The following is a 144,179-nucleotide window of genomic DNA, read 5'->3' as shown; positions in this document are numbered from 1 at the left end:
TTAACCCCTAATTGAGGTTACTTTTGGACATAAATGTGTAATCATAGAGGCTGACAAACTGATTACATATCAGCCATGATTGCAACTTGGTTACATAAAATTTATCAGCCAAGCTGTTTTCCTATCTTGTAGATCAGGGCTTTTCAGACATGACCCAGGCATCTGGGTAAAAATGTAGATTCTAGTGTGGTAGGTTTGGGGAGGGGCTTGAGATTCTGCTTCTCTAACTAGGTCCCTGGTATTGCTGATTCTTCAGGTCCAGGGACCCCATTTTAAGTATCAAGAGTGTTTGGGCCCTGGCCGGTTGGCTCAGTGGTAGAGCGTCGGCCTGGCGTGCAGGAGTCCCGGGTTCGATTCCCGGCCAGGGCACACAGGAGAAGCACCCATCTGCTTCTCCACCCCTCCCCCTCTCCTTCCTCTCTGTCTCTCTCTTCCCCTCCCGCAGCCAAGGCTCCATTGGAGCAAAGTTGGCCCGGGCACAGAGGATGGCTCTGTGGCCTCTGCCTCAGGCGCTAGAATGGCTCTGATTGTGGCAGAGCATCGCTCCGTGGTGGGCGTGCCGGGTGGATCCCGGTCAGGCACATGCTGGAGTCTGTCTGACTGCCTCCCCGTTTCCAGCTTCGGAAAAATACAAAAAAAAAAAAAAAAAAAAAGAGTGTTTGGATTTGCCTGACCAGGCGGTGGCGCAGTGGATAGAGCGTCAGGCTGGGATGCGGAGGATCCAGGTTCGAAATCCTGAGGTCGCCAGCTTGAGCATGGGCTCAACTGGTTTGACCAAAAGCTCATCAGCTTGAGCCCAAGGTCACTGGCTCAAGCAAGGGGTTACTCCATCTGCTGAAGGCCCACGGTCAAGGCACATATGAGAAAGCAATCAATGAACAACTAAGGTGTCGCAACGAAAAATTGATGATTGATGCTTCTCACCTCTCTCCGTTCTTTTCTGTCTCTCTCTCTCTCTCTCTCTCTCTGTCTCTGTAAAAAAAAAAAAAAAGTGTTAGGATTTCAGTTAGGACTGGAAGTAATAGCTCCCCCTCATTAAAACGGAGCACAGGGCCTGACCAGGCAGTAGCGCAGTGGATAGAGCATTGGACTGAGATGCGGAGGACCCAAGTTCAAGACCCCGAGGTCGCCAGCTTGAGCACGGGCTCATCTGGTTTGAGCAAAGTTCCCTAGCTTGGACCCAGGGTCACTGGCTTGAGCAAGGGGTTACTAGGTCTGCTGAAGGCCTGTGGTCAAGGCACATATGAGAAAGCAATCAATGAACTAAGGTGTTGCAACGGAAGACTGATGATTGATGCTTCTCATCTCTCTGTGTTCCTGTCTGTCCCTCTCTCTGACTCTGTCTCTGTAAAAAAAAACAAAACCAAAAAACAAACAAACCCCAAAACCAAAAAAACAACAACTGAGCACAAGCATCTTCAGGCTTCAATGGAAGGAGAGTCTCTGGGTGATAATAATTATTTTGGAATTCTCTCACTTTGATTCTTACTGCCATCAAAAGTCAGGTCTCAAGGATCTACGACTCTTCTTCTTCAGCCCAAGCAAAACAAACTATAAATAAATCCCTTGCCCTTTATGTGTGGGGCAGATAAAGTGAATTTTCCAAAATCATGCTTCTAAGAAGGAAGAAAAGAGGGAAGAATCTGGGTGGAAGACATGCAGTAACACACACATACATGTGTGCGCATGCGCATGCACACAATGGGAAAAAGAAAAAAAAGCAGCACGCAGTCTAGCTGAGTTTGCCTGCTTGGGCCTTGTGCCAAGTGTATAGCTTTGCTTAATAAACTGCTCACTCTGCTTAAACACTTGAAGGAAGGAAGGAAGAAGAGAGAGAGAGGAAGAGAGAGAGAGAGAGAGAGAGAGAAAGAAAGAAAGAAAGAAAGAAAGAAAGAAAGAAAGAAAGAAAGAAAGAAAGAAAGAAAGAAAGAAAGGAGAAAGAAAGAAAGAGAAAAAACAAGTCTTCCTTTGAAGTCTTCTAAGAATCCTCTGTGGCTCTCCATTGCCTCCAGGCTAGAAAGGCTCATAGGATGAGATCCCAGTCCATCTCCTGCCTTTCCCCTCCATATTCAGCCATAATGAACCCTGTTCTTCCTTACCTTTACAGTTGCTCTCCCTTTGATCTGGAACTCATCCCCTCCTGTATCACCTGCCTCAGGCATCATCTCTTCTGGAAAGATTTCTCTAACCACGTTGTTACCTTCCCTTCCTCCCCTCTGTGTAGGGTTGTCCTTCTGTCTTCAGGGGCTTGCAGTGCTTACCTCTAACATAGCACTTGACAGTATATATATTATTTTTTTAAATCTTATTTTTATTAATTTTAATGCAGTGACATTGATAAATCAGGGCACATATGTTCAGAGAAAACATATCCAGATTATTTTGACATTTGATTATGCTGCATACCCCTCACCCAAAGTAAAATTGTCTTCTGTCACCTTCTATCTGGTTTTCTTTGTGCCCCTCCCCTCCCCTTACCCCCTCTCTCTCCTTCCTCTCCCTCTCCCCACCCCTCCACCCCACCCTCTGTTACCATCACATTCTTGTCCATGTCTCTGAGTCTCATTTTTATGTCCCATTTATGTATGGGTTCATATAGTTCTTAGTTTTTTCTCTGATTTACTTATTTCACGCCGTATAATGTTATCAAGGTCCATCCATGTTATTGTAAATGATCCAATGTCATCATTTCTTATGGCTGAGTAGTATTCCATAGTATATATGTACCATAGCTTTTTAATCCACTCGTCCTCTGACGGACACTTGGGCTGTTTCCAGATCTTTGCTATTGTAAACAATGCTGCTATAAACATGGGGGTGCATTTCTCCTTCTGGAACTGTTCTATGGTGTCCTTGGGGTATATTCCTAAAAGTGGGATGGCTGGGTCAAAAGGCAGTTCGATTTTTAATTTTTTGAGGAATCTCCATACTGTTTTCCACAGAGGCTGCACCAGTCTGCATTCTCACCAGCAGTGCAGGAGGGTTCCCTTTTCTCCACATCCTCGCCAGCATTTATTGTGTTGTTTTGTTGATCAGCGCCATTCTGACCGGTGTGAGGTGATATCTCATTGTGGTTTTAATTTGCATTTCTCTAATGATTAGTGATGTTGAGCATTTTTTCATATGCCTACTGGCCATCTGTATATCCTCTTTGGAGAAGTGTCTATTCATTTCTTTTGCCCATTTTTTGATTGGACTGTTTGTCTTTCTGATGTTGAGATTTACAAGTTCTTTATAAATTTTGGTTATTAACCCCTTATCAGAGGTACTGTCAAATATATTCTCCCATTGTGTAGTTTGTCTTTTTATTCTGTTCTTATTGTCTTTGGCTGTGCAAAACTTTTTAGTTTGATATAGTCCCATTTGTTTATCCTGTTTTTTATTTCCCTTGCCCGTGGAGATAAATCAGCGAATATATCACTGTGAGAGATGTCGGAGAGCTTACTGCCTATGTTTTCTTCTAAGATGCTTATGGTTTCATGCCTTACATTTAAGTCTTTTATCCATTTTGAGTTTATTTTTGTGAATGGTGTGAGTTGGTAGTCTAGTTTCATTTTTTTGCAGGTTGCTGTCCAATTTTCCCAACACCATTTGTTGAAGAGGCTGTCTTTACTCCATTGTATTTCCTTACCTCCTTTGTCAAATATCAGTTGTTCATAGAGCTGTGGGTTTATTTCTGGGTTCTCTGTTCTGTTCCATTGATCTATGTGCCTGTTCTTATGGCAGTACCACGCTGTTTTGAGTACAATGGTCTTGTAGTATAGCTTGATATCAGGAAGTGTGATACCTCCCCCTTTATTCTTCTTTTTTAAGATTGCTGAGGCTATTTGTGTTCTCTTTTGGTTCCATATAAATTTTTGGAATATGTGATCTATATCTTTAAAGTATATCATTAGTATTTTAACTGGTATTGCATTGAATTTATAAATTGCTTTGGGTAATATAGACATTTTAATGATGTTTATTCTTCCTAACCATGAGCATGGTATATGCTTCCACTTGTTTGTATCTTCCTTGATTTCTTTTATCAATGTTTTATAATTTTCCGAGTACAAGTCTTTAGTCTCCTTGGTTAAATGTACTCCTAGGTACTTTATTTTTTTTGGTTGTAATAGTGAAAGGGATTGTTTCCTTAATCTCTCTTTCTGACTGTTCATTGGTGGTGTATAAAAATGCCTCTGATTTTTGAGTATTAATTTTATATCCTGCCACTTTGCTGAATTCATTTATCAGGTCCAGTAGTTTTTTGATTGAGACTTTAGGGTTTTCTATATACAATATCATATCATCTGCAAATAATGACAGCTTTACTTCTTCTTTTCCAACTTGAATTCCTTTTATTTCTTCTTCTTGTCTGATTGCTGTGGCTAGGACTTCCAGGACTATGTTGAATAAGAGTGGTGAAAGGGCGCACCCCTGCCTTGTTCCTGATCTTAAGGAGATTTCTTTTAATTTTTGCCCATTGAGTATGATGTTCACTGTGGGTTTGTCATAGATGGCTTTTATCATGTTGAGGTATGTTCCCTGTATTCCCACTTTGTTGAGAGTTTTGATCATGAATGGGTGCTGGATTTTATCAAATGCTTTTTCTGCATCTATTGAAATTATCATGTGGTTTTTCTCCTTCCTTTTGTTTATGTGATGAATCACATTGATTGATTTGCGAATATTGTACCAGCCTTGCCTCCCAAGAATAAATCCCACTTGATCATGGTGTATGATTTTTTCCATATATTGCTGGATCCAGTTTGCTAATATTTTGTTGAGGATTTTAGCATCTATATTCATCAGGGATATTGGCCTATAATTTTCTTTCTTTGTGTTGTCTTTGCCTGTTTTTGGAATTAGAATTATACTTGCCTCATAAAAGGAGCTTGGAAGTCTTCCTTCCTCTTGAATTTTTTGAAATAGCTTGAGGAGGATAGGAGTTAGTTCTTCTTTGAATATTTGGTAAAATTCACTTGTGAAGCCATCAGGCCCAGGACTTTTCTTTGTTGGGAGTTTTTTGATAACTGTTTCTATCTCATTCGGTGTAATCGGTCTGTTTAGGTTTTCTGATTCTTCCAGATTGATTTTTGGAAGATTGTGTGTTTCAAGGAATTTGTCCATTTCATCTAGGTTGTCTAGCTTTATGGCATACAGTTCTTCATAGTATTTTCTTACAATATTTTGTATTTCTGTTGTGTCAGTTGTTATTTCTCCCCTCTCATTTCTAATTTTATTTAGTTGAGTCCTCTCTCTCTTTTTCTTGGTGAGTCTAGTTAAAGGTTCATCAATCTTGTTTACCTTTTCAAAGAACCAGCTCCTAGTTTCATTGATCCTCTGTATTGTTTCTTTAGTCTCTATGTCATTTATTTCTGCTCTGATCTTTATTATTTCCTTCCTTCTACTATACTTGAGCTTTACTTGTTCTTTTTCTAGTTCTTTTAGATGCAGGGTTAAGTTGTTTATTTGAGCTTTTTCTAGCTTCTTAAAGTGTGCCTGTAGTGCTATGAACTTCCCTCTCAGTATTGCTTTCGCTGTGTCCCATAAATTTTGAGTTGTTGTATGCTCATTATCATTCGTTTCTAGGAATTTTTTTATTTCTTCTTTGATCTCATTCTTAATCCATTCATTATTTAACAACCTGTTATTTAGTTTCCATGTGTTTGAGAATTTTTGAGCTTTTCTGTTGTGGTTGATTTCTAGTTTCATGCCATTGTGATCAGAGAAAGTGTTTGATATGATTTTAATCTTCTTAAATTTGTTGAGACTACTTTTGTGCCCTAACATGGTCTATCCTAGAGAATGTACCATGAGCACTTGAAAATAATGTATATTCTGCTGCTTTAGGGTGAAAGGTTCTGAAGATATCTATTAAATCAAGTTGATCTAATGTGTTTTTTAAGTCTTCTGTTTCTTTGTTAATTTTCTTTCTTGAGGATCTATCTAGTGATGTTAGTGGGGTATTAAAATCCCCTACTATTATAGTATTGCTGTTGATCTCACTCTTTATATCCATCAAAGTCTACTTTATATATTTAGGTGCTCCTGTATTAGGTGCGTAGATATTTATAATAGTTATATCTTCCTGTTGGATTGCTCCCTTTATCATTATGTAGTGGCCTTCTTTATCTCTTACTATATTCTTTGTTTTAAAGTCCATTTTGTCTGATATAAGTATTGCTATCCCAGCTTTTTTTTCCATTTCCATTTGCATGAAATATTTTTTTCTATCCTTTTACCTTCAGCCTATGTGCATCTTTTGTTTTAAGGTGTGTCTCTTGTAGACAGCATATGTACGGGTCCTGTTTTCTTATCCATGCAGCTACCCTATGTCTTTTGATTGGATCATTTAGTCCATTTACATTGAAGGTTTTTATTGATATGTAGTTGTTTATTGCCATTTTATTCTTTAAAGCTGTATTCTTCTTTTGCTATATTCTTTTCCCACTTTGATCTGTTTACACCATGCCCCTTAACATTTCCGGCAGCATTGGTTTGGTTGTAATGAATTCCTTGAGTTTTTTTTTGTCTGGGAAACTTTTTATTTCTCCTTCAATTTTAAATGATAGCCTTGCTGGATATAGTAGTCTTGGTTGTAGGTTCTTGTTCTGCATTACTTTGAATATTTCTTGCCATTCCCTTCTGGACTCAAGTGTTTCTGTTGAGAAGTCTGATGTCATCCTTATGGGGGCTCCTTTGTAGGTGATAGCCTTTTTTTCTCTAGCAGCTTTTAATATTTTCTCTTTATCACTTAGCTTTGGCATTTTAATTATGATGTGTCTTGGTGTAGGTTTCTTTGGGTTTCTCTTTAATGGAGTTCTCTGTGCTTCTTGAACATGTGAGAGTTTCTCTTCCATTAATTTAGGCAAGTTTTCAGCTATGATATGATTGAACAAAGTCTCTATCCCTTGTTCCTTCTCTTCTTCTTCAGGAACCCCTATAATGTGGATGTTATTTCTCTTCATGTTGTCACAGAGCTCTCTAAGAGTTTCCTCAGACTTTTTGAGTCTCTTTTCTTTTTTCTTCTCTGCTTTCATGCCTTCATTCCAGTTGTCCTCCAACTCACTGATTTGATCCTCAGCTCTATCCAGCCTGTTTTGTTTTTTTTGTTTGTTTGTTTTTGTTTTTGTTTTTTTACAGAGGCAGAGATAGACAGGGACAGACAGACAGGAACGGAGAGAGATGAGAAGCATCAATCATCAGTTTCTTGTTGCGCGTTGCGACTTTTTAGTTGTTCATTGATTGCTTTCTCACATGTGCCTTGACCACGGGCCTTCAGCAGACCGAGTAACCCCCTGCTGGAGCCAGCAACCGTGGGTCCAAGCTGGTAAGCTCTTTGCTCAAGCCAGATGAGCCCGCGCTCAAGCTGGCGACCTCGGGGTCTCGAACCTGGGTCCTTCCGCATCCCAGTCCGACGCTCTATCCACTGCGCCACCACCCGGTCAGGCTATCCAGCCTGTTTTTAATTCCTTCCATTGTGGTCTTCATTTCTAATATTGTATTTGTCATCTCCGACTAATTCTTTTTTAATATTTCAATATCCTTTTTTATACTTGCTATTTATTTAGGTGTTCATAATGACCATCCATTGTTGTTCTAAGATCCCTAAGCATCCTTGCAATCATTATTTTGAACTCCGCATCTGGAAGTTTGGTTATTTCCATATCACTCAGTTCATTTCCTGGATGTTTCTCTTGTGGTTTCATTTGGATTGCACTTCTCTGTCTTATCATTGTATCTATTTGGGTGTTTTGTTTGTAGAGCTGGTTGAGTCTAGACTTGGTGTTGTCTGCCTCCAGTTTTCAGTTGTGTTATTTCTAGGTCTTCTTGGGTTGGCATCAGCTATTATTTGTAATCCACTTTCGGATTTGGGCCGCTTTGAAGTCTTGGTTTGTTTGTTTTCTTAACAGGTGATTGTCTTATTTGCTGATCTCAGCAGGGGGCTTATTTGAAACTGTATCCAGGAATGCAGTGGGTGTGACCTGAGGCTCTGAAGTCCTCTTCTGCCAGTTAATCTCTCTGGAGGTGGGTTGCTTTCTCAGCTTCAGTAGGGGGAGGTGTATCTCAGATCTCTATGGAGACCTGAGTTACTATCCCTCTTCTCCACTTCTTGTTTTCAGCTGTGTCTTGTTGTGCTGATTGGAGCTGGAGAGATGTCTGTATCTCTGTGACCTGGAAGTACTTTTGTATTTTGCTTTGTGGAAGGATCAGCCCTTTCCCCAGTTATGGCTGCCTCCAGCACTGAATGAGTCAGCTTTTCAGATTGTCACCTGCATTCCTCTCCCCCTCACCTTCTGTCTCTCTCTCTCTCTCCTTTCTTTTTGGAAGACAAGCGGGCCCTTTCAATACACCTCATTTCCTGGTCGCCAGGCAAGTGGCTATGAGCAGTATTTACTGCTCTTTTCCTTGGAGTGAGAGCCCAGCCTCACCCCCCCCCCCCCGTTCCTGTAAGCAGGGGAGATTCGGGCGCTCTCTACCAGGTTTGTTGTGGCTTCTTCTTTGGTCCTTGGTTTTTGAGAGCTGTTCTTGTAGTCCAGATTTGGTTTTTCATGCTGATTGTTCATAAATTAGTTTATAATCCAGTTCGGTGGTGTGAGCTGGGAGTCTGTGCGTCTGCCTACTCCACTGCCATCTTTAGGTCTCCTTCACAGTATATTTTAATTGTATTCTCTTGTCTATGTTCCCTGCTGAACTGTGAGCTCTTTGAAGGATGGGATGATACCTTTTGTCCATAACACAATGTCTAAAACATAAGAAGTACTCAAATAATGTTTGCTGAAAGAATGAGTAAATGTGAACTACAAGTGTGTGACATTTGAAGAAGACATGGCTTAGTTCCTCAAACACCATGAAGCTGCCCTTGGAATGACTTTTCTAAAGGTCAAACACACTGACACCAATTTCTGTGTTCCGGCAACTGTGAGTGAACTCCCCTATTCTAACCAACTGTATTTCCCAGCTTCCTCATTTTATAGTATCTTCTCTGGAAGACCAAATACAAACACAAAACAAAACAAAACAAAGCACAAGGTGATAACAGTAGTTTTTAAATAAAATTTAGCATAAGGCTAGAATCTCATTGAATATTAGTATGCTAATTGTACTCTTTTTATTGTCAATTTGATCCTAAAATAAGTCTTTAATGTTGCAGTGGCTCCAAATTTGAGGTCTTGGGATACTTAGCTTTTACTAACAACCTTCAAATTAGTATATCTATATGTATATCTGTAAATTTTTTTTTAAGTGAGAGAAGGGGAGATAGTGAGACAGACTCCTGCATGTGCCCCTACCCACCACCTGCCTGGGGCTGATACTCAAATCAACTGAGCTATTTTTAGTGTCTGAGGCTGACACACTCAGCTATCCTCCGTGCCCAGGGCCATGTTTGAACCAATCATGCCACTGGCTGTGAGAGGGGTAGAGAGAGAGAAGGAGTAGAGAGAGGGGAAAGAAGCAGATGGTAGCTTCTCTTGTGTGCCCTGACCAGGAATTGAACCCAGAATATCCATATGCTGGGCTGATGCTCTATCCACTGAGCCAGCAGGCCAGGGCTTGTATCTGTAAATTTTTACATGGATACTGCCTACCTTATGCAAAGACTGTGCCATGGCCTGTGGGGATTACTAACCTTATACTGTCAAAAGCTTTGTCTGTCTGTGCCATTTAAATCCATGGCTTCAGCACCTACCTAACTCCCTGTCAATCTCTAGCTTCCATCTCTCTCATCAACACATATTTCTAACAGCCAGTGGGGCCTGCCCACCTGAATGCCAGGCAGACTCTTAAATGTACTACATCATTACCTTTCCTCCCAAACCTGCTCTTCTGTTACCTACTGTGGTTAATGGAACCTTCATTTTCTCAGCTTTGCAGGCTAGTGATTTCTAAGTCTTTTTTATTTTTTATTATTTATTTATTTATTATTACTATTTTTTGTATTTTTCTGAAGTTGGAAACAGGGAAGCAGTCAGACAGACTCCTACATGTGCCCGACCGGGATCCACCCGGCATGCCCACCAGGGGGCGATGCTCTGCCCATCTGGGGCGTTGCTCTGTTACAACCAGAGCCATTCTAGCACCTGAGGCAGAGGCCACAGAGCCATCCTCAGTGTCCGGGCCATCTTTGCTCCAATGGAGCCTTGGCTGCGGGAGGGGAAGAGAGAGACAGAGAGGAAGGAGAAGGGGAGGGGTGGAGAAGCAGATGGGCGCTTCTCCTGTGTGCCCTGGCTGGGAATCCAACCTGGCACTCCTGCACGCCAGGCCGACGCTCTACCACTGAGCAAACCGGCCAGGGTTTGTTTGTTTTTTTTAAATGAGAGAGAGACAGACAGGGACAGACAGACAGGAAGGGAGAGAGATGAGAAGCATCAATTCTTTGTTGCGGCACCTTAGTTGTTTATTGATTGCTTTCTCATATGTGCCTTGACTGGAGGGTTCCAGCCAAGCCAGTGAACTTGGGCTTCAAGCCAGCAACCTTTAGGGCTCCAGTGAGCAACCATGGGGTCATATCTATGATTCCATACTCAAGCCAGTGACCCCCTGCTCAAGCTTGTGAGCCTGTGCTCAAGTTGACAACCTTGGGGTTTCAAACCTGGGTCCTCAGTGTCCTAGGCCAATTCTCTATCCACTGCACCACCACGGAAAGGCTTTAAGTCATTTTTAACTTCTTCCTTTCTTACTTCATCTCCCATCAATCACTTATCAAATCTTGTTGATTCATTCTCTCAATTCTTCCTTCTGCCCATTCTATTCCCTCTTGTTCAACTATCAAGACTTTACCACTTCTTCTCACCTAGATTATTGAAGTAAGTTTCCCGTTGATTCCTTTACCTCCAATCCCTCCCCAGGATAACCCTTCCTTCAGACTGCTGCCAGACTGCCTTTCTTAAGCCCAAACCTAATTTGTCTGTCCCCCCTTTACTTAAAATCCTTCAACAAATCCCTTCTATCTGTAAAATAAAGTCCAAAAACCATAGCAAGATCTACAAGGCTCTGTGTGACTTACCTTTTCAACCTTCTCTCTGACATTCTCCCTTCAGACCATAACTCCTCAGCTCACCATCTGGCTCCTTCTTCAGGGGCTTTCCAGATGCTGGGAATTTCAGCCTAGAAAAGTCCTATCTCCAAGCTGCACTCAGACATCATTGCCTTTGTGAAGACTTAACCTCCAGGCTCTCAGTGCATGCCTCTATTATAGCACCTCTCATGTTGTAATTATTTTTGGTATGCTCCCTTCCCTACTGGACTGAGCTCCTAAAATGCAGGGACCATGTCTCACTCTGTTTTGTGTCTTGGCCATCAACACAGTACTTGGTGCATCTCCAGTTTGCCATAAATGGTCAATGAGTGACTGATGGAATAAATGAATGAATAAATGATTGACCGTGATCCAAGTCAGAATAAGACCAGTAAGAAAGGTGAAGGCCCTGGCCGGTTGGCTCAGTGGTAGAGCATCAGCCTGGTGCGCAGGAGTCCTAGGTTCAATTCCCAGCCAGGGCACACAGGAGAAGCGCCCATCTGCTTCTCCACCCCTCCCCCTCTCCTTCCTCTCTGTCTCTCTCTTCCCCTCCTGCAGCCGAAGCTCCATTGCAGTAAAGTTGGCCCAGGCACTGAGGATGTCTCTGTGGCCTCTGCCTCAGGCGCTAGAGTGGCTCTGGTTGCAACAGAGTAACGCCCCAGATGGGCAGAGCAGATCGCCCCCTGGTGGGTGTGCTGGATGGATCCCGGTTGGGCGCATGCGAGAGTCTGTCTGACTGCCTCTCTGTTTCCAACTTCAGAAAAATACAAAAAAAAAAAAAAAAAAAAAAAAAGAAAGGTGAAAATAAACTTCTGTTGTTGGGTGTTTGGACAACTGAGTCATATTTATTTGGGAGACCAAAAAAGTGTGTGTGCAGAGGGGAGGGGATTGGGGGACCAGGTGAAAAAGATGAAGGGACTAAGAAGTAAAAATTGGTGGTTACAGAATAGTCACGGGGATATAAAGCACAGCATAGGGACTGTAGTCAGTAATATCATAATAACTATTTATAGGGCCTTGTGGGTACTTGAAACATCGGGGAACCACTCTGTAAAGTACATGATATTCTAATAACTCTACTGTACTGTACATCTGAAACCAATAGAGAATAATATTGAATGTAAACTAATTGAAAAATAAAAATAAAAAGGAAAGCCCTGGCCAGTGGCTCAGTGGGTAGAGCATCAGCCCAGCATGTGGATGTCCCGAGTTCAATCCCTGGTCAGGGCACACATGAGAAGTGATCATCTGCTTCTCTTCCCCTCCCTCTCCCCTTCTCTCCCTCTTCCCTTCCGCAGCCAGTGGCTCGACTGGTTCCAGCGTCATCCCTGGGTGCTCAGCATAGCTCAGTTGCTTCAAGCATCAGCCCCAGACAGGGTTTGCTGGATGGATACCAGTCAGGGTGCATGCAGGAGTTTGTCTCACTATCTCGCCTCCTCTCATTTAAAAAGAAGAAAGAAAAAAAAAGAATAAGAAATACATGCAAAAAGAGAGAGAGAGAGAGAGAGAGAGAGAGACTGTAATTGATTGCAATCTTTCAATTGAACCCTATATATTTGTTCATGCCTTAATGCAAGATTCCCTCAGACCCAGGCATGGCCCACTCCTTTTCCAACCTCTACCCAAAATGAAATTAGTTTTACTTTTTATCTCTGGTATAATATTAGATCTTTAGTTTGTCTTAGCTTTGCACATAGTACTCTGGTTTCTTAAAATAATGTACCTACTTGTAAATGAAGATCCCTTCTTTTTTCTAAAAAGGATTTAAGTGGCAGCCTCATAACTGATTGCGATCCTCCTAGAGCTCCTTATATAGCAGGCACCCGATAATGTTTGTTGAATGGAGAAGTAAAGGACTGCTCATGCCCCAGTGGTGCCTTTGAGTTGCCTGGCAAGCACTCATCCCTGGAGAACTGCTGTGGTATTTAGCTGAAGCACTCTCCCTGCCCCGTGTGTTTGACCACATTTCTGTCCATTTTCAATTCATTTGGGTCATATCTTGTTTCACACAGATCTTTTGAACTTAGAACACTGAAGGCCTGTGTATCTTCACAGCTCATAGTGCCTGTGGTGCTGAGATGCCCCAATGTGGTTAATGTTTACCACCTAAACCACTGGCTGAATGTCCTGAAGTCTGAAAGAATAACAAACACATCAATAGACAGCTTGGGTTTATTTAGTGACAGGCCCTTTGTTTATATAACTGGTGTCCCTCACAGGCAAGTTATCCTCCTTTCCTTTTTTTTTTTTAGCTTTTAACTGTTTTTTTTTTTTTCTTTTTTTTAACTTATTGATCTTAGAGAGGAGAGAGAGAAGGGGGGGAGGAGCAGGAAGCATCAACTCCCATATGTGCCTTGACCAGGCAAGGCCAGGGTTTCGAACTGGTAACCTTAGCGTTCCAGGTTGATGCCTTATCTGCTGTACCACCACAGGTCAGGCTAACCTCCTTTCCCAAAATAGAAGAGTTTCACAAAACAGGAAAATCCAACCCAAAGGCAGTTCCTGAGAGCCCAAATCAAGGAGTGAAGTCTAATCACCTCCAGAATTTTCTGAAGGGCCTGTTGTATACAGTGGCCCTGCATAGAATGTGGAATCCATTTCTTTGGATTCCAGGTCTGGGCTTGACTTATCAGGTAATAATAGAATGTCTGTGTTATCTGCAGGTTAAATGGTTCCCTCACAGCAGAACTATTGTATCTGTCTTTCTCCTCTACCATAGACAGTTACTGCTTGCTGCCCTTCTCTCTTGTTAATAGGGTCCCACACTTCTGAGCCATGTGGAAAGGGCCCACAGGGTCTCAGCCCATCAGTACACCCAGTCACACTGAGTCCAGCTGTTGCTTTAGGGATGGCCTGTGACCTAACGTGGTTTAATCAGAGTACACCTCAGGAACCTGCAGGGAATGTGGGGACTCGGGCTCCTCTCACCTGGTCAGTGGGACGTCTCAGTTCTTCTGCAGCCACAGGGCAAAGCTTGAAGCTGTCAGGAGCGAGGAGGGGTTGCATCATGTGGGGACAAGAAAATGAATCCAGCCTTGGCCAATTAGCTCAGTTGGTAAGAGCATCAACCCAATAAGCCAAGGTTGCAGGTTTGATCCCCAGTCAGGGCACACGCAAGAAGCAACCAATGAGTTCATAGGTAAGTGGAACAACAAATCAATGTTTGTCTCTCTACCACCCCCAAATCAATTAAGAAAGCAAGAAAGCAAGAAAGCAAGAAAGCAAGAAAGCAAGAAAGCAAGAAAGCAAGAAAGCAAGAAAGCAAGAAAGAAAGAAAGAAAGAAAGAAAGAAAGAAAGAAAGAAAGAAGAAAAGAAAAAAAGAATGAATTCATCCAGAGGAAGCAGAACCAAGACAGGATCCTGTTATTTGAGTCTTGGGTCACACTGTGCCTGGATCCCTATGAGCCAATACATTCTCTTTATTGCTTAAGCCTATTTGAGTTTGTTTTATTTCACTTGGAACATTAAACTTCCTAATCGATACACCTTAATTAGATTATAAACAATGTGACAGAAGAGACTGTGCCTATCTTGATCACCATTATATATCCCCAACACATAGTAGGCATAAAATAAATGATTTGAATGAATACATTTCAGCTGGAAGGCACACCTATAAACTCCCCTTCATTGCCTGACCTGTGGTGGTGCAGTGGATAAAGCGTCGACCTGGACATGCTGAGGTTGCCGGTTTGAAACCCTGGGCTTGCCTGGTCAAGGCACATATGGGAGTTGAAGCTTCCAGCTCCTCCCCCCTTCTCTCTCTCTCCCTCTCTCTCTCCTCTCTAAAAATGAATAAATAAAATAAAAATATAAAAAAATCAAGGGTACTCTGATAAGCCCTCATTTAAAAAAACAAAAAAACAAAAACAAAAAAAAACTCCCCTTCATTCATGTGACTACTTACAAACCCGGTGTTCTGCAGGAAAATAGTGATGTGGCTCTAGAAATCAGGGATCTCACCCCAAAACAAAGCTTTTTCTATAACTGCTGGGTAGTCTCCTGGGAAATATGTTGAGGGTCTTGGAGAAGTCCCCAAAATAGCAGCCCCCCACTTTTCTGTGAGTTTTGAATCAAATTAGAAGATAGCAGTAGGTTTAAAAGGACCAAAAAGAATCTTTCTTACTAATAAAGCTGATATTAGAGGATGTGGCTTAGATTAGCAAACTAGTAAGCTTCCCAATACCCAGCCTCGGAATTAGACAGAAGGAGCCTCTCCTTCCCATCCTGATAGAGCAGTGCTGACTCCTAAAGAGAAAGAAAGAGAAGATGGTTATGAGACACAGTTTCTCCTTCCAAACTCATCAGTCACATTAAACCACTTCTTCCAGAGAAGAACGACGGGGTGGAGAGAAGCCAGGAGTGGTATGCTTACTGGGCTTTCTCAAGGAAGGAAACAGCCAGAGTGGGAAGATGAGGTCTCCCTCGCACACATCAGGTATGATTTGGTAAGGCCAATTGATTCTGCTTTGTTTTCAATTACAATGGGTTATTTTTCCCAGGGGTGGGATTTGTTTGCTGTCTAAAATATTCTCCAGGGAATAACTACACAGCACAGTAACATCAAGCTCCCAAACAAGTTAGAGAGGTCATTTAAAATCATGCAAAATTCCAAGTAAGAAACAAGGATTCTGAATAAAATTACACAACCAGGGCGAGAGGTGGCAATAACCCTTGTGCTCACTCACCACTCACCGTGCCCATCAAAGGCAATTTCAAGAGCACGGAAATCTCACACCTGTCAGTTTCTTTCTGGATGATCTCAGAGCCACACTGTGCCTATTAGTCACCAGTAGAGCACAGCCAAAGTTTAACTCTTTGGTGGCACAGGAGAAACAGCACTGCACTTCACAGTGGATTCCAGGAAATCTAGAGAAATACTAGACAGGAAGTCTGTTACCATGTTCCCGATTTCCCCAATGTCAAGGCTGGGGCTGAGAACACTTTTCAAAACAAATGGTTACTCGAGCAATGTGACTTTTGCCACATGCTTTTGGTTTTATTGACCCAAAATCATTTTCTTGCTTCAGTTTTTATTTTATTTTATTTTATTTTTAAGGTCAACTTTTACCATCCAGGTTTTAAGAGGTTTCCTCAAAAAAACAAACAAAAAAACAAAACGCAAGTGTTTGTAAATTTGAAGTTTGGTGGACAAATCAACTCAATATTGCCAGATCAACTGGGCAATAATAACCCGTCCAAATTAGCCAACTGAAAACTGTGGTGTTGGCTGTTTAATGTGCCTCTAAGCACAGTGAGAACCAGGATGCCCTGAACCCAGCATGGATCTCCTCCCGTCTGGCTGCTAAGACAGGTCCTTGATCTCATCCTGCGCAGCTCCCTGGCAGGCTTTTGACTGGAGGTCACTAAGTAGGCTTCGGTGGCCAGTCCTGGGAGAGAACCCAAGACACAGCAGATTGAGACAATGTGTTCCCAACCTCTCATCTCAAAGGCAATGCTATTTTCTCATCTATTTACCTGCCTCTATTTTTACCATCTGGAGATCTCTCATGCCACTTGAGCTATCAATAATTGGCGGCGGCAGGGGAGTTGCAATTAACAACTGCCCAGAATCAATTCCAAGGAACTGCTCAGAAACCACTTTCAAAAAAGCAGATTTGGGGATTATTCTGCAGCTTTCCTACTCTCCACCCTTTTCTTACCACACACATCATCAGCTAGAAGAACCTGAAACTAGAACCACGGGCTTCAATGCCAGTTCTGAGTACAGAGTCGATATTTGAGAAGTTCTCTGATTGATGATTGACTGATATGTACCTAGAAGAAGGGAATGAGCATTTCCATGAGAAGTTGTTGTGTAATTCATAATGAGGGGTGATTTTCCTGCTGACTCATACCCCTCCTTTTTAATTTCAGACCAAAGACCCCAGGGAAAGAGTTGGGTAGGAAAGCTGGCCTCAGGGAAAAGGTACTGAAGTCTGTTCTTCCCCAGAAGAGAAGCAACAGGGAATTGGCAACTGGGATGGGCACATCTCAGTGTTGGCTGGTCTATCTTGATCATCAGTGGAACCAGTGAGGGGCCCTCTGTGAAGCTGAACTTCCGCCTCATCCAAGCCAACAGGTAACATAACCCAAGGCTTCTGCTCACACGTGGCATGGAAGGAGTCAATCCTCTCACCACGACCTCTGAGTGACACTTTCCAAATCTGAAGACCGTGGGGCTTCCAATCACTTGAGAACTAGGAGGCATTTATTTTTAGAGACATTCTGTCATCCTGGCAGCCTTGAGTGGGTTTGGGGCAAAAAAACCCTCCAAGGGGAGCAACGTTGGAGGAAGTGCTTGTTAATGTGAGAGGGAGGAGGAGGGGCCCGCCAGCTGCAGCGTGGAGCCGCTCAGGGCCTGCGCAGGCAGATTCACGGGTCTGCCTTTCCCTCTGGATTCCGCGTAGTCGCGCTTCCTAAATCAGCCTCAGCCAAGCAGCGATCATGGGGCCAGTGTTTACAGGAGAGCCAGAGATAACAGAACCATGGAGATGCCACCTCTGTTTGTATACTGACCCAATGGTCAAGGAATCATCCCCCGGGGCCAGAGGGCAACTTGTGTTCTGTTATCCCTCTGTGCAAAATGCCAAAACACCAGAATGCCTTTGCCTGGCAGAGGTCGACTCTGTTGTCAGCTGTGGGAAAAAAGTTTGAGTTGCTATTTACACTCTGAACTGCAAGCCGGGTAAAAACAGTGCTAGCAGCTTGGTCCAGCTTCAAACCCCACTGCAGAAAGAGATTATTTTTGGAGAAGAGAAGATTTCCCTCTCACCCATAGATCTGAAGATGGTCACCTCCCCAGAGCAAAAGAGGGAAGACACTCCCACACAAAGGTGAAATATATCCCCCTTCTCCACACTCCTGCCCAAGGCAACACACTGAGGATCAGATTAGAAATGCCTTCGCCTGACAGCCAGGTCAGGCCCAGCAGACACCTACAGGTGACCTAGTTCAAGGTACAGCAGGAATTAAATAACTTTGACCACAGAGAGAGGAGCCAGGTGACGGAACCTGGATGCTGCCACCATCCTGTTTATTATTGTTGTTAAACTATCTGTTTGCCTTTTAAAACAGGAAGAAAAAAAAAGAAGGAATTGCCAACAGAGTGCATTAGACCCCAAAACAATAGCTTAGATTATCTACTGCTTGAGAGCTTGGAAATTACTCTCCAGCCCTCCCAGGATGGGACATTACATGGCTATAAAATGAACAAACTCCCATAAGCCTGGTCCGGTTCCAATTCTGTATTTGGGGCCTCCTGACAGCTGGGGGCTGAAACTCGGACCTCATGTACTTGTCAGAGCTTAGGAGCTGGTGTCTGGGGATCTCTTTCAGGTTCAGGAAGTGACCCATATAACAATCAGTCATAGGAGCGCCACTTCTTTCTCTTCAGTGAAAAGGTATTTTTAGATACATAGAAGTATGTAGATTATAGATTATGATACCTGTGCAACTCTTGAGAGATATACTCATGTAAATAGGTCCTAGGATGTGTGAAAAACAGTAGAGAAAAATAGCCAATGAATAGTGTTGTTAAGGCAGTGCCCTCGGTGGTCCCAGATCCATCTCCTGCTTCAACAGTGTTTGAACGGAACAAACCCAGGGCCGCCCCTGCGCCCAGCCTCCAAACACCCTCCAACCTCTCTTCCACTCACCACCTTCGGAATCACCTCAGCCACCCTTGGCCTCCGAGGTCAGCCAATACTGTGTTTATCTTAACTCCTTGTTGCCCAACAACCGTGAGCTCCCAAATTCGTCACAATTATTCCACCGAGGTGGAAGCTGCCCTCAACTGCCTGGTCAGCCTGCCTCTGCGGGCCTCCCACACCTACCTCCGTCTGGGTGACTGTGACCGGAGGGCTCTGCAGGGCGCGGGCCACTTAGCGAGTTGGCCGAGGAGGAGCGTGAGGGCACCCAGTGTCTCTTAAAGAAGGAAACCCAGCGTGGTGGCTGCATTCTCTTCCAGGATGTGCTGGAGCCTTCCCAAGAAGAGTGGGGGGACACTCAGGACACCATGGGGCCACCATGGTCATGCAGCAGAACCTGAACCAGGCCCTTTGGACCTGCCTGCCCTGGGTCCTACCCATACAGACCCTCATCTCTGACTTCCGGGAGAACCTCTTCCTGGGTGAGCATGTGAAACTCATCAAGAAGATGGGCAATCACCTCACCAACTTCCGCAGGCTGGCTGCCCCCAGGCTGGGCTGTGTGAGTATCTCTTCGAAAGACTCCCCCTCCAGCACAAGAAGGAGCCTTTGGAGCCCAGAGCCCTTCGGCTCCTCGGCTTCCCACTGGGGTCTGGCTTTTGCCTGAGCCTCCCCTTGAAACCACTAGGCATCCTTTTAACCTCCCTGAAGCCCTCTACCATGCCTCGGACAAAATGGAAACAATAAAGCTTTTTACAGCAAAAAAACAAATAAATAAAAATAAAAAATAGTGTTATTGAATTGTTCTATAGTCTGAAAATACCCAGCTCACCCAGAGCTGAGCACAGTAGGTGCTTAATAAATATTTTTAGAAAGGAAGGGAAAATATCCCAGATTCTATCTCCAGCTGAACCTCTTTCTTCAAAGTTCCAGGAACCAAAACGAATCTTCTACTTTGAGGAAACATACGTAGGCATATCTAACCAACTAAAAAATAGAGGTGAGTGGTGTGGGGTGGTGAACACACAAGACAGTATACAGATAATATATTATAGAATTGTACACCTGAAACCTATATACTTTTATTAACCAATGTCACCTCAATAAATTCAATAAATTTTTTTAAATTAACTACTAAATTAAAAAAAAAAGTAAGATGACAACATATCACCCCTCTCACACACACTTCTCAGCACCTCCCAGCGACAAATACACACTTTCATCCCCCTGAGTTCAGTGTGAAGACGGGAGTAGCCGCAGAGGGAGGGAGAGCTGGGTCCAGGTAGAAGACATGGAAAAGATGGACATGTATCTCGGGCACACAGGCAGCTCACTGCAGCCTCGCTTTTTCTCTCACCTCTCAGACAGAACTAGATTTTACTCTTCTCTTTGTCACCTCCTCGCTGTGTGGCTGTCACTTTATTTCTTTAAATCTCACTTTAACCTCTGAGAAGAGAGGTGATAATACCCACTTATGGGGGTTGCAAGGACTAGATGTAGCAGTATCTCCAGAGCGTGCGGTCAGTGCCCGGTACAGAGAAAGGGGTGCTATGGACCCAAACTTCAGGAGCCTCTGGGATACCATGGGCCAGATTTTAGCACCTCTCTTGCTTCTAGCTGCCAGAGGATGGCAAGTCTACGAAAGGACTAAAGTCTTAGCTCCGTGAGAAATGCAATGCATTTACAGAATCTACTGAAAACTTCCCCCGGCATTATTGGGCCTTTCTGTACCATGCCCTCATTTGCTGGGGACCTTCACCTCTCTGCTTCCCCCACTTGCCCAAGCCTTATCAAGAAGCCATAAATAGACTCTCCCTACTCCAGAGGTCTCTGCCAATGAGGAGCTGTGGCCAACAGAGGGCTGGTGCAGCACTGGCTTCTCAGTGGAGGGAGGCCGCAGAAATGTAACCCTAGCGCCCCTTTCCAAGTTTCAGCAACTGATGACATCAGAGAAGAGCTGCCGCCCTGCTGTGTCTCAGCTATTTAAACTATTTGTTCTCAGGGCTCTGAGATTCCCCAAGGACCCAGGAAAGACATCTCTCTATCCCTGTGATCAGGACTACTTCAGGTTTCTATTTCCAAGTGGAGAAATCCAGATAGTGCTGACTCTAGCCCAGGAGTGAAATGAGCTCAGGTCTCCCTCTCGCTTGCTGACCTCTTGCAGAGGATTGATTATAGGCCAAGGTGGCCTGGCGCTCTCCTTTCCAGCCTAAGTCAGCCTCCTCCTGAGTCAGCTTTCTTCACCTTCCTATTAATAGCCACTGCTTTGGCTGGCTCCACTCACAGTATGATTACAGTTTAATAATACATCTCAAATAAGGAAACAGCAAACTTCCTGGAGCTGGGGTGCTGAGGGCTTGTAGCGCGCTTGCGCCATGCAGAAGGCAGAGGCCGGGGCTTATTTTCTGCAGAAGGAGCAGCTGGATAGAGGCTGGGGTGACTAAGTCATTGGTCTTCAAGATTAGCCACTACTTTGGGGTTTCTGTCTTGCTGAGCTGCCCCTGCTTTAGGGCAGTAGGTAAGCATACTAACTTTAATTTTATTTGAACTTTTATTGCAATAGATATTCCTGGGCAAGGCTGAAAAGGTGTGTTTCTTATCCAATAATGCAGGTTCTTCAGCTACCCTGGATGGAAGTTGTGGGCCAAGCTGGGATTAGTCCCTACCAACGTCACCTTTTCTCTGACACGACAGCAACAAGGTGGCCTACTTAGAGAGGCTTGAGTTGTCTGGATGGGACAGGGTGACAAGAGCTGATAAAACCCCAGTACACACGAAGAAAATTATGCCACTTCCCCCTCCTTTGTCTCTCCCCAGTAGAAGCAGACACACTAAACAATCTTTAGTGTTAGATTTGTACCGATAAGCAATGTAGTCAGGTCACCGTGAGTTGTTTCAGCATTCTTGTTCTTTGTGGGCCCTGGATGAAAAGAACACTCAAGTTCAGGAGCCAGGCAACCCGGGTTCAAATTCTGATTTAGTCTCTTTGCTGGGGTGGGGAGTGTGTAGTAAATTTCCCACCTTTCTGAACCTCCATCTTCTCATGTATATAATAGAAATAATAATCTCTCCTGAAATGGTTTTAGTTCAAATTAAATGAGACAACTTTGGCAAATATGCCTAGTATAGTGCCTGGAATACAGTACATGATCAATAAACTTTCCAGAAAATAAAAGACAGGTAAATGGGAGGGTAAGCCAAGGCCATCCAGGCCGCTCAAACTGGTGGGAAAAAATGACAGCATCTCTAAATGTGCAGACCTATGATATAAATGCCCCGGATAGAAAGGCTCGTGGGAACAAGCAGAACTTTGTTTCCAGCCCTGGCCTGGAAGCTCAGTTAGAGCATCCACCTGATACACCAAGATTGTGGGTTCAGTCCCTGGTCAGGGCACATACGAGAAACAACCAATGAATGCATAGGTAAGTGGAACAACAAATTGATGTTTCTCTCTCCCCCCCCCCCATCTTTTTCTCTTGCTCTCTCTCCCTTCCTTTTTCCCTCAAAAATCAATCAATAGCCCTGGCCGGTTGGCTCAGCGGTAGAGCGTCGGCCTAGCGTGCGGAGGACCCGGGTTCGATTCCCGGCCAGGGCACACAGGAGAAGCGCCCATTTGCTTCTCCACCCCTCCGCCGTGCTTTCCTCTCTGTCTCTCTCTTCCCCTCCCGCAGCCAAGGCTCCATTGGAGCAAAGATGGCCCGGGCGCTGGGGATGGCTCTGTGGCCTCTGCCCCAGGCGCTAGAGTGGCTCTGGTCGCAACATGGCGACGCCCAGGATGGGCAGAGCATCGCCCCCTGGTGGGCAGAGCGTCGCCCCTGGTGGGCGTGCCGGGTGGATCCCGGTCGGGCGCATGCGGGAGTCTGTCTGACTGTCTCTTCCTGTTTCCAGCTTCAGAAAAGTGAAAAAAAAAATTAAAAAAAAAAAAAAAAATCAATCAATAAAATTAAAATTAAAATTAAAAAAAGAACTTTGTTTCCCTTCTCTAGATTCCTTCTCTAGATTAATTTCATTTAAAAGTCCCCAAATAAGCCTGACCAGGCGGTGGCGCAGTGGATAGAGCATCAGACTGGGACATGGAAGATCCAGGTTCAAAACCCCGAGGTTGCCAACTTTAGCATGGGCTCACCAGATTGAGCAAGGGGTCGCTGGTTTGAGTGTGGGATCATAGACATGACTCCATGGTCACTAGCTTGAAGCCCAAGGTCACTGGCTTGAGCAAGGGGTCAATTTGCTCTGCTGTAGCCCCCAGCTCAAGGCACATATGAGAAAGCAATCAGTGAACAACTAAAATGCCACAACAAAGAATTGATGCTTCTCATCTCTCTTTCTTCCTGTCTATCTGTCCCTATCTGTCATTCTCTCTGTTTCTGTCAAAAAAATGGGGAAAAAAAGTCACCAGAGAGGCCCAATCTGGACCGTGATGCACCCTGCCAAAGACACAGTGAGGGGATCCTGGTTCTATTTATCATCCACTATGACATTTATTAGAGGTCTCACTGTTCATAGAGAAGTAATGGCATCAAGGAGAATGGGTAAGCAAAGGGTAGGGAAGGGTATCCATCTGTTCTACCCCTTGTGTTTAATTACATTTCAAGGTCCTCTTAAAAGAAGCAAGTCGGCCTGACCTTGGGGTAAACCCTGCTATCAGCAAGGCCAAAGGAAAAGCAAAATGTCACACATACCCTGTTTTTTGACCCGCTGAGAAATAATCTGGCCCGCTTGCTTATTAGATGGCAAATAGCTGGGGCTCTTTAACCCGCAGCACCAGCTGGCTTCCCTCAGCTGACTACTTCAAGTCTGGCTGGGGTGTGGAGGAGGGTGGGGTGGCGAACTTTGTTCTTGCTACAGCTTTCTGCCGTCTTGGTTGCCAACAGCAGGCATATATCTGATGGGAGCCAGCCAGAGCTCCTGGCAGCACAAAGTGGGGCAAGACCCAGCATGACCTGCCCCAACTGGGCACTGACTCACTGACTGAGGCTGGTGTAGGGGACAGAGCTGTGGTAGAGGAGGAGGGAGCTGGGTTCAGGGAGGAGAGTTGGGGTGGAGGAGGGAGCTGGGGGAGGGGAGGGAGCTAGGGTAGGGGAGGAGGGAGCTGGGGTAGGGGAGGAGTGCTGGGGTAGGGGAGGAGGGAGCTGGGTAGGGGTGGGAGCTGGGACAAGGGAGGAGGGAGCTGGGGCAGGGGAGGAGGGAGCTGGGAAAGGGGAGGAGTGCTGGGGTAGGGGGGAGGGAGCTGGGGCAGGGGAGGAGGGAGCTGGGAAAGGGGAGGAGTGCTGGGGTTGGGGAGGAGTGCTGGGGTAGGGGAGGGAGCTGGGTAGGGGTGGGAGCTGGGACAAGGGAGGAGGGAGCTGGGGCAGGGGAGGAGGGAGCTGGGAAAGGGGAGGAGTGCTGGGGTTGGGGAGGAGTGCTGGGGTAGGGGAGGGAGCTGGGTAAGGGTGGGAGCTGGGACAAGGGAGGAGGGAGCTGGGATAGGGGAGGAGGGAGCTGGGGCAGGGGAGGAGGGAGCTGGGGTAGGGGCAGGAGCTGGGACAAGGGAGGTGGGAGCTGGGTAGGGGCGGGAGCTGGGGCAGGGGAGGAGGGAGCTGGGACAAGGGAGGAGGGAGCTGGGTAGGGGCAGGAGCTAGGACAAGGGAGGAGGGAGCTGGGACAAGGGAAGAGGGAGCTGGGGTAGGGGAGGAGGGAGCTGGGGCAGGGGAGGAGGGAGCTGGGGTAGGGGAGGGAGTTGGGGTAAACTGACCTAGGCTTGTACTCATAAGAGCAGCCCATTACTCCACTTATCTCAGTAGGCAAAGGACCAGGACTTCCCCTGACCCTTCTAGGGGAATAGTCCTTATTTCCACCTTGGACCTATCCTTGTTAATAATTTTATCTATATGCAGATGTTGAGGGGGATGAACACACTGTAATTCATTTACATGCAACAAGGGCCACCCAATTTAAGACTCAGTCTTCTGGACACTACTCACTCTTTCAGTCACTCAACAAGTAGTTTTTGAACACTGACCTCACACCAGCACTGCTCTGGGTTCTGAATACACATTGCTGAATAAAACAAAGATGATCTCTGACCTAGGCGGAGAGCCAGACGATGAATATAACAATTAATAAATATGCAGTTATACATATATTGTGAGAAATGCTGTTGAGAAACGTACTCAGGTCCAGCAGCACAGACGTGGTGGTGTTGGGAGGTGTCTGATTCAGGTGAGGAGATCAGGGAGGGGACTACGGACTTGGCGAGATTTGGGTTGCCCACGAAGTCTCTCCTCACTGCTCTGCTAAGTTCCCTTCTCTCCTAATGCAAGGCTCTGTGAACCCTGAGAAGAAATACATCCACCAAGGACCTCTTGTGGTTAACTGGGCCCAAATTCATAACCAGAGTCTAGCAGTCATTGCTGACAAAGCTGCTCAGTAGGTACTGTGCATTTCAAGGAAAAGCCACAAACTGAGCTTCCGACTTCCTGCTGTCTGAGTCAACTATGGTAAAGGAGTTCTTGGTTTTGTTTTTTTAACCAATGAACTGAGATTGGCTCTGTCCGATTAGAACTGCACTATGACATCTTTATTTGCATCTAAACTGACCAATCAGAATGCACAATACCAACCAGTCAAAACTGCGCTAATTTGGAAGCCTTATTTGCATAAAATTGGAAGGATCTAAAATCAGCAGGAATTTTGTCTGTAACCGGGGGCCTCCTCTTTGTTTAGGGAGTGCACTTTTGGTGTTTCACTGGCAGCATTTCCCCAGTTTGCAAATCGTTCACCTGAATAAAATGTTCTTTTCTACACCACAGACTGGGAAGTTTGTTGACAGCTCTAAGAGGAGAAGATGCCTCAGCCTGGGACACAGTGCAGAACATTCTGGGGGAAGCAAAGGGGATACAAAACTTTTCTCCCATGTATCCTGCTATGGATATACTCACTTCTCCTTCCTTCAGACACCTGTCCAGAAAGGCTCTGTCTCGGGCCTTTCTGGCACACTTGTTTCCCATAAGTTCGTCTTTGTTCCTGTCCCCTAGCTTGTCCTCATCACTGTGAGGACATTGACCTCCCTGCCACAGCCCCAGAGAAGCCTTTCATGGGCTCACAGTCTTCTTCTCCAAGGTCCTCAGAATCCCGCCCTCGAACCTCCAGAAGCCAATAGCTTTGACCTACAGTAGATAGAACTCACCATTCCTGCTGGGTCAGCAGGCTAATTATAGAGTCTTCTTTCTTTAACTCTTTATCTCAGTGTTGTTTTCCTAAATTAGCATTAGTTAGGTTGATATCAATACCATCTACCATCCTGCTTTGAGGAGTTGGCCCTCTAGACTGTTTGGAACCAGCCCAGGCCCTTGAAGAGACAGACCTGGTTCAGATCACAGCTCCCACTTTTACCAGCTTTGTGACCTTGGGCAAGTCAGGCATTTTCTGGGCCTCAGGTTTCTTATATGCAAGATGAGGAGGAAGATAATACCTAGTCTGCAGAGTTTGTGTAAGAATTAGCCAAGAGGTAAGCAAAATGGATGGAATGTAGCAGAGGCCAATAGATAGAATGTAGCAGAGGCCCTGCAAATGGGACTTTGTTACTGTATCAGCTAGAATATAACCTGACTAGAATTTTGGCAGTTTCTCTTAGGAAGGCAACTGATTGCTCTGTTAAGAATGGTGGCCAGGTCTCCATTACACTATCTGGCCACAGTAGCTCTTTAATCTGGGTATTGCTGAGAACCAGGTGAAAGGAGGACACTTCAGGACATGGTGAAGGGCATGGATCCCAGAATCTCAGCTTGGAAAGAATCCTGAGAAAACTCTAGGCCAAGTTTTTGCAATCAGACGTGACTGAATTCGAATCTCAGACAGATGGATATCTTTTCTAATACAGAGCTAAGCAGCCGTCACCAACACTGCCTCAGCAGTACTGGTGTCTTGGGGTCACACACACTCCATTGTATTAATGTCACTCATTCAATCGTTAATTCAAAAAATATTTATGGAGCAGCTCCTATGTGTTGAGTATTATTCAAGACCCATGGAGGGGAAGGGAGGGGAAAGAGAGAGAGTGGAGACAGAGAGAGAGAGAGAGAGAGAGAGAGAGAGAGAGAGAGAGAGAAAAGAAAAGAAAAGAAAAAGGAAGAAAGAGAGGGATGGAAGGAGGGAGGAGGGAGGAAGGGGAGAAAGGAGGGAGGGGTGATATAAAGAAAATAAAACAAGGTAACAATATAGAAAGTGGTGAAGTGATAGAGGGAGGCATAATGAGGTAGGACAGCCAGAGAAGTCCTCTCTGAAGAGATGACATCTGAGCAATGAGCTGATGGGTGAGGAGCCAGATGTGGGAGGATGGGAGACAGCACCCCTAAGCAGCAGAGACCTCAGTTGCAAAGTCTCCAAGCAGAAACAAGCTGATGTGGAAATAATTTCCATGTGGTGGTGGGCAGTAAAGCTGCAGGTGGCAGAGTATGTAGGCCTTGAAGGTTGAATTTTATTCTAATTGCAGCGTTTTGAGCTGAGGCTCAGCAAGGTCTGGTTTATGCTTTGAAAAGACCCTTGCAGCTCTTCTTGGAAACGGCTGTAAGTGGCATGAGTGCAGGCGAGCAGACCAGGTGAGGAGGTTGTTGCCGGAGTCCAGGCAAGGGCAGGTGGCAGCCTGAACCAGGCTGTAGCTTTGGAGATGGTGAAAACTGGGCAGGTTTGAAATATATTTTGGGGGTAGAGCTAACAAGAATTGCCTGTGGATTAGATATTGGGGGGGGGGTGATAGAAAAAGTAATCAAAAAAGACTTCTAGGTTTTGAACCCACTAAACTGGGAGAATATTAGTGCTGTTTAATAGATGGGATTGTTTGGGATTACACATTCCGTCTCTTTCTCCTCCTCTGGACTGTACATTCCAGGAGAACACAGCCCTAACTGTCCTGCTTACTGCTCTATGCTCAGTGCCTGGCTCAACGCCTGGCCTGCAGAATAATAAAAGCAACTATCAACAATTGAGTGTTTAATACATACTCCACACTGTGCTTCATACTATATATTCTTTCTCATTTAATCCTTACAATTGTGAGGAGATACTTGTTTGAATCCTCATTTTACAAACAGGAGTTAGGTTCAGAGAGGTTATACTGACAGCCTCACAATCTCACAGCTATTAAGTGGTAAAGCTTGATAGTGGTGTGTCTGGCTCCAAACAGTGCTCTTCAACACTGATCCACAGTCAAATAGTCTGGATGCGCAGATGGATGGATGAGTAGGAAGAGAGGTGGATCAAGGATAAATGAATGGATTAACTGACAGAAGGAAACATCCCATGGTGAATACCATTGGTACCAAACTGCCTCTCTACAAGTGGTAGATTTTCAAACTGGCAAGATCTATGCCTGAAAGAGGAAAAAAATAGAAGAGCCAAACATAAATTCCCACTATCGTTATTCCTAGAAATTCAAAATAATTAGAATTCTCTTGGAGAAAAAACATAGAAAGTTCTAGAAAGATTTGTTAAATGAAAAAAACAACCCAAAACTTAGAAATTTGAAAAAAATATCTTTCCAGGAAGCATTTCATAGTACTTTATTTTCAATGATCTGGGATTACTTTAAGAGCCTTAGGATCACATGAAATATTTTTAGTGTTTGAAAAATATCTTTTGAGAACATTGATCAAAACAAAGGCAGAAAATATTGCTATGAGTCAGGCAGCCCAGAACCTGGAGACTCGGGAACGCCACTTACTACTTCCACGGCTAAACAAGTACAGTAAGCCTTGGTCGTGGTTCATTAGGATCAGTTTCACAATGTTTTTAGGAGGTGCTCTATTAGACTGCAGCCTTTTTGAGGAGAGTACTTTGCACCTAGTTCATGGCAACATGGTGATTCAGGTACGGGCTTGAGACCCAGCCTAAGTCAATCCCCTTTTCTCACTAAAATGACATAATTAGAAAATTTGTTGAGCACTTACTATGCCAGATACTGTTCTAGGTACATGGATCTCATTTGATCTTTCCCCAAACCCTATGACGTAAGTACTGTTATAATCTTCATTTTATATGAAGAGGCTGGAGCTGATGAGAAGAAGGAGCTTGGCCAAGTCACACTGCTAGTTAGTATACGGAACCAATGCAGTCTGCAGGTTAAGCGCTATGCTACCTCAGGTGGAACAGTCCTCAAATCCCAGGCATTCTGTCTTCTTGCTCATCCTCTCATTGGTCTCTTCCTCTCTGTCGCCATGGACACAGCCCTATGTTCGGCATTTCATCTTTTCTCATCTAACAATATTGCGACATCCTCCTAAATACCTCCCTGCCCTCATCAAGCCTCTCGGCCTCTCTCTAATCCTTCCTTCCATAACTGGCTAAGATGGAATTTGGTGTTCATCTGACCATGTCATGCTTCTGCTCAAAGTCCTTTAATGGCTTCTTGTTGCCTGGGAGTTAAACCCAACTCCCTATAAGTCTCTTCAGAACCTGGCCCTGACCTCCTCGTGCAGCCTCGCAGTTACCTTGTTACTGTTGTACCCCAGCTCTGTACATGTTCCTAAATCTCTGTTAAACGAATGACTTCTTGAAGTGAATTTGTTTTTTGAGGTAGATTTCAAAAATCTGAAAAACATTGTGTCCTCACATTTTCCCATGACTTACCTACCTGGGGATTTTTGTTGCAACGTGGCTCTAGTTGTAGGTAGAATATAGTGTGGCTCAGAATGAAGACTCCAGCAACACATCACCTGGGTTTAAAACTCAGCTCTATCATCCAGCCAGCTGTGGGCCCTTAGAAGGTCCTCATCTCATGAAGCCTAAGTTTTCTTTACTGTAAAACTGGGTTGATAATAGGACCTACTCTATAGGGTTATCGTGAAGGTTAATGTAAAAAGAACACGTGGAGCACCTGGTGGCTGGCACAGAGCTAGTGCTCAATACACATAAGCTATTATTAATAGCGACTTTCCTGACAGTTTCACTTGACCCCATTGTGTCACCATCACTTTTTGAACCAAATGTCTGGAATCCAGTTCTCAAACACTGGACGCTCAGTTTTAGCAGGCTCTGCATTTGCCGTCATATTGGGTCACCCTGGCTACGGGGCCTTGGGGAATATGGATGCAGATATCGGCTGAAACCGGGAGTAGCCTTTTGCTTATGAGTCATGATTTATTGCCTAGAAACCAAAAGTAACCATTGCCAACCAGTCAGCAGATTACCTGAATTCTTCACAATTTTCACCCCTCTGGTTCTGTGTTCTCCCTTGCATTTGGTAAAAGAGAGGTGATTATGTAGGCAATTTTGGATGCAAGCAGCAATTTCTCCTTGGATGGAAAGGAAGTGGAACATGCAGACTCTTAGGCTAGGCTGTGGGGTGCTTTGTCCCTTCTGTTGGCTGTACAGAGGTGTGAAAGAAGCAACTCTGGGCAAACACAGGCCCCCCGTGTGTGGTCCACACGCAGCTAAAAATATGCCTTCCTTTAAATTCTTATGCACAAGGGAGAGGGCGTGGTTTTTATTTCAGACCTGATTTTTCTAGATTTGTGTGTGTGTGTGTGTGTGTGTGTGTGAGAGAGAGAGAGAGAGAGAGAGAGAGAGAGAGAGAGAGTCAGATAGGGACAGACAGACAGGAAGGGAGAGATGAGAAGCATCAATTCTTCGTTGTAGCATCTTAGTTGTTCATTGATTGCTTTCTTATATGTGCCTTGACCTGGGGGCTACAGCAGACTGAGTGACCCCTTGCTCGAGCCAGCGACCTTGGCCTCAAGCTAGCAAGGCTTGCTTAAACCAGATGAGCCCGTACTCAAGCTGGCGACCTCGGGGTCTGGAACCTGGGTCCCCTGCATCCCAGTTTGACGCTCTATCCACTGCACCATCACCTGGTCAGGCCCGATTTTTCTAGGTTTTGATTCAAGCAGCCTCTTTTAGAGGTTCATAATAGTCTCAGTAGAGCCTTGAACCCATTGGCAGAGATTATAAATTGCAAGATTATCCTGCCTGACCTGTGGTGGTGCAGTGGATAAAAGCGTCAACCTGGAATGCTGAGGTCACTGGTTCAAAACCCTGGGCTTGCCTAGTTAAGGCACATATGTGAGTTAATGCTTCCTGATCCTCTCCTCCTTCTATCTCTCCTCTCTCTAAAAATGAGTAAATAAAATCTAAAAAAAAAAAAAAGAAAAAGATTTTCCTGCAAATGTGAGCCAATGAAGTGAAGGAGGAGGAGTGACAGGAAAAGTACAAGATGATTTCTCAAACGGATTCAAAGACTCTGTGTCAAATTACTTACTAAAGAACTAAGAAAATAATGTAATTCTGGGTCAAATGTGACGTTTTCTTTTGAAAGTGCACTCACTTTACATGTGGCTATTTTAGCAATTTTATCATCCCAACCATCTTTCTGCAAGAGCTGGCATTTCTGGTTTAAAAAAGGACTAGGTTGGAAACAGGAGATAACAAAAAGAGGTTGGCTTCATAATCTATGCCAAGAGCAGAGTGGATTTTTCCAAATGGATTAATCAGAAAATTTGTCCAAAAGGTATGCTTCCTACCTGGAAGGGTGACAAAAAGGAATCACGGTAGAAAGATTATGAGATTCTATACCTGAGTCCCTCTTCCCAACACCTAACTGCTCCCTTACTTCTTCATTTTTATCTTTTTAAAAATTTTTATTAATTTTTTATTTTAGTGAGAGGAGGAGAGGCAGAGAGACAGACTCCTGCATGCGCCCTGACCGGGATCCACCCAGCAAGCCCACTAGGGGACGATGCTCTGTCCATCTGGAGCCATTGCTCTGTTGCTAAGCAACTGATTTTTTAGCACCTGAGGTGGAGGCCACAGAGCCATCCTCAGCACCCAAGGCCAGCTCGCTTGAACCAATCAAGCCATGGCTGCAGAAAGGGGAGAGAGGGCAAGGGGGAGGGTGGAGAAGCAGATGGTTGCCTCTCTTGTGTCCCTGACCGGGAATTGAACCTGGGATTTCCACACGCTGGGCTGATGCTCTACCACTGAGCCAACCGACCAGGGCCACTTCTTCATTTTTCATTCTTATGACTTTTTTAATGAAGGAAAAGATATTTTTGCTTATTCAGCCAATCTTAAATTTCTACTTGGCTCTTTTAACTTGTTTGGTCAGATGAGATTTTCTGTGCATTTATCCCAAGGAGGGGATGTGGCAGTAGATATCGGAAAGAAAAAATGAGTATATCCACATATATCAGAATAACTAAATTGACAGACAAACAGATAACCCCAAATGCTGACAGGGTGTGGAGCCACTGGAGTTCTCCTGCATTGCTGGTGGGGATGCAGAATGGCACAATAGCTATGGCCATATGGCCAGCAATCTCACTTCTAGTAATTTATCCAAGAGAAGTGAAAATATACACACACAATATACACACAAATCTGTCCACAAATGTTCATAGCAGCTTTTTTTATAATAGCCAGAAACTGGAAACAACAGAAATGTCCATCGACTGGTGAACATACTTCTATATATCCATACAATGGGATACTATTCAACGATTAAAAGAAATGACCTACTGATTCATACAACAACATGGATGAATTTCTAACGCATTATGTATGTTAAAACATGATGAATAAGCCCTGGCCAGTTGGCTCAGTGGTAGAGCGTCGGCCTGGCGTGCAGGGGTCCCGGGTTCAATTCCCGGCCAGGGCACACAGGAGAAGTGCCCATCTGCTTCTCCACCCCTCCCCCTCTCCTTCCTCTCTGTCTCTTCCCCTCCCGCAGCGAGGCTCCATTGGAGTAAGGATGGCCCGGGCTCTGGGGATGGCTCCTTGGCCTCTGCCCCAGGGGCTAAAGTGGCTCTGGTCACGACAGAGCGACGCCCCGGAGGGGCAGAGCATCGCCCCCTGGTGGGCGTGCCGGGTGGATCCTGGTCGGGCGCATGTGGGAGTCTGTCTGACTGTCTCTCCCCGTTTCCAGCTTCGGAAAAATACAAAAAAAACAACAACAAAAAAACCCCATGATGAATAAGCCAGATTCAAAAGGCTGCATGACATATGGCATTCTAAAAAAGGAAAAGCCTGACCAGGCAGTGGCGCAGTGTGGACAGAGCGTCAGACTGGGATGCGGAAGACCCAGGTTCAAGACCCCGAGGTTGCCAGCTTGAGCGCGGACTCATCTGGTTTGAGCAAAAGCTCACCAGCTTGGACCCAAGGTCGCTGGCTCAAGCAAGGGGTTACTTGGTCTGCTGAAGGCCCGCGGTCAAGACACATACGAGAAAGGAATCAATGAACAACTAAGGTGTCGCAACGCGCAATGAAAAACTAATGATTGATGCTTCTCATCTCTCCGTTCCTGTCTGTCGGTCAGTTTATCCCTCTATCTTGACTCTGTCTCTGGAAAAATAAAATAAAATAAAATAAAAAAGGAAGAATAGATCAGTGGCTGTTGGGGGTTGGAGTGGAGTGGAGGAGGGGTTTCATATAAAGGGAACATGGCCCTGGCCAGTTGGCTCAGCGGTAGAGCATCGGCCTAGCGTGCAGAGGACCGGGTTCGATTCCCAGCCAGGGCACACAGGAGAAGCGTCCATTTGCTTCTCCACCCCTCCGCCGCGCTTTCCTCTCTGTCTCTCTCTTCCCCTCCCGCAGCCAAGGCTCCATTGGAGCAAAGATGGCCCGGGCGCTGGGGATGGCTCTGTGGCCTCTGCCTCAGGCGCTAGAGTGGCTCTGGTCGCAACATGGCGACGCCCAGGATGGGCAGAGCATCGCCCCCTGGTGGGCAGAGCATTGCCCCATGGTGGGCGTGCCGGGTGGATCCCGGTAGGGCGCATGCGGGAGTCTGTCTGACTGTCTCTCCCTGTTTCCAGCTTCAGAAAAATGAAAAAAAATAAAAATAAAAAAAATAAGGGAACATGAAGGAACTCTTTGAGGTGATGGAAATATTCTATAATCTTGTTTAGTTACATGGCTGTATACATTTGTCAAAACTCACAGAACTGTACAACTTTGAAGTTTGCTACCTATAAATTATATATGACTTGAAAATATTATGTATTTCTTTGGCTTTTGAGTTTTAAGCCATCAAAGATAAGAAAAAGACTCTCGAGGCAAGAACAAAGTATTTGATAGGAAATAGAGTACCATAAAGAAAGCCAGCTTTCTCCTCCTCCACCTCTCACCTCTAGGAAAGGAATTTCCTAGAAAGAGCTTGGGGAAGAGAGGAAGAGGAAATAAGATTGGTGGGACCTGAAGATGAGGCGGCTAACCTAAAGAGCTGCCACAGAAAAGATGAGAGTCCACGTTCCCCAAATGCCCAGCCTACAACGGAGTGAGCCCAGAGACTGCCAGCTTCCAGGCCATACTGGTATTTTATTAGGCAGCAGATAGCACATCACCCTGTGGCCAACCAGCTGAAACGACTCGTGTTTGTGTCCCCTAAGAGTCTGCTCAGATCTCTATCCTCCTCGCTATGACGTGTGACTGCCAGCCTTTTAGGTTCTCTACCTATTGTGCTTAGGTTGGACTAAACGAAACCATTTGAGAACTGTTAAAGAGTTCATCAAAGATTCACTAAGCCTGACCAGTGGCGGTGCAGTGGATGGAGTACTGACCTGGGATGCTGAGGTCCCAGGTTCGAAACCCCAAGGTCACTGGCTTGAGCGTAGGCTCACCAGTTTGAGTGCAGGGTCACTGGCTTGAGTGTGGGTCCATAGACATGACCCCATGGTCACTGGCTTGAGCCCAAGGTCACTGGCTTCCGCAAGGGGTCATTGGCTCAGCTGGAGAACTCGATGCCCATTAATTTATTTAGTTCTTACTAAATAAGCCTCTTTCACATGTAAGTCAACTGAACCTCAGAAGGTTACTGACCTATGCAAGGTCACACAGCTAACTAGAGCCTGGAAGTCTGCTTTTTCATCTCCACATGCCTGTTAGTCTCCCGACACAGGCAGAAAGGATTTAAAAAAAAAAAAATTAATTAATTAATTTGAGAGAGGAAGGGGTGAAGTAGAGAGAAGGGTACAAACAGAAAAACATCAATTTGTTTTTCCTTTTATTTATGCATTCATTGGTTGATTCTTATATGTGCCCTGACCAGGGATTGAACCTGCAACCTTGGCAAAGTGGGACAATGCTCTAACCAACTGAGCTACTGGGCCAGGGGCAGAAAGTATCTTTACAGGAATTCTCCTGCCGAGTTCTGCCAGCCCTCTGGCATTGCTTTTTCAGGAAAGTCTCCCTCAGGTGTAACCTAGGTCTACATAACAGGCCTAAACCCATGCTCTCTGTGGTAATTCTGACCTTTGCTTTACAAGATGAATACCCACCCTCATCATTAAACAAACTCCCAGAGGTCCCTCCTACAGCTAAGGCCCCAGCAAGTCAGTGACGTGCCTTTCCATCAATCCCCTTGCCTCAGATGGTTGGCATTCTCCTGGTACCATGTCTTTATAATATCACTGAGGTATAAAACAAAATGTGAATGTTGGGCATGTCTCATCACCATGGAAACTTTAAGCCTCAGTGCCTCCAGGACAGGTGGGTGCTATTTCCAATGACTATGGAAATAAGGGACTGAAGCTGGACGAAGCTAACACAAACTCCTGTTGGATTAGTGGCAGTTTAAGTAATAAACATATGTTCAACATAGGATTATGTTCATATTATGATCAGCAGCATTATCAACCTATATTCTCATTTTTGACACTGCGAGTTTGGTATAGAACATGTCAGCTAAATGAATGACGACTCAAATTATCCTATTTTTGTGAAGGGACATTTTAAATTCTATTAAGGTGGCTCAAAGAACTGTGGTAGGATGTAAAGCCAGTAGCCAGAGCCACCATCACAGCCGCCTGGCCTATGCAGGTTTTCATTAGATTCGGACATACGGTAATGAAACAATGGAGCCAAGAACTGGTGAGCCATTACCTTTAATCCTAGCTTGCACCCGGCGGGCAAGTAAAAACACAGACTGGGCTCCAAAACACACTCAATTCAGTGCTTACAAAGCTACTGACTTATCCGAGTTTCCTAGAATCAAAGGTTTCTAGCTTACCAGCCTTATTCACCTGTTTCCCATTTCCTTCTCTCTGCACAAACTGGCTTCTCCTTTAGCACTCTGCCATCTTGGCTGCCTCTCCTCTCCTCCACGTGGCCTTTCTCTGCTCTCCTCCCTGCTCTCTGCCCTCCTCCTAGAATGTAATCACTCTTCTTCCGGAACAACGTAATCTCTTTTTTTTTTACAGGGACAGAGAGAGATAGAGGGATAGACAGGGACAGACAGGAACAGAGAGAGATGAGAAGCATCAATCATCAGTTTTTCAGTTTTTTGTTGTATGACACCTTAGTTGTTCATTGATTGCTTTCTCATATGTGCCTTGACCATGGGCCTTCAGCAGACCGAGTAACCCCTTGCTCAAGCCAGCGACCTTGGGTCCAAGCTGGTGAGCTTTTTTTTGCTCAAGCCAGATGAGCCCACGCTCAAGCTGGCAACCTCGGGGTCTCGAACCTGGGTCCTTCCGCATCCCAGTCCAACGCTTTATCCACTGCGTCACCGCCTGGTCAGGCTCTCTTCCTTTTAAAACCTTTTGGCGCGAAAGCCCTCCCCCAACACACATTAATACAATCACGCCCATCCCAAGCAGGAAGGACAACTAATGTTATCACCTGGGCAACGGGCTTCCACGTGGGCAGTGCCATCTTTAACAAAGTGAACATAATATATTTTATCTGCCCAACATCGGAAAAAAACCATAAAGAGTAATAAATTTCAAGAACATTCTGCAGATGCATTTTTGCTTCTGGGAATGGGAAACCAAAAATTTCCCAAGAGACTCCATTATTAAAGCCATAAATAAAACATCCCTAATGTGGCTGCTTGGTTGCTGTGATTGCATGGCCTTGCTCTGGAGAAGTGGCGAAGAATTGGAGGCAGGCCGACCAGGGCAGGGTGGGGATATGCGTGAGGCTGAGAGCATCTGGCTCTCAGATGAGGCCTCTCTTGTGTGTTGTCTGCACATCAGTCCAAGATGTAAGGATAATGAACAAATTTTGTTTTATTGAAGACCACCAACAATGATTACTATAAATACTTCAAGGCTGTGGCCAGGTCACTCAGTGGATAGAGTGTCATTCTGGTGTGTCAAGGTCGTGGGTTTGATCTACGGTCAGGGTACACGTGAGAAGCAATCAGTGAGTGCACAACTAAACGGAACATCTAAGTGGAACGAGTTGATGCTTCTCTCTCTCCCTCCCTCCCTCTCTCCTTTCTCCCTTCCTCTCTCTCTCTTTTTTTTTTTTGTATTTCTCTGAAATTGGAAACAGGGAGGCAGTCAGACAGACTCCCGCATGCGCCCGACCAGGATCCACCCGGCACGCCCACCAGGGGACGATGCTCTGCCCATCTTGGGGCGTCGCTCTGCCGCAATCAGAGCCATTCTAGCGCCTGAGGCAGAGGTCACAGAGCCATCCTCAGCGCCCAGGCAAACGCTCCTCCAATGGAGCCTTGGCTGCGGGAGGGGAAGAGGGAACAGAGAGGAAGGAGAGGGGGAGGGGTAGAGAAGCAGATGGGCGCTTCTCCTGTGTGCCCTGGCTGGGAATCGAACCCGGGACTCCCACACGCCAGGCCGACGCTCTACCACTGAGCCAACCGGCCAGGGCCTCCTCTCTCTTTCTTAAACCATGGAAAATTTAAAAAAATAAATTAAGCACGATCCTAAAATTCAAGGATGTTTTTCTAGCCAACGCTCTTCTTTCTTTCTTTCTTTCATAAATGGACACACTCTCCTCTGGAAGTAGAAGCAAGCAGCGTGACACAGGGACCACTGCCCTGATGCCCTCGGTGCGCTAGGTTTCTGCTCCAGTTCTGTTACTTACCTGGCCCACGACCAAGCATTGGTTTCCTTAGTTTCCTTTGTAGAGGTGGGTTCGAGGGATCAATGTTGGATCCTAAATACCTTATGTGCTAGCAGTGCGTTCCTATCACTCAGGGAATAAAAAAAGATAGTGACACTTGCTAAAGCCCATTTGATCTGGACAACGTGCTGGGCAGTTTGTGGCTGTTCTGTGATCCTCACCAATAACTTACGTGTTATGCCCTGGCTAGATAACTCGGTTGGTTAGAGCATCATCCTGAAGCACAGAAGTTGTCAGATCAATGTTCCTGTGTCTGTCTCTCTCTGCCTCTCTCTTTCTCCTCTCTTCCTCTCTCTTTAAAATCAATAAATTAAAAAGAAATTTAAATAACTTACGTGTTTTTACAGATGATGGGAACTAGTCCTGAAAATTGCTGACTTCCTCAAAGTGAACATGTAAGCATGCAATCAGGCTGAAAATCCCCACCCATCCAACAGCAGAGTCAACCTACTTTCCACTTGACCCTGCTCTCGTCTGAGCTTGGGATGAATCATTAAGATGATTTTAATTTAAAACAAATATAACTCAAAAGTTCTGTCAGAGTTTTCAAATAATTTGCTGATGCCTTAAAAAATTCAACAGCTCAAGCTATTCTGCCTCTCATTAAAATGATCCCATATCACTTGGGAATTAGAAGTATCTTCATGTGACATGAACTTTTAATCCTCGGCCTGTTCCAAGCTGGTCTGGAGAGCTGGTCCTGAATGGCCCCATAGAGATGTTGTCATATGTTAGGATACATTAGTCACTTCTGCGTGGGCAAGTTTTTGGATTTTTATCTTTTAAAGCAGTCTCAACAATTGAAAATCAACAGGCACAGCAATCAACAAGCCTGAAATACTATAAAAGAAAGGGATAATACAATTCAACTCATCTCAGTTCTAAGCTCTTGGCTTCCACTGGAAAAGCCAGGATTTCCATTTCATGAAAAAGAATAAAGCATAAAAGAACAAAACAGCCATGAAACTGTGGGTGTGGGCTTAGATCTGCCAGGAAGTTTCCTATTTGGTAGTTATTCCTGTTTCCTGAGTGGCAAGCTGGGGCCAGAGAGGGTGTAGGCTTCAGAATCAGAGCAAGAGTTAAAAGCCCCCAGCTCTTCCACAGGCATGTTATTTACACTCTCTGAGCCTCACTTCCTCCTCTGTAAAAAGGGACATTTGCTTCACAGGACTGTTGCAAAATTAAACATTCAATGTACAAAAGGAACAAATATCATAGTACTCTTTATCCCACTCCCAATGCAAAACAGACTTAAGTAATCTGTTCCAATAATAACTATGTTATTATTGACTCCTTCCTATACACCAGGCACTGGGCTGAGCCCTTTCCCTATATTTCCTTTATACTAAGGGAAGCACGTGTTAGAGGCGAGGTACTTGGAGCTTGCCCTGTGCCCTGCTCTAGGATGCACCTCTCTAGGACATGAGCCATTTAATGGGACCAGATAAAAGGATTTATCAGCATTTGCTTCTGCAGGAAACAGCTGCCTATGACGGTTGTGGCTGATGTGGCTGGATATTTGGCCAGTAGCAGGGAGGGCCAAGCATAAACCTTTGTTCTCGTAATCTGCACAATTAGTACCCTAAATTTTCTGCCCCCTGGGGTTAGTTTCCTGACTAGACTGGGCACATATTATGTTAAAAAAAAAAGAAAAAAGAGCTTGTTGAGTAAACAAATGCAAATAATAATTCGATCACTCATGGTGTAACCATTTACCTCACATAGAAAACACGTAATGCTAACCTCTTCTCTATTTTCCTCTTAGGAATTCTAACATGTTGAACAGATTTTTAAAAGCTGTTAATTCTCTACCATTCACATTAATTCAATGTTCACCAAACCACATTAAGTCCATACTATTAATGAAGGGGCCAAGGATTACATATGTAATCTATTATAGAGTATTAAAAGAAACAAAGCCCAGCTTATATTCAGCTATGAAATAAACAACATTCAGGTAGGATTGATTCATGTGGCTTTATTTATATTAATTTTCTAATTTGCATTCCCTGAACGTTTCCTCATTAAGCAGTCACGTGGGCAGTCTGGGTATGGGCCCTGCGAAGCCATGTTAGAAATCAGAAGGCTAGGGGAAGAAAGAGGATAAAATTTGCAACAGGGTTTAGGGAAGGAACACAGGGCTGTGAGAAGTCAGACAGGCTGTTGTACCCTGACCCTGCTGCTAGTGAACAAACCTTGCAAAACCTCGATTTCATCAAGAGTCAGTATTTAATTTCAAATCAGCTTTCCCACAGGGTGGTTAGGACTCCTAGGAATGAGGTGAAGACGTACTCATTGCGAGGATCCTCAGTAAGGTCAGGCAGGCAAAGCACAGGGTCTGGCACAAACCAGGCACTCAGTGGTCCCCAGTGTTGTCCCCTCAACTTCCCCCCAGCTTAAGCTCCTGTGTGTGTGTGTGGGGGGGGGGGGCAAGAGCTTGGGAGGGAGGGGAAGGACCCAAGGCTTGTTGGTTTGAGACTGGTTGTCTCCTGGGTATGTTATCTTTTCTCTCCTTCCTGTCTGACAAAGGCAAACAAGAATGAAATAACAGGCACATCCACTGAAGCAAATCAGGTCACAGGAAGATAGATAATACACTCAAGGACAAATAAAAGTCAACTGTAGCTGGGCCCCAGATGGGTAGGTGAAAACTCATGGGAAGTAGAGATGCAATTTCTTATTTTATAGGGATTAGGCTTTTAAAATATTGTCACCAACGTGAAAACAAACAACAACGTACACATACTGGTGTGGTTTTAATACTTTCTTTGTGATTTAGGTTGCCTACGCAAGGTGGGAACTCCGTAAGTCATAGAGGCAAACCTTGGAAAAAGTACTTTAAGATAGAGTAGAAATTGTTTAGCCTGTTAAATGAAGGCACCAGAGTACAAAATCCTACTTAGCAGTAGCTATACACGACTGGGTGTGCATGTGGACAAGACTGTGGGAAGGTACCTGGAAAACAGAAACAGCCTCAGCCCGGGCCTGGGATCTAACAGATGTTTAATAAATACCTGTTCAAGGCGTGGGAAGACTTGATTTTCCATGTATTATTACTGTGAACAGTCATCTCCCTTCATTAGTTCAATTATTCAAAGATAATACTGCCTCTTTCTGACAGAATTTTGTTTTTATTTCTCCCTTCCCTAATAATGCATTCCTATCTCCAAAAAAAAATGGTATCAACAGAAGAGCTAAGAATATGGGGCTTAGTAGAGAGGAACGATGAAGGTCACTCATGCATTTCTGACATTGAAAGCCAGGCGCAGCATTGGTAGATAAGCAGGAGACAGTGATTTTTATTCATTGACTGTTCTTGGAGAAAGCAACAGCTCAGGGTCTCAGTTAACAGATCTGTGAATGGGGTTATAGAACTTCCTGTGGGCCTTTCAGTTCCTTTAAATATTGTATGTCAAGATAACACTGGCTGGGTTAATCAGGACAGATGAGCCCTCCAAACAATATTTGAAAACTTTATTTTCTCAAATGAGCACCAACACAGATTGGAAATATGACAGAAACAATGAACTTTTCTCTAATACTGAATCACTATGTACAAATACAGGAAAGAGTGAAGACAAATTATTTGTTGTTAAAGCAAAGCAACCTGAAAAATGCCAACAATAACAACAAAAAAGATAAATAAAAGACAGTAACAAAACCCAAACCCAACAGATCGTTTGTAAACACAAGCATAAATAGATTCTGTATTTAAAGATAGTCTCTGCAGGGTGGAAAAGGGAACTCTCACTTTCATTGAAATGTTACAAAAACAGATGGGCAGATAGAATTTGGTAAAATGAGAGAATAGCTTGCTTCTTCTTGGCTTTACCTTTCACTACCGGCAGATTTCATGACTGTATTTTAATTTTCAAAATTAAACATCTCTTTCCTCTGCCTAGACCATTAGCATGTTTTCTCATGTGAGGCAGACTTTTAAAAATAATATATGTAAGTTGATTGTGTTCAAGATCTGATTCCTCAGCCTCTTCCTGAACCTGAGGCAACCTGACCTTGGAGGGGAAAAAAAAAAGTTCACCCACAAGGTATGTTCATTATTTTATTACAGTTCTTGCAACCCAAACCAGTCAATGTTTTAAGATGATGTGGTCTCCACAAAAACCGGAGCCCTGGTATGTGTGACGAATATGCTCCCATCTCGGAAACACAGATTTGACTCGGCTTGATCTTCACAAACAACAGATTTCCTCTATAGTCTGTAAAAGTCGAGCACACAAAGAAAGTAAAAGGAATAAACTGGCCACAGCTCCATGCGCAGGAAAACAAGAGCCTCCGTGGTTTGTGCTGTTGGTCCACTCAGAAACCAAACCACTGCCAGAGAGGAAGAAAAGAGAAACCTATGTGCCCAAGGTGTAAACTGTAGGTGTAGTGTCCCCAATAAAAAAGAAAACAGGAGGCACAATCCAAAGTGCTTTTCTCACACACACACACACACACACACAGACACACACACACATACACACACGCATGATTCCAATTTTTCAATTTGTTTTGCTCTAAGTTGTTACTAAGTTAATTCAATTACATTTATTTTATTTCCTACCCAATACTGGTGCAAGAAAATATTTTGGATTCTCTACCTGGTAATGTACTGTAGAGCCCGTTCCATTGGGGAAAATACAGAGAAGCACTGCTTTATTGTCTTCAGACTAATGTGATATAGAGATCTTTAAAAAAGAAAAACACATTGGTGATCACTGTTTCCCTTAAAATATACTTCAAGAAATGCAGAGGAAACCATAAAATTTAAAAATGAAAATAAAAAGTGCTCTCAGGGGATCTGAGAAAACAGCACCAAATATATTATTTTAAAAATTAAATATTATTTACAAAAGTATATTTCACAAGCAACTGTTTGTTTTATATATATCTGCTTGAAAATCTTTTTATAAAGGGGAAACCTCTTTTTCATACACTGATCCACCAGCAAAGACTGACTCTATCCTACCTTCCTCATCTTACTGTCCTAGGAGTTGGGGCAGCATGCAGTCAGCTGACAATCTGTGGCCATCAACTCTTGCTGAATTTGATTCATGTCAGATCAGCCCCATCAGCAGCCTGAGACTGATATCAAGGATGGGATGGGTGGTGTGGGGTGTAATCCAGGGCCAGCAAGGCCACGCGACCTAGGATGGCACAGGGGAGCTGGAACCCGAGAGTCTGCGGCTGGGCTTCAGTTGAAAAGGAAGGCGGCTGCTGGCTAAGGTATGGAACTCCATGCCTCTTCCTTTCCCACGTCTCCTTCTCCCCTTCCTCACTCCATCAACCCTACCTAAGTTTACACTGAACTGCAATTCCCTGAACCTACCGGGGGGAATGGGCGAGGTCTTTGGTTATGCTCGGAGTCAATGATTTGGTGAGGAAAACTAAAGAATGAACTGACCGAGGCCATGAGTTGATGCACCTCCACTGCTTAGCTGCAGTCTCTCCAGTATGACTAGATGTTAGACAGACAAGCCGTGAATGGAGCTCGAGTTTTAAGAAGCACTTTTGGTTTCACTGACACAAAGGGGAAGCCTAATGAGTTGGGTGTTTGTTTTTCTGTAGGTATGGAAAAACAACAACATTTCACTCTGGTCTCTCACAGCACGTCTGGCGCCATCCACCCACTGGATGCTCAATGGATAGTAATTGAAAAAAAAACCAAAAACCAAAACCAGGGTCTTTTTGGAGCCTGCTCTGATCCGTGCGATAGTAAGAGGCCCCACCTCAAGCAAAAACAGCGACACATCGGTCTCCTCTGCCCACTGAAAATTCTAGGGCACCCCATGTCTGGTTTTTATGTTGTCACACTCCACTTTTTACTTTTAAGGAAAAAACACCTACCCATGTCTAGCCCCCATTTTCTTTCCATGGGAAGGAGTGTCGATAGCCAGGCCATCCCCTGAACTAAGGGGCTCATCAAAATCAATGAAGGCCACCACCTTCCGGGGCACAGAAGGGCATCTGACTTCTGTGCTGGCAAGCCAGCTGAGGAATGTTAAAGTTGAAACAGAAAATGTGCTTTTTTATTTTTGAGACCCTGGGTCTGGGAGTACGTGGGAGCCAGAGGAATCCTATTTCTCCAGGAGCAGAAACGCAATCCTTTTTCTGAACTTCAGTTTGCTTTTCAGTAATGTGGGGAGAACAGAACCTCGCAGGGCTACTAAAGCACCAAAAGATACGGACAAGAAGCCTTTGGGAACAAAATTCAATTTCTAAGACTCTTCTGGTCTTACCGAGGCAGTCAGCGGCTGGGCATGGCACTGCCTGCCTGCTGTCTGTCCCGCCGCGCCCCACTGCCGGGGGACAGTGCCGGCTCAGACCCCCCACTCTGCCATCAGCACATACAGACAAAAAAAAAAAAAAAAAAAAAAAGGCATTTCCACCACGGACTCATTCCCTGCGGGAATTGGTTCAATTCTGAAAATGTCCTGGGCTGGCTGCTTGAATGTTGGTTAATCATTTTTATAGACTCCTGTCTCCATGAGCACATAATTTTGTGACTTTTAAGGTGAATATTCCCATAGGATCGGCCTACTTGGAGAATGAGATACTGAGAATTACCTGACATAACCTACACATATCTGAACAATAATATTTTCAGCCTAAGCAAGGAAATCAACTCAGCTAAATGAGTTTCAGTCATGCACCGTGTACTGGCTGAATTGCTGTAGAACAGACTTCACAGTGTTGATTAAATGTAGCAAACTCCTCCCTCTCTCATGATCCTTACAGGGACTTGTTCTCCACTTCCGCTAAAACAATGAGCTTTGGTTAGGGGGGTAATATTAAAATTTGTGACTTTGACATTTGACACAAATCGTAGCCCTTCCTACTGCTGGACTGCTCTGAGTTTTGTCTCCATACAAAACAGTCAAGTCCAAGGAGAACAGCCAGGGGCATGAAAAATCTACCAGCCACGCTATCACTAAGCGCAAAGCCTTGGGACTTTGTTCTCCACAATCTACAATTATAGAACTGGAGAAAAACACCCAAAACTCTATGTACAAAGAATTGCTGATCTCAAGGAAGCCACTGCACACCAAAGAGGAAAGATGCACCTAACCTGTAATGGTTCAAATCTAAACTGCCCCCAGCACGGCCCACCTCGCCCTCTTTGCCACAGTGCTCTTCTTGCACAGAGGGTCAGGAAAAAGGGTCAGTCAGAAATGCTAACTGGTTTCGCTTTTTTTTTTTTTCTGGTCCAATATCTGAGCCGTTTCTGCAGGAGCTCCCAAACTGCAGTCCCCTCTGCTCCCTGTTCTCTTCAATTACTGGTTTTACTGGTTCCTGGCCAAAGCCTTCGGGAAGTTTGGATTCTGTACCCATCAAATGGTAGTCCCCTCCCCTCTCGCCAACAGGGGCTGAAGAGAAAAGGACATTACCCAGAAGCAGTGAGGCTTCAGTCATCAAAACCCAGCTGGGCTCTTCCCGAGTCACTCACTGCTGCCAAGACACTCCCCAGCTCCCAGGCCACTGCCCTGCCAGGGAGAATTAGGGCCACTTCTGGTGCCTGCATGCTAACCTGGCACATTTGGTGTCAGGAACAGAAGAAGCTTCTGATCAGAGAGAATGTGGTCATGAGGTATTTTTTTTTCTCTTTGTCTTTTTAGACAAGTTGGTTATTTCAAACCTAAGCGACCAGGTCTCTGAGAGCAGCACAATTTTGTCCCTACCTCTACCCTCCCATCCCCTGGCCACCCCCAGAACCCTCAAGGTTCCTTCCTTCCCCTCCTTCTCACACCCCCATGTCCACCGCGCTCTCCCGACAAGAGGCTGTATCAGGCAGCTCTTGCATGAGCCCCAGGCCCTTATTAAGGTGGGCTGCTGCCATGCGGTCAGGCGTCTGTTCCTTTTGTTGTTTTGTTTTCAGCCAACACTAGCAGAGACAGAAGCCAGGGTCAATTCACAAACAGATACAAAGCAAAGAGACAGAGAGACAGCGATTTAGAGGCCAGTCACCAGAAAGACGGTGTCAGGGTGGGAGAATGCCCCAGAGGGCAAGGCCCCTAAATGGATGGAACCAAGTGTTCAGTCACTCTCTCACGGTGGGTAGAATGTTCGGTTGGATGGCGTTCACGCGGACACTGGGTTGGGTGGCTGCTCTCTGATCAGTCCCAGCCATTGTCCTTGATCATGTGTGCTAGTTCAATGATGTATTTGCCTTCTTTATATTTCTGGCTGCTTTCAAAGGCGTGTTCCTAGGAAACACAAGGAGCAGAAAAGACACTGAATGACCAAAGACAAGCAGGTGACTTTTATAACACAGGAGCAAAGGCAGGGCCAATGACAGACATTGAAGTCTGGTCCCAGCTTCACCCAGACGTCCGGAGAGCATTCCCACCACCGGAGCACACTGTGTCCCTTCCAGTTAGCTACAGCACTGAGGCTGTGCCAGGACTATCTCAGCATTTTCAACAGAATTTCTTCAAAATCTTTGCTCATTCAAGTCTTTGCCCTAATATCACCGTCTCAGTAAGCTCTCTCCCAACTATTCAACTACCTAAAATCGTAACTTCCACTGCAAACCCTCTTCCCCTTTCCGCTGTCTCTGTTTCACTTACCACTTTCAAACATACAGTATAACTTGCATGCCTATTCTGTGTATTGTCTGTCTCCCACCACGACAATATAAACTTCATGGAAGGCAGACATTTCCTTTGTTTTGTTCACGGCTGTACCCTTACTGCCTAGAAGACTGCTTGGCACATAACAGGTCTTCAATAAATAACTGCTGAATGAATGCATGCATGTATATATATTTTGTCTTAGGGGACCTTGGTTTCTGATGCTAACCAGAAATCTGCCCTATGGACATATCCATAAAGTTTTTGCGTCCTAATTTTTAATTGGACTTTGTTAGGCTTAAAAACAGACACTCTGGGAGACAAAGTCTTGTGAAGCCAAACAGGTCTTCTTTTCATGTCTTATCTTGCTGTTCTATGTCACATGTGTTAAGTCTAGCTTTCCTTCCCTGCCTTTCTCCAGAGACACAGGAGCTGTGTGGACTCCACGCGGGAGAATCTGGCAGCCCTCAAGCCCCACCAGCTGCCAGGCCTCCAGCGGGGAAGCTCAGCACACAGGACCTGGCAGCCGACTGTCCTGAACTAGCAGCATTGTGGACTTTCCCAGTTTATTGTAAGCCCCACAAAGAAGTCCTGCATAGGTGTGATATCAAAGGGCTATTGTATCTGCAGGCAGTGATACCAAAAAACATCTTGGTGTATCATCAGAGTCATTAGCTGCCTAAACTCAATGTAGAAAAGCAGTGGACATCAGCTCTTCCTCCTGAGTCCTCATGTTAGTAAGTAACCACAACCTATGGTCGCTAGGTTCTGGGCAGCACTTACATGAACCATTATCTTCTGTTCTAGAGCTCAGGGGCTTTGGATTGCAGAAGAAAAGTTCAGACTACAGCCTTTTGTTGAAAGGAATCATTCCACACAGTGGAGGGAGAAGGAGCACCAAGAGAGAATGTGTAAACACACTACACACACACACACACACACACAAACACACACACAAACACACACACAAACACACACACACAAACACACACACACACACACACACACACAAAGAGCTGAGCTCAGCAGTAATTTCCCTGACACTTCATTATTCCCCAGGTGTGTGTGTGTGTGTGTGTGTGTGTGTGTGTGTGTGTGATATGTGTATACAACAGAAAATGTGGTTCAGGAATAAGATCAAATGTTCCATTGTAGTATGTTCAGGGTGTGGAAAGGAAAACACAAAACTTGGGAGAGTGAAAGTGTATCCCTATTAAGTAGAAAATCAAATTAAAAAATCAACAGCCCCCAGGCCACAGAGCATTTGCAAAATGTCACAGCTGGACTCCAGTGGACAGAGTACTACAGCTGGAGTCTCCAACATCCTAGACTGAACCGCCCTCTTCTTCCTAGTACCAGAAGCATCACTGTTTACAATTTATAAAATTGTCAACCTCTCACAGGATTACTGTGAGGGTCAGAAGAAACAATGGAGAAAAGAGCCTGGAGCGCCAGCCTGGCACACAACAGGTGACCAATTACTATCTGGGGAGACGATGTGTCTCCACTGCCCTGCACATGCCATTCTGCCTGTCACACCGTCTCATCCATTCCCCTGTCTCATCCATTCCCCAGTGCCTTTCCCCCTGCTCCACCTATAACCGCCCTGAGGGCCAGGGCTAGAGCTCTTCACTTTGGTATCCAGACCCAGGGCTTTCAATAAAGCTTTGTCAAAGGTGTACGAATCATTTGACCTGGAGGAGCAAAACCAACCTACTCCGATTTAGCTTGTCTGTCATCCAGCACAGCCTGGAAGGACTAAGAGGCTGGGAAAATGAGAAGGGGCAGAACATTTCTGGATAATTAGCCCAGAACTGTAGAACTTGGGGGGGGGGGGAGCAGTGGCCATACAGGGGGAGCAGAATGGCCAAGGCCTTTCCCAGAAGGCCTAGCTAATCCCTCTCGGCATCATGAAACACGAAGCCTAGCTAGGTGCTGTTCTTTCCATCCTGAACCTTCTGAGGGAGATGCAAGTGCTGCTCCTTATAGGCTCCACCTGCAGCAGGTTTTAAGATGTACATATTTTTAAACTTTATTTAAATGCAAGCATACTTTTATGGCTGGCTTCCATTGTTCAACATCATTTTTTTAATAGACTTCATACTTTTAGAGAGTGTTAGGTTCACATCAAAAGTGAACAGAAGGCCCTGACCGGGCGGTGGCACAGTGGGTAGAGCGTCGGACTGGGATGCGGAGGACCCAGGTTCGAGACCCCGAGGGCGCCAGCTTGAGCGCGGGCTCATCTGGTTTGAGCAAAAGCTCACCAGCTGGAGCCCAAGGTCTCTGGCTCAAGCAAGGGGTTACTCAGTCTGCTGAAGGCCTGCGGTCAAGGCACGTATGAGAAAGCAATCAATGAACAATTAAGGTGTTGCAATGCACAAAGAAAAACTAATGATTGATGCTTCTCATCTCTCCGTTCCTGTCTGTCTCTGACTCTCTGTCTCTGTAAAAAAAAGGAAAAAGAACAGAAGGCACACAGATTTCCCTATCCTCCCTGCTCCCCCACACTCGACCTCCCCCTGCCCCACTGTCAAGTCCTGAGAGTGGTACATTTGTTACCATCAACAAACCTATATTAGCATGTCATTATCAATCTGCTAGCAGTTTCAACTCCTTAAGGCTCCTTCTGAAGCTACCTAACACAGGTGACATGAGCCAGACCCACTCTGACCCCAGGCAACTGACAGGACACGGAATTTGAGGCATTTTACATGGAATAAATTGCCTTCCCACAGAGGAAGGCTCATTTATCAATTTCCCTACAGTGACAGGGAGCGCAGAGAAAAGCAAGTGTCAGAGCAGCTGATAATAATAACAACAATACAAGTTTGTTTTCATTGAACATATATACCTCCTCCACCCTGGCAAAGGACTGCTCACTTCCCTAGGTACTAAGAAGACAGGAAAAATATCTGGTGGGTTAAACAATGAAGGGATGAGCGTTCAGTTGGGAAAGTCCGGCCATGACTATATCTGACAGTGGGCATTAACTAACAATGTTCGATGATGCCCAGCACAGGGCCTAGGACCTGAGAGATGCTCTTGGGACATTTATTGGAGCCTCAGAAAGCATGGGCTCTGCAATGAGACCACTACCTGGACTCCTATACCAGCTGAGCCATCTAATAGCTAGACAACATTGTACATACTATTAACTTCCCTGAGCCTCAGTTTCTTCATCAATAAAATACAGGTCAAAATATACCTACCCTCTGGGGACACTGTGAAGACTAAATAAAATAATGCATGCCTGGAACATAGTGTAAGTGGTCAGAAAATGCTTTTGTGCTGATATTATTATTTTAAATTAAGAGGCAAAGGGGAATCTGTCTATCTCAGGGGCAGGTGTGAGTAGAAAGAGACTACGGTGAAAAGGGAAGCATGCAGGTGGCAAACACAGGAAGGTGCTCTTTGAGCTCAGTTTCCTGTCCTGATCAAGGACAGTCCTGCAGGCCACAGAAAGCTTTCTTACAATACGGGGCTCTCCATCCCCCCTTCCTGGCCCTCTCGCCACCAGACTTCAATACTTACATATTTCCAGCCCAGAGTGGTTTTGCAGTTTTCACAGTAAATGTCTGCGACTGCGTGCAGTCCTGTTAGCAAAACTCGCTCTTCTGCAGGCCCGCAGCCCACATTAACGCTGTGCCAAGGGACAGAAGGAAAGAGCGAGTAGTCAGTCACATGCTCACCAAGTTGCTCAAGCTGAGCTTTCAGCAAAAAAGAAATGAGCTGAGTGTGTTGGCCTCAAGGGAAGCCAACACTAAGAAGGGCATCGTCTATACCTGAAATCAGTAACAAGCCCCCAAAAGCCACATGAAAAATCTCCATGGAAGTGAATTTCAGGCCTGCAAGTTCTGATTCAATGAGTCTACAAAAAATAGTCTTGAGGGTTGAAACTTTGCTTGGAATTTTTCTAACACATGCTTTTAATCTTGTGATTTTAAGAGGTCAAGCCGATGGCCACACTCTGAAGTCCAAAGCAATGGGCACAGGCCCATCAGAGTTCCTGAGGACTGACTGCCGCCAGAAATGTCAAGCCTGGTGACCCGGTCTTGCCCCGATCTCAGGGGTCAGTGAGCCCTGGGTATCAAGCCCACCATGCTCCTCCACAGAGCTCACATCAGCTCAAGCTGAACACACTAGATTTCCATTTTCATAGCTCAACGAGCTTGTGCGAGCGTCCCCTGCTCTCCTGGGGAAGAGGTCACACATGATGTGCCCAGTTAATGACTGAGGGCTCTAGCAGACCGGGCATCCACAGGAGGGGACGGAGAACATTCCCTCATCAGGCCTTCCCTGCAGCCTTCGGTCCTTCAGCTGACGCTGGTGTCTTCTGTTCATTCTTGTTCTCTTCCCCAGTGACCTGTCTCAGACCTGATTATCAGACCTCCTGCTGAGGTTTTCACAGAAGCAATTTGGCCTCCACAGCTCTCTGAATACAGTGTTTTCAGCCAAAGATGCTGCCAAAAAACCTCCCCAAAGATAACTGACTACCACTTGTGGAAAGTGACACTCCATGGGTGTTTTACTGTGGCACAGAGAGAGGATTCAGGGCTGAATGATTATTGAGTGTTGTTTTTTCCCCACCCCTCAAAATCTGCACCAGAACCGTGAAAACACTGTTCAGAGACACTCACACTGAGTTAAAGAGGTATGCTCGTCCTTGACTTCCTTGGAACGACTGAAATGCAAGAACACAGATCGACAGTTAGAAGTCCCTTTCACCCACCCCTTCAGAAAACCAGCCCAAATCACAATAATCATGAGCTTCCTGGGCTGACCCAGCAAACAGGCACAATGAGCCAGTTAATAGTCCCGCTGGTGGTGGTTGGCATTGTGGGAGGAGAAGGCAGAATAAACTGAGCTTCAGAGCCTACGCCAGCCCGCACCTGGACTGCTTTTACCAGCCCAGGTGAGAAGATATGAACAAGACAAACTCTACAGCATCATTCTTGATATCATCTGATACAATGACTCCTCCCGAGATAATTAATCCACACTGGCCTCTCCTGGCCCCACGTGGTTTCAGCCATCTGTGCTGGCCACAGCAGTCCTTGAGTTGGCTAGGGCACGGAAACCAGGGCCAGTACCTTTTCCTCCGCTCGCCTTCTTGGTGCACAGATGGCTGAGACAAGAATAATCCACCAAACCTACCTTCTTCTCACTCGTCGTGCCTTCCTGTAGATTCTAACTGTCAGGACAGTTATCATCCTCCCCAATGGGAGGTCTCCTTTGGAGGTGTGAGCAACTTGATCTCTAGGTCACAAGAATGCTCATTAAGCAGCAATCCCATTTTAACTTCTAGCTTAAATATGAGCTTCTTTCTTCCGGCAGGAAGGTGGCAGGAAACAGGAGAAACAGGAGCCAGAGCTTGCCATGCAATAGGCCTCCATGTGCATGAACACAGCCCCTACCCGTATTTTCCTCCTCTGGTTACACTGAAATGGCTGGTTGACATGAGCCAGCTGTGTTCTGCATTGTTGCCTGCATTTTTAATGTGGGCTGACAATTGTACCCTGAATTAAATATCCTAATCTGCTCCGAAATCCACTCTAAAAACAAACAAATAATGGGCTCTCCCATGGCTGCTGTTATTCAGTGGCTGGAAAAATGTGGAGATGACTGGTGAACAGATGACCAAAGGGTAGAGGAACCAGACAGGATACAGATCACTACACACGAGACAGGCATTGTCAGAAGCACAGGACTTCAGGGATCAGTGCCGCCAGTCAGAGACAAAGGCAGAACTCCTGACTTGTAAAAAAGCTGTCTTTGGGGCAGCTGAATCATTGGCTGCCTCCAACCTACAGATATACCGGAAGCCGTCACTCCCAGGTGTGGTTGCAGATGTTCCCCAGCTGCTGCTAAAACCAAAGGTATGGAAACATCCTTGGGGAACACAGGAGCTTCCAGACTAGAATTGAGCACAAATGTGCCTAGCACAGTCTTGAAACCTGGAACCTGGAAGTCCATGCCAAGTATTTGGATGAGACAATGTCCCAGCGATACAGACCACAGATGTGGCCAATCTGTCAGCTCAACCTTGGAGCACAAAGACACCTAAGCACTGCCAGAGATCACCATCTGGCTCCGCCAACCTCTGCAGTCTCTTCTCTTGCTACTTTCCCATTGTAGCCTTTGCTCTAGTCAGGCCGAACCACATGACGTTCTTGGAACTTGCATTTCACCAACTTAATCCACACTGTTCCCTCAAATGGTGAGGCTCTTCACCTACCAATCCTAAATCTCAGCTCAGCTTCCTCTGATCTCCCCAGGAAGAGGTGCCCGTTGCACCGTTGTTCTGGACTCTTGTTTCCGGTCTGTATTTTCTTTGATTTAAAGAAGGAATTTGGACTAGCTGACCTCCAAGTTCCCTTCCAGCTTCAAAATTATATTCACTTATGCTTCCATCATCCTGCATTATGGACAATCGGGAGTGTCATCCTCTAAAAAATATTTGTCAAGACCTCTAAGTTCAGAACTTAGAAGAAGGTGGTTTTGGGAAAAATTCTGGAAGAAAGTAAACAGGAAAATGACAATATGAAGCACCATAGCTTCACCATTTATGACAGAAGTCACTTTCTCAAACATTCACAGATCATCTACTATCTGCGAGGCTCAACTGGAAATGCAGGAAGAGAAGCAGCATTCTAAGACTTTTCAGGGCAGTGGTATTACCAAAAAGTATACAAGACAACCCGCAGGGTAGGGTGAAAATACTAGAAATTTCATCTATCTACCATATTTTTCCATGTGTAAAATGTTTCCATGTATAAGATGCACCTTAATTTGGGGATCCAAAGTTAAAAAAACATGTATTACATAAAGTTATTGAACTCAAGTTTTATTCATCATAAAATTTATACAACTCCTCATCACTGTCAAAACTCCCATCCATTAGCTTGTCCTCATCTGTGTCTGATGATGAATCACCGTTTTCATATATTGCCTCATCCTCAGTTCCATTTATGGAATTTGAAATGCCACAATCACTGTATTAGACGCATCCATTTTTAGACCTCAAACTTTTCAATAAAGGGTGCGTCTTATACATGGGGGAATTATCTTTAAAAGTTTCACTAAATAGCCTGACCAGGTGGTGGCACAGTGGATGGAGCATTGGACTGGGATGAGGAGGACCCAGGTTCGAGACCCCGAGGTTGCCAGCTTGAGCGCAGGCTCATCTGGCTTGAGCAAAAAGCTCAACAGCTTGGACCCAAGGTTGCTGGCTCAAGCAAGGGGTTAGTCTGCTGAAGGCCCGTGGTCAAGGCACATATGAGAAAGCAATCAATGAACAACTTAGATGGCGCAACGCGCAACGAAAAACTGATGATTAATGCTTCTCATCTCTCTCTGTTCCTGTCTGTCTATCCCTCTCTCTGACTCTGTCTCTGTAAAAAAAAAAAAAAAAAAAAGTTTCACTAAATAATCATAAGATATAGATTGCCACTGGGATCTTCCCTGGGCTAGTATGTGCCGTGCATGTGCCAGTATCTAAAAGGAAGAACGAGGCTCTCGCTATGTGTGTGGGTGGGGTGCCCTTCTGCCTTTGCTTTCAGCATATCACGAACACCATTACTGCTCGGCTATAGGACCTCGATAACGAGACTGATCTCATAAATCTTTAAACAGTAGGATCCTTGCAATTTTTTATAATGAGACAAAGGACCAAAAGAGGTTCACTTACATCAAAGAACTTAAGCATGTAAAGATAAGTTAATCAGCCTGACCTGTGGTGGCGCAGTGGATAAAGCGTCGACCTGGAAATGCTGAGGTCGCCAGTTCGAAACCCTGGGCTTGCCTGGTCAAGGCACATATGGGAGTTGATGCTTCCAGCTCCTCCCCTCCCTCTTCTCTCTCTCTGTCTCTCCTCTCTCTCTCTCTCTCTCTCTCTCTCTCTCTCTCTTTCTGTCTCTCCCTCTCCTCTCTAAAATGAATTAAAAAAAAATTTTTTTTAATTTATAAAATTAAAAAAAAAAGATAAGTTAATCATTTCTCTTTGGCAAAGAGATCAGTATTCCAAACTAGCTGGCCTTTGTGGTAAAAAGTAAGCTATTTTGCAATATATTCCAAAAACAGAAACATACTAAATCTGTCCCTTCAAAGTAAAGAAGACATTTTAACAGGGAATGGAAATATAATTTCTTTTCAAAAGAAACTGGCGTAGTGAACATGTGGTGCAGTGTACAGAGGATTTATTATGGGATGGCACCCAAAACCTATGTGACTTTATTAACCAAGCTCACCCCAATAAAGTCAACTTAATAAATAAGTAAGTTAAAAAGAAACTTTTGCTATGGAGAGAACTGATATTTGGAAATATTTTTATTTTATATGATCTTTGTAGTTTAAAATTGCTATGCCTATACAAAAATTAATTCAAAATGAATGATATTTATAAGAAAATGCAGGAGAAGATCTTTGTGACTCTATGTTAGAAAAGAGTTCTTAGTCACTACTCCGGAAACATAATTCATTTCTAAAAACTCCTAAATTGAACTTCACCAGAAATTTCAAGTTTTGCTCTGAAAAAGATACTTTAAGAGAATGAAAAAAATAAGATGGGAGTAAATATCTGCAAATCATATATCTGACAAAGGACTTGTATCTAGAATATATATATAAAGAACACTCAAAACTCAATGATGAGAAAATGGGCAAAAGATTTGAACAGACTCCAACAAAGACAGATGGTAAACAGGCCCATGAAAAGATGTTCAACATCACTAGTCATTACTGGAAACGCAGATTAAAAACACAATGAGCTATTACTACATACATATTAGAATGGTTCATTTCTTTTTTAAATGACAAAGCCAAGTGCTGTCAAGAATGTGCAGGGGGGAGGAAGGAGGGAGAGGGGAATGGGGAGGGGAGGGGCACAAAGAAAACTAGATAGAAGGTGATGGAGGACAATCTGACTTTGGGTGATGGGTATGCAACATAATTGAAGGACAAGATAACCTAGACATGTTTTCTTTGAATATATGTACCCTGATTTATTGATGTCACCCCATTAAAATTAATAAAAATTTATTTATTTAAAAAAAAAAGAATGTGCAGCAACTGGAATTCACCTACATTGTAAAACGGCACGGTCACTTTGGGCAAGAGTTTGGCGGTTTCGTTTAGTCATGCGAAATGGAAACCTATGTTTACACAAAACCTGTTCGGGAATGTTTTTAGCAGCTTTATTCATAATTGTACAAAAGTGGCAACAATCTAAATGTCTCTCACTTGGTGGCTGAATAAACTGGTACATCTGTATAACAGGACTCTGTGACACAGAACAACGTGGATGGATGTGAAACGCATTAGGCTGTGATCAGTGGCTGCCGCAGGTTACGGGAAAGGGGAAAATTGAACTACAAAGGGCTAACAGGGGTGATGGAGTTGTTCTCATATCCAGATTGTAGAGGAGGTTACAAGACTATGTATTTGTCAAAACTCATAGGGCCATACACCAAAGAGTAAATTTTACTGTGTGTGGAATTAGAAATATTTTTTTTCTTAAAATTCAGTAAAAAAATTTTAAATTACCTGTATCTGTACACTGTATCCCTATATTTGTGCAATTAAGCATTGTAAATAATTTCCTTATTTATTTAAAAGAACTCCAAAGAAAGAGGGTCACCGGGATTAGTAGCCTTGTTAAAAACTAGTACTATTCTGAAACAAACAAACAAAAACTTCTTTTCTGAAAATTTGCAAGAGCAAATGGAAAGTGCAGCAAAGACCTTTGTGTAATGGGTGGATGGGTGGGAAAATGGGAATCATGATTTTTGTAAGCATAAAGATGTTCCTTGTGCTCCGTTTGCATCTCCTTTTCTTTGTAAATGTTCAGTGATGGAAACTTAAAGTGAAAAATATTTTATATGTTTATTATATGTTTATAAAGTATATATTACATAGCAGCGCATATACACCATTTATCAGTATATGTATTAGGAGTACATGCTCAAGCATTTGACTAATAGGAGTATGTGATTGTAAAAGTTTGGAGGCCACTGCTCCGGGGGCTCTAGGGTTTGGCCTAAGAGGGACTTTCTCTAGCCTGACCCAGATTGGAATTCCTCGAAAGCGGGGCTTGGGGAGGACACATGGCAGAGGAGAACTCCAGCCAGGCCCGGAGGCACCTCACAGGGCCACTTTGGTTCTTGCAGGCTGGTTCTATGAGTGTGCTGGCAGAGGCCTGCGTTCTGCAGGAGGGCGCCGAACCCCAGCGGGGCTCCTACAGCAGTGTCTACTCAGGCGCCCCTGAGCGAGTGTCTGCAAACCTGTTTCCGCATCCTGGCACTCAGGAGCAGCTGGATTTCACGGGGCAGAGCTCTCCCACCATTGCTTTCACATTGGGGTCCCTGCCAAGTTAACAGTTACGATGGGAAAAACAGCAACTGAGAACAACAGGCATCTTGCAAACAGACACAGACAAGAATAGCTCCGCTGGGTCACTGTATCCTGTGGGGCCCGGCCCAGCCTGGCGCAACCAGGCACAGCCTGGCACTCTCTTGAGTGAGGGTGGTACTGAAGGTGGGGAGGCTGTGAGGAGGCTGAGGAAGCAATCCGAAGGAAGCAAACAGACTCTCAGCCAGGAGATCCCAACCGGACTGCCAGGCACATCTGTTTGCTGTCACTCCTGCCAGGCAACAAGGCTGGCTTTTTCCATGTTGTGTGTCAACCAAGGCTGGTATTCAAGGCTCCAGGAAGGGGTGGGGTTTTTTTTTTGTTTTATTTTGTTTGTTTTTTAATTACACAAAACTTTTCTTCTGTCCTTTATAGGAAAATAATCATTTCAGGCCCAGCCTTTCCAGTCAGTTCAAGGGAACGGGAAGGGCTTTGAGTTTCCTGTTTAGTAGCCAAAACCACTGACTTCTGGCCCCTTTGAGAGTCTGGAAGACAGCAGTTTCTTTAAAAGTAGGAGGACCATTGGAAAATGAATATTTTTGGGGAGAGGAGGAAGGTGGCAATAGAGCAAATATGTGGGTTCCTTCCCTTTGGAGACAGGCACAGGTCCTCACCCCGGAGTCCTATGTGCCTGAACAGACTCAGGCATAAAGCAGAGCCTCTCAAACATAGGCCCCCTTCTCTCACTTGGAAGTCCACCATTTTCAACTGAGCACAAGCCTCAAGCCTGGAGCCTCAGGAGATGCAGCGAGAGAGGGAGGTAGAGGCCCACCTGGGAGTGAGGTGTGTATCTACCTGTGTTTAGACCTAGTCCTGGCACCAGAAATTCAGGATCAAATTCTGGTTTTGCGACTTCAACTTACTAGCTACTATATCCTTTACATCTGTAGACAGAACCCATGTCTGTTCATTGGGCTGTTGAGAATAGTCAGTAAAACAAGGTACCATATTTCCCCATGTATAAGATGCACCTTTTTTCGAAAATTTTGGGGTCTAAAAACTGGGTGTTGTACAGTGGTTGAAGATATTTTTATTTGCATTTCCTGCTTTTTTCGTGCTTTTTTTTTTTTTTTTTTTTACAGAGACAGAAAGACAGTCAGAGAGAGGGAAAGACAGACAGGAACAGAGAGATGAGAAGCATCAATCATCAGTTTTTCGTTGTGACACCTTAGTTGTTCATTGATTGGCTTCTCATATGTGCCTTGACCGTGGGGCTACAGCAGACCAAGTGACCTCTTGTTCGAGCCAGCGATCTTGGGTCCAAGCTGGTGAGCTTTGCTCAAACCAGATGAGCCCGCGCTCAAGCTGGCGACCTCAAGGTCTCGAACCTGGGTCCTCCGCATCCCAGTCCGATGCTCTATCCACTGCGCCACCGCCTGGTCATGCTTTTTGTACTTGTTTTTGCGCTCACTGTTGAAAGTGATTCATCATCAGACACAGATGAGGACAAGCTAATGGATGGGAGTTTTGACAGTGATGAGGAGTTGTATGAATTTTATGATGAGTAAAACTTGAGTTCAATAACTTTAAGTCATACATCTTTTTTCAAAATTCGGGCCCCAAAATTAAGGTGTGTCTTATGCATGGGGAAATAAGGTAACTGAAGTGCACAGTAAAAAGGTCAGTTCCCTATCTTTCCTCTTTGGCCTTCTGGAGAGGAGAAATGAAAAGGCTGTTTCTAACCTATCTAGTTCTTCAACATCCTTTTCTTTGGTGATTCTGGTCTCCCCCTTCCTCTCCTATTATGAAAAAAGGCAAGTCTTTCACCCGTTGTAACTCAATGTCTCTATAAAAATGGAGAAATAGGACTGAAGCTCCCCATGGCCCTCTCTCCTCATAATCTTCTGGGAATCTTTTAAAGCACTTGGTACCTGCTTCTCCAGCCTGCCATCCACAGGCACAGTTTTAATTACATGGACTTCATAGAGGCAGACTGGCACTGGATGGGGTAGCTCAGCTGGTTAAAGTGTTGTCCCGATACATCAAGGTTGTGGGTTCGATCCCCAATCAGGGCACATATAAGAATCAAGCAATGGGCCTGACCTGTGGTGGTGCAGTGGATAAGGCGTCGACCTGGAAATGCTGAGGTCGCCGGTTTGAAACCCTGGGCTTGCCTGGTCAAGGCACATATGGGAGTTGATGCTTCCAGCTCCTCCCCCTTCTCTCTCTCTGTCTCTCTCTCCTCTCTCTCCCTCTCTGTCTCTTTCTCCTCTCTAAAAAAAAAAAAAAAAAAAAAAAAAAAAAAAAGAATAAAGAATCAAGCAATGAATGCATAAATAAGTGAACAACAAATCAATTTCTCTCCTTCTCTACCTCTCCCTCTAAAATCAATCAATAAAAATTTTAAATAAAATAGGCAAACTGACAGAGTTTCAGCCCTGGCTTTGGCCATATACTAGCTATGTTACTAACTTGACCAAATCAATTAACTTCTCTAAGACTCAATTTCCTAATCTATAAGATGGGCACAAAATTGTACTCATACTCGCACCAGATCGGTATACAAAAAAGATGTGTAGAAAAAAAGCGCTTCCTAAACTTCAAGGCATTATATAAACTTTGCTGCTGTTAACAATTCATTATATAACTATAAAAGAACTTATTGGCACAAACATAAAGCTGATTTGTGTAATTGAAATGTAATTCAAATTACTATAAAAGTTCCCTTTTTAAAGTACACAATTCAGTGGCTCTTGGTATAGTCACATGGTTGTGCAACCATCACCACTCTTTAATTTACACCCCTTAAAATAAACTCAGATCATTAGCAGTCACCTTCCATTTTCCTTGCCCCTAGCCCCTAGCAACCATAAATCTTTCTGTCTCTAGGGATTTGCTCAAGCTATTATATGCTATGCTACACTGGACTGGACTAGACTATATACCGTCTCAGTGACAAGGTAGCATAAGTGTTAGGTAGAGATAAAAAAGATTAGTAAAACCCCTGCCCCAGCGTGTCAGCTAAACGCCCCCAGTACAACAGAGCTGACGAAGGCTGGGGAGGGTCAGGCCAGGTTTTGTTCCTTTCGCATTCTTTTCTCCATCCACAGTTAGACCTGGTGGAGTTTCCTATTTAGGGTCAATGTAAGTCACATGCTCCATTCCAAAGAGCTGAAAACCCAAGCAAAATAATACTGGATCCTGTTTGGATTTTACCCTGAGGAAGCATATGGAGAAAGTGGAAAGGGTGATAATAAAGAACAATGAAAATTATGAAAACTTCCAGAATTAGAACTCAAACACAGCTTAAAAAAAGAAACTGACCATTTAGCTAAGAGGAAAAAAGACTAAAGGGGATTTCTTACATCTTCTCTGCAGTAAGAACAAGAGGAAATGGACTTAGATGGAAATAAGAGAACTGGGTTGATTATGAGGGAGAATTTCCTGACTCTATGACTTCCACACTAGGACACAGGTCACCAAGAAAGATTAGGAAAGGACAAGGCTATCTGTGCGTGTTTATGGTCTACAAAAAGCTTTCACATACCTGTGGAAAAACTCTGAATGGGGTAAAAGGCCGTGTGTGCCGCCTCAGGGCAGAAGCACGGCCTCCTACAGCCCTCTTCCCTTGGCTTTGAGCTTTGGTAGGTTCCAGTTCAACCTCACATTCCCTGAACAGATGAAGGGAGGGGCAGGGAAGGGACTGGCTCTGGACGAGGAAATATCTGCTGTACGAAGTCATAGAATTCCAAGGGCATGGGAGCACACCCGTTAGGAGAAACAGCACCAAATGCCAAAAAAACAAAAGGTGGTGAGGGGTGTGGATGCCACGTTTTACTGTCGAAAGGGGAGATTCTGGGATCTATGTCATTTAATATCAGACCTTTCCAATTCACCTTCCTGTGGACCTACACGCAACGGCTGTTTTTAGGGATGGACCTAGTATAAAGAAATGGAATGGAGAAAGATCCTGCAAGCTCTGCTCCCTTGTGGTGTCACGCCTGCCTGATGTGTAGTGGAAAAGATGCAGGCTTTGGAGCTAGGGAGGTCTTGGACACAGCCCTTCCTAGTTGTGTAACCTTGGGCAAGACACTTTCTGAGCCTCAAGGTCCCATGTACAAAAGGGAGAAACATAATACCTATTCCAAAGGGATACTGTGAATATTAAATGAATGCCTGAACATAAAGTACAGTACCTGGCTCATAGAAAGTATTTATTTAATAAATGTTTGTTTCCTTTCATACCACCACAAGCTTCCAGGATTTAAAAGGGGAGCTGTATGTATGTCTAGCCTGGAAGGGCTGGGCCGTCTTACCAGAGCTTCCCTAGACCCTTCTCTAAACCCCTCCCTGGCCACAGACCACCAAAGCTCCTCTCTCACCCCACCCCCAAGCCCGGTGGTACTGAGGGCCTCAGATGTGGCTTACGGCCATGTGGTTGCTCTCTGATGAACCAAGAGTAGCAGATAGGCTCTCCGGTCTGTGGCAAACGGTTAGAACAGTAGGTGCCAATATAAACATACAGCCAGTGGGAAAACAGATGCTACCAGCTCTCAACATCCTGCACTCCCTCTTTGCTCTCAGTAGAGTAGCACAGAAAATATGCTTCCTCCAGGAGGACAAAGAGCAGAGATCCCAGGACCACACCAGCCCTATCCTCTAAAGAGGAAAGCCTGATGTGTCGCCCTCCTTGGTCTCTTCAGGGACATGTTTTCTGATTTAGAGAGCAGAGGTGGTGGGATCAGTATGTAATGGCAACAAGCTGGGCCTTCTTAGTTCAATGCAAATAAAAAACTAAAATGTAAAGGGAGCTGAAATAATGGCACTCAAATTTTTTCAAAACCATCAGGCCTTTGGAAACAATTCACTATGAGCTACTGAAGTAAAAAGGATAATACAAATGGCTCTAGCAGTTGGCTCAGCGGTAGAGCATTGGCCCAGCATGTCGAAGTCACAGGTTCAATTTCCGGAGCACACAGAAGTGCCCATCTGCTTCTCCACCCTTCCCCCTCTCCTTTCTCTTTATCTCTCTCTTCTCTTCCCACAGCCAAGGCTCCAATGGAGCAAAAGTTGGCCCGGGCGCTGAGGATGACTCCATGGCCTCTGCCTCAAGTTGCTAGAATGGCTCTGGTTGCAATGGAGCAGCTGCCCACATGGGCAGAGCATCGCCCCCTAGTGGGCTTGCTGGGTGGATCCCAGTTGGGCACATATGGAAGTGAGTCTGTCTGCCTCCTCACTTCTCACTTCAGAAAAAAAAAAAAAACCCAAAACAAAACAATAAAAAGATAATACAAATGAATGTACCTAGGAAGGACAAATATCAGTTTCTCAGCTTTATGTTTCAATCTACACCTGTGTTTCCAAAGTCAACTGGACATTGGCAAAAGAAAACGTCCTTACACGACAAAGAATGTCTCTTAAGTCAGTTGGCAAAGCCTACAAACTCTCCAGGAAAGTCTTCCCCTGCCACTGCCCCAGGCAAAAAAAGCCAGAAAGGGCTTCCCTCCAAGACTGAAGCTATGGAGGGGATTGCTTTTTAATTATTTTCTCGTGACAGAAAATGATTTGCCTTTGGGTGATTGGGCACACAATGCAATTAACAGTTCAAATACTATACAGATGTTCACCTGAAACCTGTGTGCTCTTACTGATCAATGTCACCCATTAAATTTAATTTCTTAAAAAAAAAAGTTAGGATCAAGTTGTTTGGGTCTTAAATGTCAATATTATAAGATCCAGAGAGATAGATAGAATTTGAGCTACCAAAGTCTTTATCTATGAACTAGACCTCTGGGGTATGGGTACTATTGTTTCGAAGAGAAATGAATACTTTCTGATATAAAAGAATGTGACAGCTGTAGCTATATTATCAAGGTTCCAAGAACGGTGGGTGAGACAGAAAGCTCTGTGGTTGTGCTTCTGTCTACCAGAACGATGGCTAAATATACATGTACTTGCTCTAAAAAAAAATTATTTTTTCTAACTAGCAATCCCTATAGTGATACTGGGGAGAGTTTATAGATGAGATTGAGGTGACTCATTAAATTGTGAAACAACAGTAATAATGGCTCCCATTTATATAGTGCATAGTGCTTTCTATAGGCTAGGCAGGAGTCAAACTGTTTTATATAAGCCAACTCATTTAATCCTTTTAACAATCTAACGAGGTAGGTATAATCATTGTCTGCATTTTGCAGATGAGAAACATAAGGCAGAGAGGGTAAGACATGTGCCCAAAGTCAAACAACCAATACATGACAGAGACCTGGGTGGGCTGGCTTCAAAGTCTAGGACAGAGCTATGATGGGGTAACAAGGGTATTGTCCAAGTGACCTCTAAAAGAAAGGAGCCTGATGCAATACTATAGACTAATACTGACACTTATAGGTATAAGGCATCAGAATGTACAAAGCACTTTCACATACATTAAATGAATCAACCTCCAAAACAGTAGAGAAGGAAACTGAATCCCAGGGCTGCTCAAGTGACTTACCCAGTTGTACACAGCCTGTAAGTCAAGGTCAGAACTTAAGCCTACGGCTTTTGACTTCAGGCCTGAAAATTTTTCAAGAGTACGTCCACTTGGAAAATCTGTCTCCTTGATGAAGAAGGATGGATCAAGCTGTCAAAACTGATGAAAATCTCTTAGGCTACTCAACTTCCTCTGCTCTGATTCCGTATTTACTTAGCAACTGCCTAAATCTAATTCTCTTGCTCAAGTGGATTTACCTTCAAGGAAGATAACACGCAGTTTGAGCTCTCGGGATTATTTGTTCCACTGTAAATTAATAAATTAGAATTCTGGTCTACCAATTAGCTTCCTGTGAGATGCGTAGGGGTGAATCGCTCCACCGGACCTTGGTCACTCTTGAGTGAATGGATAAAATTAAATTTGTAAACCTACAATGCTTAAGACTGACTGAGGACCACCAAGGGATGTTCTCTGCATCCCAGCCTAAAAACAGCCTTCCCGGCTCATTACTGAATGAATGATTCTTAGTTTACAAACCCATGGGGGAAAAAATAATTAAAAAGCAAAGGAACCCCTTAAAATTCCTTCTTTTTTGGCACCTGAATTTCATGGCAAGGACTGAGCAGAGAACCCAGAAGAATGCTTGGGAAGACTGTAAAAGAGAAATACTTAACTAATTGCAGTCTGCAGGAATTTCATGCAGTGGAGTATAGTGGACTATCCCCAAACAAAACAAAATATGCATATGGCTTTATCTAGTTTTAACTTCATAGGCTGAGATGTGAAGACGCTTCAAAGGCCAACTGCTCACCTGTTGCATTCACCTCATCCATATTTCTACCAAACCTCTGCTTAAATAATTTCAGAGATAACTACCAGTCGCTCTGACAGTACCAAATTTCCTTATCAGCTGAATGAACCATGTCTCCTGAGAGCTCCCTGAATCCTCCTTCACATCCTTTAATGCCATAGAGCACTTGAAGCTATAGCTTTAATGCTGTTATATTGCCCACATCAAGGTTTTCATCTATGGGATAAACTTCTCCCAGCTTAGTGCCGTGGTATAATGAAAGAATTAAGAAGTTGGATGAACTAGACTGAATTCCCTGTGCTGGCATGTTCTGTACCATGTATTCTTGCATATGTTCACCTCTCTGTTCTCAAGTTCCCCATCTGCCAAATGGGATAATAATGCCCACCTCACAGGTAGTAAAATGTCTCAATAAAGGGCAGTACTCTTCCTTCTAAGAGTTCCTTCCAAGTTCCCATGTATGTTCACCAAGTTTAGCACGATCTCCTAACCTGATTTTGCATTTCATACTAAGTATTCTCTAAATACTTTCAACACTTTCCTCTCCTGGAAATGCTAACCAAAGCACAAGGCCTTCCTTAAACAACTGGGCCTGAGGCTGCACATACAAACTAATGTGGCTCATTATTGTGCTCTCTCCACTGTGGCAGGTGTCCAGCATCCAGTGAGCATGTTAGCATGTGTCTACATTTAACCTCTGTACTCATATACTCCCAGGGACTGGGTTTAAGAGTAGTTATAGCCCTGGCCGGTTGGCTCAGCGGTAGAGCGTCGGCCTAGCGTGCGGAGGACCCGGGTTCGATTCCCGGCCAGGGCACACAGGAGAAGCGCACATTTGCTTCTCCACCCCTCCGCCGCGCCTTCCTCTCTGTCTCTCTCTTCCCCTCCCGCAGCCAAGGCTCCATTGGAGCAAAGATGGCCCGGGTGCTGGGGATGGCTCTGTGGCCTCTGCCCCAGGCGCTAGAGTGGCTCTGGTCGCAACATGGCGACACCCAGGAGGGTCGCAACATGGCGACGCCCAGGATGGGCAGAGCATCGCCCCCTGGTGGGCGTGCCGGGTGGATCCCGGTCGGGCGCATGCGGGAGTCTGTCTGACTGTCTCTCCCTGTTTCCAGCTTCAGAAAAATGCAAAAAAAATTAAAAAAAAAAAAATAGAGTAGTTATAAAGGAAGAGCCAATGTTACTTAAAAGGTTCATGGCCTGACCTGTGGTGGCGCAGTGGGATAAAGCGTCAACCTGGAACGCTGAGGTCGCCTGTTTGATACCCTGGGCTTGCCTGGTCAAGGCACATATGGGAGTTGATGCTTCCTGCTCCTCCCCTTTCTCTCTCTCTCTCTCTCTCTCAAAATTGAATAAATAAAATAAAAAAATAAAAAAAGGTTCATGATGTAAGGGTCATGATGGGGCTTAAAGAAATCACAGCCAAAGAGCTCTTAAAAAAGGGACATGCACATATAAAGGTTAGAACGATTTCTGCCAAAGCGCAAAAGCTAGGTAGGCACTGGTAATTGTTGGTATTCCCTTTAGAAGCATAATATGACTGGGTTGGAATAACTAGCCCGCACGCTGCTGGCCCTGTTAAGCAAAGCTAGATCGTCTGCCTCCAACTAGCATGATGTCCTTGGGCAGATCCCTGATCCTCTGAGCTGGGAGTTGTGTCGTCTGTGAAATGAAGGGGTTGAGTCAGGTCTCTTAGCAGGGTGAACATTTTGTGTGTCTCTAGTCTCTAAGAGAGAATACGTCTCACACATTAAACAAACATTTCTGACTCAGAGTTAGACCTCTTCCCTTGTGTTTTTAAACTTCCTGTTTATCTGCATTAAAGGTCTTTTCTACTCATTAGCTGACCTATTTTATCTGATAACTTCACCCTGAGACTCCATCCTCAAGACAGACACTTAAGCCCCGTTCACATGTTCTGGCGCTCCACCCTCTCCCCGGCCAATGCGAAAGTCTCAGGCCCGTCGCAAACTATCAGGGCCTGGAAAATCATCTCCCAGACAAAAACCTCTGTGTTACACTAAAGTAGCCTATGACAGTAAAAGATTGCAGGGGGGAATCTAATGGCTGATTACAAGGGTATGGCTGAGAATCCCGTGGTGTGGCCATGTGAAGGAACACTGTGCCTCCATCATTTTAAATCAACAAATCAAAGAGCACCTATGTCACCAATTTTGCTGGGCACTATGGAAAATACAGCAAGTCAGTTCTGCCCTGAAGGTGCTTACAATCTAGCTAACTAGAAAACAGGACTATAATATTGTACATAAGTATGAAACAATGTATGTTGCTACAATATACTGTGGAGGTTAAGAGAATTCTGAAATCATGGATGGGACTGGCGAGGCCGAGAGCACGCAGGTGTGCATGGGGCGGTTCAGCAGGGGCTGGGCTGGGAAAGGAAGGCAGGCTGAAGAAAACCTCAGGGACTTAACACAGCCTATGTAGGTCCCCAACGCTTTCCCAGGGGAGGAGAATAACTCAATGAAAAAAAGTCAGCAGTGGTCCCTGGATGTCTGCTGCATATAAAAATAAAAACAACAGGTACTGTCTCTCTTCTATAGTTTTATACCACCTCAGGACACTGTCTCAAGCATTACTGTGCTTTTTTATGTGGGAAAAGGCAAAAGCCAATGGGGAGAGAACCACTCCTAGAAGCCAAATCTCAAGAAGCTCCTCTCTTTTGGACAGCTACTTTGTCATGAAGTGCATGTAAGCCTTGTCCATCGTGCACACGTTTAAACACAGGGCACTCTTTTCATTCCCCTATCCACTAATCTTTCTTTGTTGATGGGGGTGGAGAGGGTGTGGGATCCTCAACAGCACTGGACAGCAAATTTGAAAGCAGAACTTGTTCATTTTTTAAAACAAGGACTGGCCAGTTGGACCACAGAGTGGGAGTTTCCATGCAAATTCCAGCACTTTCAAGTTGCTCCATGAACTGAGCCCAGCCAGGAGAGCAAGCCATGGGTTTTTTTGCAGCCAGCTCTTTGATTAGGTCTAGAGAGAGACTCAATTAGCATCATGGAAACACAGAGCAGATTTCAGAAAGGAAAGGTCAGCTGCAAGCCCAAGCGCTTGCCATCAGCCATCTGCCAAGCAGGAAGTGCTACTCAGATCTATTTTTAATCATCTTCCGAGGCGAGGGCTCCTGGGAGAACGTACAGGCCAGCCTTATTCCAAAACAAACAGTTAATTGCTACCTTTCTGTACACATTTTAGAAATAGTCTCTGGACATTCTGGGTATCATTTTCAATACATTCTGGGTACCAAACTACACACAGAGCCCCAGGCCTAGGGTTCTGCCACTTTGGAACCACCTACAAGATTATCTCTGGAGGCCATGGTTGGGACCTCTTCTTGGGGAAGTTACTTGAGATGGGCTGGAATAGCGACTAACTCCACACAACATCCTAACCCCTATACCCACCCAGGCTGCGGGTACTTGCTTTGGTTATAAGTGACAGAGAAGAGGCAGAAGTTTAAGTGCGGGGTACAGGTTCATTCCCCAAAGCAGTAATACTAATGGAGCTAACTGTGCAAACTGCCTGGTCACTCCCATTTTTATTGTAACCACTTCTATCACTTGAGAAAGGTAAATGAAAACCAGCTCATCCGGCAGTAAATTTGTTACTCAAGATGCAGACTGGCTGAAAGAGCAAGCGTTCCCCCTCTATCTGCGGCCCCACTGCGCTGTGGCTGCCCCTTCAGGAGCAAGGACATTTTGTCCACTGGCTTTTCCCCTCCCGGCTCACAGCAGCACTCATGGCTCCGTTCCGCCCAGCCCAAGGAATGAAGCATCCCTGCGAGGCCTGGACAGGGAGTCTGGCACCGCAAGGCAGATTATGCAGAAACAGCGCCTGGCTCAGGAGCCCCTGCACCCTCCCAGCCCACACACTGAACACAGAGCTTCCTTGTCTCCCAACACTTACAAACTTTCAGCCTCCAATTTCCACCCTAAGGTAAAGCCTAAGCGTATGTCCAACTGTGGCTCGGCCAAGCCAAGTCCTGTCTGCCAATGAAGGACTGGGGCCAGGCAGCCAGCCACACCCCGTCAAACACAACACCCAGGAGCTGTAGGGCCCGCTGTACCCCAGGACAAAGGGACAAAGGAGTCTGCTCTGGTTTTACCCACCTCTGTCCCTCCCCTCCCTCTTCCCTCTACTTAGGGGCTTATCTGTCAGTGAGCAGCCGAAGGGAAGCTAAGCTGGAAGGGCACCTTGGCTGCGGGATCTTTGCTTGAGGATGTGAAATAAGAGACTGGGTATTTGGGGCAACTTAACACCAGCAGGAACCCAGCCAGAGAGCCAGGGAGGAAAGGATCTGACCCCCACCCCCGGGGGAGAGGAGGAACCTGGAATCTCTCCCCTTAGTGCTGTGGAACTCTGCTCTAGTGAGCTGGGCACACATCCCTAAAAAAAAAGGGGGCCACTGCACAGGGTCATCCCCCCTGACCCAGTTGGATCACAAATTAAGTAGGGCTCAGCGTCCTGCTGACTCTTTGAGTTCCTCTTCTTTCTGGTTTCAGGCGCAAAGGGAGTTAATCAGCAAACAGCTTAGGAAAGAGTAACTCTTCTTCTGCCCCTGCTGAGGACCACCTCGCTCTTCCTCCACCCCTTCCCACGATCCACAGTTCCATGGGTCAGGAAACACTATTATAAAAAACAGACGCACACAGAGGAAACCTGGGGTTCCACGTTTGATCCAAGTGTAAAACCCCAGGCCAGGGAGTTACCTAGAGATTTCAAAACCAGGCAGACAGCCTGGGAGAGACCAGGAGAGGGGTCTAAGCAGGGATCTTCCGCTAATTCAGAGCAAGAAATAAACCATGTGATAAGAGTACTTGGACTGGGGGTCCTGCCTAAACTTGAGTTCTGGTTCTACCATTTCCTAGCTGGGTGCCTTTGGTCAGTTGTCTGTCTAAGCTTTACTTTCTTCATCTGAAAAGGGGAATAAGAGCAGTACATTTCTCTCTGGGTTGATATAAGACAAAAGAGGTGAGTCACATAAAAAGTGCCCAGTACAGTGCCTGGCCTTCAGTAAAATGATGACTACTGTCATCATTATTAGAAGAATGCCTCCAAAGACCTGTTTCCTTCTGCAAACAAATGTTAGTTAAAACCATCCTTTGGGTCTTCAAGCAGTGGAAAGAGCTAGATAATAGCTAGTGGATGGTAGGACAGCACATGTAGCTGTTTTCCAAGTACAGAGAACATCTGTCCTAGAGTGTGGCTCCCAATATTAGTACTAGTTGCATCAGAATCTGGGGAGAGGGTGCTTATTAAAAATATAGATCCCTTGTAGAGCTGGGATTAGGGTGAGGCAAGCCAGAAAGCTAGAACACAACCTTTGAGGAGGTACTCACTCTGAAGTGTTGCCTTTGCACTTGTACAACCCTAAGAGTGCATGCCTTCTTAAATTGTGTGTCCTAGGTGACTTGCCTGTTGCCCTAGTCAGGGGCCCTAATTCCCAGTCACATTCAGATCTAAGAAATAGGGATCTCTGCAGGTGGTTCCTGGATATCAGTCTTTTCATTCCAGGTGACTGTGATATGATGTCAGATTTGGAAATCACTGCCCAAGAATCCTCATGTTATTTTTTTTTGTATTTTTTCTGAAGTTGGAAACGGGGAGGCAGTCAGACAGACTCCCGCATGTGCCCGACTGGGATCCACCCGGCACGCCCACCAGGGGGCATTGCTCTGTTGCAACCAGAGCCATTCTAGCACCTGAGGCAGAGGCCACAGAGCCATCCTCAGCGCCCGGGCCAACTTTGCTCCAATGGAGCCTTGGATGCAGGAGGGGAAGAGAGAGACAGAGAGGAAGGAGAGGGGGAGGGGTGGAGAAGCAGATGGGCGCTTCTCCTGTGTGCCCTGGTCGGAAATTGAACCCGGGACTCCTGCACGCCAGGCTGACGCTCTACCACTGAGCCAACCAGCCAGGGCGTGAATCCTCATGTTCTAATGTCAGTTTCGATTATGCTTGGGCAGGCTCTAAAACACATGAAGACTGCAGAAGCCACTGACTCCCCCGCCCCCCCCCCATTCACTTTGCTCTGTCCTAAACCTCCAAGCTACACCACAAGCCATCTGAATTCTGTGACTCTGTGCTCCCTTTAAAGTAATAGAGAAACCACATAAATGTGATGGAGTTGCAAGCCCATGACAACTCAGCCTCAAAAAGCCAGAAGAGGCACAAGAGAGGGAATACTGGCCCAGGGCACTCGGGGGACTTTGAAAGGCCCTTTTTTCAGAGTTATGGGTGCTTGGTGTTGGCCAGTGATTTTTCTGACTGTTGTTTAGCTAAAGGCACCACCAGGAAAGGACTGAGCCTGGTTATTAATTATAGACACTGGTTTAATTGTTGTGCTTATTAACTTTATACAACATCAACATTCCTATTCATACAAAGCTCATGAATATATGGTTTATGGAACCTGGAGAGAAGTTGAGCCCAATCTGAATCAGATGTTACCACTTCCTTGCTTCAAACCTTTTAGTGGCTCCCCACAGCATACAGACTTAAGTCTAATCTCCGTGGGCGGGCCTCTGGGCCCTGTGATCCATCCCCACTGATTCCTGCCTCTCTCTCACATGCCTTCCCCACCTTGTACCCGCGGTTTCCCAGGCTTGGTCTCCTCTAGAATGTTTCTCTGCCTCTATTCAGAACGGACTGCCCTTTTGTGCTCATTCAGGCATCCTGTTCTTTGCCCCCACAGCATCCTGAACAATCACCTATTCCAAAGCCCACGTCTCACTACATCTTCTTTGTCTTCCCTGCTAGATCACAAGCTGCTTAAGGGCAGCAATTTTTTTGCATCCATTTCTGTATCCCCAGTGCCTCATTTGGTATGCAATATCTGCTGAATGGTCAGGGAGGTTAAGTAATATCTGAAGCCACAATGAACAGTTAGTGGCAGAGCCAGACCTAGAGCAAGGCAGCTTGATCCTTTATTTGGGGCCTTTTAAATGGTGCCGCTGACTCCGCATCAGCAGGGCTTCATACTGTGTCCCCATTCGTGTTGAGATTGTATGAAACTATGTGCACTGTCTGGCCTGGTTGCCTTGTCACCTCTGGTGGGAAACTGTGGGTGCTAGGTGGCTGATGTTGAAGTTTGGCCTGTGAACCAGAATTCTCTGTGCAGATACATTGACACCAGAATGTCAATTAACCTTGTCAATGAGCACACTGCAGCAACTCCTACATGAGCCATACCAAATATAGCCACCTGTTGATTCGAAATTCTTCCTGAAATCACATAAACCTATTTCCCCAACACTCATTCCAAGTATCTAGCCTAGTCAGCAAATAACACAATGGCCAAACTGGCCCTTTCACCTTTTTTGCAAACAAAGTTTTCCTGGCACACAGCCACGCTCCTTTGTTTATGCACTCTACGGCTGCAAAACTAAGTGGATGAGGCCATGTGGCCAGCAGAGCCGAAAATATTTACTATCTGGCCTTCACAGAGTTCTCCCGACCCCTGATCTGGCTGAAGGAACAGGAATGGAGACTTCTAACAGCTCCTTCATCTACCCAGAGACTGGCTGCCCCACTCTGGAAGCGAGCAGACTGGCTTTTGCATGATGTCATCTTTTTTTTTTTAGAGCGAGTTACAGGCCTGGGATCCAGGAGGAGATTTTGCCTCGTGGAGGAGACACTGAGGGGCCTGAAACATCGAGCACACTGCCTGGAACATAATTGTGTTCAAGAAATGCTGACTGAATAAACAAACAAAGGCATGGGACGCTGGCCGGTCTGTGCCCTGACCAAAAGTCCATCCTCCTCCCTCCTGTCGGTTTCAAGGTGACCAGTCATGGAGGTGCCTCGCAGCAACCTGGTGACCTAGATTTGTCAGACCATATCTTATTGGCTTTCCTTCCTCCCCTATTAACCCAACACCTGCCCTTCAGTGCCCAGGGCAGGCTAGCCTGTGTTTTACAGAGAGGAGACAGACAGGGAGGAGTCTCCTCCCCCACATATATACTTTGCTTTTTTTGCTTTCTCCTGAAGGGAGGGTGAGGAAATATGGGGACTTACAGCTTAAGGAGCTGCAGGAAGTCTGGTTTCTCTTGCTTCCTCTCTCCTCAGGTTTTCTGAGTGAATGTGTTTGGGGCAAACCTTAAGGGACTCTTCAGAGCCCTACCTGTCATTCTGAACTTTCAGATCTGAAAGGGGAGGGGCCAGCCGGTGTGTGTGTGTGTGTGTGTGTGTGTGTGTGTGTGAGAGAGAGAGAGAGAGAGAGAGAGAGAGAGAGAGAGAGAAGTTAAGAGGTTTTCAGAAGTAAACAATGCAGCCACCAGCTAGTCCCCCACCCTCGAGGTGAGAGGCCTGGTCCTAAAAACAGGATCCCCCACCCCCGCCCCAAAACACGTTGGAGGACAGCAGGTCGCACTCACTGGCCACCTTGTGTGTGCTGCAAGAGCCCAGCTGGCACTCTGACTAGGCAGGACGAGCTTGGCTGACATGACGGGGTGGGCGGGGAGAGCCAAGGAAAAAGCTGGACACATTTGGGCATGAAAAGCAGGCAAATGGAAAGGAAAGCTGTATGGAAATGGCTTCTCAGCTGCCCCCGACAACTCTGTACCAGGCTCAGGAGATGGAGGGCTCCACCCTTCCTGTCACCAGCTGCTCATGAGACAGTGGGTTTCTCAGTGACCAAAGGGTTCTGGGTACACATTGGATGAAGGCAAGGCATGCATCTGTTTCCCACTGTCCCCGCTTACTAACACGTAGAGGAGCACCTGGCAGGGCTGGGTGCGGGCGGGCTCACTCGGGGGCTTTCGTTCTGGCAAGGCAACGCTTCTCTGCTCCCTCATGCATCTGTCTGTGGATGTTCTTGGTGGGACCAGCCCTAACAGGGTTTGACATCACTGGTCAGAGTGAGGGAGTTTGTAGACTGATTAGATGTCGTTGTTTTTAGCAGCAGCTGGCAGAGCAAGTCCCCTCCTCCCTCAGCCCCCTCCTCCCTCAGCCCCCTCCTCTTCTTAGCCACTGTCCAGCCACCAGCAACAGGCAAAGGAGGATGGGGAAACAGAGAGCTAGAGCTCTCCTGGCCTGGCAGCCCTGACCTGAGACAATACACTGGGTCACCAGGTCAAACCAGCCCCTCAGGAATAGGCTAAGCGCTATGGAAACAGAGATTCCTTTATGGTTTTGTTTTTTTAAAAAATAAGCCAAAAGACGTTTTCAGAGGAAGCTCACACCACCACCACCACCACCACCTCCTTCTCCTCTTCCTCTGCCACCACCGTGATCCATCACAGACTGAGCTGAATGGACAAGCAATCCTCAGCTCCTGCTCTGACACCCGGCCCGGAGTTCTCTTTCCAGCTGCCTGGGCTGCTGTTGTCCCAGTAGTCTGAGGTCTCTGTAACCCTGCTGATGTGTGGTCAGAGGCAAAACAACCACTTCACAGAACAGAAGGAAATGGGGTGGGGACAGATCTCCGTTTAAATTCTAGAGACCTCAAAGCTGCAGGCAGGGAAGGCCTCCAAGGGCAGAAGGAGGCTGCCGCTGCTGCTGCTGCGATTTAATTACCTCCAGAGACCTGTTGGTCCCTTCGGAATTATAAGTAACAAGAGACTCAAGGATCATAGAGGCCCCAGAAGACCAGCTATATAGCTAAAGGGCAAAAGCTGAGTCAGAAAAAGGAACAAATATAACAGGACAGTTATAGGTGCCAGGACCTGGTTATGTTTGAGTGCCACTTTTTGTTTTTATTGTGTTTAATAAATAGTCATTGAAAACAACAGCTAGCAGCATTTATTAAGCCATTTATATGTCAGGTACTGTGAAGTACTTTATATTGATTACCTCATTTAATTTCCATAAAAAGGCTATCAGGTATCAAATATTAATATTATTCCCATTTTCCCAATGAGGGCATTAGACTGGTTACTTAACTTGCATAACTACTAAGTAAAGAAGCCAAAGTTTGAACCCAGTGAATGTTCTGGCTCAGATTTTTATACTGTTAACCACTAAGTTATGTTGCCTCCCATCAAATTTTGCTGCTACATTAGAATCAGAAGATGAGGCGTGTGGAAGGAACCTTTAAAGACAGTTTAATCTACTGCCTCATTTGGAAGGGTGAAGAGAAAAGAGAGCCCGAAAGAACAGTGTTGCCCAAGTTCATAGCGCTTGATACTTTAATTCTCTCGGCTGCCAGCCCTCTCCTCCAGGGCTGCCTCCGGTGTCGACAGGCACCGTTATGTGCAAGGCAGCAGGCAGTGTGGCAGGGAGGAGGTGGCAAAGTACAAAGTCAAGAGGCACTCCGTTTCTCTGGGCCTCGATTCCTTGATCTGTAAAGCGAGGAGCTGAACTGGAAAACCCAGGTTCACAGGCCCCTCCAGATGTAACGTTCTGAGAGTCTGTGACTCCAGGTCATTTAGAATCTTGTTAGGAAACAAGACAATTATACATAAAAAGTGCATGTAACCACAATAACACAGACCGTGTTATTACAAGACAGTCATTAATTGCCAAATGAACAACCAGGCAGTGAGTTTTATAGACGTTCAGTAGACTATAGGGAGAACATCCTATAGTCCAGGAAGGCACCCTAGAAAATACTTAAGCTGGTCTTCAAGAATGGGTAGACCCTACTCATTTTTCTATGAGATTGGCTAAAAATGCTTATTGCTGAAAAGAAAAGACTCTTTTTATAAAAAAAATAGTCATTGATGAAGAGGGCTCTTCTTCCCTCTCATTCTGTAAGCTTTTGCCTAATACAATGCCCAGGATATATTGCAATCTTTGCATTTCTCTTTCAGTCTTTTTCATGTCCTGTTCTTACCATTAAAAGAGCAGTTGTCTGACCTTTTTCAAGGAGGTTAAAAAGAATGCACAGCCTCATAAGCCTGATCCAATTTCCCTTATGCAAACATGCTGTGTAACTGACCATTATGGTATTCTCCGGTTTTCAGTGCCTTGTTTTACAGTTTTCAGCTTTTTGTATGAATGACCACATATGTTGTGCATTTGGTCACAGAAGGTGCAAAAAAGCAAAATAGATGTTCCTGAGCATTCAATCAAATTTCCACAAAATGAATGCTCTAATGTGGACTCGAAATGTATCTGGTTAAACAGGATGGAGCAAAAGTAGGTTTACAGTTGTTTGTATGGGAAATAATACAGTAATTAATAACTAATAATACAAGAATAAACTCTGTTCTACATACAACTATAAACCTATTTTCACCCACCCCTGTACATTATTTAATCATATTTTGTGTTTTAAATTTTTCTGCCATATATTCACTTTTAATAAATGCACGAGTAGATGCAAAAAAGTAATTTAAAAGAATGGGTAGAAACTGAATACAGAGAACGAAGGATTCTCCAGGCAAGGCAAATGAAGAAGGAATGCAGGGTAGGATTTACCACTAATATTACTAAGAGAGACCAGGAAATAATCAACGCCAAAATGAGCTACCTAGGACCTTAAATGGTAACCAGGGCATAGACTTATCTAGATCTGTAGCCCATACAGCTTCTTCGTAACCTATATAGCCTTAGACAAGTCACTTAATCCCCACCTTGAAGGGATGTTTTAAGTGATGAATAAGGAAAACATCTGAAGGAGTCCTCAGCACATAGTAGATGTTTAATAAAGACTAGTTACTAGCAGCAACGTAGATTTTTCATCCTGCATTTATGTCACCAATACAGCCTTAGCTGCAACATTCTACCTTCTACAGAGAGCCTTTCATGCCCATGTACCTCAAAGATGCAGGAATCATGTTGGCTTCATCTCCTTACCCCCAGTACCCAGACTATGGCCTGGCAAGGTATTTCAAATGTAAAAAAACCCATTACTGACATGAACAAGCACGTCTGACAATGGAGTCTGGTCAGGCCCTAAAATAGAAAAGGCCAAACCAGCAATGGTGCAGCTTTGCCATCCCAGAGATGGAGGGCATGCCAGTGGTTAAACAAAAACATGGGGGGAAGAGGTCTTGCACCCACTTTTTACTTCCCAGAGAGAACACCCTGTTGAAAGGGGTTCTGTGGATGCTGACTTGGAACACCAGCTTGCACTCACCAGCGTCCTTACTGAATGCCGAGACACTAAAGTACAAACCAGTCTTATGGTTGGAACCTTGCAGGCATTTGCAAACCGCAGAGTTAATTTTCAGGGTACGCCTCATAGCTCAAGTCAACATTTCCTTTTGGTATTGAAAGCGACCACAGAGAAAGACTCACATCTGAGCAGACTTGTGTGCTACAGCTGCCTTCAGTCTGCAGCAAAACACACAGATGATTCACCAGACTTGGTCCCTAGCAGCTCCTTTGATAATAAATTGGTGAGCAATTCTACTTGTGCCCAGTTAAACTTTCACAGGGAACAAGCATCACTGTGGGGCAGGTCTGCCTCCATCTAAAGAGTGTGACTTCCTGAATTCAATTCCTCTTTCCATGACTATAAATGATAGAATGTTTGTATTTCTTTCTTTCCCACGAAGTGGTCAACAAGCATTTACTGAATGATCTCCACAGGTCCAAACACCTTCAGATCCCTGCAATGCATATGCTCTAGTTTCTCCATTTCTAGTCTTTTCAACAGTTCCACTATCACATCACAACATTCGCCATCTCATATCAAAGCTGCACATGTAATTACTTGCTCAGAAGTCTTCAGTAGTACCCAGCTGCCAGCAGGATAAAGTCTGAACTTGTATTCTTCCAGCCTGGCTGCAACCTACCCCTTCCATCTGTTGGCACAGACAGAGCTCCTTAATATCTAACCCGAAAGAATGGCTGTTCCTTGCACACTTTCTGCCTCCACTTCTTTGTTCATGGCCCCTCCCCATCCATTCCCCTGTCTCAGTTCCTGCTTCAAGGCACATCTCAATATGACTTCTACCAAGTCTTCCCAGAATTTCAGTTTCTAGACAGACGGATCATAAAAGGTTTTTTGATCAACAACCCCTTTGAAAACCCAATGAAAGCCATGAACCCTCCCTAGAAAAACATCCATGCACATAGAATGAAACAATTTCAGGGATCCTTTGAAACCAGTCCATGGACCCCACATTGAGACCCCTGATATCTGTCTCTATCCTAGAGTCCTAATGGTCATTCACTCAGATACTCGCTGAAAACCTACCAGTCCATAGGAGCTGTGCTGGGTGCTAACAACACAAAGATGACATCACAAGCATCTCCTCAAGTAGCTGGTGAGCTAATGGGAGACGGGCATTGTTACACTGCGATAATACCTTAAGATAAACAAAAGGTGAAGTACAAACTTCAAGAAGGGATGGCTTATGAAACTATTATCTCCCCAACTGGAGTCAAAGTTCCTTGAAGATAAAATCCTTAAGGGCAGTATCTAGTGTAGTGCTACAAAAACATATACAGAGCACACGGTTAGTATCCGTGCAATGACAGAATACAGCCAATGAGACAAAAAAATGAGTACAGACAGTCCCCACCGCCATCACACACATACAACACAGCCTTCTGAGGCCCTGTTACGGTGGTCCCATCTTGGAACAATTATGCCATACAAATTACCCCAGCCTAATTTATGGCTGATCTCACCCTGAACTGATTTGATCTCTGTCTCTATGAGGAGGAAAGATGCTATAAGTTATTATATTTGGTAAGTTCCAAAGGGTTTCTTTTCACCAAGAAATACTGCAATCTAATGACATCCCTTTGTCTGAAGATTTTCTGTACAGACTTGGTTGACCTGTCATTCCTTCCGGGTGGTCAACAGATGATCTCTTCTGCGCTCCTCCAGAACTAATACTTCATCAACAGAGGATGAGGTAAAATGGCTGTAGAAAACCAGTAGAGATGTAATTTTAGGTTAGATACATGCTTTTCTTTACGGAAGCTAATTTGATTGTATTTTTTAACTGGGCTCGTGCTGGAACTCTTCCACAATTTATCACACTGCTTTTGCCGCCCCTCAGAAACCGTGACAGACATTCAACAGTGGTTTGCAAACAGGGCAAAGCAACAAAGGCGCTCTACCATACGCATTGTCTTCAACCTTTTGTTGCTTCAAGCTCATCAATCACTCTGGTCCCACTATTTTAAAAACAAAAAGTTCACTTTTTATAAGATAAACATTTATAGGTTTATATACAATCTGTTTCTTTCTCATCTTGCTAGAATAAAAATATTAATTTTATTAAATCATGGTTTTTGTAAAAATCATGGGCATATATCCACTGGATACCCAAAATCTTATCACTGATAAAATTAGAACTCAAAATATAATTTGCAAGAATTATCAAAGTGAAACATCTTTTGTGTGTGTGTGTGTGTGTGTGTTTTTCTGAAGTTGGAAACAGGGAGGCAGTCAGACAGACTCCTGCATGCGTCCGACCGGGATCCACCCGGCATGCCCACCAGGGGGCGATGCTCTGCCCATCTGGGGTGTTGCTCTGTTGCAACCAGGGCCATTCTAGCGCCTGAAGCAGAGGCCACAGAGCCATCCTCAGTGCCTGGGCCAACTTTGCTCCAATGGAGCCTTGGCTGCAGAAGGGGAAGAGAGAGACAGAGAGGAAGGAGAGGGGGAGGGGTGGAGAAGCAGACGGGTGCTTCTCCTGTGTGCCCTGGCTGGGAATTGAGACTTGTTTGGAGGTTCTAGCAGGGGAGCGCAGCTACTTGTATTCCCTTGACAGAAGAACGGTCCTCTCCTCTAGCGGGGAAGGTCGTCCTTTTCGACCGAGCGCGCAGCTTCGGGAGGGACGCAGATGGAGTGGTGAGGGAGGAAGGGAACACCCGCCTAGCCAGCCAGATCAGCCGAATCAACCCTGGCGATCAATGGGGTGACAGATGTCGCAGCCAGATTGCCCTCACATCCATGGCTGGGAACTGAACCCGGGACTCCTGCATGCCAGGCCGACGCTCTACCACTGAGCCAACCAGCCAGGGCTCAAAATGAAACATCTTATTGTACATGTTCTTTATGATTTAGTCTGTTTCATGTGACATAGCAGTCATTAACACTACTGACAGAATCCAATGCATACTCTAAAATTTCCGAGTACTTAGAGAAAATGAAACGAGATTTTTAGAAATTATGTTTAAAAAAATTTCTGTTCCACCTGACCAGGCGGTGGCACAGTGGATAGAGCATCGAACTGGGATGCCGAGGACCCAGGTTCGAGATCCCGAGGTTGCCAGCTTGAGCGTGGGCTCATCTGGTTTGAGCAAAGCTAACCAGCTTGGACCCAAGATCGCTGGCTAGACAAGGGGTTACTCGGTCTGCTGTAGCTCCACGGTCAAGGCACATATGAGAAAGCAATCAATAAACAACTAAGGTGTTGCAATGAAAAACTGATGATTGATGCTTCTCATCTCTCTCTGTTCCTGTCTGTCTGTCCCTATCGATCCCTCTGTCTCTGTAAAAAATAAAAATAAATAAATAAATAAATTTCTGTTCCTGTATTTATTTTTTCATGAAATTAAAAAAAAAAAAAAAAAAAAAGAGCCTGACCAGGCAGGGGCGCAGTGGATAGATAGAGCATTGGCCTGGGATGCTGAGGTCCCAGGTTCGAAAATCCAAGGTCACTGGCTTGAGCGCAGGCTCACCAGTTTGAGCACAGGGTCACTGTCTTGAGCATGGGATCATAGACATGACCCCATGGTTGCTGGCTTGAGTCCAAAGGTCACTGGCTTGAGCAAGAGGTCAACTGCTCTGCTGTAGCCGAGCCCCACCACTGGTCACGGCACATATGAGAAAGCAATCAATGAACAACTAAGGTGCCACAAGGAAGAATTGATGCTTCTCATCTCTCTCCCTTCCTGTCTGCCTGTTCCTGTTCCTCTCTTTCTGTCTCTCACTTTAAAAAAAAAGAAAAAGAAAATTTCAGGACACAAATAGTTGTATTAGTATTTTGGAGAGTTAGTTTTATTGTTTATTAAAGACAAACTGGCCTGACTAGGCGGTGGCACAGTGGACAGAGCATCGGACTGGGATGTGGAGGATCCAGGTTCGAGACCCCGAGGTCACCAGCTTGAGTGCGGGCTCATCTGGCTTGAGCAAAAAGCTCACCAGCTTGGACCCAAGGTCGCTGGCTCGAGGTAGGGGTTACTAACTGCTGAAGGTCCTCGGTCAAGGCACATATGAGAAAGCAATCAATGAACAACTAAGGTGTTGCAACGAAAAACTGATGATTGATGCTTCTCATCTCTCTCCATTCCTATCTGTCTGTCCCTATTTATCCCTCTCTCTGACTCTCCCTCTGTTCCTGTAAAAAAAAATAAAGACAAACTGGTGGCTGGTAGGAATTAAGAGACATGAATCCTCAAGGGGCAGAAAGACTGGGTCAGAGCAGCCCTGGCCGGTTGGCTCAACTGTAGAGCACCGAACCAGCATGTGGAAGTCCCAGGTTCAATTTCCAGTCAGGGCACATAGGAGAGGTGACCATCTGCTTCTCCCCACTCCCCTTTCTCGCTCTCTCTTCTCCTCCCACAGCAATGGCTCAATTGGTTTGAGTGTATCAGCCCCAGGAGCTGAGGATGGCTCCATGAAGCCTCCACCTCAGGCACTAAAAATAGCTCGGTTGTTAAGTGGTCCCAGATGGGCAAAGCATTGGCCCCAGGCGGGGGTTGTCCAGTGGATCCCGGCCAGGGTGCATGCAGGAGTCTGTCTCTGTATCTCCCTTAAAAAAAAAAAAAAGAAGTCAGATCTCTGTACACCCATGCAGGCCCCTACCTCTATGCCACTGTGCTAGGATACAAGTCTTTTCCAGATCACTGGGATAGAACACTAGTGCTAAGAAGCAGAGGTGGGAAACCGAGGTGGAGTGAGCCTCTCAGCAACCACTAGATTAATGCAAGGCTTCAGAACATCTTGTTCCCTTCCACTTTTCTCAGAATTATGAGAGCAATGCTCCATCAAATGTCTCAGCAAGAAGGGAAAATGCCAGCATTGTAACACCAGTGGAACCCCACAAAGAACAAAAAGAACTTGCTCCTAAAAGCTCCCCACCTCAGCAGGAGGCCCCACTCTTGAAAGCAAGTACAGAAAGTACTTGCTTCACATAGAGCAGGTGGGATGTGGAGACACCTGCCTCTGAGGTTGTGCAACCCCGCACCGGCCACCGGGCTGCCCACAGCCTGCTTCCCATTGAGGAGGGCCTGGGCTCCATGATCTGCAACTCCGGGAGTTCTGGATTTGTCACCAGAAGCTAATAGGCCTACAGATTTGACATAGTAAACTATAGTTTTGGAGGGTGAGCAAAAGATTTCTTCCTGTCACCCTCACTGGACCCCCACTCCAGAGCCTCCTATCATCCAGCACACAAAAGCAACTTGTGTCTTGAAATGAAGCCCTAGAGTGGGATCATGATAGATTAATCCTATTCACTATTCCCAAATGGCCCCCTCCACATTTCCACGAAAGGATCATCAGCAGGTGAGAGAGAGGGGAATGACAACAGACAAGACACCTTTCTGGGAAAAGCTTTGCGAAGATCCAGATTTCCATAACACACCTACTGAAATAAGCATTGAGACTGTTCTCAGGGCAACTAACTGTTCCAATTGAAACCATTATTATTTTATATCCAAGGTATATTTTTATCCTGGAGCTTGCACCATTAAGAAACAACATCGAGCCTGACCTGTGGTGGCGCAGTGGATAAAGCGTCGACCTGGAAATGCTGAGGTCGCCGGTTCGAAACTCTGGGCCTGCCTGGTCAAGGCACATATGGGAGTTGATGCTACCAGCTCCTCCCCACCTTCTCTCTCTGTCTCTCTCTCCTCTCTCTCTCCCTCTCTGTCTCTCTCTCCCCCTTTCTCTCTCCTCTCTAAAAATGAATAAATAAAAAATAAATAAAAATAAAAAAAATAAAAAAGAAACAACATCGGCCTGACCAGGCGGTGGCGCAGTGGATAGAGCGTCGGACTGGGATGCGGAAGGACCCAGGTTTGAGTCCCCGAGGTTGCCAGCTTGAATGCAGGCTCATCTGGTTTGAGCGAGGCTCACCAGCTTGGACCCAAGGTCGCTGGCTCCAGCAAGGGTTGCTCGGTCTGCTGAAAGCCTGTGGTCAAGGCACATGTGAGAGAGCGGTCAATGAACAACTAAGGTGTTGCAACGCGTAATGAAAAAGTAATGATTGATGCTTCTCATTTCTCTCCATTCCTGTCTGTCTGTCCCTGTCTATCCCTCTCTCTGACTCTGTCTCTGTAAATAAATAAATAAATAAAATTTATAAAAAAAAGAAAAGAAAAGAAACAACATCATAAGCAACTCCTCATGCCAACTCAAACTACCTCTGCGTGCAAACACTTCAGCATTTAGACCACACACCCCTAAGAAGGACGCTGTAGGATGTCTCAGCACATTCCCTAGATAGTTCTGTCATCAATTCAGAGTTCCCCACCTACCCACCCCACCCACCATCCTACAGAGCAAATGATGGGACCTTTCTGTGCAACTTTGCTGCCGATGCCTATTTCCCTCTATATCCAACTCCTGCACTCCATGTTCTAAAGCAGAACCATCTTGGCTAATCTAAATTTGCTTGCTGTCAGGCAAGTACAATCCCCTCCATACCACCCCTTGCCTTGCCTTTTTTCTTTTCTTTCTTTCTTTTTTTTTTTTTTTTTTTGGACAGCAAGGCCAAGAGAAGCAGAGGAACTACTTTATACTTGCATGGAGCTCTCTGATTTGCAAACCACCCACATATCTGTGATCTCATCCACCTCATAACAACCCAATGAGGTAAACCTGCTCCCCCCGACACACACCCTCAAACGAGGTACGCCTACCGCCCAGGACAGCTACAGTGAAGGCACACCGTGCTAGCTGCTGCGCGTCAGACACAGCAAATATCGTCTCGCTCATTTTATTCGTGAGAAACGGAGACTCAGAGGTTGGACTGTTGATTCCAGGCAACTAGGCCTCTAGGGATCTAGAGCTAGCTGGGAAGGTGAAACAGTGCGAGATTCCTTACGTCATTTGTTAATATCAGTTCTAATTGTTTAAAACTCGACAATCACACATTTCCACATGGGCTTAGCACGCTGGTAGGCAGAGAGCCCAAGGTCCTCATTCTGTTCCCACTTCTCTGCTAGCCATCTACTCAGAGCTCCAGTTCTCTGGACCTTTGTGTCATCATCTCCTAATGAAGGCAGACTCACTTTTTTTTTTTTTTAAGATCAAACAATGGAATGTCAAGCTTCTAGATGAAAGGCTCTATTACAAGCGCAACAGATCATTTAATTACACTGCTGCTCCAGTTATCTGCTTCCCAGCTCCTAACTCCCACCGGGCAGATTCTGAAACCACATGCGATTATGTCAAGAGGGGAGAACAGGAGAAACATTCTCTCCCTGAACTTTCTTAAATGGAAGAGGCAAACAAAATGAAAAGAAAGGCCCATTTTCCGAGGAGGAGGCTGGGGCAATGATCTTTCTGTTAAGCCAACCTGCATAAGAATGTATAGATTATTTAGAGCCAGGGGTGGCTGCGGAGCGAAATAAAGGAATCTTTGTGCAGCGCCAGCCACAGCTCCCTAGGTCCTTCCCCCAGCCAGGCAGCTAACCCAGCTCTTTAAATCGTCAGCCTCTAATGCACCCCATCTGTGCCCCGGCTGTAGCCAATGAAACTGAAGCCTGTGCTGACTTTGGCTTGGATTTGTGAATGAGCCTTTCTGCCCCAAAAGGGGCAGAAAAGAGGACGTGAGGCCAACAAAGTCTCTTTTGCTCATCTCTTGTCTTCTCCCAAAGCTCAGGCTTCCTCCATTCATTTGTGTGATCATTCACTGAGCTCTTGAGTTGGACTCTGACCCAGAGATACAAAGCTAGCAGGAAATGGCCCAGGTGGAAAAGGATGTGTAAGAGTTCCAGGGGGGAAGGTGGAGGAAAAGTGCTGCTCTGGGCTGAGGGGCGGCAGCTGGCAGCCGGAGGTCCCCCTATCTGCACATTCAGGGAATGTCGCTAAGTTCCAAGTGGTTGAAACATAAAGCAAGGAACTGGCAGGAGATCTAACTCAAAAGGTAGGCACTGCCGAGGCATTCAAAACGCTGTACACCAGGCCAGAGAGAGATCTGATTCTGCAGGCTGTCACCATCTCCACACACTCGCTCCGGCCCATCTTAGGAGGCCCACCTCTTCCAGAAATCCTTCTCGAACACGCTCCAAGTAATTGCTCTCTCTTCCTTGAGCCTCCAACCTGAGTTCTTGGATAATATTTATAAGTATCAACTTCTCCGTCCAAAACAAAACATGACTAATATCTCCTACCTTAAATGTAAGTTTCTTGTGAGGTTTAACGTAAGTGAGATAACAGTTTCAGTGTCAAGCAGCAGTTTATAGCAGTGGTCCCCAACCCCCAGGCCGCAGACCTTACCGGTCCGTGGGCCACTTGGTATTGGTCCGCAGAGAAAGAATAAATAACTTACATTATTTCTGTTTTATTTATATTTAAGTCCGAACAATGTTTTATTTTTTTTTAAATGACCAGATTCCCTCTGTTACATCCATCTAAGACTCACTCTTGACGCTTGTCTCGGTCACATGATACAGTTATCCATCCCACCCTAAAGGCTGGTCCATGAAAATATTTTCTGACATTAAACCGGTCCGTGGCCCAAAAAAGGTGGGGACCACTGGTTTATAGTACAGAGAAGGTGCTAAAATACCTTTAACTGGTACCTCAATTTCTTATGAGACAGAGTACTTCTTCCTGGTATTAAAAAAAAAAAGTCTCGGTTTCCACTTTCTCTGGAGGTTTTCAGAAATAAGACAACAATGCACATTTTCCTTCCCAGCTTGCAGACACTCCTCCAAAGCAGAGAGGGCTGAGTCCTGTCCCCCTCACCGCCACAGCCTCCCCACCGCCAAACTCCCGGGCGCAAGTTCCCCAAGATGCAAGGACTCTGAGACAAGAGGAGATTGGTGACAGAGAAGGAAGCCATAGGCTGGCAGGGAACGTAAATGGCATCAGGAGAGTAACTGGCAAAAACCTAGCGAAGGGAAGTGGGCCGGATGCCGGGGCCCCGAGGACCCCAGGTTGAAGCTCTATGAAAGGCTGGACCCTGGGTGAGGCCTGGAAGGAGGAGGTCCACCTCCATCCCGAATGAAGAACCCTGCTGCCACAGATGTGGCTGCTCAGCGACCTTCCTGTCAAATGAGCCAGCTGGACAGGACTGTTCTAGAACAGTGGATCCTTCATCCCTCTGGCTGGGGTTGCCAAGCCAGAGGCAAGGAAAGTGATGCCACCATTTCTAGCAATTTCTTTTCTTTTTTTTTTTTTTTAGCTTAGTCTGGGTCTGCATAAAGCTTTCTTTTTTTTCTTTTTTTCACTTTAGTGGCGTGTAGTGCAGGTTCTGAGGAAGGAGGTTTTTTATTTTAAAGGGAAAAGTTCCCTGTAATCTCCCTCCTTTCCACGCAGCCCAGTAAAACCTGTTTTTCCTCCCCTGGGAATGTAGGGCCAGGAGGGAAGCAGCTCCACTGAGAACGCTGCCTGAAGGAGCCAGTTCCTTGATTGCACAACTGAGATGTGGGGTTTGTCTATTTATTAATAACCCCCCGCCCCCGCCCCAATGTTAGGAAGCAGATGCCAGGGCTCCTCTGAAAAACAGGGTTCCCCTTTTTCTTCTGATTGTGCTCCAATGCCATTCTGTGTCACTTCACGCAAAAGCCCTAAAGGTCCCCACAGGCCGTGAGTCAGCTTGTTCCCAAGCCACTTTTGGTCCTTCCCAAAGGCAAGTCTCCTGGCCTTCTCAGGGGCTTGGAAGGCAATACCCTCTCTCATCCCAGCTAAAAACCCTGCTACAGGATACTTCGGCCCCATCACCATTCCTCAAACTCACTTTCCAGGCGGGCAGCACGCTAGCCAGTGTTCATCTGCCAACTTACGCCAAGCAAGCCAAGCAGAGGACTCCAATCCCTCCCTGGCCCCTCTCCCCTCTGGCCTATGAGCCGCCATTCCCCACAGCCTCCAACAGGGATGACATCTACTTTCCAAAATAACAAATTGAAATAGCACACTCTCTCTCCAACTCAAGTGTTTCTCAGTTCAATGAGACAGTCCTGTGGGCCAGCACTCCCTATATGGAAGAGGGGAGTACAAACATCCCAGGCTTTTTGGGGATAGCGTGTAAACCTCCGCAACTTTAGGGGCAGAGTTCCCCCTCCCCTGGGAAGGCAACAAAGGCCTTGCAGGGAACCTGTACCTTGGAAATGAGTTCATCGTGATTGGCCAAGTGGGCTCTGCAGTGGATGCAGCTGTAGGTTCGGTGGCAGGAGGGCAGATATGCCTGGAAAGTCTTAGATCTTGTCATCTTCACCATTGGCACCGCTGAGCGTGGGGTGAACTCTGGGGCGGCCCACGAGGCACTCCCACAGGATGGGTCGCAGGGGAAACACCGGAAGACACAGGTAAAGGCCGTGGTTTGGCAGGGGTCGGGTGTGCGGCAGGCTCCACACACTGGTGATGTCTTCAGAGGAAGGACCCTCAAGCAGAGGTCTGGGGCTGGTTCTCAGCAGCCTGCAGGGCCAAGATAAGGGGACTACTGTTAGGTGATGGAGCTGGGCTTCCTGCGATGCACAGGGAGTCCAACTGCCACCAAGAGGGTAACATTTATAGGATAAAATGGCACCCTTCTGTTTCCTGCCCCATGTCAAGATGCCCCGAGAAAGGAGAGAGAAACTACTGGAGATCCCCGAATTGCTGTTTTTCCAGAGTTGGAGGTTCAGCGCTCTCAGCAGTCCCTAAGTGCCCTCCGTGGGCATCCAGTAAACTGGCATGAGCACCACTCCAGGAAACCCCAGAAAAAAACGAGGCTTAAAGATGTGCTACAGTCCCTGGGAGAGGGCTCCAAAGGGCAACCCCTCTGGGTCAACTAAGATAAATGGCTGAAGTAAAAGGAGAAATTCAGCCTCCAGAGAGTCACTACATCAACAGTCACATACGGATTTCCCATCCATTTCCAGATGCCAGGAATCCACCAACACTTGAAACCCCACCTGCAGAGACAATAAACCCCTCACCACCTGTCGCTTATGGGCTAACAAAGCATCAAGTTCCCCACCAGCAAGCTCCCTCATGGCTAGCCAGCTTTTTGGGGAGAATTCCCTTTGCTACATCTTGCCCAGAAATAGATGCACAATACTTTTTTTTTTTTTAACTCAAGTGAATAAACAAAACCAATAAAATAGACTCCTGCACTTAAAATTCACAACGACAGTGAATTTTGCCAGAACTCCTCCTCAACCCTCAAATTTCCTGTTACTCTTCTCGTAGTACCAATACCTCTCCTACCAGAACCTCAGCTCTTTCATTCTATTGGGGACTAAGGACACTGAGACATGGCGTGACTCCCAGGGTACGCCCAAGTAAAGGTCTGAGGGCCCCATGGTCTCAGACTCACTCTGCCCTCTCAGGCTCACCTACCTGAGGCTTCTGGACCTGCCCACTCCCCGAGCTTCACTGACAGGGGTGGTGTTCCCACTTGCCTAGCTCTACGGAGAGCCAGAGTGCTAATTAACACCTGTATCATGCTTTGAAGATAAAATTATTTAGAGAGACTGGGGAGGAAGACAAACAAAACCACTCTTCCTTACAGGATTATGTCTGGGAACCATCTGGATGTCTAGTGAAAGTCTGCAAATCATAGCTCTCTTTTCCCTCTAAACCTCACTGGGTACAAATTTTCCAACGAAAAGCTGCCCTCCTGCCTGGCAGCCTTTCCCCCCCATAGCAGTCACCGAGGCCACGTTACCCCCCAAACTCTCTCCCTGAGGGGTCAATATCACTCACCAGTGCTAGACTGAAGGACAACAGTGGTCACTGCCCCTGACCCTGCATGTCCCTCATATGCCCCTCTGCCACTGGGCATTGGTTTACCCAGTGTTGGGACATCCTCACAGGGGAGGAGGCAGGAGGATGCATGCCCCTTGGATCCAGAGCCCCTTCCTCTCGCCCTGGGCACCTTCTGGGAGTGGGTAAAACCAAAGCTCATGGGAGACCAATGCTGTTTAGTGTTGAAGTATTACAGGTGTACAAAGAGCCAAGAACCCGACTGAAATACCCTTGAACTTTCCAACACTCCAGCTCCACTCTCAGGAAGAACAGTATTTCCAGGAAAGGAAGGGGTAGCAGGTCAGGATAAAACACACAAAAGGCAGGCAGGGGAAGCAGGCAGGAGTGGAGGCCAGGGCCTCAGCTGCCCGCGGGAGCGCCAGGAGCACTGGCCCCGTCAGCGGTAGAAAAACACCGAGCCCGAGGGACAAAAAGGGAGCAGTGAGCCCTGGCTGCTGAGCGGGTTTAGACAGCCGCCACAGACGCAGGGCCTGTTTTCTTATACGTGCAGCCGGCTTCTAAATTATGCATTTCCCCAGAGCAGAATTATTTCTTCTCTCCCTTCTCTTCTGCAGGAAACCTGAAAAAGACTTTGCAGGCAGGGGTTTCTGGTTTTGCTTCACTATAAATCTGAATCCCAAAACTTATTCAAAGCTACCTTCTGAGCAATGAACATTTATACTTCTATAGTCTGTATGAAATGTAGGTCCCATTCCAACACGTACCCCCGTCACACACACATTCACTGCACACCCTAGCTCTGAACCTACAAAGACTGGAGAAAATCAACCATGTAAGTAAGTGGTATATCCCGGCTGCCTGGTGCTAGAAGAAACCCTGGAGACCCGGACACAGGCATCTGTCCTCGCTGCTGCAGCGCCACGCTGCCCCGGGCTCTCTCAGGAATGTGCCCACACCCCAGAGCTGGCTCCTTCCGCGAGAAGAGAGGAAAGCAGCATCTTGCTGAAGTAGGAATTCTGTTCAATGGTCCAGGGCCCACTAGAAGTGGGGGGATAAGTGAAAAGCAAGGTGAAACACGATCAAGAAAGGGTCCTTCTGCCCAGAAGATAAAAGAGCAGGCTGAGTGACAAAAAAACAGGTGAGAGCGAGGGACAGGGAAAAAATCTCACTACTATCTTCTTCCCTCTGGTGGGAAAATTTTGAAAGCTGCTTCTTTGAGTCAGTCTATAGGAAGGAAGACAAAATAGGGTTGTTTTTTTAAAGGAAGAAATTGAGGGTATGGGGCTAAAGAACTCACCACTTTTTAGTTTTCATTTATTGATTTGAGAGAGAGAAAAGAGACGTGTTGTTCTGCTTATTTATGCATTCATTGGTTGATTCTTGTATGTGCCCTGACCAGGGATCGAACCTGCAACCTTGGCATATCGGGACAACACTACTAACCGAGCTACTGAGCCAGGGCACCATGTTTTAATTTTTGAAACTTGGTACTTGTTCATGGGGCTGCAGGCTCCACAGAGCTTCTTCCTAAGTCCAACTCATTGAACGTATTGTGAAATCCAAATTGATTTCCAATAATAATCAAATAAGCTCAATATTTAAAAGCCTCAGGGCACAGGTACAAATTAAACACCATTTTAAACAAAGTGATAATCCATCACAGTGGAAATTAAAGGAAGATTGGCTACCACACCCCGCTGGCTCCAGCTGATCAGCATGGAAAGAAAATATGTGAACTATTATGATTAAAAACAAAGACTTCAGATACACCAATCCGAGAGCCAAATGCCTAGGGAGCTCACACCGAGTCTGGCTGGCCCGCCTGACGGACAGGCCCGCTCCCAGGGACCCACAGCAGCAGCTGGGACTCCATTAGAACCTTCCGTGTGTCCGAGGATAGAGGGGTGAGCGGTATGGGATAAGGTAAGGTATGCGACCAGGTAAGTTACGACGGAGCTCGATGAATAATGTGGAGAGCATGGCTGTGCTGACACACACACAGCCACAGAAACTGAGAAGGTGGAGCTTGCCAGAGGAAGGAGCACCTCCAACCACAGGATGGACCCTGCCTAGGTGTGCTGTCATTTCTGTGGGGTGTTTAGGTAGAGAGTGGGCAGAGACTGTCGGAAAAGAAGTGGGCTCTGGGATCACAAACCACTTCTACTCCTAACTGAGTGATGTTTGGCAGGTTATTCAACTACTCTGACCCTCAGCTTCTCCAGCTCTAATGATACCAACCTACATAAGGTATGAGGATTGAATGAGACGCCGTGAGTGTGGGTACTCAGTGCTGGCACACAGCCCTGGAGGCCCACAGCCTCCTTTCTCCCTTAAATCCACCCTCTGCATGCAGTATAGTCAGTAGCACTGCCTATTTAAAAAGCAGATTTGACCACGCCATCACTCTCACGGCCTTCAGAAAGGCCATACAGGACAGTATAAAGACGGATTCTGGAACCATACTCAGATATTTCAAATCCCAGTTCTATCATTTACTGGCCCTGTGACCTTGGACAAGTTACATAACCTCTCTGGGCCTCACTTTCCCCATCAAAAAACAGGAGTATCGCCTGATCAGGTGGTGGTATAGTGGATAGAGCTTCTGCCTGGGATGCTGAGAACCCAGGTTTGAAACCCTAAGGTCCGCTGGCTTGAGCGCAGGCTCATCACCTTCATCATGAGGTCTCTGGCTTGAGTGTGGGGTCACTGGCTTGAGCATGGAATCATAGACATGACCCCATGGTCGCTGGCTTGAGCCCAAGGTTGCTGGCTTGAGTCCAAGGTCACTGGCTTGAGCAAGAGGTCACTCACTTTGCTGTAGCCCCCCAGTCAGGGCACATATGAGAAAGCAATGAATGAACAACTAAGGTGCCACAGCAAAGAACTGATGCTTCTCATCTCTCTTCTTTCCTGTCTCTCTCTCTCTCTCAAAAAAAAAAAAAAAAAAAAGGAGTATCTCCCTCATAGGAGTCTTGTGAGGATTAACTAAGTTAATACATACAAAGCACTCAGCACATGTGCCTGGCATGCAGTAAGAATACAATAAATTCTAAGTGTGTATTACCACTGACAACCAGCAATGGCTTCAGTCTCATCTCTGCAACCTCATACTCTACACTCCACTTAATGAACTGACATTTAAGGGTCAACCACATGTCAGGAACTCTCCTAAGTGTTCAGATTTGGCAACCAAACTCTTTGTAATCCCTCCTAATACCCAACACTTGCTTTTTACCCTTGCAAGGTTCGCTGATGCCCTTCCCTCTGCCTGACACACCCTTCCCACCACTGTTTTCAAGGCCCTTGTCCATTAAGACTGAGCTCAAATGTCACCTCAGCGCTGGGCTTACTGGCCCTTGCTCTGTGCTCACCTTGACGTTACCACTGACCCTACTAAAACTGGAGTTTTCCTGTTCTGCCTGTCCCTCTGCCAGAGGTAAGCTCCAAAAGCAGGGACCACGTTTAGTCCTTTTTGTCCCCCCTGAACTCGGAGAGGCTGTCAGCTGACCTGAATTCCCTGTGCTTCACACTGGGCTGCTGCCTACACCAGTCCATCCACCCGTGTGGGCCACAGACATGACTGAGGCCCCCTGTTCTCCCAGGTAGGAGGCAAAGTTGCTCAGGGTCCCCAGGGCTCTATACGACTCTATTCTTCCCTAACATTTTCCACTGAGATCCTGTGCTGAGATGCCCAGAACTATGGTTTTTCTGGGCTACAGGTGATTTTTTTAAGTCCCATAAGGACCTGTCACTGGCATCTATGCCCAGTCTTTGAGGTTAAATATATATTTATGGCTGCTGGATAACAGTCAGCTTCACCGTTTTTTCAACTTTTCCTTCTCTTACTTATTGTAGGAACTCTCAAAAAGGCTGAAGAGGACTTCATGCTAGCTTTCAGGGCAGGAGAGGAGCACGACTGAGTAGCCCTCTTCTGTTCCACCACTGGGAGGAGAGAGAAGCCCTGACTGGAGGCAATGAGCAGGTGACAGCAGTGGGAGGGGAGCAGACTAGCCCTTTCTAGAACTGGGAAACAGAATAAAGACGAATAGAATGGCTATGAAAGGCCTTTATCTCAGGAGAACTGACCTCCTTCCCGTTCCTCATCTTGCCAGAATCCTGAACCCAGGCCGAGCAGAGAGACCTTGGCCTGCCAAGTAAGAGGAGTGGGTAGCAGAACAGTCCAACGGTGAGTACACGACCCAAGGCAGACGGACTGGGAGTCAGTCTTGGTTCTTACCAGTGGCATCACCATTAGGCAAGCTGCCCAGAAGGGAGTAACAACAGTGCCTACCTCATGGCGGAGACAAAAGAATCAAAAGACATAATGCAAGTGAAGCATTCGGCACAGTGCCCGGCACATGGTTAGCACTCAATAACTTGATTAGCTGTAATCACCCTTAGCAGCAAGCATGAAAAAGCACAGGAACTGTGTATTCACAAGCCCCGAACACAGCACTGTTCCTGTCTCTGAGGTTGACTCATGGTGGTTATAGGGTTAGGACCTAAATTAATCCACTTAAAGGTACACTGTGGTTTAAGCAGGTTTTTGTGGCTTAGCTTGGGATCTGATATTATTGCTATGTCATGCCAACCGACAGACCGTGCTATCACTTAGTGCGGAGGACAAGCTAGCTCTGCGGTCTGCACTGACTCTGCTAATCCCAGGATGGGGCTACCAGTGAGAACTTCACTGAGATGCCCTTGTTAAAACTGCCATGAAGCTGGTGTGCAAGACACACAGGAAAGTCAATGTCATCGTGTTTCCCAGTTACCCACTTTACAGCACTGGACCCAGGTGGTCCTTCAAATCCATCTAGTTGATAAGAAAAACCAGCTTGGGTAGTAAAGAAACAACTCTTTCATAAACAAAACCAACCATTCACTTCTATCCTGGATACAGGGCCTAGTCTTGGTTTCAGGGGGATTATCTGTCAGATGGTAATCCTACATGATCTCTAGGACTCCTCCAGCTTTTAAAGTCCTGACTCCATGTTGTAATGATGGCTCTGCCGGTTGAATCCTGCCCCAGAGCAGAGTCTCCATCCACCAACCTTCATTCTGTTAAGACCTTGGTTTCAACGAGGTCACAGAACATGTCAGTCTCGCAGAGTCTACTCAGAGATGGCTGCTGGGCGGTGCCTTCGCAACATCTGTTAACACAGCGATGGAGTTACCATATGGCCCTTAGTTCAGCACTTTGCCTGGGGAGGCCCCCACAGGAGGCTTGCATCTGTTTGAACATCTGCATAGAGAAAAGGCATTCCCCTTGAAAATCCTGAAACTGGCGTGTAATTCATAGATATTAGATGGAAATAGCTGTTGCTAGCTGGTTATGAAGAGATCAGATCTCTTTGGGTTGTTTCTACAATTTCAATTAAAAAAATAATGTAAAATGCCCAGATAACCATCTGAAGATAGGTTATTAAGGACACTTTGCTAAAGTTCACTGATGGCTTCCTTCTTTTTCTAATACAACTCCTAGCTCCAAAATGGATCTACAGAGGTTTGGGGAGTGGTGAACACAAAATATGGGGGGGGGGTGTACAGAAATGTACTGTAGAATTGGGCAGCTGAAACCTATATAATTATGTTAACCAGTGTCACACCAATCAAATTTTTTAAAAGGGGATTTAAAGTGGCACATAAAAATATAAACAATACAATACTATTAAAATAGGTAACGAGATTAGGGTAGGAGGAATGAAAGGAAAAAGGAGAGTTAGGATATAGAAATTCATGCGGTTAAACTGCTAAATATTTAACTGAATTTCAATTGCAAATGTGGCTTTGAGCTCCCCAGTAACCAAGGCAGAAAAGAAAATAGCAGTTATATGGTTCATGTTTCCTACAACATAAAAGAACCTTGGTTGTTAAGGATCCAGATTTTCTCAGAGATATTCTCCTATGGTTGCTCGTAAGGAGACAGCAAGTAACCTAGTGGACAAGATCCTCAGCACGCCCTGAAAATTCCTACCGTGTAACTCTCTTGCAAGACTGTCCCTCATGAAAACAGACAGCATAATGAACACCAAAGGGCAATGCAGTGAAAAGGATTCTATCTACAGAAGGTCAAATCAGGGCCGCTCAAGAACATGGCTTCCTGGTGGTCTGGCTGGACCCGGTGATGCACTCTCCGGAGGAATGGAAGAGCTACAGAGCCTCTGGCAGTGCTCCATGAATATCATTTATCACAACCAGGCTTTTGAGTAACAAAAATACGGGCAGCCTCCAACATGCCAAGTCCAAACACTAATACTTTTGAAGGCGAACACTATTTGGCCCCGGTTCGCACTCAGCTCTCCCGTGGGCTGCTTCTGCCTAAAACCCTCCTGCATAGGCCTCATCATGCCTCCCCCACTTCTCCCTTCCCTCTGACTGAGCCTCAGTCTCCCTGGCTGCTCTTCTTCCACCCTCCTCCTTTGACTGCATTCTCATCCACACCCTCAAGTCTTCTAAACCTCTGCCTCCCACTCCTGAAACCTGGGTCCCTTTATAAAGGACGCCTCCATCTGGTGCCGGGGATGGCACCTCAAACTGCACTGATCCAAAGCCCACACCGTCTTTCTCCGTCCCTTCACCTCGGTTCTATTCCTCCCTCCTGTGGGCCCAGTGGCCTAAGCACACACCCTTTGTTCTCTCTTCCTCCTTTGTCATACTGCATCTGTGCCCTGACAGCTGGTTCTGCCTCTGAAATGCAGCCAGCCTCCCATCGCTGTCCCACAGTCACAGCCAGCAGCACCGGGCGAGCCCTATCCTCTTCTCATCCTGGACTATGACAGTTTCCCAACTGGACTCCCTGACTCAGCGCTTACCTCTCCAGCCCATTCTAGAATTCTATTTATACAACACAATCTGATCACATCTCTCTCAGGTTTCAAAACCTCCAGTGGTTTCCTAGCAGCCTGCAGGACAAAGCCCAACCCCTCAGGTGGCACCAAGGGCCTGGTGGTTCATCTTCCCACCACCTTTCCACCTCACTCCAAACCTGTTTCCCCAGCAGACTGAGAACGTTCACTGCCTTTTCTCCAGTTGTTTCAACCTTCTGCAATGCCTTATCCCAGCTTCTCTGCTGGTAAATGCCTGCTCATCCCATAATACCCAGCTCAAACAAGACCCTCGGCACAGCTGGTGGCCCCTCACTTCCAGCATGCAAATAAAAACACCCCCCCCAATGGCCTTGAACACACTGTTCAGGTGTCTGTCTCCCCACCAGACCCGGAACTTACTGAAGTCATCCCCTCATGGTTTCCCCAGGACTCCAAGTATCCATGACTTTGGAGATTCTTGATAAGAGTTAAGTGAATAAAATAAATGACTGTCAGTAGACAGGAATGGAGAGAGATGAGAAGCATCAATCATCAGTTTTTTGTTGTAGCACTTTAGTTGTTCATTGATTGCTTTCTCATATGTGCCTTGACCATGGGGCTACAGCAGACCAAGTAACCCCTTGCCGGTGACCTTGGGCTCAAGCTGGTGAGCTTTGCTCAAACCAGATGAGCCCGTGCTCAAGCTGGCGACTTCGGGGTCTCAAACCTGGTCCTCGGAATCCCAGTCTGACGCTCTATCCACTGCGCCACAGCCTGGTCAGGCTAACACTGATATTTTTTAAACCTCCTTACTTACTTTGCCACGATCCAGGACATTCAAAATGTCTAATTCTGGACATGATGTGGGATTCACACACTGTTTATACTCCACAAAGCTAAAAAGGCAGCAAACTCCTGAGACATTAACTCGCTTGGTCTGGCAGGAGTCTAACACTCAGTAGTACCATGGAGCCTGTCTCTGACAAGCCGCACCATGTGAACCTCTGATGGCGTCACCTGGCTGTTGTCTGATGGTAGAAACATTTCCTGTTCTGCCTGTCCTGGCCCTTCGCACCATCTATGTGCCACCCAGGGCAGGTTCCTGAGACCCTCCCCAGGCTAGCACTGGCTTCTGAACCCCTAGAGAAGCCCTGGGATTGCCAACCAAGACCCCTAAGGCAGGCTGAGCTGCCTTGCTAAGTGACTGAGTTACAGACAAGAGAAGTTTCAGGCTTGGTTCAGGTCAAGAAGGAAAGGGGTCCCTGAACCCTGCCTCTACTCCCATGTGAACAGGGCCAGATCTGCCTTTCCTCCCAACCCCCAGGGACAGCCGCCCTCAGCACCAGCCCTTTGCCTTATATTTAGTCATAAGACAATAATCCTCATTTAAATGAAATGAATACATCTTCCCCATGACCTGGGACCCAGAGCAGGATAGATCCACTCCTCTGCCCCCAGACATGGCTAGCCTTGAATTATAATATAAAGCAGCTATTTAGAAGATCGATCCAGAAAGTAACATCTCGGAAAACGGGGTCAGAGATGGGGCCAATCTTCACAAGTTACTTCACCAGGGAACCCTCCCCTTAGCTTCCTCCAGCCCCCATTAAGTCAGGTCCCCTATTCCTATTCCAGAGGGACAGCACTTTTCGGTTACAACTGTTATTTTTACGAAGTAATGATTTGATTGTCATGTGTCTCACACACTCAAATATCAAATATTATTTACTAAATAAATGAATGTCCTTTGGACAACGGGCACGGTGTGACCTTGATTTCTCTAACTGCTGCTCCCCCAGGACACAGCTGGGCCCCAATTAGTTACAAACCTTCCATCCCCAATCTGCCAATACAATTTCATTGTTCAGCTGTCAGCATGCTTTTGGCTTTCCCACTTTAATCTCTCATTTCAAATAAATCCAAAACTCTAGACTCTGACATCTGTGGCTGGGCTCCCTGCCTTTCCACAATAGGAATTTGGAAATTAAACTTAAAACTCAAAAGAAAGGGCAGAGGCACTTTCAAAAGAATGCTTATATGTCTAAAGTCCCAGCCTCAGGATAAAGAGGGATGTATTTAGTTCTAAGAACTATTAAAGCATCAGCTAATGTTGCCATTTCTTGAAGGAGAGGAGTAGGGTGGGAGAGAGTGATCTGGAGCAAATCTTTGGATTTCTTCTGTTATGGGAATGGCAGAGATTTTACTAAGAATTACAGCCTCTTTTCCTTTCGAGCCTGGCACATCAAAGGGAGACGTGCATGTTGCCAGTGCAGCTTCTTCGTATAATCTGAGAAACCTCCACAAAGCTAGCTGTGTACGGATCCGTCCTCCCGCTAAATTGCGAGCCAGTCCTGGCCAGAGACCAGGACTGGTTAATCATCCCTCATACCTAGCCCAAAGTCTAGCTGGCCAAAAGAGCTCAAAAAACCCTTGGTCGAAAGGTGGGAAATGAGGGGAGGAGGTGAGGAGGAGTCATCTGAGGGTCTGCAACAACAGTCCATCAGCCTCTAGCACTCTACAGTCTATGAATTTCCTATTATGGGTCCCGGAGGAGGCAGCCACTTGATATACACTATCTCAATTAATCCTCACAACCCAGGGAGGCAGGCATTAGTTATTATGACTACCTGTTTGAAAGTACCAGAACCAACATTTGAATCCTGGGACCTCACCTTCCCACTCACCATGGATCCATCAACTTAGGCAAACCAGACAGGTCTGAGTTTGGTCCTCCAACCCTCTAGAGCAGTAGCAGACTATCTCCCAGAAGGAGAGTCTAAGTCAAGTAATTATAATGCAACACAAAGATGTTAAGTTCTCTTAAAACATCCTCAGACTCTAAGGGTTGGCTCAAGGCTACAACTTTTCGTTGCAGAAACCTGAGAAAACCAGTGAGGGAAGGGAATGAAGCAGAAGGTGGATCAACAGGTTCGGCACAGGAAAGGGCCGGTTTTCAGTCTCTTCCTTGCTAATGGCATCTTTGGCTTTAAGGCTGCAGTCACATGTGGTACTTCCCCCCCTCAAATCCTAAAGGAAACAAATTAAGAATCACATAAGCAAAACTAAACAAAAGCCCTATTTATGTTTACATAATACTGTACATGTTTATATCATTAATACAGCAAATACTGAAAGAGAATTCATTTCTACCTTATGGCCCATTTGGGGCCATATAGAGGGAAAGATCCCCAACAGACAGGGACCTACCTACGTGGTAAAGATGAAGGGGAGGCACACAGAATGGATGACACACACAAGAACCAGACAAACAAAAGAAAAAGAAGTGGCAAAAACAGAAAGTAAGGGAAAAGCGGCCAAAGGTCAAAGACATTAGGTAGTTGGCTTCTGGCAAGGAGAGCAACCATGGTGGTGGATCAGAAAAACCTGGGAAACATTTCTCTTCACTTCTTTTTTTTTTGGGGGGGGGGACAGACAGGAAAGACAGGATAGAAGAGAGAGAAGCATCAACTTTGTTGTTGCAGCACCTTAGTTGTTCATTGATTGCTTTCTCATATGTGCCTTGACTGGGGGGGAGGGTTCCAACTTAGCCACTAACCCCCTGCTCAAGCCAGCATCCACTGGGTCATGTCTATGATCCTCACGCTCAAGCTGGCAACCTCAGGGTTTCGAACCTGGGTCTTCAGCTTCCCAGGTTGATGCTCTATCCACTACACCACAGCCTAGTCAGGCTCTTTTCACTATTAAATGCTTGCTTTTGTTAAGATTCCCCATCCTGAATGTGCAGGCTGTGCACGTTTGGTTGGATGAGAAAGTCTTACGGCAGCCAGGATGGAGAATCCCCGGACTAGTCTCACTTGTTTTTTTTAATTTTATTTATTCATTTTTTTAGAGAGGAGAGAGAGAAAGGGAGAGAGAGAGAGACAGAGAGAGAAGGTGGGGAGGAGCTGGAAGCATCAACTCCCATATATGCCTTGACCAGGCAAGCCCAGGGTTTCGAACTGGTGACCTCAGCATTTCCAGGTTGACGCTTTATCCACTGCACCACCACAGGTCAGGCTAGACTTTTTTTTTTTAAAGACTTTATTCAATTTCTCAGAAAGAGAGAACGAAAGAGAGAGACAGAGACAGAGAGAGAAAGAGAGAGAAAGGGAGGAAGGGAGAGAGAAGGGGGAGGAGCAGGAAGCATCAACTCCCATATGTGCCTTGACCAGGTAAGCCCAGGGTTTTGAACCGGCGACCTCAGTGTTCCAGGTTGACGCTTTATCTAACTGCGCCACCACAGGTCAGGCAAGTCTCACTTTTGAGGATGCCTATTATCTATGTCAGATAGCCGTGGTTCGCAAGTCTCCATTCTCAAGTGTTCTACTGTGAATGGAAATCACAGTCCACTTCCATGGCGTTACTCTGAAGTACCCAGTTTTCTCTTTTTCCTGCCTCACGTGTCTACAGAACGTTTCTCCTACACTGCCTCCCTTGGTCACACTGCCGTGACTCCGCAGGTATTCTTTCCCTCGGAGTGTTTCTACATGTTTAAATCTTTTTCATTCTTCACAGCCTTGTCTTTACAATGCCCACCTTCTTTCTGTATCTCTGTGATGACTTTAAACTCTACTTTGGACTCTGGTTATTAATTAATATGTTTGCCTAAATTGCTCTTTGGGGCAGGGACCATATTTTAACTCATTCTATCTCCCAACGTCTTATTATCTGTTGAATGATTATCACCCAGAAAAATAAACAAATCCCAAGGTTGAGTTTCAGTCCCAGTGTCCAGAGGTTCCTCTTCTGTCACTCAAAATGGAAATCAAAAGTTTCCCAACTCAGGCAGGACGGGTTCCAAGCTGACGCTCTCTTGCCCCAGGTACTCCCTACCAGAACACCACGGGAAAACAAACAGAGTCAGTATCTCTTATAACTAAATTTCACCTCAGATAAAATAAAGCCACTTTCTTCATTCAGTCCAACCAAACTCAGCCACTGTTCACTCCCAGAAGACCCTGTCTGAGAGCACCCCTCGGCCATCTGAGCAACAAGCCTTGCTTCAGGCATATCAACAAAAGATGAGAGAACTCCAGACAGCAGAGGGTATTCTCATTCTGAGCTGGCAATCTAGTTTCAGATCAAAGCCACTAGGTCTGGACATACCACATTCTCAAGACCACAGGGAAGGGCTGACTGCCTTGCAGCTCAGGAAACAGGAGAGCATGGCTGCTGACTCAGCCTGGAAACAGGAATGTGGGTGGCCAGGTAGCACCTCACTGGTAGAATGCTCCTTAGACAGGAGGTAGGCTAGGCTATGCCTAGCATTGAGACATTATTGGTTGTTTAGGGCTGTCCTCAAGGAGTTGGTATTTTTCCAGAATGTACAGGAGCAGAAAGAGCCCTGGGCCTAAGAAACTAAAGGTATAGTTTAGAGCAGTGGTAGTCAACCTGGTCCCTACCACCCACTAGTGGGCGTTTCAGCTTTCATGGTGGGCGGTAGCGGAGCAACCAAAGTATAAATAAAAAGATAGATTTAACTATAGTAAGTTGTTTTATAAAGATTTATTCTGCCAAACTTAGCGAAAATCCAACATAACGTACTTGGTAAGTAATTATTATTATGTTTTAACTTGCTGTAACTCTGCTTTATAAATTTTATAAAGTAAAGTTACTTCCCTACTTTATAAATCACCATTTACTGTGGAACCGGTGGGCAGTTAGAAAATTTTACTACTAACAGAGATCCAAAAGTGGGCGGTAGGTATAAAAAGGTTGACGACCCCGGTTTAGAGTCTGTACTTTTCCCTACTTAGCTCTGTGTCTTAAGTCCTTTTTGCCTGTTTGAGCCTCAGTGTTTATGTGTTTAAAATGTAATGCCTAAAATTTAATACCCAACTCAGCATATATCTAATTAATAGAAAGTTATAAATCATTAACTTGGAATTAGAGAAAATAAAAATTACACAGTTAACACCAGGAAAAGTTAAGAGGTAGGGCCCTACAGTTACTGAATTCAAGCCACAAATTTGGTTTTGTGCTTCCTGGCAGCCAAAAAGAGAAACATGATCAGTTATAAATTTGCAATTGTCCAAAGAAAAATCGTACCAGTTCTTCAGAAGAGGCAAAGATTTTTCTGGAACTTGATTCTGAAAGGAATTTCTCTCATTGACTTTTTAAAGGGGCAGGAAATTGCAGCTTAAATTTTCAACACTACAAACCCTTATAAGAAATATATCATATCCAGCCATATACAGCTACTTCAGGCAGGGTCCCTCCATGAAAGCAAAGGGCAGGACACCTGATCTCAGTGAGAGTAGTTACAGAGGGGCTGAGATAGATGCCCAAGTAAACAGCTTTCTGTTGCCCCACCTACCCCAAGGATGAAACTAAGAAAGGCTGGAGGAACAAGTAGACATTTCCTTTCAAAAACATCTATAATATTACTTTTTCCATGTGGGTATTGAGAGTTGTGCATTTCTAAATTCCATTCCAGTTCTGATAGACCTAAATGACATTTTTAGTCTCTATTTACTTACATTGTTAAGATCATGCGGATGAAAAAGGGGTTCTCCGGAAAGTAACCTCACCGGGTGATCTCATCATAAATTCCTAACAGGTCATGGTAGGTAGTCACGCCCCGGACACTTCACTTCATTGGTAAAAGGTTTATCTTTGCCTTAAGCCCTGTCCATTGTTCTTGAGCATCTAGGTTAAATACCTTTGAAATAACCACCCTCATGAGGGCACATCACCTTTCGTGTCATCTTCCTTACATTGGCTCAAATAAACTCATAAAAATTCTTTACAGGTTTAGACATTTTTACGTTGATGATCTGGTAGTTTTCACCTTGTACTGCCCATTCCCAAATCAATGGATTGGGAATTCCTTCCAGTCAAAGAGGAGATGAACTACTGTATTAGCAATTAGTGTTGTCACTAGTAGCTAAAACCAAGTGCAAGGTGCCAGGTTGTGCCTGGTTTCCCTGCACTGTCTCATTTAATCCTCCCAATCAGTCCTGTGTGATAATAACTACTATATTTTCAGTTACAGAGATTTAGAGAATTTTAGCAAATTGCCCAAGATCACAGAGGTAATTATTCAGATCTTTCTGGTTCCAAAACCCAGGCTCTTAACCCTACTTATAGTTCCTCCTAGCATTAATGAAATGTGCTTACTGGTAGAAATAAATGCTTATGCTTATCAAAACAGTGGGGCTTACAACAAGGCTACTGAAGGAGGAAAGAGTTATTCATTAACAACAACAAAATAACAATGGAGTTTTTAAAGAAGCTGGTGATCTAAAGAATAAAAGGATACAAAATATTGTGAAAAGCAAAAATCCCCAAAGAAAATAATTTCAAGGGAACACTATACCCCACCCCAGGAAAAGGGAAAAAAAAAGGTTTTCCTCTTCTTTCCTTGAAAATAAACTATTATTTCCTCCTGTTAGAGTAGTCTCGCAAGTCATTCATTGATTCATTCGTTCATTCCAACAACAGATATTTTATCCCGTGCTACTGCATGCCAGGCACTGTCAGCAGTGAGCCAAGACAAAGAAGCCCTCAAACATCCAAGCTAGCTATCAAGTAGACAATGTATTTCTACATGGTATTCAAGTTCTTTGGAAAAAATAAAGTTAAGGAAATTAAGAGAGGCTAAAGGGCAGGGAGGAGAGGAGCTCTCTGAGACCCAAGTGAAAGAAGCCAATCATGCAAAAGTTTGGATAAAAGGCTTCCTGGAAAGAGAGCCCACTAGTAGAAAAGGCCCAGTAACAAAAACAAACCTTCCACGTTTAGAAACCTTAGGAAGGCTGGGCAATTGGATCAGAATGAAGCAGAAATCAGGTGAGAACTGGTAGGTGATAAATTAGAAAATTAGGGGAGAGAGGAGGGCCTTCAGAGAAAGGAGATGGACTATGACTGAAGGGTAATGAGAAGCCATTAGCAAGTGTAAACAGGGGAGTAGCATAATCCAACTTATCTATTTATTTATTTAGAGAGAGAGAGATGAGAAGCATCAATTAGTAGTTGTGGCACTTTTGTTGCTCACTGATTGCTTCTCATACCTGCCTTGGGGTGGGGGTGGGGTGGGGGGCTCCAGCCAAGCCAGTGACTGCTTGCTCAAGCCAGCAACCATGGGATCAGGTTGATGATTCCACACTCAAGCTGGCGATCTTAAGAGTTTCGAACCTGGGACCTCAGTGTCTCAGGTTGACACTCTATCCACTGCACCTCCACTGGTCAGGCAATCCAACTTACTTTCAAACCATCCTCTCCCCCTCACTCACCCCCGAGCTATAGTCACAACACCCAGGGACATTTAGGTAGGTTTGGTATTTTAGGAAAATAAAGTACCATCACCTTTTATTTTGTTAAGGATACATCACTGAAAACTATCAATCCTAACAAAATACTTTTAGCCTGCAGGCCCTGGCTTTCCATCAGGGAAAGCTAATGATCAAAAGATGCTGCTTTTTGCCCTGGCCGGTTGGCTCAGCGGTAGAGCGTCGGCCTAGCGTGCGGAGGACCCGGGTTCGATTCCCGGCCAGGGCACATAGGAGAAGCGCCCATTTGCTTCTCCACCCCTCCGCCGCGCCTTCCTCTCTGTCTCTCTCTTCCCCTCCCGCAGCCAAGGCTCCATTGGAGCAAAGATGGCCCGGGCGCTGGGGATGGCTCTGTGGCCTCTGCCCCAGGCGCTAGAGTGGCTCTGGTCGCAACATGGCGACGCCCAGGATGGGCAGAGCATCGCCCCCTGGTGGGCAGAGCGTCGCCCCCTGGTGGGCGTGCCGGGTGGATCCCGGTCGGGCGCATGCGGGAGTCTGTCTGACTGTCTCTCCCTGTTTCCAGCTTCAGAAAAATGCAAAAAAAAAAAAAAAAGATGCTGCTTTTTTCCAGTTAATGCCCCTTCATGCTAAATGAATGCAACTGTCAGAGCACCCAGTGCTTTGGTTCACAGACCCTGGGGAAATGTCAAAGCCGTATACAAGGGAAACCCATCCTGCTCCTCCATCTGACCTGAACCTGAGCATCTCTTCCCTCCGCTTTTTCTATCCTAGCACAGCCTATCCATTGCCGTTGTTCTTCTGTTGCTTTCTTTTTTCCATCGGCTCAAAACTAAACATTCTAAAAGTGAGCTGCCTGACCAAAACTGAGCATTATTCAAGTTAATTCCAACAATCCTACAGTTACTAATCCTATATAAGGCATACTTTGGCAGAAAGGACCATGTTGAATTTGAATTTGGATCATTTAGGGTTCTTTCTGAAGCTCAACTGCAGCTTTAATTCAAGAAAATTTCTTCTACCAACATGTTTGGACACAGTAACTAAGAGGGAAACATCAACGTGTGAATGCATCAGCTTTGTGTATGTTTGTGCTTGAAGGTAGACAGAGGTAATAACAGTATCAGAAACTAGTTGACTTATAAGATCCACATGCAGACAGGAGCCCAACTGTCACTATAGGGAAGACCCAGGGCTGAGGTAGGCAAGAAGGTAGGGGAACTTGTGTCTCTTAATAACAACTGTTAACATACAAGCCTTTGACAACGCCCCCTTTCCAACCATCTCCAAACCAAAATGTAATCATCAGTCTGCCTTTCCTCCAGACTACACAGCCTGGAATACCCAGATAGTAAACGAAGTCAACCTCTTTTTCTGGCTACCTGTTCATCTCCCAGGCACAATCGCCGTGTTGCTGCCTCAGAACATTTAAAACAGTAATTTTCATCAAATCTGTGAATAGGATAGCTAAGTCATCAGCACAACTCATGACCCCAACCCCCAGGCATCTAAAAGCATCTCAGTGGCACAGGACAGCAAACAGCAGCCTCACATGCGGTGAGGTGGGGCGGCTTTAGGAGGGAAGGGGCGTATGTATATCTCTTATGGCCAAGTTTCATGACAGCTGAAAGCAAACACTACACCCTTATACTTTTCAAAGCCTAGGCTACTGTGACTCGCAGATGAGAGGGCTTGGATTTGCATAGTGTGGGTCACATACCTGACTAAGCTTTGCACACTTCATATCCCAGTTAATGCCTTTCATTGTTCACTGCCCCCAATTCCCACTTAGGTCAGGGTTTCTTATCAACTACCTGCATCACAGTCTCATAGCCCACATTAAAAATGTGGCCCACTGAGAATAAACATCTTCACAGTAGACTGACCAACTGCATTTTAAACATTACCAAGGTCATGTTTATGCACATTAAGTTTAAGGACCTCTGCCATAGAGCAATGCTTCTGAAACTGTGGGCTATGAGCCATTTGGTCAAGAAATCAAATTAATGGGTCATGACCAGCAGTTGTTGTTGTTCTTTAATTAAGCAGAAAAAAATTTATAAAAAGAATACACTGTAGGTAGTAAGGGCAACTGTATCCTGAAATTTATAGCAACTCTGGACCTCTGTGCAGTGATGTAAAATGCATTCCTTACTGTGGATCCCACTCACAGTTTGAAAATCACTCTCCTAGAGGGAAGAAGGAAAACAGAATTTTTGTGCATGGTGTTTAATTTTCTCTTTCCTCCATTAACTCCAAGATTCTTGATTTTAGTTCAAGCACAAGATATCAAGACAGCCCAGCTGTTAAGTGCTAAGGCAATAAGGGAAGGGATGAACAGAACTTCGCCTTCAAGTTCAGCCCACATCTGCAGTCCTGTGGCAGTGATTAGGCCAAAGGAAAGCCAGGGAAGGTTGAATCCAATCCCACGGATTACAAGGCCAAGTTCCCAGAATCCAGAGAGCATTGTAAAGCATCAAGCATGTGAAGTCAAGCTCACCCCAGCCAGAGACATGTTTACCTTGAGCATGTCGCTTAACTTCTCAATCCCCTCTAGGTTCCTTGCACCACTAATGTTCCGTGAGCAAGTGGGATGCTGGGTAGTGATTTATCTTCTTGCCCAATCCTCTAGGACAGGGAGCCCCATCTTGCACATCTTGCTGGTCCAGGAGAGAGGGAAAAGGAAGAAGGGGCAAGGAAAAGGGACCAGTAGGTACCTGTCTTGTTAGCCTTTAGACTCAAAAAGCAAGGGCTCACTGAAAAGAGCCTCAAGACTCCAGGAGAGTAAATCGACCAAAGGGCAAAAATCAAAACCCCCAGCAAAAACAAGAAGCAGTTTCCTGTGTCATTCCCAGCAGCGAGACTGTGGGAGGGTCACCTGCGTGTAGAACAGAGAAAAACGGAGGACACTCACTCACTTGGCTTTTTAAGCAATTGTAAACTGAGAGTCAAGTCGGAGGTGGCAGTCTCCTGGGCTGGGTCCAAAAGAACAGGTGGTTTTCCCCAGCCCCCAACGGGAGAAAAGCCACCACTTGGATAAAGACACCCAGAAGAGGTCAGCAGCCACGGAGGGTGAACTTGAAGCAGGGAGAGGCCGGGGCTGCCCCTAAGCGCCAGTTCCTGGTAGGGGACTCGCTGCAGAAGCCCCTACATTCGGCTGGGCAGGGGCGAATTTGTGCCCACCCCCTTGGCAAGGACAGTGTAGAGGCGCCAGAAAACCGCCGGCAGCAACTCGGCTGCGGTGACCTCGGCCCACGACCGACCGCTCCTGAAAGTTTCGAAGGCGGCCAATCCCCCATAAGCAGGGGCCCCAAAGGCGGCACTGCAGGATCCAATGTGTCCAGCAGACAGCCAGCGTCACCCAGGACAGAAACCGTCCGAAGTCCCCGCCCTGGCCCCCACGGAGTCCGAACCCACGGAACTATGCTAAGGAAAAAGCAGCGACCAGGTTGCCAGGTCCCCTCCATCAAATCGCGCACCCCAGACTTGCCTGGTTTCTGGAACACGTCCCGGACACGGACCGCGGACCCCGCGCCACCTCGGCTCCCCTGGCGGGCCGCCGCCGGGCCCGGCAGTGTTTGTAAACAAACCGGTCACGTGGCCCCGGCGGCCAGCTCCCCGCCCCCTGCGCCCGCGGCCCCCACGGAGACCCGACGCCTGATCCGGCCTCGGCGGTACTGGCCAAAAGGCGCCGCGCTCCGCGGGGTGGAGCCGAAGGGGCCACGGGGCCGGTGCCCAGTGCTGGGTGCCCCGCGCGCGAGCTGACAGCGCGTCCCATGCCCACGCGCGCACGGCCCGCGCCACGCCGCGCTCCCGTTTGCTTACCCCGCAGCAGGCTGCCCTGTCCGGCCAGCGCCGGGCTTGGCTCCGTGGGGATGCGCCGCAGCAAGGGGCCGCCCGGCTGGATCCCGGGCTCCGAGCGCTCTCTTAAAGCCACAGTCTCCGCCACCGCCGCCGCCGCCACTCCGCATCCCTCCGGGTCGGGGCCGGGGGCTGCCCTGTGACGGACGCGCCCCCGCGCCTATCCCCTCCGCTCAGCACATAGCAACACGCCGCGGGTTGGCTCGGCACGGCCACAGCCATCCACCCCAAGCCAATCAGCGAAGGACGGAACTCCGCCCCCCGCTTCCCCTACCTTCACCCCCCACCCCTCTGGCCTGGCGGGGCTTGGGTGCGGAGAGTGCTGCGAGTGACGGGTCTGGCCCCTCGAGGCTCAGTCCGCCGGAGCCTGACTAAACAAGGCTACTGACCGGGGGAACAGGGAGAAGAAAGGGTGATGAGGATGGGGGGGCTCTCAGCGCCTGAGAGGAGACCGTTTATTTGGGTTTGGGGTTTGTCCCCAGGTCAAGACTGGGATTCCCAGAACCTGGGGTAGGGAGGAGGGAGGTTTTATAGTGTTTCTGCTTAGAGGTCCAAGAGAGTAACTATCTCGTTAAATCTTGTCTTTCCTAACCCACAGCCTAAGTTACCTAAGAAGCCCTCGGATCCTGGAGCAATTGAATTTAATAAGATAGTGCCCTAATCAGGCCCCTGCACGGAAGCAAGGCAGTTCCCCTCTTCTCTCCGTTCGGATAGTAATTTCGGCAAGCTAAAAGTAGGAAAGAGGCTTTAGGGGAATTGGACGTTGCTCTATATGGGGGATGATTTCCCAAGGCTTTTAGACGGAGCTGGTTATGGTAACTCCAGGGGAGTAGATTGAGCAGTGGCCAGAGAGGAGGAGCTCACGTTCTGGGTCAGTGGGGTGGTGCTTTTCAAGGAACAGAAGGTTAAAAAGTAAGCCCAGGGCAGTCAGGAAATTCAGGAAGGCACCAGGTGGGTGGAGTGGGGCTGTCTCCCAACAGGAAAACAGGTCAGTTTGAAAAGAATGCTGGCCAGGGTCAGGGCAAGAGAGCAGCCCAGCCTTTTCACTTGGTCATTGAGGTTCCTGTCATTCCTCAGAGACCAGAAATGAGAATGGTACTGGGGTGGATCCCCTGGTGGCTCAAACTTCTCCCACAACTCCACCCAGCTGTCTTTAAAATATATATGATTCAGTTTATATACATGGCACTCAAATTGTATTCAGTTAATATACATTGTATGGTTGGGTGTGAATCCAGCCCTAATGTTAGTAAAAACAACAAAATCACCTCAAGTACATCAGTATTGTACATATGTATCAATGTTGCAGCCTCAAATTTGCAGTTTCTGTAAAATCAGGACCACTATTACCGTTCACCATTGACAAGCTTCAAAAGTCTAAAACCTCAACAACAACAAAAAAGGTTTAACACTTAAATCCTGGATCTACGAATGTGTAATGGATTCTTTAGATCAGGGATCTCAAACTCGTTGCCATGCGGCCCGCCCACCAATTTTGTGCGGCCTGCAGACTAATCAAACTTCGTGGATTAATCTGCGGGCCAGTCTGCTGGCCGCACAAAATTGGTGGGCGGGCCGCATGCGGCCGGAGGCCGCGAGTTTGAGACCTCTGCTTAGATCAAGAGGTTGATTTCTAGCCTTCAGTCTGCCTCTTGGGCAAATGTCTTTGTCTCTCTGGGCCTTGGTATACAGTTTAAAAGGTAAGAATGAGATAGGAAGATCTCTTCCAGCTCCAACATTCTGAGTAGGGCAAGAAAAGTCAAACCTGTTACAATGTTTCAGCAGTATTCTAGTATTTCTGTTGACGGATTACCACTCCTCAACAGCAGACACTGCATTAGTTTAACACCCTAGTATACTGGTATGTTATGTAACAAGATTGGTGGCTACTGTTTCTGTTTAAATAAAAGATAATGTTAGCTAAAGAGGACAAGCCTGGTGCGGTGGTTCAGAGAGAGATCTGAGGACCCCTGCAGGCCTGCTGTGTGTATGCAGGAGACTGGAAGAGGCTATCAGACTGTAGCACCTGGAGACTACAGAACCAACCAACCAGCCAGCCAACAAAAAGAACAAAAAATAAATAAACAAATAAACAAAAAGAAACCTAATGATGTCCCCTCCCAGTCAAAAAAACGTCAAACATCCTGAGTTGTTAAGTGAGATTAAAGTAGTAGGTGAAACAAAGCAGTGAAAGCGTCTTCGCTGCCTCTCTGAAAGCAAGCACCTCTAATTGCCCCTCAGTGCACATTTACTCAGGGCCTATTATGTGTAGAATTTCCTGTTTAACTTGGATGATAGCACACATTCTGAAAAATATACTCAGAGAAGAGAAGCTGAGGCCAGTGGAGAATGTGTGAGAATAGGCAGATATTTATTCTAGAAGGCAAAAAAGAGATGAAGAGATATGGAAAATTTTAAAAAGTGCTCTTTTTAAAAAATCCATGGCAGTAAAATTTTGAGAGGTACCTGGCCTCAAAGACAGGTTATCAGCCTGGCTTTTTCAGTGGCTCAGTACCCTTGTCTCCTCTGTGGGAGGCCAGATTCATTCATTTCCAAAGCTTCAAAGCCATTTTTCCCCAGCATCCTTTTTCTCCAATCTCAAGTTCCCACCGTTCCTTATAGGGGGAACTCAAGAGTTAAAATTTTAGCTTGAATAATAGTAGCTTTAGTTATAACCAATAGGCTTAATGGTTAATGCAAGTAAAAGCTTTGTTCCAGGGACTGGGATACCTGAATGGCCTACATGACTTCACAAGGTCTGCAGGCAATCCACTTTTGTGTGCCAGGGGTCTGCAAGCAAAGACTTTGTACTCTGCCTGAACAGGCAGTGGCGCAGTGAATAGAGCATCAGACTGGGATGCGGAAGGACCCAGGTTTGAGACCCCGAGGTCGCCAGCTTGAGGATGGGCTCATCTGGTTTGAGCAAAGCTCACCAGCTTGGACCCAAGGTCGCTGGCTCGAGCAAGGGGTTACTCGGTTTGCTGAAGGCCCACGGTCAAGGCACATATGAGAAAGCAATCAATGAACAACTAAGGTGTCGCAACGAAAAACTGATAATTGATGCTTCTCATCACTCTCCATTCCTGTCTGTCTCTATCTATCCCTCTCTTTGACTCTCTCTCTGTCTCTGTAAAAAAAAAAAAAAAAAAAAATAAAATAAAAAAAGACTTTGTACTCTAGGGCAGTGGTCCCCAACCTTTTTTGGGCCACGGACCAGTTTAATGTCAGAAAATATTTTTCGTCTGACCTGTGGTGGCGCAGTGGATAAAGCATTGACCTGGAATGCTGAGGTTGCCGGTTCGAAACCCTGGGCTTGCCTGGTCAGGGCACATATGGGAGTTGATGCTTCCTGCTCCTCCCCCCTTTCTCTCTCTCTCTCTCACTCTCTCTCCTCTCTAAAATGAATAAATAAATAAAATTTAAAAAAAAAAACAAAAAAAAAACACTAAGCTTAAAAAAAAAAAAAAAAAAGAAAATATTTTCATGGACCGGCCTTTAGGGTGGGACAAATAAATAGTATAATGTGACCGAGACAAGCGTCAAGAGTGAGTCTTAGACAGATGTAACAGAGGGAATCTGGTCATTTTTTAAAAATAAAACATCGTTCAGACTTAAATATAAATAAAATGTGAATAATGTAAGTTATTTATTCTTGTAAGTGCCCATCTGCTTCTGCGGACCGGTACCAAATGGCCCGTGAACCGGTCCAGTCCGTGACCCGGGGGTTGGGGACCACTGCTCTAGGGATAGAACATCCTGCAGACTATGAAGCAGATGAGGATTTACTAACAAATTTCTGGAATGCAACTTTTATCTAATCAACTTTCCCTTGAATTCTAAAACCCCTTGCCTACCCTTTCTCTTCTAATAAAAAGATTGGCTGAGCCATGGATAGCTCAGTTGGTGAACGCTGTTCCAAAGCTCAGAGGTTGCTGGTTTCATCTCTGATTGGGGCACTGTTGGGCAGATAAAATATATTATGCTCTGCAGGAGTCCCAGGTTCGATTCCTGGCCAGGGCACACAGGAGAAGTTTCTCCACCCCTCCCCCTCTCCTTTCTCTCTGTCTCTCTCTTCCCCTCCTGCAGCCAAGGCTCTATTGGAGCAAAGTTGGCCCGGGCGCTGAGGATGGCTCCATGACCTCTGCCTCAGGTGCTAGAATGGCTCTGGTTGCAACAGAGCAATGCCCCAGATGGGCAGAGCATCGCCCCCTGGTGGGCGTGCCGGGTGGATCCCGGTCGGGCGCATGCAGGAATCTGTCTGACTGCCTCCCCATTTCCAACTTCAGAAAAATACAAAATATATATATATATATATATATATATATATATATATATTATGGTCACTTTGCTAAAGATGGCACTGCCCACGTGGAAGCCGTTGCCCAGGTGATATTAATATGTGTTGGGGTGGGCTGTGGGCAGGCAGGATCCTTGTATCCTGGGGCTTGGTTTTAGGACTAAGCCTTTCCCACCCTTTTTGATGTGGGGTGGTACAATCCCATCCTGCCTCAGATAAGTGACTTTGTATTAGAGACTTCCCTATTTTGTATATTGGATTAAAGTTTTGCATTTCTGCACTATAAAGTGGGGCAGACTGGGAGCTTGCTCTCTCCATTCCTGAGATTAGCATTAGAGAGAAGAGTAGAGAAAGGCCACATGGAGGAGGCCAGGAGAAGCAGCCAAGATGGTGGAGTGCTGAGTCAGTTTGTGCAGAGTTTGTGCAGGGAGAAGGAAGGAGATGGGGAACAGAGGTGAATAAGTCTGGTGAGCTAGAAACCTTTATTATTATTATTTTTTTTTTTTGTATTTTCTGTAGTTGGAAATGGGGAGGCAGTCAGACAGACTCCCGCATGCGTCTGACCAGGATCCACCTGGCACGCCCATCAGGGGGCGATGCTCTGCCCATCTGGGGCATTGCTCTGTTGCAACCAGAGCCATTCTAGTGCCTGAGGCAGAGGCCATAGAGCCATCCTCAGTGCCCGGGCCAACTTTGCTCCAATAGAGCCTTGGCTGCAGGAGGGGAAGAGAGAGACAGAGAGGAAGGAGAGGGGGAGGGGTGGAGAAGCAGATGGGAGCCTCTCCTGTGTGCCCTGGCTGGGAATCGAACCCGGGACTCCCGCACGCCAGGCCGACGCTCTACCACTGAGCCAACCAGCCAGGGCCTAGAAACCTTTGATTCTAGGAAACTTGAATAAGTCAGTAGCTTTGTGAGCACTGAATGAGTGGGTTTTGGAGTCCAGTGTGTGTATTGTACTTGCCCACAGGTGCAAGCTAGGATTAAAGATGATGGCCCACCAGTTTTTGGCTCTGTTGTTTCTTTACCGACTGTCCAAATTCAATGCGAACCTGCATGGGCCAGACAGCTGTGATGGTGGCCGTGGATACTGGCTTTACAGGCACATACAGAAACAGATCGATGTTCCTCCCCCCCCCCCCCCAAAAAAAATCAATAAATAAAAATAAAAGGTTTGATAGATGAGAAGGTAGCCAGCTCTTTGGGGTATATAACCCTGGCTCCTCAGATCTTTGGCTGTCTGAATAAAGCTCCCATTAAGATTCAATCCCTGACTCTACTTATTTGGCTGAGTAGTGACAGGAGCACAAACATCAATATTTCTGGTTTCATTCCCACATCGACATCACTACTACTATAAACAAGGTCACTTTTATGTGCTCCTCTTATTTAACCTCTTGTAGCATTTGATATGATTATATCTCTTTTTCTGTCACCCCACACCAATCAATCAGCAGGTCCTGTCAACCCTACTTCAAAATATGTGTTTGCTCTGGACATGTCTGTCTCTGCTGCTGTCACCCCGGTTGCAGCCACCAACACCTCTTGCTTAGTTAGAGTAAGCAACACCTCCCAATTGAACTCCATGCTTCCAGTCCATTCTCTGCACAGCAACCAGATGGTACTTCAAAACAATCTCCTTCCCCTGCCCCACAAGGCCTGCTAAGCAGACCTGCTCCTTCCTGGCCTCCCCACATCACTCCTTTGTTCATGCTGTTTCAGTCAAGCTGGCTGCCTCTGCCGCTCAGATACACCGGGCCTATAACTAGACTTGTTACAGTGTTTGTACTTGCTGTTCCCTCTGCTGGGAACACTTTGCCTCCAGAAGGCTGCCTCTATACCACTTGGTCCTCTGGTAAAATGCCTCCTCTTGAGAGCATCCCCCAACTACCCAATCATACATGTCCCTGTCTCCCTGCCCCGCCAAGGTACTCTCTATCATAACTTTTCCCTACTTATTTTCTTATATTTTTAAAAAATAGGGAAATTCTTTTTTTTTTTTTTTTTTTTTTTTTTTTTTTGTATTTTTCTGAAGTTGGAAACGGGGAGGCAGTCAGACAGACTCCCGCATGTGCCCGACCAGGATCCACCCGGCATGCCCACCAGGGGGCGATGCTCTGCCCATCTGGGGCGTTGCTCTGTTGCAACCAGAGCCATTCTAGCACCTGAGGCAGAGGCCATGGAGCCATCCTCAGCGCCCGGGCCAACTTTGCTCCAATAGAGCCTTGGCTGCAGGAGGGGAAGAGAGAGACAGAGAGAAAGGAGAGGGGAGGGGTGGAGAAGCAGATGGGAGCCTCTCCTGTGTGCCCTGGCCGGGAATCGAACCCAGGACCCCTGCACACCAGGCCGACACTCTACCACTGAGCCAAATGGTCAGGGCAAATTCTATTTTTTTAATGCTTATTTTATTGATTTTAGAGAGAGAGGAAGGGCAAAAGGGAGAGAGAGACAGGAACATCAATCTGTTCCTGTATGTGCCCTGACTGGGGATCAAACCAGCAACCTTGGTGCTTCAGGATAATGCTCTAACCGAGTCATTTAGCCAGGACTTTCTTCTTATTATTTTTTAGTCTAAAATTAAATTTAATGGGGTGACATTGATCAATAAGAGTACATAGGTTTCACATAAACATCTCTGTAGCATTTGAACTGTTGATAGCGTTGTGTGCCCATCGCCCAAAGTCAAATCATTTTCTGTCACTGTATATTTGTCCCTCTTTACACCCCTCCCCTCCAACTTATTTTCTTCATAACACATATTCTCTCTGAAATTGTCTCATTTGTTTGTTTTTAGTCCCATCAAGCTCTCAAGTGTAAACTCCATAAGAGCATCAATGACTTTGTCTATCTTGCTTCCTGTTGTATCCCCAGTGCCAAGAATAGTGTCTGGCACTCAACCAGTGTTTGTTTGTTGAATAAATAACTGAAAAAATGAGTCAATGTGCCTACTGCTTCACTCCCTTCTTCCTGCAGTTTCTTTCACTTGGAGTGTTAACCTCCCCCCCCCATACTTTATCCTCCCCCCCCCCCCCACTTTTTCCTCTCCTTTTCCATTTCAAACCCTTTTTGCTCGGTGACTCAGTCCAAAGATCAGATCAAATGTCACTTCTTTGGGAGAGTTTCCCCTAACCTCTGTAGAAAAATGAAATTTTCTTTTCTCAGTACCCTGCACAGCACTTTATTCATAGCTCTGTTACATCACTCAACACTCTGCACCCCCGTTAAGAGTTATCAGTTATCCTTCCTCCCTGCCAGTCCCCCCTGGGATGGAAACTTATCAGATCGTCTTTGTATTTTCAGCACCTGGCACATGGTAGGCATTCCCTCCCGGTTTCCATCTCAGTTGAATTCAGCGGGGATTTAAGCAGAAATGGATAGGGTCTGGCCTCAGGGTATACTGATCGAGTGATAGCAGTCTCACTTTGTAGCATGAGAACAGTAAATCTAAAGCTTCAGGATATTCTATAATAAAAGGGGCAGCATCTTAAAATCACAGTACAATGGAAACTTCCTGCAGGCTAAAGGCTACAGGCTCTCACACTATCATCCCACCTGGGAAAGCTCTGGCTCTGTCTGTGTGGGGAGGGGGAGCTGCTCCTGGAAGACTTCACTGTACCCCCCCCCCCAAGTAAAGTCCCATGACATTACATCACAAAGGAAGGCCTGGTGCCATCTTCCTGCAGACAGATCATGGTGACAGTGCTTTGTTTCTTTATGTACAATAAATGCTTTCTCTGATCCTTGTCCAAGTCCCTCATTTTGTCATGAAAGTGGCTGAGTGTGTGTTTTTCAGACTGTAAATGGGTAAAGGATGTACCATCTGAACATACACCCTAACAAAACAGCTGTGATCATTTATTGAGCACATATTGTTTACAGAGCAGTTTCTATTCTATCTTGTTATATTTAATCCTCAAAGCAACCTGCAAGATAGGAATCCCCCCCCCCAACCCCATTTTTTTAAAGAAGCTGATCCTATGGAATTTAAACCCTGATCTTTTGGGCTTCAAAGCCATTCATCCTTTCTTCTGCACCATCAAAGAGGAAAAATGCTTTTCTCCTCTTCTCTTCAAATATCCCAAGCTCCTTTACAGGGAAACTCATTCAAACACCAGACCACTCCCAAAGTCAAGCTAAGGCCCAGTACCAAGAACTGTAAGGGTTTAGCATTTTCATCTTAAAAACAACAGCAAGAATATTTACTTGGTACTTCCTGTGTTCTAGGAGTTAGTATAGACACTATACATGTATTGCTTAATCTAATCCAATCGTCACAACAACCTATGAGAAGATATCACAGGTGTTACATACCTTAACCACAGTTCCAAAATCCAAAGAGCTCTGAAAATCAAAAGTAAACGTGACAGAGCTCACCTGGAACAAAGGGCAGTAGTATTCAACAATTAAAGTCCATAGGGTAAATGATATTTGATAAGATACTATTATGTTTCCCTCCTTTATTTTCACAAGATACAAATATTACTCTCATTGAGTATCTTTTCCTACCCATGTGGGCTAGTCTCAGTATTTATCTAATAATAGGTTAGATCTCACAATCAGTTACAATACCATGAAGGATGTCTCTCTTCTGCACTTTTTTTTTTTTTTTACAGAGACAGAGAAAGAGAGGATAGACAGGGACAGACAGGAACAGAGAGATGAGAAGCATCAATCATTAGTTTTTCATTGCGCATTGCGACACCTTAGTTGTTCATTGATTGCTTTCTCATATGTGCCTTGACCGTGGGCCTTCAGCAGACCGAGTAACCCCTTGCTCGAGCCAGCAATGTTGGGTCCAAGCTGGTAATCTTTGCTCAAACCAGACGAGCCCGCGCTCAAACTGGCGACCTAGGGGTCTTGAACCTGGGTCCTTCCACATCCCAGTCCGACGCTCTATCCACTGCGCCACCACCTGGTCAGGCTCCCTTCTGCACATTTTTTAACTTTATTTCTTTTTTTTAAAACAAATTTATTGATTGATTTGAGAGAGAGAGAGCGTGCATGCAAGGGTGAGGGAAGAGTAGGAAGCATCAACTTATGGGCCTTGACCAAGCAAGCCCAGGGTTTCAAACCAGTGTCCCTGTCACTGTTTCAGGACAATGCTTTATCCACTGTGCAACCATAGGTCAGGCACAATTTTTAACTTTCAACAAGCCGATGTAATAAACCACAGAAGATTTTCCTATACAGTATTCCACCTTCCAGAAAAAAAGTTTGATGCAGCCCATTTGATGGCGAACAAACTGATATGAGGTCATTCATAGCCTTTATTAATCCCATCTAGTATATTCGTTTGTTTCTTTAAAACATTTTGTAAATTATTTTTTAGGAAGAGGAAGGGAGAAAGAGTAACACCAATTTGTTGTTCCACTTACTTATGCATTCATTGGTTGATTCTTGTATGTGTCCTGACCGGGGATCAAACCCTCAACATTAGCATGTTGATATGACATGCCAACTGAGCTATGGGGCCAGGGCTATTTATTTGTTTCTTATTAGGAATGTTAATGTTTGAAAGAGTTCATACTTCCTAGGGTCTTATGGAATATACTATATACGTAATAAAGATTCTAGAATCTGCCTGACCAGGCGGTGGTGCAGTGGATAGAGTGTCGGACTGGGATGTGGAAGGACCCAGGTTCGAGACCCTGAGGTCGCCAGCTTGGACCCAAGGTTGCTGGCTCCAGCAAGGGGTTACTCAGTCTGCTGAAGGCCCGCGGTCAAGGCACATATGAGAAAGCAATCAATGAACAACTAAGGTGTCGCAATGCGCAATGAGAAACTAATGATTGATGCTTCTCATCTCTCCATTCCTGTCTGTCTGTTCCTGTCTATCGCTCTCTCTGACTCTCTCTCTGTCTCTGTAAAAAAAAAAAAAAAAAAAAAAAAGATTCTAGAATCTAAAACATCTATCCCAGGGTTTCAAATATGGGATCGAGGACTACATTACTATCCCTATGTTACAGACAAGTAAATGTAGGCTCAGAGAAGTTAAATAATTTCCCAAGGTCATACAGCTAGTAAATAGAACAGTAAGAATTAGAACTATGTCTGAAACTGTGAAAAGAAAGTATTTGGACTACCTATGACAAATTAAGAGTTAATTTTTCTGTATGGTTTTTTTTTATTTTTAATTTTAATTATTTTTATTTATTTATTCATTTTAGAGATGAGAGAGAGAGAGAGAGAAGGGGGGGAGGAGCAGGAAGCATCAACTCCCATATATGTCTTGACTGGACAAGCCCAGGGTTTTGAACCAGCAACCTCAGCATTCGGTCGATGCTTGATCCACTGCGCCACCACCAGTCAGGCAAGGGTTAATTTTTCTAAAGGCAAAGAATATGAAACTAGAAACTGTGGTTGCTGCTGGGAAGAAGTGAAAGAGTACGGGTTAGAAAGGGAGGGAGCTTTACCACTTAGTAATATGTGCACGTATTACCTATTAAAAATGAAATTAAACTTTCTACAGAGGAAATAAAAAGAACAACTCAACACTGTCTGACTATAGAGTCCAAATTCTAAAACTCTATGCTATAATAAATATCTTTTGGATGAGATATGGAATCAGAATACCGTACTTCCTTTTGTTTTTGTTTTAGAGAAAGAGAGGGCCCTGGCTGGTTGGCTCAGTGGTAGAGCGTCGGCCTGGCGTGCAGAAGTCCCAGGTTCGATTCTGGCCAGGGTACACAGGAGAAGCTCCCATCTGCTTCTCCACACCTCCCCCTCCCCTTCCTTTCTGTCTCTCTCTTCCCCTCTTGCAGCAAGGCTTCATTGGAGCAAAGATAGCCCCGGCGCTGGGGATGGCTCCTTGGCCTCTGCCCCAGGCGCTAGAGTGGCTCTGGTCGCAACAGAGCAACGCCCCGGAGGGGCAGAGCGTCGCCCCTTGGTGGGCGTGCCATGTGGATCCCGGTCGGGCGCATGCAGGAGTCTGTCTGACTGTCTCTCCCCGTTTCTAGCTTCAGAAAAATACAAAGAGAGAGAGAGAGAGAGAGAGAAAGAGAAAGAGAGGGAGCAGAGATGAGAAGCATCAAGTCATAGTTGCTTCACTTAGTTGTTCATTGATTGATTCTCATTTGTGCTTTGACAGAGGGTAGAGGGTGCTCAAGCTCAAGCTGAGCCAGGGACCCCTCGCTCAGGCCTGCAACCTTGGGATCATATCCATGATCTCACACTCAAGCAGGCGACCTTGGGGTTTGGAACCAGGGACCTCAGCATTCTGATCCACGCTCTATCCACTGCGCCACCACCAGTCAGACCCTTTTGTTCTTAATTCATTGCATACACAGGGTGCAGGAGGTCTTTGTCTCCAGTCCTGCAGAATTATTTACAGCACAGCACTAGTTATAACAAAGTTTTATCCCAGCTGACTTTTAAATGTTCCAGAGAGGACACTTTCAAACAGTGCAAGTTGAGTTCCCAGAAATGGGCAGTCTTGTGGATGCAGTCTGAAGACAGGAATGAGACTTGTTCATCCTGGTCCCTTTGATTAAATTAGCTCTGCTTTTAACTGTTTTGCTCTTGAGTTTAAATAAAACCATTCTTCTAAATCATGCAAAATTTTTCTGTAATAAAACTGGCCAGAGCTTGGTTTAAAAAAAAAACAAAAACAAAACAAAACAAAACAAAACAAAAACCATTCTTCTAATAGTAAAATGGATGAGGACTAGGGCTCCCTCATGCTCACTTTGTGGTTCTATATGGAGCAGTGTAGTCCTTAGGCACCTGAAAATTTTAGATAAAATTCCTCTCAGGGAATAAGAATAAGGAGAATCAAAATGTGATGGAAGAGCCTAGGACTGGTGGTGGCACAGTGGATCAAGCATTGACCTGGAACGCTGAGGACCCAGGTTCGAGACCCTGAGGTCGCCAGCTTGAGTGCGGGCTCATCTGGTTTGAGCAAGAGCTCACCAGCTTGAACCCTGCTGTAGCCCCTCGGTCAAGGCACATATGAGAAAGCAATCAATGAACAATTAAGGCAGGGGTCTCCAAACTACGGCCCGCGGGCCACATGCAGCCCCCTGAGGCCATTTATCCGGCCCCCGCTGCACTTCCAGAAGGGCCACCTCTTTCATTGGTGGTCAGTGAGAGGAGCACAGGATGCATCCGCACCCTGTGCTCCTGGAGTACTGTATGTGGTGGCACCGCAAAGTGCGGCGTCGCTCACGTACAGTACTACTTCCGGTGACGCAGGACGCACGCGTCATGGCTCCTGAAGCACGTCATATCACTTGTTACGGCTAGCAGTGACAAATATGGAACCGGACATTGACCATCTCATTAGCCAAAAGCAGGCCCATAGTTCCCATTGAAATACTGGTCAGTTTGTTGATTTAAATTTACTTGTTCATTATTTTAAATACTGTATTTGTTCCCATTTTTTTTTTTTTACTTTAAAATAAGATATGTGCAGTGTGCATAGGGATTTGTTCATAGTTTTTTTTATAGTCCGGCCCTCCAGCAGTCTGAGGGACAGTGAACTGGCCCCCTGTGTAAAAAGTTTGGGGACCCCTGAATTAAGGTGTTGCAACACGCAATGAAAAACTAATAATTGATGTCTCTCATCTCTCTCCGTTCCTGTCTGACTGTCCCTGTCTATCCCTCTCTCTGACTCACTCTCTCTGTAAAAAAATAATAATAATAAATAAAATAAAAAATAAATGTGATGGGCCTGACCTGTGGTGGCGCAGTGGATAAAGTGTCGACCTGGAAATGCTGAGGTCGCCAGTTCAAAACCTTGGGCTTGCCTGGTCAAGGCACATATGGGAGTTGATGCTTCCAGCTCCCCCCCCCTCTCCCTCTCTCTCTCCTCTCTAAAATGAATAAATTAAAAATATAAAAATAAAAATCTTAAAAAAATAAAAATAAATGTGATGGAAGAGATTGAACATCTACCCAAAAGACTCACCAAGTCAGCAAATGGGTAGATTTAGGACTTCCCTGTCCAGTTAGGGTTTACTAAGGCATAATTTCTAAGCAAGAAGTACTGTATTGGACCTGGCCGGTTGGCTCAGTGGTAGAACATCAGCCCAGCATGTGGATGTCCCAGATTCGATTCCTAGCCAAGGCACACAGAAGTGCCCATCTGCTTCTCCACCCTTCACCCTCTCCTTTCTCTATCTCTCTCTTCCCCTCTCACAGCCAAGGCTCCACTGGAGCAAAGTTGGCCCGGGTGCTGAGGATGGTTCCATAGCTTCTGCCTCAGGCGCTAGAATGACTCTGGTTGCAATGGAGCAACGCCCCAGATGGGCAGAGCATCACCCTCTAGTGGGCTTGTTGGGTGGATCCCGGTCAGGCTCATGTGGGAGTCTGTCTCTCTGCTTCCCTGCTTCTCACTTCAGAAAAATATAATCAATCAATCAATCAATCAATAAAAAGAACTATTGTATATTGCTATTGTATCCAAAGCTGTAAAATATTCTAGTCTCTGAGTGAATGCATTGTATTATACATTGTCTGAAGAATAGCCTCATTCATTACTGAGGTATCCCAGCTAAGAATGGGAATTCCACAACTGAAGGGTTCACAGTGGTCCCTCACTCACTGGTTTCCTCTCAGCATACTGTGTGGCGCCTTGCCGTTTACTGTGCCCTGTTTAATGGATTTCAGATTGTATTATGTGTACAGATTACAAATTTATACAGTCTTCAGTTTTCACTCAGTCTTCATAAAGTGGACAAAGGCTTAACAAGATTCCTGCAAAGAAACCACAATTAAAGATAATACTAGCCCTGGCCGGTTGGCTCAGCGGTAGAGCGTCGGCCTGGCATGCGGGGGACCCGGGTTCGATTCCCGGCCAGGGCACACAGGAGAGGCGCCCATTTGCTTCTCCACCCCCACCCCCTCCTTCCTCTCTGTCTCTCTCTTCCCCTCCCGCAGCCAAGGCTCCACTGGAGCAAAGATGGCCCGGGCGCTGGGGATGGCTCCTTGGCCTCTGCCCCAGGCGCTAGAGTGGCTCTGGTCTCGGCAGAGCGACCCCCCGAAGGGGCAGAGCATCGCCCCCTGGTGGGCAGAGCGTTGCCCCTGGTGGGCGTGCCGGGTGGATCTCAGTCGGGCGCATGCGGGAGTCTGTCTGACTGCCTCTCCCTGTTTCCAGCTTCAGAAAAATACAAAGAAGAAAAAATAAATAAAAATAAATAAAGATAATACTAATAGTCTGACCTGTGGTGGCGCAGTGGATAAAGCGTCAACCTGGAAACACTGAGGTTGCTGGTTCAAAACCCTGGCTTGCCTGGTTAAGGCACATATGGGAGTTGATGCTTCCTGCTCCTCCCCCTCCTCTCTCTCTCTCCCCCCCTCTCTAAAATGAATAAATAAATAAATAAAAATTATTTTAAAAAAAGAAAAAGATAATACTAATAATTAAAGCACGAGCTAACAAGAAAATGGTGGGGTTGGCATTTCTCTTACCCAGAAAATGAGCTGTCCGCACCATTACTGAGTAAAAACAGTGAACTTCTTGTCAGATCTGAAAAGAAGATGGTAACAAAAGAAATCAAAATTATCCACAAGTGATTGAAAAATGAATTTACAAATATTTTTACTGTTAGGGACACACAATCAGAAAAGTTTGGAGACTCCTAGTTTTAAAAAGTGACCCCTGAAGAGCAAGAATTTATTAGTAACTCTTCAACATGGTCCAGACAGAAGGTGCCCCAGAGTCTGGGGTATTTCTTCATTTTGTTTAATGGTCATGCCTACAGAGAGGCTGAATGAACCTAGCTTGTAGCTTGATGATATCATCCTGTGTGTGTGTGTGTGTGTGTGTGTGTGTGTGTGACAGAGACAGAGAGAGGGACAGATAGGGACAGACAGGAATGGAGAGAGATGAGAAGCATCAATTCTTCGCCGCAGCTCCTTAATCTCCTCAGTTGTTCACTGATTGCTTTCTCATATGTGCCTTAACCAGGGGACTGCAGAAGAATGAGTGACCCCTTGCTCAAGCCAGTGATCCCTTACTCAAGCCAGAGACCTTGGGCTTCAAGCCAGTGACCTTTGGGCTCAAGCCAGCAACCATGGGGTCATGTCTATGATCGCATGCTCAAGCTAGTGACCACTCATTCAAGCTGGTGAGCCTGAGCTTAAGCCAGATGAACCCACACTCAAGCTGGCAACCTCAGGGTTTTGAACTTGGGTCCTCCATGTCCCAGTCTGATGCTCTATCCACTGCGACACCACCTGATCAGGTGATACCATCTTTTAAGATCACCCAACTCGCCTGACCAGGCAGTGGCGCAGTGGATAGAGCGTCAGACTGGGATGTGGAGGACCCAAGTTCAAAACCCTGAGGTCGCCCGCTTGAGCGCCTGCTCATCTGGTTTGAACAAAGCTCACCAGCTTGGACCCGAGGTCGCTGGGGTCCAACTCAAGCAAGGAGTTGCTCGGTCTGCTGAAGGCCCACGGTCAAGACACATGTGAGAGAGCCATGTGAGAGAGCAGTCAATGACAGCTAAGGTGTCGCAACAAAAAACTGATGATTGATGCTTCTTATCTCTCTTCATTCCTGTCTGTCTGTCTATCCCTCTCTCTGACTCTCTCTCTCTGTCTCTGTAAATAAATAAATAAATAAATATCTTAAAAAAAAAAAAACGATCACCCAACTCACCCTGGCTGGGTAGCTCAGTTGGTTAGAGAGTTGTTTTTTTGTTTTTTTGTTTGTTTTTCCCTTGAAGCTGGAAACAGGGAGAGACAGTCAGACAGACTCCCGCATGCACCCGACCGGGATCCACCCGGCACGCCCACCAGGGGCGATGCTCTGCCCACCAGGGGGCGATGCTCTGCTATGTCGCGACCAGAGCCACTCTAGCGCCTGGGGCAGAGGCCAAGGAGCCATCCCCAGCGCCCGGGCCATCTTTGCTCCAATGGAGCCTTGGCTGCGGGAGGGGAAGAGAGAGATAGAGAGGAAGAGGGGGGTGGAGAAGCCAATGGGCGTCTCTCCTATGTGCCCTGGCCAGGAATCGAACCCGGGTCCCCCGCACGCCAGGCCGACGCTCTACCGCTGAGCCAATCGGCCAGGGCCTAGAGAGTTGTTTTGATATACCAAGGTTGTGAGTTTGATCTCTGGTCAGGGCACAAGTAATGGACAACAAATCAATGTTCCTCTTTCTCTCTCTCTCTCTTCTTTTTTTTTTTTTTTTTTTTTGTATTTTTCTGAAATGAGAAGCGGAGAGGCAGACAGACAGACTCCCACATGCACCCAACCAGGATCCACCCGGCATACCCATTAGGGGTCAATGCTCTGCCCAACTGGGGTGTTGCTCCATTGCAACTGGAGCCATTCTAGCGCCTGAGGTGGAGGCCATGGAGCCATCCTCAGTGCCCGGGCCAACTTTTTGCTCCAATGGAACCTTGGCTGTGAGAGGGGAAGAGAGAGACAGAGAGGAAGGAGAGGGGGAAGGGTGGAGAAGTAGATGGGCACTCTCTTGTGTGCCCTGGCTGGGAATTGAACCAAGGACTTCTACACACTGGGCCAACACTCTACCACTGAGCCAGCAGGCCAGGGCTCTTTCTTTCTTCATCCCTTCCTCTTTTGGCTCAGAGGTCACAGGTTCAATCCCTGGTCAGGGCACTTACCAGAAGCAATCAGTGAGTGCACAGCTAAATGGAAGAACTAAGTAAGACAACAAATTGATGTTTCTCCCCCCTTTCTTCTTCTCTCTCAAATCAATGGGGAAAAAAATTTTTATTTATTCATTTTAGAGAGGAGAGAGAGTGAAAGAGAGAGAGAGAGAGAGAGAGAGAGAGAGAGAGAAAGGGGTGGGGGAGGAGCAGGAAACATCAACTCCCATATATGCCTTGACTAGACAAGTGCAGGGTTTTAAACCGGTGACCTCAGCGTTCTAGGTCGACACTTGATCTACTGTGCCACCACAGGTCAGGCGAATTTTTTTTTTTTTTTTTTTTTTTTTTTTTGCATTTTTCTGAAGCTGGAAACAGGGAGAGACAGTCAGACAGACTCCCACATGCGCCCAACCGGGATCCACCTGGCACGCCCACCATGGGGCGATGCTCTGCCCACCAGGGGGCGATGCTCTGCCCATCCTGGGCGTCGCCATGTTGCGACCAGAGCCACTCTAGCGCCTGAGGCAGAAGCCACAGAGCCATCCCCAGTGCCTAGGCCATCTTTGCTCCAATGGAGCCTTGGCTGCGGAAGGGGAAAAGAGAGACAGAGAGGAAGGTGCGGCAGAGGGGTGGAGAAGCAAATGGGCGCTTCTCCTGTGTGCCCTGGCCGGGAATCGAACCCGGGTCCTCTGCACGCTAGGCCGACGCTCTACTGCTGAGCCAACCGGCCAGGGCCCAGGCGAAAATTTTTTAAAAAATGAAAAAATAAGCCTGACCTGTGGTGGAGCAGTGGATAAAGTGTCAACTTGGAATGCTGAGGTTGCCAGTTTGAAACTCTGCACATGCGCCGTCAAGGCACATATGAGAAGCAACTACTACATGTTGATGCACCCACTCCTCCCCCTTCTCTTTTTCTTTCTCTTTCTCTCTCTCTCTAAAATCAGTAAATAAAAAAAAATTAAAGATAAATAAAAAATAAGATCACCCACCTCATTTCTTAAGTATGTCTTTGATTTTCAAGGATAATTTATGACTCAAGTGTGGCTTCCCACGTTGCTACCTTCTTATGGGTAGAGAATGAGCCCTCTAGTGTCGGGTCATTGCATAATTCAGTACTGGACTCTTGTGAGCTGGGTTCATGTGGGTGCTCCCCAAGAGACTGCTCACCTCTGAGCATTACAGCAAAATGAGTTTCTGGATCTGTCAAGGCAATGCCAGACCCTAGAGGTCAGGGACCCTCAATTTCCCCCATGACTTCATCTTGGTACTCTCTCCTCCTAGGGCTGTAACCTAAAGACCCTGAGAAGCAATATGTATAGAAACCTAGGCCTTGTTTCCAAAGTAAGGGAGTTTATAGCTCTGGGTTGCATTAATTCTGTAGTACGCCTAATATGATTCTTGCTCAACAGCTATTTTTCTATGGCCTCTGTTTTTGGTCAGTGTTAACTCACTAACTTGTATGCTGATTGTTGCTTTGGTCTACCAGGCACCGAGGCTCAGGCTGCCAACAAAGTCTCTTCAGACATCACTGATAAACTGACCCGTGGGGCTGAGTTCGCAGAGCTCAGAGCAGCCGCTCCACTACTCTGGCCTACTGCTGCGGCTGCGGGCTGAATAATTGCGTGGTCAGCCTCTGCAGCATTCTCCCTCCCATAACTGGATTCTTCTTTCTTTGAATAAAACTGAAATAGATCCACTTTCTTTAGTCAAATGACAACATCATCAGCTGTTCTGGCAGTTTGGATGACCAGGCCTTTTATTTTAGCCTCACTGCTTGAAGGCAATATTCCAACTCCAGCAATTTCTAGGTGTGAGGAGCAGCCCGTGGAGGAAGGGTATAGTGAGCCCCATGGAATTGCGCTGACTGCAGATCAATTAGGACGGCAATTCTCAGTCTTAGTTGCATATTAGAATCATCCGGAAAGCTTTTTAAACATAGCAACGGCCGTGCCCTGCTCCTAGCAATTGCAATTTAATTGGCCTGGGGTGGAACCCGGGCATGGATGCCTAAAGGCTCCCAGGGTAATAAGTGCAGTCGGTGACGAAGACCACAGACTTGCAATTCGATATTAGAAGAGGCTCTGAAGCTAGCACAGTTGTTTAAGCCTTCTGGTCTGACGCTCCCCTCAAGCATCTCCACACATTTTGCAATTAGCTCACAGACATGTTTGCAAAAAGCTGCAGAAGTAGAAATGTGTTAATGATATCATGACACGCTTCAAAGGCTGCAAGAGATTTTCTCATATATTCTTACATTTGGCTCTTAAAATAACCCAGCGAGATAAACAGGACAGGTATTATTATCCACAATTTTCTGTGTAAGAAAGTTGTATCCTGAAACAGCTAGGACCCGGACTTTTGGTTTTTATTTCAGCAACTTTTTTTTTTTTTTTTTTGAGAGCAAGAGAGAGACAAAGAGACGGAGAGACAGGAAAGGAGAGAGATGAGAAGTATCAACTCATAGTTGCGGCACCTTAGTTGTTTATTGATTGCTTCTCATATGGGCCTTGACTCAGGATGTTGGGGATTTAAGCAGAGCCAGTGACTCTTTGTTCAAGCCAGTGACCCTGGGCTTCAAGCCAATGACCTTTGGGCTCGAGCCAGCGACCATGGGATCATGTCGAGGATCCCACGCTCAAGGCAGTGAACCTGTGCTCAAGCTAAGTAAGTCCGCAACCTTGGGGTTGCAAATCTGGGACTTCGGTGTCCCAGGTCAACACTCTCCCCACTGTACCACCCCCGGTCAGGCTGTTCAGTGACTTTTAAAATTACATAATACATATTCTACAGTGATAATGAATAACCTCTGCTGTCACATAAAGGGAGGAAATACTGCACAGAAATTAAAAGCAAAAAATATTAAATCAGATGTAAAAATTTGAATTTTAGTTTTGCCACTTATTATCTCCATGAGCTTAGGCACATATATAATCTCTTTGAGAGCTCAATTTTCATCATCTGAATATAGAACAAAAATACAGTACCACCTTCTAAGGGGTATCAGCGAGATACAATTGCTTATATTCTTATTATGTAATCGTGCCACATTTACTTGTTAGAGTGAAAAAAACCCTCTGAGAATTACTGAAAGTACTTGGGCTCCTCTATTTGGTACAATCTTTGCTTCTCTCCCCGACACAGCTGCATAATGTGAGGGGCTGGTTGCTTGTGGCATTTCTCATTACAGTCACCAAATGATTTCAGTTAGATCAGATACGAGAATTGTAGTAAATTCGTCATTCAAAAAAGAATCTTTGCCTTTCCAGGCGGTGGTGCAGTGGATAGAGCATCGGACTGGGATGCAGAAGGACCCAGGTTCGAGACCCCGAGGTTGCCAACTTGAGCGCGGGCTCATCTGGCTTGAACAAAAAATAAAAAATAAAAAAAAGCTCACCAGCTTGGACCCAACATCGCTGGCTCGAGCAAGGGGTTACTCGGTCTGCTGTAGCCCCACGGTCAAGGCATTATATGAGAAAGCAATCAATGAACAACTAAGATGTTGCAATGAAAAACTGATGATTGATGCTTCTCATCTCTCTCTGTTACTGTCTATCCCTCTCTCTGACTCTCTCTCTGTCCCTGTAAAAATATAAAAAATTTTTAAAAATGATAAAAAAAAATCTTTATTTTACCAGGGCTGTGCTTGATCAGCACTGCCTTGGTAAAAATTTATGGAGTTAATTTTTTTAGCACAGTTTTGATTTACAGAAAAATAAAGCAGAGTACAGAGTTCCTATGCAGCCCTCCCTCTGTGTAGTTTCCCCTATTCCTAAAGGCATTTTATAGTAACATGGTACATTTGTTATAATTAATGATCCAATAGGGATACTTCATTAAGTTCATAATTACTCAGAGTTCCTAACGTTTACCTAACACCCCTTTTCTGTCCCAGAGTCCCACCCAGGCTCGCCTTACCTCCAGTCGTCATGTCTCCAAGCTCCTCTAGGCTGTGACAGTTTCTCAGACTTTCCTTGTTTGTAATAACCTTGACAACTTTGAGGCGTTCTGGTCGGTTATTTGTAGGATGCTCCTCTATTGCCATTTGTCTGATGTATTTCTCATGATTAGACTGGGCGATGTGGGTTGGGGAGGAGGATCACAGAGGTAAGGTGCCATTTTCATCATATCCTATCAAGGGTACATGATATCTATTTGATTTATCGGTGAAATGTTAATCACCTGGCTAAGGTTGTGTTAGGTTTCTCCACCATAGTTACTCCCCACTTTCCTTTCCACAGTGTACTTTTTTAGCAGGAAGTCACTATGTACACACATGGGGGGGGGGATTAGGCTCCCCTCCTTTAAAATGGAATATCTAGATCATTTATTTGGAATGATTCTGCACTGGAGATTGATCAAAGGCTTTTGTGTGTAAACCTTTTGCAGTCAATGACCACCAAATCATGACAATTAACCTATTTAAATGCTTTCCCTAGCCCCATACTATTGTCTAGAATAGAACCATAATGGGGTCTAGGGAGACCTCTACTGGTCAAATCGAGGCATAACCAGCCAGCTACAGACTCTAGCCTTATGCCACTGACTTTTCTTTAGCCGGGTGGTTCTCAAACCAGGGATGATTTTGCCCTTCAGCTCCAAGAAATACTTGGCAGTATCTGGAGACGCCTTTGATTGCCATACTTTCAGGAGGCAATGCTGCTGACAATCTAGTTGGAAGCATCCAGGAATATTGTTAAACATCCCACAATGCCCAGGATACATACAACAAAGATTTATCTGAATTGACAAGTCAATAATGCTGAGGTTAAGAAGCCCTGTGGCCAACAGCTGTATATAGGTGTATAAAGATTTTGGCCATGCTCAAACGAGTACCGGGATAATGGAGGGAGAGAGAGAGAGAGATAAAAAACAAAACCAAATATCTGTTTTGTGAAAAGAGAGGATAAATTTTTCAAAAAAATGTGCAGCTCATAACTCTTGATCACAGCAGAGACAGAAGAAATGGCTGAAGGTGATAGGGTTGCAGGTGGGGGCCGTGACCCCCTCCTCCCTTAAGTGAACAAAGGGACATTGACAAACTAGACATTCCAAATCACCATCCCCCAGGCATCTGGACTGACTCACCTGGGTGTGGAAAGTCCCTTAGCAGCTAAGGCTTAGCTTACTTAGGTTAATCCTCCCCCCACCTAATGACTACCAGCCCCCACTCTTGAATCTTCTATTTAACACAACCGGTCGCTGACCTCCGCCTTAGGAGTCAGCCTGGCAGATGACCCGCTAATAAACTTTTCTTACCCTGAACTCGGGTGTCCTCCTTTGGCGACCTTACAGAAGTGACTTCTGGAAATGTGTGATTTCTGTTCGGCCCAACATTGGGCTCATGAATGGCCGAGCTCCTGCTGTGGAGCAAAACAGAAGCAAACCGGCCCTGGCCGATTGGCTCAGCGGTAGAGCGTCGGCCTGGCGTATGGGGGACCCGGGTTCGATTCCCGGCCAGGGCACACAGGAGAAGCGCTCATCTGCTTCTCCACCCCTCCCCCTCTCCTTCCTCTCTGTCTCTCTCTTCCCCTCCCGCAGCCGAGGCTCCATTGGAGCAAAGATGGCCAGGGCACTGGGGATGGCTCTGTGGCTTCTGCCTTAGGCACTAGAATGACTCTGGATGCAACAGAGCGACGCCCCAGGGGGGCAGAACATTGCCCCCTGGTGGGCATGCCGGGTGGATCCCGGTCAGGCGCATGCGGGAGTCTGTCTGACTGCCTCCCCGTTTCCAGCTTCAGAAAAATGAAAATAAATAAATAAATAATAAAAAAACCAGAAGCAAACCGTGAGTGTGAGCGTGAGCGGGAAGCCACTCTGAGCAGAGGCTCGCAGGAAGAAAAAGACTCAGTCGGAGCCGGTATTTTGAGAAAGGAATTTTGAAATAAATTATTTCAGATAACTTTTTGAAACTAAGAATAACTGTCAGGGGAACATTGCAGCCAGACCTATTACAACCACAATCCACAACTATTTCAATTGCATTCCTGTATTCATATTCTTATGTTATTGCAATCAATGAATATAACCACTTCATATTCTGCTTTTTTCAATGAATGTTGTATCTCAGATGCTTTTTTAATATCTAGAGACTTCATTATTGATAGATACGTGAATTCCAAACTGCCCTCTTGATGTTCCGCTTATCTGTCAGACCTCACCCTTACTGGACTATGGCCCCTGAGACAGAGGAATTCCAAGAAGCTGGTCAACCTGCCCCAAGAAGGAGCATTCCAGAAAGCTGAAATCCTCAAACCATAAAGGGAACATACCAGAACCTTTGACTCAGTATCCTCTCAGGCTCTCCCAAACACTATATAATTCACCCCTAGTCTGTAACTGATGCTCTTCTCCCCCGGAGAAGTGCCTGGCAGGGTTCCTTTCTTCCTTTCAATAAATCCTGTTACTCTGTTCTTTCGGACTCCCATGGATTCCAACAATTATCTTTTTCATTTTTTGTTTCCATTATCTTTATTTAAATGTCTATTATAGTTCATAATGTAGGTGAACCATATGATAGCCATTCTCCTATTGTTAAACAATTATATTGTTTCAGTATTTTTTTTTAACATTTCAGTATAGCATTTTTCTTTAGTTACAGTATTTCTTTAGGATACCTTTCTAGAAGTCTGATTTTAGGGTCAAAAAGTATTACCAGTATATAGCAATATAACACAGTGGATAGGAAGACAGAATTTGGTTATACAACCTAAATACCTGTACAAAACTCAGCTGTGCCCATTGCTAATTATGTGACTTGAGTGATTTGCTTAAGTCCCCTCCAGGGACTGTGATAATGATTAAGGGAGACTGTGTATGCCAAGTACTCCATATAGATCCTGGCAAATAGACAAATTGCTGTAACACCTTTTCTCCTTGTTGTTTTGCTTAAGGTTCTTGATACTTACTGTCCTCTGCCCTTCCCAAAAGATTTAACTGATTTACAATGCCACAGGCAATACAAAAACCTGGCCATTTTTACTACAATCCACAACTTGTTTTAATGTTTTATCCAGTATTAGGAATAAGTTTTTATTGACTTATATTTCTTTCATGGATGCATTATCTTCATAAAAGTGCATATCTGTAGGTAAAAAATATTTTGACCAAGAAAATTGGGGGGGGGGAGGTGAAGGGAGGAGAGAAAGAGAGAAGAAGAGAGAGAAGTTGATTTTACCACTCCTCAGAGAAGAAGTTGCAGTGAGGTGAAGAGGTGTACGTGATATTCACGGTGATTATGTAGGGTCTTTGGCTGCATGGCACTGGCCTTGAATTAGGCCTTGCTTTCCTGCTAGTGACCATGGCACTTGCAGCTACAGCACCACATCCCTCCTGTAAACACCTTCCTTCTGGCCCTTGTTGTATCTCCTGCAGGCCCGTGAGGCTTCACTCCCTGCTGGGCGCTTGGAGTCACCCAGAGATTGGTAATCCTTAAGCATAAATGAGCACTTCAAGCAAGAAAGGCTATCCTCTGGTTCTCATTAGACTCTTCTAAGTGCTTCTCTTAGGCTGTGTAGGTTATAATCTAAAGAAAATAAAATATAAGAGTCAAATTGGCCCTGGCTGGTTGGCTCAGTGGTAGAGCGTCGGCCTGGCGTGCAGGAGTCCTGGGTTCGATTCCCGGCCGGGGCACACAGGAGAAGCACCCATCTGCTTCTTCACCCCTCCCCCTCTCCTTCCTCTCTGTCTCTCTCTTCCCCTCCCGCAGCCAAGGCTCCATTGGAGTAAAGATGGCCTGAGCACTGAGGATGGCTCCATGGCCTCTGCCTCAGGTGCTAGAATGGCTCTGGTTGCAACAAAGCAACACCCCAGAAGGGCAGAGCATCGCCCCTTTGTGGACATGCTGGGTGGATCCCGGTCGGGTGCATGCGGGAGTCTGTCTGACTGCCTCCCCATTTCCAGCTTCAGAAAAATACAAAAAAAAAAAAAAAGAATCAAATTGATGACTTCTCTCTTTGAATCTATTTTAAGGGACAAAGGCTTGGGCCTGAATTCTTTGTTGCCTTCTGCTCTGGAATTGGGCTGTATTTCGAGGCTAAAGCAGGTCTCAGTTATGTGGAGAAATAGTATACACAAAATACATGGAGTTCCTTTTTTATTTTGTCTCTGTATTTTTGTCTCCAAGATTATCAAATTTACATACATTATGTATCTTCTTTCTGACATTTCTAACATCTATACTTTGCTATGATAATTATATAAAATTATTGGGGAAAAAATATAACAACCACTATTAGATTATTCAGAGTATTTACCACCAGCTTTTTTCCTATAGAAAAATTTTATGTTTTTAATAAATATATAAAATAATGATTTTTCATTATAATAAAAATAATAAATTTATATGCCGTATTTCCCCATGTATAAGACACACCTTAATTCTAGGGCCCGAAATTTGAAAAATGTATTACATAAAGTTATTGAACTCAAGTTTTATTCATTATAAAATTCATATAACTCCTCATCACTGTCAAAACTCCCATCCATTACCTTGTCCTCATCTGCGTCTGATGACGAATCACTGTCTTCATGTATTGCCTCGTCCTCAGTTCCATCTACAGCATTTGAAATGTCACACTTCTACAACCATTGTATAAGACGCACCCAGTTTTTAGGCTCCAAATTTTTCTTTTTTTCTTTTTTCTTTTTGTATTTTTTCTGAAGCTAGAAACGGGGAGAGACAGACAGACTCCCGCTTGCGCCCGACCGGGATCCACCCAGCATGCCCACCAGGGGGCGACGCTCTGCCCACCAGGGGGCGATGCTCTGCCCCTCTGGAGCGTCACTCTGCCACGACCAGAGCCACTCTAGCGCCTGGGGCAGAGGCCAAGGAGCCATCCCCAGCGCCCGGGCCATCTTTGCTCCAATGGAGCCTTGGCTGCGGGAGGGGAAGAGAGAGACAGAGAGGAAGGAGAGGAGGAGGGGTGAAGAAGCAGATGGGCGCTTCTCCTGTGTGCCTTGGCCGGGAATCGAACCTGGGACTTCTACACGCCAGGCCGACGCTCCACCACTGAGCCAACCGGCCAGGGCCAGGCCCCAAATTTTTTTTAAAAATGTGTGTCTTATACACGAGGAAATACTGTAATATAATAAAAATAATAAAAACACATACAATAGCTTTTCTTTTATTGATTGATTTTGGAGAGAAAGAGAGAGAGAAGCATCGATTTGTTGTTCCACCTATTTATGTATTTGCTGGTTGATTCTTGTATGTGTCCTGACCAGGGACTGAACCTGCAATTTTGGTGTATCAGGATGACTCTTCAACCGAGCTACTTGGCCAGGGCCAGGAAGAAATCTTTCTTATTTAAAAAAGAAAATATTTTTTAAACTATTTATTTATTTTAGAGAGGATAGAGAGAGGGAAAATGGTGGGAAGGGGGGCAAGGAGCAGGAAGCATCAACTCACAGTAGTTGCTTCTCGCATGTGCCTTGACTGGGCAAGCCCTGGATTTTGAACCTGCGACCTCAGCATTCCAGGTCAATGCTTTACCGACTGTGCCACCACAGGTAGGGCAACTTTTTCTTATGACATTTTCACTGGTTATGCTCAGGCATTGGGTATATAAATTAATGGAAAAAATGTGTAATATAGCAAAGGGAAATACAGTACTAGCCTTGTAGAAAAATTGTTAATTAATTCACTCGTCACAACATCTATTGAGCATATGCTGTATGCCAGACTCTGAAGACTCATGGATGAATTTGTCTATTTTTTGTTGTCCTTGGGGAGCTGTTAGACTCTTGGGAAAAATAGATAATATAAATAATATAAAGCAGATCATTCAAATGCTACAAGGAAGGTCAATAATGCTGCACCAAGGAGGTATTATTTGGCACACAAACCAGGTAAACAGAGCTCACTGGGCAGAGAAAGGGGAAAGTGCATTCTGTGGAACAGAAACGACTCCTGCATGGTATCGGAAGTTGGTGTTTCAGTGCGAATGGCTGAGGGAAGGCAAATGGTAATCACTATGTTGATGTTGAATAGTATTTTCTGCAGAGAGAACAACACATTTGTTTGCTGCAGCTGAAGTTTAGGGTATTTGGCATGGGGGTGGACTCTGGAAAGGTGAGTAGAGGTTATAACGAGTAAGGAGTTTACACTTTATCATAAAAGTAACAAGGTAAGCAAAGGTTCTGAAGCAGGAGTTTTGATCAGCATTAGTTTTTGAGAAAGACTATTCTGGCACCAACGATGGGGCATGCAATGGGAAGAGAGAGGCTGGAAAGATGGTGGGAGTTGGGTTGTGAGCTGAACCTGCTGTGTGGATCTTAACCTGCAGGCAGTGGAAAGATGAGATCAAATAAGTAATTGAATGGTAAAATACGCTGCAACGATGAATGGCACAGATAATAACTGTAGGCATTCAGGGAAGGGCGTTATCACCACATAGGGAGAGAATCTTGTCGTTAAAATCAGACCTAGGCAGAAACCCCAGCTCTTTCTCTCATCATCTGTGAACAAATTGAGCCTCAATTTCCTGACTTTTAATAAAATAACGAGACCAATAATACCTGCCTGCCTAAATATCTGCAGTGAGGACTACATGAGAAAAACCTATTAAACACTTAATAAGCCTCATTTCCAACCATGCCAGCTCCTACCTGGATTGAGCTGATATTTGAGAAATTTGCATTTTTACCCCATGCTCTGGTACTTACCAAAACCGTCTACCCATTTCCTTTTTCATGTCTAAATTCTTGCACTTAAATTCTACCTTAAGACAATTGTTTGTTCTTGTTGTATATTCTTTATTTTTTCCCTTTGTTTTACCTTTCTTTCTTTAAAAAATTATTTATTGAATTTAGAGAGAGAGAGAGAGATTGACTTACTTCTGTATGTGCCCTGACTGGGGATCCAGACTGCAACCTTTGCATATCGGATGATGCTCTAACCAATCCAGCTATCCAGCCAGGGCTGTTTTACCTTTCAAATCAACAAGAGCATTCTAGATCTGGAATGACCAGCTCTTCCACCTTGTCCATTTATTTCACTATATCACATTTCCCAAGATTTGCTTCTTTCTATCTGATTCCAGGGTCAAAGATCTTGATGACAGCACCAGCATTTAGCTGACGGAGACAATGGCTTATTCATGTTCCTCTTCCAGCTTCTGAGAGAATAAAACTGAAGAAGTCAAAAATCTTGGGAGAGTGAGAAATATGAACCGACATCCCCCACTCTTCTGCCTTCTTAGGTTTGGGCCCAGAATACAACCAAATAATGTCTTTGTCAATAAAATTGCAGTGCTTGCAACTCAACCCTAAGACTGACATTGTCCTCAAACCCATTTTGCAATGTGTAATCAGTAAAAAAAAAAAGTGTACTGTGTAAATTTGCCATAATGCTGATTATCAGGAAAGAGGAGCATCTTGTGTTCCGGATAGAAATTGATTTGTAAGTATACCCAGAGCTGAAGCTGAAGTACAGTAATCCATTTCTTTAACGAATCTTTACTGAGAGCTTCTCTGTGCCAAGCATTGTTCTAAGTAAGCTCTGAGATACAGCAGTGAACAAAACCAAGTCCGTGGTCTTGTGGAGCTTACATCCTAGTGAGAGAGAAAGATAATAAGCAAATGTATTAATATATACAAAATGTGTTGGCTGGTGATATGGGCTATGGATAAAAATAAAGGAGAAGAAGGGGGAGAGGTGATGAGAAGGAAGAAAGAGCTATTTTAGATAAGTGAATGTTCTCTTTTTTTACATAAAAAAATTTTAGATTTTATTTATTTTAGAGAGGGGGAGAGAGAGAGAAAGAGAGAGAGAGAGAAGGGGGGAGAAGCAGGAAGCACCAACTCCCATATGTGCCTTGTCCAGGCAAACCCGGGGTTTCAAACTAGCGACCTCAATGTTCCAGGTCGACACTTAATCAACTGCACCACCACAGGTCAGGCTATTTTTCTTTCCTTAATTATCAAGGCATAATAGACATAATGTAAATTATGTAAAATGTACAGCAATGTATATAGCTTGATGAATTTTTATATACACTCCTGTAGCTACTGCCCAACTGAGTATCCTGCCAGGGCTATAGGTGTATTTTGAAGACAGATCTGACAGGGTTCTTTGATGGGATTGGGGTATAAGAAAACGGGATTATTAAGCCGGAGTCCAGGTATTCTCAGGCTTGAGCAGAACGGGATGGAACCCAGTCTTCTGTACAAACTTTCTGGTATAATTGATCCCACAGAGAACCCACCGGAGGTTTACTCCTTTAAACCTCATCACAGTAACATTAAGTTTAGGAAATAGTCCATGTGACAGAGCTTTGCTGGAACAGCCTTGAACTGACTGATACCTGTAATCAAAAAACCATTTCTACTGGAGGGATTTAGGCCAGTTTACAATTACAACTGACAAAGAGCGCGTTTGTTCATAAATCTCCTCCAAGAGCTCCGTACACTTTACAAATCCCCACTAGCCAGTCGCGTCGCTTAAAAAACAAACTCATTTCAAAAGCAGAGAATAAAAAGGTGTGAAAGAGGCAAGGGAATCTGGGTCAGGGAAACTAAGGCCCTCACAGGACAGAACAGCACAAAGCCCTCTGCCGTGCTCAGTGAAGGCGAACAGAGAGCGCTGGGTCTACCGAAAGTGCTCAGAAATAACCCCAACAGGAAACAAAAGCACTCATGTTTTCCAGTGCAATACAAACCTAAGAGAATTGAACGGAATGATCCTGGTCAATAAAAAGTTCAAGGGCAATATTAAATATGCACGGCACCGTTGTTTTGCTCTCTGCGGGAGTTCTCCAAAATGCTTATGAGTAGGTGTCGTGTGTGTGTGTGTGTGTGTGTGTGTGTGTGTGTGTGTGTGTGTCCCGTGACAACAGCGAAGCCCCAGAGGGCCCTGGCTTCACTGCCTTACAGAGGGGTTGAGGAGAGCCCTACAGTTTGTGTCGGCCTACTCTGAAAAAGTGGAATTAAAAGACTTTCAAGTAACAGGAAAAGTGTGACTAATCATCAGCAAGCTATGCTAGAAATGAAGAAATGACCAGTGGCATCTTTCACTGGCTTCTGGTGATGACTAATGGCCCGCACGTTTGCCACTGGCACAAACCGGGGATGAAACTTGAGATTGCGACAGGTTGGCCAGCGCAAGGCTGGTCAGAGCACTCACAGGAGGGTTCTGCCACGGCCCTGGCGTCCTCACTGGGTCCCAGGGAACTGGACTAACCAGTCCTTTTGTGTCAGCGATTGGCAAACTATGACTCATGTCCCACAAGCTGACAATGGTTTGTACATTTTTCGATGGTTGAAAAATAATCAAAAGAAGAATATTTTGTAGTAGGTGAAAATGAGATGAAATGCGCATTTTGGTACCTGTAAATAACTTTTTATTGGGACATAGCCCTACTTCTGTTAGGTGGGCTCTGTTTGCTTTCACATTGTAACAGCTGAGTCAAGTAGTTGCAACAGAGACCCTGCAGCCTGCCAAGCCTACAATATTTTCTATCTAGTTCTTTCCAGAAAAAGCTAACCACCTCCGCGCTTGATATCACACTGATGTATAAAGGTAGAAATAAGAGTTGAAGGAACTGATTTTTCCAAAATGCCATTGAGGACACATTCTAGAAATGGAAAAGCACAGGAGCAGAACCAGGTGACGTTGCCTGCGTAGAGCTTTGACCTGCAGCTCTGGGCGCTCATTCCTCCCAGCAGTAGAAATAACGATCACTTTTCCAAGAAAGGAAAGGGATACTAATCCGTGTAATCAGCTAGAATCAGATACTGTTTGTGTTTTCTGCTCTTAGACTGTTCTTTCCCATGAGGAGTTAGTAAGAGAGAAAAGGGGGCTTAATGTCAGATGAAATGCCAGGGTGATTTAGTCAGCCCGCACAGAGTTGGATTACAACTACAGAAAGGGTTTCCAGAGTGGAGACCTTGCCTGCCCTTCTCACTACTGTACCCTTAGACCATCCACATCATGAGCACTCAAAGGTTTGTTGAGTGAATACATGAGAATAGACTCTCTGCACACACCTAGGAAGAGAGTTGGCTACTACATCTCACGTTTCCTTCAAGCTGTGTGGTTAAACAAAATGAGTTATTTTGTTCTTGGCCTCTAACCACTTTGGGGAAACTGTAGCAGTAACACTTGAGACCTCCGCTCGACCTCAGAACCAGGGCACGCCGAATCACAGTAGCCCCTTACCCCCACTCTGTGCTTAAGTCAAAGAGCAAGTATGATTACTATCTAGTGAAGGCTCCACAGAAAGATTTCCTTCTGATTCCAGCTTAGTGAGTTGTCAACATCAGACTGGCCTCAGCCAGTATGAGCAGTCATGTTTATAACCTGGCCCAACCTCCTGGCCTCCTTTTCCTGCAGACCAGACTCTTTCCTCCTTGAAGTGTTGTTCAGAGATGACTGATTATGTGTGAAGAACACACCAACCCAAACAACACACAACCCAAATGCTCTCATGACACAAGGAAGCTATTTTATCTCCATTCACTAAATGCTGAGAGTTCATAGATCCCTTTGCTGTTTTTCCCCATTGCAAATATTAGACTAAATTATCTGAAATATTAACCCTGAAGAATGTTGTTGTCCACTCAAAAAGAGTTTCCATTTCTATTTTTCTGCTCTTTTCAACTTGGAGTGTTTTGTTTTTCTTTTTTAATTTTTATTTATTTATTTGGGGGGGTATTTTTCTGAAGTGAAAAGCAGAGAGGCAGTCTGACAGACTCCCATATGTGCCCGACCAGGATCCACCCAGCATGCCCACCAGGGGGCGATGTTCTGCCCATCTGGGGCATTGCTCTGTTGCGGCCAGAGCCATTCTAGTACTTGAGGTGGAGGCCATGGAGCCATCCTCAGCGCCCAGGCCAACTTTGCTCCAATGGAGCCTTGGCTATAGGAGGGGAAGAGAGAGAGATAAAGGAGAGGGGGAAGGGTGGAGAAGGGGATGGGCACTTCTGTGTGCCCTGGCCAGGAATCGAAACCGGGACTTTCACATGCTGGGCCGACGCTCTACCACTGAGCCAACCGGCCAGGGCCTGTTTTTCTTTTATTAAAAGATTTTATTTATTCATCTTAGAGAGAGAGAGAAAGAGGGATGGGAGGAGCGGGAAGTATCAACTTAATAGTTGCTTCCTGTATGTTCTTTGACTGGGCAAATCAGGGTTTCAAACCAGCAACCTCAGAGTTCCAGGTTGATGCTTTATCTACTGTCAGGTAGATACCGCCACAGGTCAGGCTCAACTTGGAGTTTTAATTGAGGACCTATAGTGAACCTTATGTGCATTTTGCCAGGTTGGGAAAAAGAGACACAGCAGAAGTAAATAGGATGAGCTTCCCGCACTCCAGCTCAGTGTAATGAAGCTGGTTTTTGTCCATGACCGCACAGCCCTGCCGGAAAGTGAAATTTACATACCTAGAGAATGCATTGCAGACAAAAAGAAAAATGTAAGAACTCTCTGCTCTCCTGGATAGCACTCGCTTTATTTTTATGACAACCAAAGTTCCAACAACAGCACTTCGGAATATTTACGCTACCATTTAAAATCTTTTAAAGATTGTTGCTCAAGTAGTCTCAGAAGATAAATAGCTAGAACACTATTGAGGTTTTTCAAAATATTAAGTACAAATGCACTACCAGCTAAGAGTGAACATTTCTCTTTGCCTACCATAAAAAAGGAAGGAAACACAGAGAAATAAGTGAGATCTCCAGGTTCTCTCCAAGTTCAGGTACTAAATGTTAATTTTTATTGTACAATATGTATAATGAGCTTTGCCATCAGAAAACCTTAGTTTGGTTACCCTGTAATTTATTTGACCATAGATCTTGGGCAATTCTTGGAACATTCTGAGCCTGTATCTTTATGATTACCTCATGAGACTCTGTAAGAATCAAGGAAGGTCATATAATATAAAAATGCCTTCTAAATAATAATGCCCCACCAATCCCTTGAGAGTAGGACTGTATCTCATTTCTTATTATATAAATTCTCAACATCTAGAACTCTGCTTGGTACATAGAAGATACTTAATGACTTACTTTTAAAAATTGTTTATTGATTGATTTGAGATAGACAGAGGAAGAGAGAGAGTGAGAGAAGCATTCACTTGTTGTTTCACTTAGTTGTGTTTTCAGTGGTCATTTCCCGTATGTGCCCTGACCAGGGATTGAACCCACAACCTTGGTGTTTTGGGTTGATGTCCCAACAGACTGAGCTAACTGGTTTGGGCCCAATACTTAATTTTGATTGACAGAAATACTTTACTATATAAATATGTTATCACAGCCTGACAGGACGGTGGCGCAGTGGATAGAGCGTTGGACTACGATGCTGAGGACCCAGGTTCGAGACCCCAAGGTCGCTGGCTTGAGCGCAGGCTCATCTGGTTTGAGTAAAAAGCTCACCAGCTTTGACCCAAGGTTTCTGGCTCGAGCAAGGGGTTACTCGGTCTGCTGAAGGCCCGCGGTCAAGGCACATATGAGAAAGCAATCAATGAACAACTAAGATGTCGCAAAGAAAAACTGATGTTTGATGCTTCTCATCTCTCCATTCCTGTCTGTCTATCCCTCTCTCTGACTCTCTCTGTCTCTGTAATAAATATGTTATCACAAAGTAACTTTTACTATAATTTGTGGATTGATAATAAGGTAGTAACTGAATATAAGATGACAAGTTAGAAGCATCTGTGGACCTTTAAGCTCTTATTCTAAGTCTTTCTCTTTCTCTCTTTTTAAAAAATGTTATTTAGTCATTTTAGAGAGGAGAGAGAAAGAGAGAGAAAAGGGGGGAGGAGCAGGAAGCATCAACTCCCAATGTGCCTTGACCAGGCAAGCCCAGGGTTTCGAACTGGCGACCTTGGCGTTCCTGGTCGATTCTTTATCCACTGTGCCACCACAGGCCAGGCCGTTTTCTCTCTAAAATATGACATTCTAAATGGTAGGGCCCAACCACAGAGTTTTTACACATTAGACACTCCACATTCGTGTATTGAACTAAAGAAAATTGAATGTGTATGTTAAGGAAAATAGTCACTGCAAGGTTGATAGTGTTGATGCATTTTATTTTGAAGATAATTTCACTAAAAATATTAGCTGGATGTTGTGCTTCAAGTTTTCTCAACAGTTTGCAATGAACCAGCCACACCATTTGTTGAGGGTTCCTGTGAGCAATGGCGTGCACTTACCAGGATGCAGTGATGGGCAAGTTCCACTCAGCAAGAAGATCCTAGTGGGGGTCAAAGCCACATTGCGTCTCATTAACTTAGGTTCCAATTAATCAAACCAACCAGACTGTAAAACGGCAAAGATATCAGGCAATTAAAAGACCAAGGTTGGCCTGACCAGGCGGTGGCGCAGTGGCTAGAGAGTCGGACTGGGATACCGAGGACCCAGGTTCAAGACACTGAGGTCGCCAGCTTGAGCACAGGCTCTGGTTTGAGCAAAGCTCACCAGCTTGGACCCAAGGTCGCTGGCTCCAGCAAGGGGTTACTCGGTCTGCTGAAGGCCCGCAGTCAAGGCACATATGAGAAAGCAATCAATAAACAAATAAGGTGTTGCAATGGGCAACGGAAAACTAATGATTGATGCTTCTCATCTCTCCATTCCTATCTGTCTGTCCCTGTCTATCCCTCTCTCTGACTCTCTCTCTGTCTCTGTAAAAAAATAAAAAATAAATAAAAAAATAAAAGACCAAGGATGCCTGACCAGGCAGTGGCGCAGTGGATAGAGCATCGGACTGAGATGTGGAAGACCCAGGTTTGAGACCCCAAGGTTGCCAGTTTGAGTGCAGGCTCATCTGGTTTGAGCAAAGCTCACCAGCTTGAACCCAAGGTCACTGGCTTGAGCAAGGGGTTACTTGGTCCGCTGAAGGGCCACGGTCAAGGCACATATGAGAAAGCAATCAATGAACAACTAAGGTGTCACAATGAAAAACTGATGATTGATGCTTCTCATCTCTCTTCGTTCCTGTCTGTCTGTCCCTATCTATCCCTCTCTCTGACTCTCTCTCTCTGTCTCTGTAAAAAAAAAAAAAGACCAAGAAGGATTGGTCTGACGAGGCTGTGGAGCAGTGGATAGAGTGTCGGACTGGGATGCAGAAAATCCAGGTTTGAAATCCTGAGGTTGCCGGCTCAAGGACTCATCTGGCTTGAGCCCGGGGTCACTGGGTTGAGTGTAGGATTATAGACATGACCCTATGGTCGCTGGCTTGAGCCCAAGATCGCTGGCTTGAGCAAGGGGTCACTTGCTCTGCTGTAGCCCCTAGTCAAGGCACATAAGAAAAAGCAATCATTGAACAACTAAGGTGCCTCAGTGAAGAATTGATGCTTCTCATCTCTCTCCCTTCCTGTCTGTCTGCCCCTCTCTCTGTCTCTGTAAAAACAAAAATGAGAATTGGAGAGAAGAGAAGCATCATAGATAAATTCTAAAGATCAAATGCCCTCAAAACTTTTGGTTGAAAACAAAACAAAAATTTCCAATTGTTTTTCTCTAAATTTCCTATTTATAATGCTTATCTCTATTTCTTTTGGATTGCTCATCTTTCTTTCTTCATTTGTATGAGTTCTATGTAAAGAACTCAATCACTCAACTGTAATACATGCTATAGACCAATAAAATACCATGGTATCATTTGTGTTCAATGAAGTGATATGTTTTTTGTTTTTTGGTTTGTTTTTTTTTACAGAGACAGAGAGAGAGTCAGAGAGAGGGATAGATAGGGACAGACAGGAACAGAGAGAGATGAGAAGCATCAATCATTAGTTTTTCGTTGTGACACTTTAGTTGTTCATTGATTGCTCTCCCATATGTGCCTTGACTGTGGGGCTACAGCAGACCGAGCAACCCCCCCCACCCCCGCTCGAGCCCGCGACCTTGGGTCCAAGCTGGTGAGCTTTGCTCAAACCAGATGAGCCCGCACTCAATCAAGCAGATGATCTCGAGGTATCGAACCTGGGTCCTCCGCCTCCCAGTCCGACACTTTATCCACTGTGCCGCCACCTGGTCAGGCAGAAGTGATATGTTTATACTTAAAAATATTTTGAACATATGGCAGACAACTTTCATCTTTGCAGTGTGGAACTGAATGAAATATGAGAGATCCATTTTTCACTCTGCATATATCTACATATATTTGGATTTTATTTTTTTCTTTTTATGCTTTTTTTCTGTTTTGTTTTTCTTCTTTTTTTTAAAGAATTGTGTTTTGTTATATTGGATTTTAAAAACATAACTTTTATCCTCTGATTGTGAGGTAGTTCTAATAACCTTTAAAAATAAGTAACTTGCCTAACCAGGCGGTGGTGCAGTGGATAGAGCATCCAACTGGGATGCGGAGGACCCAGGTTTGAGACCCTGAGGTCGCCGGCTTGAGTGTGGGCTCATCTGGTTTGAGCAAAAAGCTCACCAGCTTGGACCCAGGGTCGCTGGCTCGAGCAAGGGGTTACTCGATCTGCTGAAGGCCCATGGTTATGGCACATATGAGAAAGCAATCAATGAACAGCTGGGGTGTCACAGTGAAAAACTGATGATTGATGCTTCTCATCTCTCTCCATTCCTGTCTGTCTGTCCCTGTCTATTCCTCTACCTGACTCTCTCTCTATGTCCCTGAAAAAAAAAATAAAAATAAGTAACTTGGGCCCTGGCTGGGTTGCTTAGTGAATAGAGCATTCTCCTGGAGCACCAAGGTCACAGGTTTGATCCCCAGTTAGAGCACATAGAGAAGCAACCAATGAGTGCACAACTAAATGGAACAAGTTGGTACTTCTCTCTGTCTCTCTTTCTCAAATAAATGGAAAAGAGTCCTGGCCAGTTGGCTCAGTGGTAGAGTGTCGGCCTGGCGTGCAGAGGTCCCGGGTTTGACTCCAGGCCAGGGCACACAGGGGAAGCACCCATCTGCTTCTCCACCCCTCCCCCTCTCCTTCCTCTCTGTCTCTCTCTTCCCCTCCCGCAGCGGAGGCTCCATTGGAGCAAAGATGGCCCCGGTGCTGGGGATGGCTCCTTGGCCTCTGCCCCAGGAGCTAGAGTGGCTCTGGTCGCGGCAGAGCGACGCCCCGGAGGGGCAGAACATCGCCCCCTGGTGGGCAGAGCGTCACCCCTGGTGGGCAGAGCATCGCCCCTGGTGGGCGTGCCGTGTGGATCCCGGTCGGGCGCATGCGGGAGTCTGTCTGACTGTCTCTCCCCATTTCTAGCTTCAGAAAAATACAAAAAAAAATTTTTTTTAAATAAATGGAAATTTTTAAATTTATTTTTATTTTTCTTAAGTGAGAAGCAAGGAGGCAGAGAGACAGACTCCCATATATGTCCCAACTGGGAACCACCCAGCAAGCCCCTTACGGGGTGGTGCTCTGCCCATCTGGGCTGTTGCTTGCAAACAGAGCTGTGTTAGTGCCTGAGGTGAGGCGGTGGAGCCATCCTCAGCACCCAGGGCCAACTTGCTCTAACAGAGACATGGCTATGGGACGAAGAGAGAAAGAGAGAGGGAGAGGAGAGAGAGAGGGTGAGGGGTGGAGAAGCAGATGGGCACTTCTTCTGTGTGCCCTGACCAGGAATCAAACCTAGGATATCCACATGCCAGGCCGATGTTCTACCTCTGAGCCAACTGGGCAGGGCCAAAACTTTTTAGAAAAAAATAAATAAGTTACTTGGGAGAAGTCATTCCAAAAGCTGATCAACTTAGAAAAAGACAACTTTTTTTTTTTCCTGAGAAAAATGTCATAGTTCTCAGAATTTCCCACCCAAACCAAGAGGTATTGTTAGTGGTTACGAGGACTGGGTGTATGCTGTTACATTTTGCAAAGCCACCCAAATGTTTCTTATTTCAGAGTCACATGGACTAAACATGATGACTGAAGGAATATACCTAAGAAAAAAGGAAGTGAATCAGCGATAAAGGTGACGGCATTGGGCAAAAGCCTGTGGAAAGCTGTATAGTCCATCTGAACTTTTACTTAAGTACACAGAAGTACAGCTCCATCATTGTTGAGCTTTAGTATTTGACTTCAAAGATCAAAGAAGACAGAATGGTGTGAAACTCTTAGGAGTTTTTAAAACTCAA

The 144,179-nt window shown here is 45.5% G+C and overlaps 1 protein-coding gene and 1 long non-coding RNA gene across 5 annotated transcripts; one reads left to right on the top strand and one right to left on the bottom strand.

Moving 5' to 3' along the window:
* Positions 1-15,206: 15,206 nt before the first annotated feature.
* LOC136323476 (uncharacterized) lies at positions 15,207-19,448 on the top strand. 2 transcript variants are annotated; one of them, XR_010728975.1, is made up of 2 exons: positions 15,207-15,441; positions 16,881-19,448. It is a non-coding gene; the product is annotated as an uncharacterized lncRNA (long non-coding RNA). The 2 variants fall into 2 exon arrangements; XR_010728976.1 differs by having other exon boundaries at positions 15,207-15,451.
* A 21,492-nt stretch (positions 19,449-40,940) lies between these two features.
* Positions 40,941-106,507, bottom strand: YPEL2 (yippee like 2). Of its 3 annotated transcripts, XM_066262716.1 has the most exons (6): positions 105,942-106,108; positions 104,973-105,329; positions 85,832-86,145; positions 50,691-50,734; positions 49,585-49,693; positions 40,941-45,687 (listed from the first exon to the last, which is right to left on the bottom strand). In XM_066262716.1, the coding sequence occupies exons 3-6, from the start codon at positions 85,946-85,948 to the stop codon at positions 45,598-45,600; spliced, it is 360 nt and encodes a 119-aa protein (XP_066118813.1). In that variant the 5' UTR covers positions 85,949-86,145; positions 104,973-105,329; positions 105,942-106,108; the 3' UTR covers positions 40,941-45,597. The 3 variants fall into 3 exon arrangements, with proteins under 3 accessions (XP_066118813.1, XP_066118810.1, XP_066118811.1); XM_066262713.1 differs by lacking the exons at positions 104,973-105,329; positions 105,942-106,108 and adding an exon at positions 106,277-106,507; XM_066262714.1 differs by lacking the exon at positions 104,973-105,329.
* Between the last annotated feature and the right edge of the window lie 37,672 nt (positions 106,508-144,179).

The sequence above is a fragment of the Saccopteryx bilineata genome, chromosome 2 (assembly GCF_036850765.1).
Source record: "Saccopteryx bilineata isolate mSacBil1 chromosome 2, mSacBil1_pri_phased_curated, whole genome shotgun sequence".
In the NCBI taxonomy this organism is placed as follows: Eukaryota; Metazoa; Chordata; class Mammalia; order Chiroptera; family Emballonuridae; genus Saccopteryx; species Saccopteryx bilineata.
This window is presented reverse-complemented; position numbering and strand designations above follow the sequence as displayed.

Bases quoted from the DNA above. Each gene is read 5' to 3' on its own strand.
- YPEL2 (XM_066262713.1), bottom strand. From the start codon at position 85,948: ATGGTGAAGATGACAAGATCTAAGACTTTCCAGGCATATCTGCCCTCC. The intron at 50,735-85,831 runs GTACAGGTTCCC...CTTGCATTTCAG, and splicing joins ACGATGAACTCATTTCCAAG to TCGTTCCAAGGAAGTCAAGG. The intron at 49,694-50,690 runs GTGAGTGTCTCT...CCCTTGGCACAG, and splicing joins GCATACCTCTTTAACTCAGT to CGTTAATGTGGGCTGCGGGC.